This window comes from Pelecanus crispus, chromosome 3, assembly GCF_030463565.1.
Source record: "Pelecanus crispus isolate bPelCri1 chromosome 3, bPelCri1.pri, whole genome shotgun sequence".
NCBI lineage: Eukaryota > Metazoa > Chordata > Aves > Pelecaniformes > Pelecanidae > Pelecanus > Pelecanus crispus.
This window is the reverse complement of record NC_134645.1, coordinates 46,411,851-46,550,227: the sequence shown is the minus strand read 5'-3', so window position 1 is coordinate 46,550,227 and position 138,377 is coordinate 46,411,851. Positions and strand designations below refer to the sequence as shown.

Genomic DNA, 138,377 nt, shown 5'->3' with positions numbered 1-138,377 from the left:
ACAAAACTGGGTTGTAAACAGTTTACAGCAGGGGTTACTGTGACCCTGTAAAAGCGCTGCAGTATCTAAATGCTGCGTAGTCCTAGGAGGAGACTAATGCGTGGACTAGAGCCCTGCTAACACAGTTCCTGGAACCAAGCCTGGGCTGCATCGCACTCCCTGCCGCCCTGCCCCGGGTGGGTAACCGCAGCGGGGCTTGCCTGCATCTCTGCAGGGCGACAGCCGTCATCGCCCTTCTCCTGAGCAGGACAACACAGGCAGTGCAGGATATGAGGGGCCAGGGAGCAACTGGGAGGTGGAATTTGCTTTTCTGAGGTGGACCTGGCTGAAGACCTGCCTCCCTGTGCCCCTTCCCCAGCTTGTCAAATGAGCGAGCTGGATGCTTTGCTTTATTCCTTGTGCTCCATTTGCAGATCCCCCCCAAACAAGGCACTGTTTCTGTGCAAGCCCTCTCACCCCACGGACACCCCACGGTTAGTGTGTGCCTTGCATCTCCTGCTCAGACCACCCACGCTCCTCCTTGGGCTGAGCAGTCCCCTTAGAACCTGACAGCCAGGGCTGCTGCTGCCGGGGAAGATTTGCAACGCAGAAGGCAGCTGTGGCAAAGAAAACCTTCAGCTGCCTGGGTAGTGGCACGGCAGTCCAGCACGCAAGAGCCATGCTGCAGCTGAGCAGAGGCAGAGGGATCCAGGCAGGCTTTTGTAGCCGCAGCATGCACCTGAGCGGGGAGGGTACAGCTCAGGTGGCTCTGCCTGCTGGGTGCCCCCCCTTTCCTCTCCTCGCTCCCTTTTCTCTTACCCGGGGTTCCCTTCTTGCCCCGTGACCGTGAGGCTGCCGCAGTGGAGGGTTGCACTGGGAAGACTGGGGCGCATGTGTGTCCATGCTGGAGCTGCTGAGCAAAGCTGCCCTCACTGTTGCCTGCAGACCAGCGCTACTCCACCTGCCTTCCCTGGGCTCTGTGTCTGTTGCCGGCTCTTGCTCTCAGCCGGTTGCCCCAAAGAGAGGGGCTCAGCATTACTGATGCTCGGGGCCCCCAGTGGGACATGGCATCATTCCCCTCACTATCCCTCTGGATGTGCCGCCTGCCCTGCTCATCACAGGCTGGCTGCTGGGCAGGCACGAAGGGAAGCTCCCTGCCTCCGGGAGAGAAACCTCTGTTGGAGATTTGGGCCGGATCCAGCCCTGCTAATCGCAGTGGCAGAAGTCCCACTGGCATGGGGTGGACCAGGCTTTGGCAAGGTGTAGGGAGGAAAGATTGGCATGTGGGACTCTAGGGGACCAAGCCAAGGCTGAGGGGCTCTTCAGGGAGAGCAAGGGGGATTTCTGAGAGGAAAGAAGAGGCCCAGATCAGTCCCTAGACCTGCCAGTGACATTGTGACCTCTGGTTCTTGCTTTAATTTCCCTTTTCATGCAAGAGTGAAAGTGAGCCCCCTGCTTTCTAGCAGTGTGAGCCTGTTAAGCTCTTTGGGATCCCTGGATGAAAGACCTCTCCAGCCCAGTACACTCAGGAATGGAGGAGGGATGAGGCCAGGCTTGGACTTCACTACCCTGAGTGGTGTTATTACAGCTGGTGTGAGCCCCTACAACGGTGGAGGTGAGCTCAGGAGCCATGCTGCATGCAGTTGGGGAGGGAAAGCAAAGCTGAAAGCCTCTTAGTGAGTTTAGTGCCATCTGCACAAGGCTGGGGTTCTTGCCTCCCTCTCTCAGGTTGCACCTTTAGAGATTGCTGGGCTGGATGGTATTTGTGCTGGATGAAGTCTTTTGTGTAAGAAAGCGAATAACCTCTTTGCATGTTCTCCCTTTGGGTGTGATACTGTCAGGTCTCACTGACCAAGCTGGATCAATACTTGAGACTTCAAGTTGTTACAGAGTGATGGAGGATTCCTTAGGTGGGGTTTTTTCCTGGGTCTTTGTGAAACCCTGCATGGTTCCTATGGTGAAGGCACCAGTGCAATCTCTTTTAAAAGTCCTGTTGCTGAAGTCCTGCCCTTTCCTCACCGTGAAAGACCTGAGAGCAGTTTTTCCAGAAGCGTGGGCTGGCTGTCACAGACAAATTCCAGTGCAAGCAGGAACATTTGCTGGCAGCTGTGACCCACCGCTCGCCCTCCCTCCTGCTGCGGATCAGTAGGGTACTCTTCTCTTTTAGCCTGAACACCTTTTAGGACATTATTCCATATTCACTTTCTCTCCCACCAGAGGTGGCTGCATTTCAATCGCGGAAAAGTACTTTCCTGTTTGTGTGGTTTGTAAAGCACTTGAGAAGCACTTCAGTGCCTCTTGGGCTGCCAAGTGTTGTGGTGGGAATAGCCATTACCAAACAGAGACCTTCCCACTGCAGAAGGTCTGTTTCTCCACCTTATGGGCACCCCAGGTTGCTTGTGCTGCCCTGGTAGGAGAAATCTGAATGTTGCTGTCGGTCATTACTGGGAAAGGGGGAGAGACTTGTGTGTGAGTGGCAAGAGGCACAGTGGGACGAGCTGTGGTGAGGTGTTCGGGTGGGACGACCCATCAGTTAGAGCTGCCTGTGCTGGTGGGATGGGTGCAGAAGCTGAGGTGTGTGTGGGAGATCCCCCAGCCTCCATCTTGCTGTGCTTCAGTACCCCTCCCTGGGACGTGGCAGCGGTGGGGGCTACTCCCCATTTTGAAGAAGGGGGATGCTCGGGGTGCGGGCTGGCAGAGTTGCCCTCTGCCGCTTTCCTCCATGTCCAGCTGGGTTCTGGCCATCTCCCAAGGAGGGGCAGAGCACTGTGAAGGGAAGCGGGGGTGACAGCTGCCTGCACTGCAGGACTGTCATTCTGGGAGAGATCCCAGCCTCTGGCCTGCCTGCTGAGGCTAGGAGCCCTACGGCTTCTGCTGTTTGTCCCCATTCGCGGAGCTACAGGTGCCACCATGGCACCCTGCTGCCTGCTCCCCTTGGCCCTGCCGCTGCAGCCTACTGACTCCTCTCTTGTTTTCTCTCTCCTTCTCCCTGGTTCCCCGGAGCAGCAGCGGCCGGTGAAGCAGTCTCTCAGCAAGTCCCTGTGCCGAGAGTCCCACTGGAAATGCCTGCTCCTGTCCCTCCTCATGTACGGCTGCATGGGAGCCATGACCTGGTGCCACGTCACCAAGGTGACCCGGCTGACCTTTGACAGTGCTTACAAGGGCAAGTCTATGATGTACCATGACAGCCCCTGTTCCAACGGCTACGTCTACATCCCCTTGGCCTTCCTGGTGATGCTCTACGTGGTGTACCTCGTGGAGTGCTGGCACTGCTACACCCGCAACGAGCTGCAGTACAAAGTGGACGTGGAGAGCGTGCACGAGCGCGTGCAGCGGATGCAGCAGGCGACCCCCTGCATCTGGTGGAAGGCCATCAGCTACCACTATGTCCGCAGGACCCGGCAGGTTACCCGCTACCGCAACGGGGATGCCTACACCACCACCCAAGTGTATCACGAGCGGGTCAACACCCATGTGGCAGAGGCCGAGTTTGATTATTCCAATTGTGGAGTTAAAGACATCTCCAAGGACCTCATTGACTTGGAGAGCTACCCGGCCACGCGGCTCCGCTTCACCAAGTGTTTCAGCTTTGCCAACGTGGAGTCGGAGAACTCGTACCTGACCCAGCGGGCCCGTTTCTTCACGGAGAACGAGGGTCTAGATGACTACATGGAGGCCAGGGAGGGGATGCACCTCAAAAACGTGGACTTCAAGGAATACATGGTGGCCTTTTCCGACCCAGACAACCTGCCTTGGTATGTATCCCACTATGTCTTCTGGGTCGCGGCTCTGCTGACCCTATCCTGGCCCCTGCGGGTGCTAAATGAGTACCGCACTTCCTACGTTCATTACCATGTGGAGAAACTCTTTGGGTTCGACTACGTGGCGGTGACGCCGGCTGAGGAACGCTCCTTCTGCCGGAGGATGCCCCGTGTCAACACGGTGGACAGCACCGAGCTGGAGTGGCACATCCGATCCAACCAGCAGCTGGTGCCCAGCTACTCGGAAGCGGTCCTGATGGACTTGGTGGGGCTCTCCGGCTGCACCAGCTACTCCGCGTGCCGGTACGGGGGCTATCGGCAGAACTGCGAGCGGTGCCACAGGACTATAAGCAGCTCCTCCATCTTCTCGCGCAGTGCCCTGAGCATCTGCAACGGCAGCCCCAGGATCCCCTTCAGCAGCAGCCGCTTCTCCCTGGGCCGCCTGTACGGCTCGCGACGCAGCTGCCTCTGGCAGAGCCGGAGCGGGAGCCTGAATGAGCAGAGCTGCCCCACTGAGCAGACCCGCCTCTCCAGCCAGGTGACTGTGGAGGAGGAAGACCCCCCTCCTTACCAGGATGCCCTCTACTTCCCCATCCTCATCGTGCACCGCAATGAAGGCTGCCTGAACCATGACCACCGTCACCTCCACCGCAACGGGTCCTGCGTGGAGACCTCACTGTGAAAGCAGAGGGCAGTGAGATCTCGTCCATTGCCTGGCCCGAGCCAGCGCAGGATTTGGGTAGAGGAGCGCAGGGGAGGGAGATGGCCTGGGAGGACATCGGGATGGAGCGGACATGGCATCTCACTCCGGCAGCCAGCGAAAGCTCCCCCCACCGTGGCTCTGACCTCCTGGAGGGGTGAGTGCTGATGCTCCCCCTGACATGGCACAGAACTCTAGACCAACCACCACATGCAAAAAAAAAAACAAAACCCAAACCAACCCCAGAATTGTAATTCATGGCATCAAGATCCAAAGGGGGGAATAAAAAGACTGGCCTGATGCAGGGAGGGGGGTGCTTTGGCTCCCAGCCCTGTCTCCAGGCTGGCTCGTGCTCTGAGGAACCAGCAGCCACCAGAAAGAGCCCTGCTGCACCTCTGCCCACCCCGCTGCCCATGCTGGAGCAAGACCCCTCTCAGGGTGGAGGGGAACGGGCCCTTTGGGAGCAGCGTGTAACTGCCTGTGCCTAAAGGTCTGGGGCATCCAGGCACGTGGAGCTGAGCAGCAGGTTAGAGCAAAGGCTGAAAGCCACGAATCCATCTCTTCCCTGTCCCCCCGACCGTTCCCCACCCTCCCCACTTTTTTTTTTTAGACCATGCTCCGACTGTTACTCTGTTCTCACTGCTGGGAATGGCACCGCCTCCAGAGGATCCCAGGCTCGGCTCCTTAGGAAGCTTCAGCACGCCAGCTCTGAGAGTCAGCATCCCCTAGGTAAAGGGCTTTCTGTTTGGGATTACAGCAGGCAGGCAGCACCGGGGAAGGGATGAATGTGCAGACCCAGATGGAGCAGAGATCTGCGGCACTACTGATCCACTTGCTGGAGGAGGGCTCAGCTGGAAAGAGAAAACGGGAGGTCCCTGGTGAGCTGGGGAAGGGGGATAGGATGGCACTGGGACAGGCATCGTGGTAATAGGCAGTGCGGCAAGCGGCTGGGGTCCCTTCCTGGCTTTGAAGTATGTCCTAATTGGTTCAGACAAGCATCAAGGAAGGCTCTGGTAGGTTCAGCTGCAGTTCACCTATTGATAATAGAGCAGCAGGCTGGTGCATGTCTGCAAGAGTGAATTTTGCATGAGATCAGGGTGGGCTCTGGCTGCAGACTCTGAGGTGTGGGCTCCTGGCAGCCTGGTTTTGGCAGAGAGCTCTGAGGGGCTGGGGGGGAGAAATGCAAAAGCACGCTGGAGCGTCAGGAACCCGGGCTGGGGAAATGAGGAACAAAGGGATTCCCTTTCTGTGGGACTCCAACCCAGGTGCAGGACCCACAGCTGGGAGACAGGGAGGCGTCTGCCATGAGGGATGCTCTGCAGAACAGAGGCTGGCAATATGTTGGAGGGGAAACTGCTTAAAATGGCGCAGTTTGCACTGCAGAGGTATTTGCAGACAGGTGTCAGGCTGTGAGAAGTGAGATGGCTTCTGTGCAGCCCATTAGCCCCTTCCTCTGCCTTGCTCTTGTCAGGGCAGGTTGGCCAGCTCTGAGCTCTGTGCTGCCCCTTCTGTCCTGCTGGAAAGGATCTTGGTGACATTGCGTAAGGAGCCTTCAAGTCACTAAAGCTGCATCAGTGGCTGCAGCATGCAGGCACCCAGCTTTTCCTTCTCTGTCAACACATCCCCAGATCTCTTGTGACCCTGTTCTCAGAAAAGCTGTCTCCTCTTCAGGGGAGTACATGCCAAATCCGATTTCTCCATACTGCACTGCTCCTCAGCCTCATCGCACTTTCCTCATCTGCTGGGGCAAGCAACAGCTGAGAGGAGCAGGTCTTGGGTGACAAGAGCAAGTCCATTAGCTCCTGGGCACTGGAGCTTGGTGTCTGCCTCTGCATCCATCTCAGAAGGGCAAGATGTAACAGCAAACAGTAAGGCATTGTATTTAGTCCAGCTGGTCTTCCTCCTGCCAAGTTATTAATGAAGACTGTTTCTCTAGTCATGCTGCTGTACTGCTTCACCTCCCAGGTCTTGGGGAGGCTGCAAATGCACCCTTCCACCACATCAGTCCTCTTTTGAAAATCATCTCTTACTGGCAAGCCTGGATCGGTCAGCGCCTGCAGGCATTATAAGGCTCCACTTGGCTTTGCCCCCAGAGCGGTCTGTTCTTCTGCTCTTTGTGGCTTGTGTGTCCTGGTCAGTGTCTCTTGCCCTTCAAGTCGGCTTGTTCTCCTGGATCTCAAGTGCTAGACTCCAAATGGCGGTTTGAACAGAAAGTCCCTTAAAATCTCACTCCGTTATGATTCTGTCTTGTCATCTGCCCTTACTCTTGCTACCAGACCTAGATGTTGGCTTAAATAAGAGGGTCCTTTTGAGAACAGAGAAGCATAAGGTCTCTGGTGTGGGCACATCCCTCTCTGCATTTTGTTCTCGTTATTATTGGCACAGATTCAGACTGGGTGAAAGTGGCTACAGCCCCCTTGGCTGCCCTGGGATTCCCTTGCTTAGTGATGACATTTGGCTTGCTGTGTGCTTGTGCTTCTCTCTCCAAGGGCCTAATGTAAGCTAAGGCCAATGCTGAGGGTCCTCATGACTCTGGGGAGATAATGGTGTGTGCTTGTATGTCCTGGTGAATCAGGAGACCTTCAGTCAGCAGAGCTACAATGGGTCATTAGTGAGGAATGTGGTCTGCTTGTCCTTCCCAACAAATTATCTTTGAAATCTCCTACACATTGCTTAAATTAGGCTGTGAATGGCTCGCCTTTCTCTCTCCAGCCTCCAAGGTGCCTTGGACAGATGGATTATCTAAGATTTGGCAGGCCTTTTAGCTCCCTGGGGCAAAGACAGTCCTCAGAATAGGGACAGATTAGTAGGGTCTCTGTGCCCCCGTCCTTTAGCACCTGCAGCAGAGTTCTGCTTTCAGGCACCTTGTCCTTGACTCTTTCTGGGCCTTTTCTTATCTTATATTGCCTCAACTCGTTCCTCTGGCCCCATTTTCTCCCATGAGATTTTATTCTGGAGGTGGTCTATCCAGGTGGACACATGTATCTTTGAGGCACGGCTGCTGCTCTGGCCTGCAGGATCCACACAGAGTCTTTCTGCTGCTGAACACCTTCCCCATGCACATAGTGCCAGCTGCAGCCAGGTCCCAGATGAAGTCCCAGTGCCACAGTCTGTGGCTATGCCAGACCCACAGCACCCTGAGGAGAAGTGGGACCTCACTAGTCAGTGCTCCCCACTGCATGCCAGGACTTCTTGGAGATCCCTTCCTCATATTCTTGGCGCTGCTACCCCACTGCACCTGGTGGAGCTGCCCCCCTGGTCCAGCCTACTCCATTTTCGCCAGGCTGGAGATCTTCCTGCTCTGTCTTAGGCTCAAGAAGGGGGATGGCATGCTTGGGCATGGGAGGGGAGCAGGACTGGGCAGGAGTGAGAGGAGCTGCCTGGTGGCTTGGTGGAGCTGAAGAGGACAGACTGAAGCTGGGGTTGTGCTCCCTCTCCTTCTCCTTGCCTGCAATGGCAGGGCAGCATGTCTAGCCAGGCAGGGAAGTTCATGGCAGACAACTGGGCTCTCCCTTCCCACCTCCAGCATGGGACGCAGCCAGCAGAAAGGGAGTGTGTGTATAGGTTTCCTCCCAAGTGTTGGCGAGGGACCCCAGCACGCTCGACTAAAGGGCAGCTGATTTAATTCTCCTTGCGGCTCAGGTTATCAGCACAGATATCCAGAGACGGTCTGTCCCTGTTCTGGCACACAGTGTCTCCATGGTGGAGCGGTCCCATCTCCCCCAGCACACAGACACCCACCTGCCACCGCTCCAGGCTGAGCAGCAGTCAGGCGCCTGCTCTTCTTGCAGACTTGTATCTGCTCTCTGCCGTGTCTGTGTCGGTGACGACGATTCCTTTGGCAGCTCATTCGATGGCCCAGTCTGCTCCTCTCATGATAGCCTGCTCCCTTATATCTAATCTGAATTCTCCCTGCTGTATCTTAATCCCATTACTTCTCCTCCATTGACTGGCGAGTCTAATTGGCTCTGCTCCTTTCCCCTGTGGCCTTCCCAACTCGAGCAGGTGTTATCCGGCCTCTGCAGCCTTCCCTTCACCAATGCCAGAGTCTTCTCTCCCCCAGGATCTCACTGGGCAAACCCTGGCTTGCGTGATGGTGCGGTTTTCCCTGTGTAGTGAGTATATCCTTCCTGCTCTGAGCCTGGCCTGGGCAAGAGGAGAGGGCCAAAAGTGCAAGCAATGCCTTGGTCTGTCAGGATGGCTGTGTCCTCGTTTCTGGTGCAGAAGATCTCTTCAAAGTGAGCAAAGTTGCCCAGAGAGGTGGTAGATGCCCCATCCCTGGAAACATTCAAGGTCAGTTTGAACGGGGCTCTGAGCAACCTGATCTAGTTGAAGATGTCCCTGCTCATTGCAGGGGGATTGGACTAGATGACCTTTAAAGGTCCCTTCCAACCCAAACTATTCTATGATTCTATGAAAGTACACAGCTGCTGGCCCCTTACAAAAGGGAAGCAGGACAGCCAGCATCACCCTCTGGGAAGGTGAAAGGCGGGTGCTTGTCAGTATGAGGGGGCAATAACTAGAGGATCTCCACAGTCAGACAGCTTTGCTTTTTTCCATACGTCATTCACCCATTGCAGCTTTCCATGGGCCGACAGTCAGGCTCAGCACTTCACTTGTCAGCAGGCTTTCCTCGCATACTCTAGGACAAGTGAAGCGGGAACTCTGCCAGCTCCTCTTCCTGGCCCTTCATGGCGCTAATACGTCCCTAGAAGAGAGCTAGTCCTCACTGCTGCAAGGCTGGACAATGAGTTTGGGCTATTTGGTGTTTCTCGTGGCTGCCAGTATACTTGCTAGGTACTTAAAAGCTCTCCAGCTTTCCTGAACTAGAAAAAGAGACAGAATGAGTGTGTGAGAAGCTCTGGATTAGCTGATCTTCAAGACACATGACCACCCATTTATCCATCTTTCAGCACACGCTGGAAGCTTCCCAGATAGTGCCTAGCACTTTACTCATGCAGAACCAGGCGGTGACACCAACCAGCCTGGTGGTGCTTCTTGAGCCCACTGTGTGTCATGCAGACCACACCAAGGAGGGAGACTTCAGAGAGGCCTTTTGGGTTGAGCAACTGTAGCGGCATTTGTTAGAACAGGGAGAGGGAATCTCAGCTTATGGCTCACGCCAAGCCTTCCAGAGTCACACACCAGGCAAATACTCAAGATTGGTGCTGGGGAAGCTGCTGTTTTTCTGATTTCAAACAAGCAGCCCCCCCTCCCTTTCCACTCGCCGTAAAATGCATGTCAGAGACCCAGCCCCAACCCTGCTCACTCTCTTGTCTCTCCACTCGTGCTCAAGAGGCTGCAGAGCTATTTAGTAACTCTGATGCATGCCCATGGGGAGGGGACTGCAGGAAGAGGTTTATTAAGTGGAAGTTTAAGAAAGTTAGGTAGCATCTGATGTCAGTAAAATAGTGCCTCCTGATTAGCCTGTGGGAAGAATAATACCATTTAAGCTCTCCTTCCAGCCTTTCCAACCATGGCTTCAGTACTGCTGCCAAATACCACCAGGAAGCTGCCTTACTTCTAGCAGGGTACAACCTTGCTGCAATGTGCTCCTACTCTGCTGCAGTAGCTGTAGGGCATGGGTCTGAACTACTACACTACTACCAAGAAGCTGTGTTACCAAAGAGCTCTAAGTCTCAATTTGTGATATGTGCTTCTAATCATGTTTCATTCATATTCAGTGGTTAGAATAAGGTCTGTATGAATATGATCTGGATCCAGATCATCTCAGAAATGGGACATGGTTTGTGTTAGCTCTGTTTGGTAATACTGCCTCCTGCAATGCATGTGGGCCTAGAGTCTCCACTGAGCCAGGTATGCGTGGGCACCAAAGGCTGGTTCATAGGACCTGGGAGCCCAGTGGGGACTTGGGGCTGAGCCTGCCTAAGGCTCTTTTCCCAGTGAGCATTCTGGAAAAAGGGAAAAGGGGCTTAGCGACATTTCAGGTAGAAATTAATGTGCTGTGTTCATTCCTAGTGTAATTTTATCGAAGCCAGTGGTACTAAACCAATGTGAGCTTGGCTTAGCGCTCCTCAGAGTGGTCTGTCCTTGAATCCAGACAAATTGATCTGTCACAGTGTTGCTTTGATGCATAGAGTTCATGTTGGGACTTGGCCAACGTGAATGAATGTTGAGTATCTACTGTCTCTGCAAGCAGTGGGTTGAATTGTTCTGCTCTACTGCCTCCATCACAGCTGCTCCGCCAAGGGAAATGTTATGCCCATGGATGCAATCTCGTCAGCTCCCTCAAAAGCAAGCTAACAAGCAAATTGACCTCCACGGCACTGGGAGAGGAGCCTTCTCCCACAGGACTGTAGCCTTTCCGCACACGAGGTAAAAGAGGTCCCAAGGACAGAACTGAACCTGCAAGACCCATGGCCTCATGGCCTCCCCTTCCTCCTTCCCTCCTCACCTTGTCTGTCTGTCTTGGGGGAGGGACAATTTCTTTGTGGAGTTCAGCAAGCTCCTCTTCCTGCAGCTCATAACCAGGCTCTACTAACAGGTACATCATCCACCTATGCAACACTTCCAGAAGCTGCCGAATTTTCAGGAGCCCATTACAATGTGCGGTGTGGCCGTCCAGCACTGAGAATAAGCACAGTGGCTGCTGGAAAGCTAAGTAGGTTTCATTCCTCCCCTCCTCCCGAGGAAGACTGTTTTTGTTGGGCTTTTAGGTCGTTTGTTTGGTTTTTGTAAAATTCATTTGGGGAAATGAAGCTTGTGAGAAATTGGTGCCCATCCTGAACCCTCCTCAGTCCTTCGAACTTCGGGAACGGATGGATCACCTACTGTGATTATAATTTAGCAGACTTTGTAGAGCAAAGTAACTTCACACACAGACACACGAGGTTCACTCTCCATCAGCACAAGCTGCTTCTGCAATCTTAGCTACTCACATTAGTGAAAGAAAAAGCCTAGCTAGAATGTGGTGAGATGACTTAGTATTTTGTATTAGTCCCATGGTCCCAACATCCATTAGCAGCGCCATCAGCTGCCGTGCTGTGAATTCGGACTTTGGATGGCAGCCCACGAACCAGTCAGGGTGAAAAGGTTTGGAAAAACCCAAGTCCCAGTCTATACACATCTCCAGAAGCAGATGCAGAGAGAGGATCAGCTGAAAGCAGACATCGCTTTCTGCTCAGCCCAGCCAGAAGCTGGTGGGCTCTGTTTGTGCTGCACCTGCCCTCCCAGGGAGAGCCTGTCCCCAGGGGCTGAGCAGAGGGGAATGAAAGTAATGGAGCATCTGAAGAAGCAGCATGCACAGCACCATTCAGCCAGTTGGGAATAAAGCGGTGCCAACTAGACCTCAAAATAACAGGATTTCACTGCTGGCTTTTTCAAACTGAAGTGAGACTAAAAGCCCTTAACAGTTGTGAGGAGTGTTTCAGGTTGCTGTTCCTTGCTTAAAAAATTTAATTTTTGATGATGAAGTGGGTTTAAACACTCCACTTCAGCCAGCTCTGTTAGGAATGCAGAGCACTGGTGGAAAAAAGATGCTCAAGGAAGATTGGGATGGTGGCCATTTGGCTTTGCAGTGGGGTAGGCTGATCAGGAACAGAGGCTGGAGTTTAAGTCTTCCTCCACTTCTGGACATGCGACCTGGCCATCCACCCAAGACTGTGTGTGTGGCAGGGCGTGCTTCTGCGTGCTTGTGTACATGGCTGGGACCCGCGGCCCTGCAGAGGGTTGGTGTGTTTGTGGCGTTGGTCTGGTGTCACCCATCTGTCCTCACGGTGAGGGCTTTGCAAGGTGACAGAGCATTGCTTGTTCCTTGTGAGAGGAAACTCCTGACGTGTTTTTTGTGAGGAGATGGCGTGAAGTGTCACATTTGCTGTAGCGAGTGACAGGGAGCAGGGATAAAAGCATGGAGCAAGCTGCGTTTGAGAACAAGCTAATCCCTTGCTGGCTGCCTGAAACAGGAGAGCTGCTGGATCTGCTCCCTGGCCAACACTCTCCAGCTCTTCTCACCTTCCCCAAATGCGATTTGCAAACTGTCATTCCTCTGAGCTAGCCAAAGCATTCCCCTCCCCGAACTCCTCCGAGGCCATGCATTTGGATCATTTTGGTCCTCTCCCTGCTAGGTGCCGTGGGCCGGCTGCGAAACGCCAGTGGACGCGTGATGACCTCAGGCGTGCCGGTGGCCAGACCTCACCATAACCTGCTGGTTTGCCTGTGCGTGGCCTTCCGACAATGCTCCCTGCCCTGGCGTGCCTCGTGCTTGCTTGGTGGAGAGACAGCACAGCCTGCAGAGCATTGTAGCACATCCTGCCCTCACCTTTGCATCACTTTATGCTTTCCCAGAGAATTTCACAGCACTTCTCTGAGCCTTTGTAGACAGGGTAAGTTCAACAGACCAAAGTTAGAAAACAGAAACCCTTCATGTTTTGGTGTTCTTGATCTCCAGTACCCCAGTGCTGTCCCTGGGGAGGAGAGGCAGGTTGGCTCTTGTGGTGGTCAGCATCGTGGTGAAAGCAGCATGTCTGCTGGGGGAGCCTCCGAACGTGGACTCTGTGCTTCTTCACTGGGATTGAGGGCAGCTTGGCTGTGGGCTGAACAAGGTGCAGCTGATGGAGGACCTAGCTGAGGAGGACAGAATAGCATGTAAATGCTCAGCAAGACATGTGGAGAGGAGGGGCTGTATGAGAACAGCTGTAAAAGGCTTTGCAGATGTGGTAGTTTTCATGGGAGACACGAGGCAAGACCGGGGCAGGAGGCTGCTGTGGTGGAGCAGTGGTGCTGCAAGGCCGGGAGGGTCGGAGGGAAATGGAGGGAGCGGGACGTTTCATGGAGAAGTCTGGGAACAAAGCAGGCTTTCAAAGCAGGCTGTGCATGCTCTGGCCGAGGAGACAGGCAGGAGGTATTTCCAAGCTGAGGTGCCCAGGCCAAGCCTCGCTGAATTGTCAGAGCAGCCATGTTGTCTCCAAGCCCAGCACTGACAGCTGGAGCACGTGTCACCAAACCGCAATGGCTAATGCAGCCACAAGGTGTAAATGTCACTAATGAATAAATTGCCTTGTGCCTTGGAGGGGCTAATCCATCATGGCCGGGGACGGCGATCTGACAGGCTTGGCTATTTCAGGCATAGCCTGTAAGGAGGAACGCTTCATTTCTGAGCTGTCCCCTCCGCCTAGGGAAGCCAACGCACTGCTCCCCAGCTTCCCAGCTGCATGAGCTCGGGCTTCATCCCTCTTCACTGCGACCAAAGGAAGAAGCAGGAGAGGGTCTAGGTTAGCCAGAAGTGCCCTAGCAGCAGGGCGGTGTGTGGGCCTGGCCAGGGCTAGCTGCTGAGGGAGTTTGGAGGGAGGCTGCTGCACACAGGGCACAGGTGGTGTAGGTGCTGACGGGGTAAAGCGGTGGATCCCCAGCGATCAGGAGAGCTTGTGTCAGTTGTCTGGGGTGCAGGGCCGTGTGTGTTTCAGGCCAGTAGTGCTTGGCACTGCATTTTACAAACGTGCCATTTACTCCCCAATTCAGTTTCATAGTTTGCCCCTATAAGAGGTGACCTGGAAATGCTCTGAGCCTGCCCCAGCCCAAGCCCTCACGCAGTCCGGAGACAGCTCTACTATGCTGTCTCAGGGGCAGTGCACAGGCCCCCCCCCGTTTTCCCCTCTGCTGTTGAACACCAGCCACCAGCACCTCAGCTGGCTGTGCAGAGGGCCAGCAGGTACCCGGCAGGCAGGGACAGAAGCTCAGAGTGGACAAATCCAGCTCTGCAGGAGCAAAGGGAGGCTGAACGCAGGAACCATTTCCATGCACAGCCTCTGCCCATCCCTGCGGCAGCCGGCTCCTCCACCCCCAGTCGGTGCTCAAAATCAACCTGCCGTCCTGTTTATGACACATGCCAGCGTGACACCTTGCAAATCGATGCCTGGGTCGGTGTGAGCAGAAGCTGCCAGGCTTGGGAAGCTGGCCACCGGCTCCTGCCGCGGCATGCGCTGTGCTCAGAGCAGCGGAAGCAGGGCTCGCCATCTGCTGCGGGAGGGAGCCAGCCAGGTGCCCCTGCTCAGGCCCGATGGGGCACCCGCTGGCGTAGTCTAAGTGCAAGTCCTTGTGTCATTCCCCCTCCTTTACTTCCCGGCCACCCCCCGTCTCCCCCCATCTCTCTGGCACAGACCCACGGGTGGGGGGATGCTCCCAGCTTGGCTGGAGCCCCTCTGCTGCTGAGTGCCGCTCATGCTGTGTCAGTGGATGGCAGCAGGAGGGAAGAAGGGAAGACCAGCTCCCAGGCAAGGTGCTGGAGGATGTTCCCTTCTCCAGACAGAGGCCCACAGCTGACCCCCTTTCAAAGCCCTGCGGTACTCCTTGGGGATGGATCTCACCGGAGAGCTAAGGGGTCTGTACTGGCCCTGCACTTGCACATGCCCTTCCCAGCACAGAGTGATGTGCTAGTTACAGCTCTGCAAGGCAGTCCCACACCATGGTAACCGGACCTGAAGCTGACAAGTGACCCACCAACGACGGGAGTGTTCACACTCAGGCAATGTGCTGTTGCTGTCAGGGTTTTCATTTTTACCATTGTCTATGGTGGTTGAAATGGTTTCATCCCTTGCAAACTGGCAGATGGTGGACTGTTGGTCTTGGGTGTGGGTGAGTGGTGCAGGCTGCGTGGTTTGGGCTTTGCTCTTTGGCCAAGAGATTGATGGGAGGGAAGGCAAAGGGTTCTCCAGGCAGCAGCTACCTGTCCAGGCGCTCCTACATGTGGCAGCCCAGGAGTGGGTTTGGAGGGTGCTCAGGTGGTGTTAACAGTCTCGGCCATTTGCAAGAAGAAGAGCCGTGAATATCCTGGAAAGCAAGTCAACAGTTGTTCTGGTGATGTTACGTTTTCCCAAGCCCTTTTCTTTCCATCCCTGTTCCTCACTGGCTCTGGTGGCCAATTCCTCCTCATGTGTCTGCTAGCATGTCCAAGGGATCTCATCGCTGCCCTCCCAGCACGAGCTTTCATTGCACAACTGGCTGACCAGACGCAGCCCTGTACCTGGAGCTACAGGCAGGCTTGCCCAGGACCAGGCCACCCCCATTAAGCCCCCACCCCACCCTCGCTGCTGGAGCTGTTCCTTCATCAGCCTGATGCTGATCTGGGTCTTTTCTGCTGTTTCTGAACACAAGTTCTCATCTCATTCAGGTGTGTCATTCAGTGGAAATATTTTGTAAATGCAAATAAAAAGAAATAAATCTATTCAATACCTCGGTCTCGAGGATGGGAAACAAGTAGTGGGAGACGCCCAGGTGGGGAGGTTTCACAGCTGCTGCCGCTGGTTAAGTTTTCTTGTGGACATAGCCCCTGGAACATCCATAAATAGTTGGGAAGGGAGCTACACAACCTGCGAGGGCTTGGGGCTGAGCCCTGTTGGCGCCCCTCACGCAACCACCGCAGCCAGAGACAGCCTCGCACTCCATCCTTTCTGATCTATAAGGGCGTGACATGGCACAGGCAAAGGTCCTGTCGGCCGGGGGCCGGCGGCACTGCAGGTGTCTGTATCCATCAGACAGAGCAAGGCAGAAGCAGGTACATGGCAAACAAATTCTTTTGTGAACACTGGGAAACAGTTTTTACTTTTCAACTCCGTCAATATGATCTAGCTCTGTCTGTCTCTCTCTATATGTACAAACAGTATATCACAATGTTGCCTTTTTTGTTGGAAATATCAAAGTACAAAGATTGTAAACCAAATCGGTGTAATAAAAGTTTCAGATGATTCACTGAGGTGGCTGCCAACAGTGGGTCTGTGAGTGCTGGTGCTGGGCAGGGCTGGGAGACATGTGAAGCCCCTGTGTTGCTCAGAGGGCGGGAGGGGATGGAGGTCAGCCCGCTTGCTTAATTCACTGCTAACCTCTCTTGAGTGGGGCAGTCGAAGGACCGAGGCAATCAGGTACGCGCCCTGTCCTGTCCTCAGGTAGCCACAGCCTGTGGGGCAGAAGGAAGCTGCTTGATTCTCCTTGAAGTCCAAGGAGGCTGCTCCATTTTCAACCCTGTGTGCTGTGTGGGCCAGCAGTCTTGCAGGGATGCCTCTAGCTTGAAGTTATGCGAAACACAGATTTTTTTTAACAGGTTTGCACAGAAGAGCACTACTAGTTAAGGTAAGCATCTGGTTGTAAAGAATTCACCCATTTGCAAAGCAGGCTAGCACTGATCAAAGGCATAGCAACCCAAAGCAGGAAACCACAGTGGAGAGACCTATAATTTCTTGAATTTTTTTTTTTTTTTTTTACTTTTTACCACCCATATCTGAGACACCAGACAGATTTTGCTATAAAAACACATAAATCCTTGAGCAGAGCAATAGCCAGAAAAAGCTGACAAGGAACTAGAAACAACATTCCCTCTATCCCCTACGCATCTCACGTCCTCCACAGCAAAAAGCCCAAAAGAGCTGCCTGCCCTGGAAGTTAGATCTGGAGTAGACCATTTGGATGGTGGAGACTTCACCTTAGCTGCTTTACAGGTGAACAACATCCAACTGCCTGAACTAAGCTTGCTGCCGGAGCACGTAAGAAACACTACAGGAGGTGGGATTTAGTCTTGGGTGCAGTGCGAGAGAGGGCTCAAGAGGCAGATTGCTTCTGTGCTGCCACTACAATCCCATGAGGTCTAATGTCTGTCTCGTGCTAAGACACAGGTTGGATGATGGGGATCTGGGGAAGGCTGCGGTGGTGGCCACAAGTTGAGTGTTTCTCAGAAATATGAATAAAAACAAGCCTCTGAAGTAAAGTAATCTCCAACACTGCACCTGCAAAGCTCATTGCTCTGGAGCATTTTCTTCAGAGGGGTTTGGTGGGGGGGTGCTGCAGAGACCTCAACCTCACCGCTTCCCGGTTGGCCCACACAATTTGGTGAATGAGGTACTCAGTCTCCTGGCCCACTTCTGTCAGGCGGAGGTCGAACTCAGTCAAAGCCTTGTTATCCACCAGCCCGTCAAGCAGCTGCTTCCCACCATCCTGCAAATGGGTGAGAAGGAGGGGTTAAAGGAGGAAATCCAAAAGTGAAGTGTATTGCTCCCTTTCCCTCCTCCCCAGAGCAACTTCTGCTGCCAGTGATGGGGACCCCATAAGATCGTGCCAAAAAGGGATGAAGGCCTTCACCCAAGCCCGAAATGTTGCTCACAGGAGAAATACACAGGGAAGGAGTATAACCTTATGCAGCACTCAGTGATATGACACATGCTAATGACTCCCTCTGGGTACCGTGTCAGGAGTCCTTAAGCTCAGGCTGGTTAATAGCATGGCTGGCGATGATAACCTGAGAGGAATCTCTGCTCTCCCCTGTCCCCTGGTCCCCAGCTCACTGCTGGCTGGGGACAAATGGCAGTGTGATTAGTGTGCTGCGCCTCGTCTTGGCGGTGGTGAGAGCCCCAGTGCTGGCAGTCTCCTGCCTGGATGCCATTTCCCAGGCTGGGTTGGCTTTCCTGGGGGGAACATCTCACATGACCGAAGTCCAGCCTGTATGGGACAGAAAATGCAATGTAGATAGCCTTAGGGAGGCAACTCACTTTGGGGCATCTCCCTCCCTTACTGAAGCACTGTCTTTAGGGATGTGACAATTTGACTTTTTTTCCCCTACAGCTATTCTCTTTCAGGTACCAAATATGCCTCCTGCCCCCACCTCCTCCAGCCAGGTGGTCCCCTCATCCCAGCACCCTGCCTCTTAGACTATTTGCCAAAAAGGACAGAGCAAAAATGATCGGGAAGGAGTCTCTTTTTTAATGGGGTACAGAGGGCAGAATTTGATGCACCTCTAGCAAAGACCCCCGTTTCCTCAAAGATAATACCACCAGCTGTGGTGGTGCTGCTGCTGAGCTTCACAAATGGGTAACAGGAGAGCTCATCAGAAGGAAGATGCTAAGTATAGACATTATTATTTACTAAACAAAAATCCTTCTATCCTTTTCAACCTTTGCCCCTTTGCATCATTAAACTCAAATGGTTTTTCTACGTCCAGGATCACAAAACTCAGAACTCACAGAAGGTTTTCTGCCATCAAATCCTTTTAAAACCGTTGTCAAACACATTGATGCCAATATTCCTGCCAGCAGGGACAGCTGGTCTTGCTGTCTCTTTATTGTGACAGTGGGAAAAATTGAGGCAGCACAGAAAGTTTAAAAGCCAGCATGATTGCATTTGGCTGTCTAGTTTCAGATTTCTAAAGCTCTTTTTAATCAGCAGAAGAGAAGAGTTCTGGTTTGTGGGAATGTTGCACACTGCAGCTCTTAGGGATGTATTAAGATCTGTGGATGCTCCTCTGTCTAGAAAATGTAAGCCTGTGGTTTAGGATCCACTTACAAGCACCCAGACGTGACACTTTTGACCTACTGCACTGCTCCAGGGCTGCAGGGTGAGTTAAAGGAGCTCAACAACCAAGCCAATTTTCTAGCAGTCTCCTCTGAGAGTGTGATGGACAGCAAGGATTCTGGGAAGGGTGACACTATCTGTGTGCTGCTGAGTGACAGATGGCACAGCAGATCCAAAGCACAGAGGATATGCATAAGGCCCTCGTCTCAGGCCACCTATCATTATTATCTACTCCCACGTGTGTGAAATGGCTGTGATTTTTCTCAGACATACTCCCTGGTTTTCAGTTTCCTGGGAGTAAAATTCCTCTCTGCCCAAAAGCCCAAAGCCTGGAAGCCAGATTCAGCCCTGTGAAGAGAGCTAGATGTAATGAGTGAGATAAATGTGTGTGTGTGCACAGAAGATGTCCTACTCCTTCCTGCTGTCTGCCTGAGTCTCTTCCCTGCTTGCAACTGATTGTTATCGCAGCAAGACTGGAAAGTGAGGGATGCATTTGCCTCTGCGGCTTCAAGGCAGGGCAGGTTCAGTATCTGCTCTGCAAGGCCGCCATGCAGGCTCACAAACTGCAGGGAGAAGGGGCTTCTCTTACCAGCCCCAGGCAGTTGCATGAGAAGTTGATACTCGTCAGGGTGGTGTTCTGAGCCAGGACCTGGGAGAAAAGTGTAGCAGTTGGCTCTGATAGGTCATTACTTCCAAGATGGATGGACTTCAGGGTGGTGTTGGTCAGCAGGGCACGGCCGATCGCCTCCCCGCCTTTGTCCTCCACACAGTTGAGGCGCAGATTCAGGGAGGTCAGAGTGGAGTTCTCAGCCAGGGCTTGAGCAAGAGCCTGAGCCCCCAGGTGACGGATCTGGTTGTTACACAGATTGAGGGTTTCTAACCTGCTGCGGTTGATCAACTTGCCAATAGCTTGTGCTCCCTTGTTCTTGATGAGATTGTGGGACAAGTTCAGCTCCACCAAGCAGGGGTGATCCAGCAATTTATGGACCAGCAGCCTGGTCTTGTCATCATCCACTTTGCTTCGCGTCAGCTTGAAAACCTGTGGGGATAAAGGACAGGGACACTAAAACAGCCAGCGCTTTGGATTGAGCTTTGTAGAAGACCTCAAGAGAGTTACGCCTATGGTCCACCAGACAGGATTCATCTCCCTTCACTTCAGACACCTTTAGCCAGTAGGCTTAAGTAGTTGCTTTTATAGTGGGTAGGTACTTCCACCAGGCAGGGCATGCCACTAATGTCCCATGCCTATTCTAGGGAGAAATGGTTCATCTCCTGGAAATGCCTGCTCCTCTCCTCTGACTCCATAGGAACTCTGACACAGGGGGCTAAATTAAAATGAGATAAAGCTGCCCAAACGTCAGCAGAGAGCAACAGGAGAACTCACCCCAGATCACAGTCGAACACTTGTCTGAACGAGCATGCGCACCAGTGGTAACCACAGTGCTCTCTGTGAAGGACAATGTCCTGCGTGGCCAGGGCACCTTAATAGAATCATAGAATCATAGAATCGTTTAGGTTGGAAAAGACATTTAATATCATCCAGTCCAACCATTAACCTACACTACCAAGTCCACACTAAACCAGTCAGGGGTAGACTAGACTAAACCATGTCCCAAAGTGCCACGTCTGCCCGTTTTTTGAACGCTTCCAGGGATGGTGACTCCACCACCTCTCTGGGCAGCCTGTTCCAATGCTTGACTACCCTTTCCGTGAAGAATTCTTCCTAATATCCAACCTAAACCTCCCCTGGCACAGCTTGAGCCCATTTCCTCTTGTCTTATCACTAACTACTTGGGAGAAGAGACTAACACCCGCCTCACTACAACCTCCTTTCAGGTAGCTGTAGAGAGTGCTAAGGTCTCCCCTCAGCCTCCTCTTCTCCAGGCTAAACAACCTCAGTTCCCTCAGCCGCTCCTCATAAGGCCTGTGCTCCAGACCCTTCACCAGCTTCCTTGCCCTTCTCTGGACATGCTCCAGCACCTCAATGTCTTTCTTGTATTGAGGGGCCCAAAACTGGACACAGTATTCCAGGTGCGGCCTCACCAGTGCCGAGTACAGGGGGACAATCACCTCCCTGCTCCTGCTGGCCACACTATTCCTGACACAAGCCAGGATGCTGTTGGCCTTCTTGGCCACCTGGGCACACTGCTGGCTCGTGTTCAGCTGGCTGTCAACCAGCACCCCCAGGTCCTTTTCTGTTGGGCAGCTTTCCAGCCACTCTTCCCCAAGCCTGTAGCGTTGAATGGGGTTGTTGTGACCCAAGTGCGGGATCCGGCACTTGGCCTTGTTAAACCTCATACAGCTGGCCTCGGTCCATCAGTCCAGCCTGTCCAGGTCCCCCTGCAGGGCCATCCTACCCTCGAGCAGATCGACACTCCCACCCAGCTTGGTGTCATCTGCAAACTTACTGAGGGTGCACTCAATCCCCACATACAGACCATTGATAAAGATATTAAAGAAGGCTGGCCTCGAAACAGAGCCCTGGGGAACACCGCTCGTGACTGGCCGCCAACTGGACTTAAGTCCATTCACCACTACTCTCTGGGCTTGGCCACCCAACCAGTTTTTTACCCAGCGAAGACTACGCCCGTCCAAGCCATGAGCTGCCAGCTTCCCAAGAAGAATGTTATGGGAGACTGTGTCAAAGGCTTTGCTAAAGTCCAGGTAAATGACGTGCACAGCCTTTCCTTCATCCACCAGGCGGGTCACCAGGTCATAGAAGGAGATCAGGTTGGTCAAGCAAGACCTGCCGTTCATGAACCCATGCTGGCTGGGCCTGATCCCCTGGTTGACCTGCACTTGCCTGTTGAGTTCACTCAAGATGAACCGCTCCATAATCTTTCCCGGCACCAAGGTCAGGCTGACAGGCCTGTAGTTTCCTGGGTCCTCCTTCCGGCCCTTCTTGTAGATGGGCGTCACATTGGCAAGCCTCCAGTCATCAGGGACCTCCCCTGTTAATCAGGACTGCTGATAGATCATCATCTTGTGATGAAAGTGGCTTGGAAAGCTCCTCTGCCAGGTCCCTCAGTACTCTCGGGTGGATCCCATCTGGACCCATAGACTTGTGAGCATCCAGGTGGCATAGCAGGTCGTTAACTGCTTCCTCCTGGACTATGAGGGCTCCATTCTGGTCCCCATCCCTGTCTTCCAGCTCAGGGGGCTGAGTACCCTGGGGATGACTGGTCTGGCTATTAAACACAGAGGCAAAGAAGGCGTTAAGTACCTCAGTCTTTTCCTTGTCCTCGGTGACAATGTTCCCCCCCACATCCAGCAAAGGATGGAGATCCTTCTTGGCTCTCCTTTTATTGTTGATGTACTTATAAAAACATTTTTTATTCTCTTTTACAACATTGGCCAGATTGAGTTCTAGCTGGGCTTTTGCTTTTCTAATTTCCTCCCTGCATGACCTAACAAGATCCCTGTACTCCTCCTGAGTTGCCCGCCCCTTCTTCCAAAGGCAGTAGACTCTCCTTTTTTCCCTGAGTTCCTGCAAAAGCTCCCTATTCAGCCAGGCCGGTCATCTTCCCCACCGGTTGGTCTTATGGCACATGGGGACAGCCTGCTCCTGCGCCCTTAAGACTTCCTTCTTGAAGAAGGCCCAGCCTTCCTGGACCCCTTTGCCTTTCAGGACTGCCTCCCAAGGGACTTTCCCAAACAGCGTCCTGAACAGGCCGAAGTCTGCCCTCCGGAAGTCCATGGTAACAGTTTTGCTGCCCCTCCTCTTTACATTGCCAAGAATCGAGAACTCTGTCATATCGTGGTTGCTAAGCCCAAGACGGCCTCCAACCATGACATCTCCCACAAGCCCTTCTCTGTTTGTAAACAGCAGGTCAAGCGAGGCACCTCCCCTGGTAGGCTCGCTTACGAGCTGCGTCAGAAAGTTATCCTCCACACACTCTAGGAACTTCCAAGACTGTTGCCTCTCTGCTGTATGGTATTTCCAGCAGATGTCCGGCAAGTTGAAGTCCCCCACAAGAACAAGGGCTGGCGATTGCGAGACTTCTGCCAGCTGCTTGTAGAATGCTTCATCTATCTCTACATCCTGGTTGGGTGGTCTACAGCAGACTCCCAACAGGACATCCACCTTGTTGGCCTTCCCCATCATCCTTACCCATAAGCACTCGACCTTATCGTCACCACTGTTGAGCTCTATACAGTCAAAACACTCCCTAACATACAGAGCCACCCCACCACCTCTCCTTCCCTGCCTATCCCTTCTGAAGAGCTTATAGCCATCCAGTGCAGCACTCCAGTCATGAGAGTCCCACCATGTTTCTGTGATGGCGACTATGTCATAGCTATCCTGCTGCACAAGGGCTTCCAGCTCCTCCTGTTTGTTGCCCATGCTACGTGCATTGGTGTACATGCACTTGAGATGGGCTATCGATTTCGCCCCCAATGTTGCCATGCCGCCCCTGGGCTCCTCACTAGCGGGCCCGTTTATATCCCCTTCCCCCTTCCAACCTAGTTTAAAGCCCTCTCAATGAGTCCCGCCAACTCATGGGCGAGAATCTTTTTCCCCTTTGGAGACAGCTGATCTCCATCAGCCACCAGCAGGCTGCTGGCCATGCCCTGTTTGCCCATCCTGTTCCCCGTGCTCCTGCTTGCTCGCGCTCCCTGGGGGCTGCTTTTATAGGTAGGGGGTTTGGCCACCATCACTCCTGGCCTTGCCCACGCTGCGTCAGAGCTGCCGCATGTCAGCAGCTCGCCCTTTCCTGCTCTTTCCCGCTCTAGGCCGGGGGCTGGGCTGTCCGCTCTCTCCCTGCGCTTTTTGCCGCCTTAGCAAGGGTGCCCCGGCATGAGCGTCCGCTCCGGAGCCCTTCGCCTCGGTGACTGATATAGCCACAGGAGAGGCAGTTTCTCTTGTGGAAGCCAAGCAGCCAAATATTTCCCAAACATGCCAATCTGTGGGGAGAGCATTCAGGCAGCTCAGTCTGGCTGCATGTGGGATAGCAACGCCCGCTGGTGTTTCGAGGGGCTGAGTATCTGCACTGCAGTTGCCACAGAACTGAAGATGGTGTTAGTGCCCAGAAGGAAAGCGCTTCATCACTGGAAGGCAAATGTGGGTATTTCCCTGTGCTCTTCTTGGGGGTCTCTGCTTCTCTGGGGCACATTGACACGTATTTACTGAGTGCAACTACCAAAAACTCCTTATGAAAAACTCTCTGGGCTTCTCCTCTCCTCCCTCCCAGAACTATTGAAGGAGTGTCCTGGTTTCAGCTGGGATAGAGTTAATTTTCTTCCTAGCAGCAGGCATAGTGCTGTGTTTTGGATTTAGTAGGAGAAGAATGTTGATGACACACTGGTGTTTTCAGTTCTTGCTAAGTACCGCTTATGCTAGTCAAGGACTTTTCAGCTTCCCATGCTCAGCCAGGTGCACAAGAAACTGGGGGGGGCACAGCCAGAATAGTTGATCCAAACTGACCAAAGGGCTATTCCATACCATATGACGTTATGCTCAGTATATAAACTGGGGGGGGGGGGTTGGCCGGGGAGCAGCGATTGCTGCTCGGGAACTGTCTGGGTATCGGTCGGCGGGTGGTGAGCAATTGCATTGTGCCTCACTTGCTTTGTATATTATTATTATTATTATTATCATTATTATATTGTTATTATTATCATTACTATTTTACTTTATTTCAATTATTAAACTGTTCTTATCTCAACCGAGGAGTGTTTCTCACTCTCACTCCTCCAATTCTCTCCCATCGGGGTAGGGGGAGTGAGCAAGCAGCTGCATGGTGCTTAGCTGCTGGCTGGGGCTAAACCACGACAAGGAGTTAAAACAGGAGTGTTGCTTTCTCTTGTGCTACAGGGAACATGTTTTGTGGGAGCAAGTATTTTTCTCACCGCCCCTCTGACAACCTGTTCTAACAAGGACATATGCAGAACAAGACACTCAGCACTAGGCCAGCAAGTTAACATCTCTGCACTCTGCCAGACTGCAACTTGCAAAAGGAAGGGTGCTGCCAGCAAGCAAAACCGGTCCCTGGGTTTCTATCCCCAGGCAATTTGAAGATCTAGCTGAGGAAGGAAGGTTCAGTTTGGGATACATTACTTTCAAGTTGTGGCACATCTTCAGGGCGACAGCCAGGTTGCAGCAGTCCTGGTGGGTGAAGTTAAAGAGATTCCACTCGAAGTTCATGCCGCAATCCTTCACGCCATAAGTGAGATGAAGCTCTTCAAGGTGAGGGAGAGCAGTAGTGAGGACTCCCAGGTCATAGTGATGCATGGAGACCTTGCCAAATCCAAAATCACTCCCTGTATCAGAGAGGTCATCCCTCTCCTCCTTTTGATCCACCTGCACTGGTGGCAGGAACTGATCAACCTCCAGTTTCCGCACATAGTCTTTGCAGAGCGGGATCAGGTCTAGGATCTGGTTGGGGTCTGTGGTGTTAGGGATGAAACATTTCAGGATGTTCTCCAGGTGACGTTCAAAGAACATCCGTTTCCAGCTGCCTCCATAGTTGGAGATGTCACACACTTGCCAGCGATCAGTGCAGCACCTCTTCCAGTAGTCCTCATCGCTTATTAGGTTGGCAGTCACAGCAAGCGGAAGGCCAGTGGAGAGCCTGTCCAGCACCTTCCTTTGGTGCTCAGGCAGAAGACGGTCCAAAATAGGGTTCTCTGGAGGGGATGAAGAGAAGAAGAGGTTGGTCTGGGCTGTAGGAACCATGGTTGGCCCTATGGTTCTGCCCAGGCCACCAGCTGTGTGCCCATGCCCTCCCCTCTGCTGATACTGGCTCTCTTCTCAGTTGCCAGCGGCTGGTGTAGGGAGCTAAGCAGGCAGAAAATGTGTAGGATTCATCTCCTACATTTCTGTGTAGGATTTCTAACTTCCACAATAAAACATCAGTGTAATTGGGTTTACTCCCATAGTATTTGGGAACTACATCAGAAACTTAGCTCCCAGTTTAAATTTCGTTTGAATGCAGTTTATATTCAGAGCAGGACTTCTGCTCCTAAGAGAGCTAATTCAGCCTTACAGCAATGGGAGAGCTTGGCTTGTCATTTGCTGAACTGTCTCCCTTTGGTTTCTAAGCATATTGAAGGACAGTATTTGACAACAACTGTCTGTGTGCTCTTCATGCAAGTCCTTGTGCCTTTTTATCTTAACTCAGGTGTCTGTCTTACCCCAAATTGATTCCTGTTTGTTTCCACTGAGACACACTCGTAGCCTTTAGGTCCACCTTGTTTAAATAACAGTTCTCTTTTCCGAGGAGCTTTCTCCCCGCAGTCTCTTTCCTCATACTTGCCCTAAGAACTCAGCTGGAAGTTCTTTGCGGTAAGAAATGCCAGAGAAAAGCCGTGCGTACTCACACCATGAATGCTTGGTGCCATGTACACAGTAGTGTTGAGTAACAGAAATCATCAGTGGAGAAGCCTATCTGCACATGGGAAATCAGATTTTGAGACACAAAGTGGGGTTAGCTTTATATTTCCTTTCTCTCTGTGGCATTTCATTCCTAAGGACACCCAGAGTTTTACCACAGCCTCTTCCTGGAGTCTGTTCTCCAGTGTCCTAGAGCTGGCACTGCAGTGACCTTCTCTGCAAAGTCCCATGACACAAGCAGAGGTGGGACACGTATGGGCAGAACTGGGCTAGCTTCACTTGGGCTCACTCAGGCCACAGCAGTGTGCAAGATGCAGCTGCACAGCTCAGGTAACGCCACGAAGGTCCCCAAGACACCGAGCACACTGCTTTCATGTGCACACAACACAGGCCCAATCCATTTGGCATCGGACTGACTGACCAGGCTGATAGGACTGCAAGAGTGTCCCAGCTCAGGCCCCCAAGTACCATCAGCTCCTGGCATCAGGCAGCACCAAGCTCCTCTGTACTGTCTTACAGTTCCAATGTGGACATAGCCTCAGACCTGTCTTTGGTCTTTGCTGCCACTTAGCACTGAGTCAGCCAAAAAGACAGATAGACCCTTCCTTTCCCCCTCCCAGTCAGTTCCCAGATAAGACATGCTTTTTCTGTTTTGCTGTGTTTCATCAGTTCACCTGCTTCAAAAGCACATTCCCTGCCTGAGGATATAAGTTGTCACGTCACCACCAAAAGCCGTGGAGAAGGCCTGAGACTGTGAGTACAATACGTATTCTGAGACGGTAGCTCCTCTGAGCAGGGAGCAATTCTCCATCTCTTTGTACAGCACTCAGCACAATGGGGTTCCATCCTTGAGTGCTATCATAACGCGTGCATGAATCAAGAGAAGGAAACAGCGACTCCACAGCCCTGGCCACGGTTGAGGTAAGTGAGTCCAGCAGAGCAGGGAAGGAAGAAGAAACGGTAGGGCAAGGTTAGGGCAGAATCACATCCTGGATAGCAGCCCAGAGGACTACAGCCATCCCTGGAGTGTACAAGTACATACTTAGCAACTAAACAGTTTGTTTAACTAGCTTCCTGAGGGGATATTTCTCCCTGTCTGTTCCTTTGGCAGGGCTGGGTACCACACTCTGCCTTTCAGATACATCTGCCTGCCTTGTTGACCCTCTGCTCTCCAGGACTGATGCTCTCTCTCCATGTGTCCCAGGGGAAATGTGGTCCCGCTTACTTTCAAAATTGTGAACAATGTGCTGGAGGCAGAGCTCAGTGAGGCTGGGGACGGTGGCGAGGGACCACTCGGGATCGCTAATGATGCGGTCAGCAGTGCAGCTGGCCTGGGATGGATACAGCAAGGGAATGGCTGTGCTCCTGTCACCATCCGCTGGCTGCTGCATCCTGCTCAGGACACACTTCTTCAGGAGAAGCAAGAGGAAAATTGCTTGAGCATCACCACCACATTTTCCAGCTGGGCTACCTGCAAAAGAAAAAGGCAGCTTTAGAAAGAGGGCAGCGATAAGAATGGTCTGCTCACACTGCTCTCCTGTAATGCACTTGGCCTCTGCCCTTTGCCTACCTCCTCTGCTTGGACTGGAAGCACTGCAGCAAAATGACTATTATTCAGCCTTATCTTTATCCACTGCCTTCTACAAAGACGTCTCTAGTTACCACATATAATAAGCAGATAATAAGATGGTGTTAATTCAGAGTGCTGTTGAAGAGGATGGACAGGAATTGATTGTTTACTGTCTTTTCCAATAAAAGAAACAGGTGAAGCTGGCAGGAGATGAGTTTAAAGAAAGGAAAACAATGGTTCTTCACATGGTCCACAGTTGAACTAGGGAATTCCTTGCTATGGGATGTTGTGGATGCTGAGAGTCTGTGCAGGTTCCAGGACAAGTCCATGGAAGAGAAACCCCTTGAGAATGATTCTGTGCACAGAAACCACATCTGGCTCACTGTGAGTTGAACACAGCTAGAGGCAGGGACAGTGCTGCAAGAAAGAAACACACATACCTGCATTGTTTTTCTACTCTTCTCCAAGCATCTGCTTCTGGCCACCATCAGAGATGGGATACTGGGCCAGACCATCCCCTGGTTTGATCCAGTATGCCTGTTCTTATGACTCTTTAAAGACAGATGCTTTACAGATGAACACACTGTAAGTCTATTTGGAGTTTTTTTCTGCTTTTCCCAATTACTCGCCAGCTGAACTCCTTCCAAACATCCATTAACTGATGAGATGGGTCAGACCTGTTCAGACCACACTGAGCCTAAGCAGATATGAGATAAAAGAACCAGCCTGGAGCAGAAGGCAGGATGTCCAGTCCTATTAGCTCTGCAGAGCTTTCCCAGACCAAAATTTCCCATTTGCTGTTTCCTACCCCAACCGCAGGACCAGCGCTCTCAGCCGACAGGATCCCACGTGTATGGTTATTGCCTGGAAGTCCTAACAGTTCCCTTTCCAGTCCCACCAGTCTGAAAGAGGCAGAGAAGGAGTCTGGTCCTTGAGTTCTGGGTTCAACAAGAGTGCCTAGGCTTGGTAAGGGTCTCCCAGGGCATACAGACCTGATCCTTACTGGGACTAACTGGACATAACAGGGCTGCAGCTCAGGGCTGGGCAGTTAGAGACTGCAGGATACCTAAAAGAAGCATGAGGCAGATGGATGGATGGCAATGTCAGAGGTACGGACAGCTTCCTGCAAGACTGTATTGGGTTTGCGTGGCAAGGTTTTGGTAGCAGGGGGGAGCTACAGGGGTGGCTTCTGTGAGAACCTGCTAGAAGGTTCCCCTATGTCTGACAGAGCCAATGCTGGCTGGCTCCAAGATGGACCTGCTGCTGGCCAAGGCCAAGCCCATCAGCGACAGTGGTAGGACCTCTGTGATAACGTATTTAAGAAGGGGGAAAAAAACCCGCAGAGCAGCAGCTGGAGACAGGAGTGAGAATATCTGAGAGAAACAACCCTGCAGACACCAAGGTCAGTGAAGAAGGAGGGGGAGGAGGTGCTCCAGGCGCCAAAGCAGATATTCCCCTGTGGCCTGTGGTGAAGACGATGGTGAGGCAGGCTGTCCCCCTGCAGCCCATGGAGGTCCATGGGGGAGCAGATATCCACCTGCAGCCTGTGGAGGACCCCACACCGGAATAGGTGGATGTGCCCGAAGGAGGCTGTGACCCTGTGGGAAGCCCACGCTGGAGCAGGCTCCTGGCAGGAGATGTGGACCCGTGGAAAGGGGAGCCCACACTGCAGCAGGTTTGCTGGCAGCACTTGTGACTCTGTGGGGGACCCACGCTGGAGCAGTTCATGAAGAACTGAGGCCTGTTAGAAGGACCCACGTTGGAGAAGTTCATGGAGGACTATCTCCTGAGGGAGGGCCCCCACGCTGGAGCAGGGGAAGAGTGTGAGGAGTCCTCCCCTGAGGAGGAAGGAGTGGCAGAGACAACATGTGATGAACTGACCGCAACCCCCATTCCCTGTCCCCCTGCGCTGCTCAGGGGGAGGAGGTAGAGAAAATCAGGAGTGAAGTTGAGACCGGGAAGAAGGGAGGGGTGGGGGGAAGGTGTTTTAAGGTTTGGTTTTATTTCTCATTATCCTGCTCTGATTTGACTGGTAATAATTTAAACTGATTTCCCCAAGTCGAGTCTGTTTTGCCCATGACGGTAATTGATGATGCATCTCCCTGTTCTTATCTCAACCTATGAGCCTTTCATTGTATTTTCTCTCCCCTGTCCAGCTGAGGAAGCGAGTGATAGAGCAGCTTTGGTGGGCACTTGGTGTCCAGCCAGTATCAGCCTGCCACAAAGACCAAGAGGATGCCTCAGGGCAAAGGTGGCCTTGCACCACAGTAGAGTCAAAAGGATGCTGTAGTAACACCCTGCACAGAAGATAACTGCCACGTAGTATCTTGTGTCACAACATCCCTCAGCTGAACAGCACTTTGATCCCAAACAGCTCCTCCTTTGTGAAGGGCGTGAGCCAGATAGTGCTCCCCAGATGAAACGTCTTACGTCCTTCCCCTGCACCAGGCTGCTCCCTCCTCCTCTGCCTTCCCAGTTTGTGCTGCCTCAGTCAGCACAGGCCCCTCTCTCCCTGAAAGCTTTGTAGCTGGCTTTGCTAGTGTTCCTCTCTCTGCTCCTTCCCCCTCCAGAAGACATCTGAGGAAGGGCCCGCAAAGGAACCGGCAAAAGGGGGAAGAGAGGAGATCTGTGAAATGCTGAGAACTAGAGGAGCAAAATGATTCATGCTGTACTGCAGTAAACATGTCAGCAAAGGCTTCTACAAATGCACTTGAAGCAGGTCTGAGAAGAGAGTAACCGTTTCAGAATGAGAGTCAGGAAAGGCTGGAGAAGGCAGTGGCAGGGCATCCTCTGGCACAAAGCGGGAGGACGAAGGGTGCCAAGGGCAGGGAAGCTGTATTTCCTGGGAGGCACTGGTGTACGGATGACAAAGTCAAAGACTGTAGAAAAAGGGAGCCTGGTCTGAAGAAGGGTGGGTGTGGAAGGAGAAGAAATGGGTGATAGGCAGATGTGAGGACTGTGAGTCCTTTCTCTGCGAAGCTCCCTGCCCCCAAAGGAAGGTGCTGTGATGGTGGGCCACCACTGAGGGGGAAGAGAAGAGGCCTGATTCCCCACAGCATGCTGACCCAGCTGAAACTCAGCTCTTGGTGCTTGATGGACTTCAGCAGAAGGGCAAAGCACAGCCGGATGGGAGTGAGGTGGCATTAATAGAGGAGAAGTGACTGGGAAAAATGTTGTCTCCTTGCTAAGTCCTTCGTCCTATTCAAAATGCATCTGTGTCACTCTGTCCCCCAGGCCAGTCACAGCTAATTGGAGCTTCTGATGGCTTTCCTGACCTTTTGGAAGCAATCGTTAAAGGCCAGCTGTTGGGGAAAGCCAGTGCAGCATTGGTGGCCTAGGATTATTTCATGGCTGCATTCCAACAGATGATCTGATTGCCAGTTTATTGTTGGCAGATTGATTTGTAGAGGGTATGTAACCTATGGCGCGTGCGGGACTGCCAAAAGGGCTCCTGGAGACCAAGCGGGAGATCACAGCTGCCCTCAGGCAGAACCAAAACCCAGATCTAGAAACAGTGCAGCCCCTCCATACATCGGATGAAGCTCGCTGAGCAAAGCTTGCCTGCAGTGGGAGGTCAGCCAGTGTGCGCTTCCCAGCTGTGGACCAGCCCCAATGTAGGGTGGCCCCAAAAGAGAGGCAGACAGCTCGGGGTGTCTGTGTCCAGGCTGCTGAGGAGCTTTGCCTCGACCTAAGATCCACAACAAGTCAGCTCAGCTGACTCCGCCATCCCCACTCAGCATTCAGTGTGAAGCCAGCGAGAGCAAGGCTGCCGGCGTGCGACAGCCAGCCCGCAAGGCGTCTGAATCAACCCCACGCCTGCGGTGCGGGGGGCTGAGTCTGACGCTGAGTCATCACTCGCACTGCATCCATTCCCACCACCCCCAGCACGGTAAGCGCACCCCACCCGGTGTGCTTACAGCCAGGGGAAGGGACTCTTTCACCGCTCCATCCCCTCCGCCTTGGCTGCAGGAGTCTCACCCAGCCAGAGCTAACATGCCAAGCCAGTTCCAATAGCCGGGTTTGCTAAGCATGTATTTAAGCACCAGAGAAGCGTTGCAATTCACTACCAGTAAGCCAAGTCAACAGCGTTACTGCACGCTCCTTCCCACCCACTTGACATACACATCAGTCACCTACGCTAAAAAGGATATACAATGAATGGCGTCATGTAGTAAATTCCCAGTTTATGTCATTTAACACCCAGATTAGGCTGAAAGGTAAATGATACTAAAACTTCTGAAATAAAAAGAAATCACGCTTCCCTTCCCAGGAAGAAGCCGATCTTTCAGAAATCCACTCACACAGCCAACTTAACGCTGCTACCTAGCATGCCTAACAAACCTTCTTCGGTTGAACCTGTTTTGATCTGGAAATAAAAGATTTTTGCTCTTTTGATTCACACCAAAGCCCAGAGAGACCAAAAAAGAAGAGTTGCATGGGAACGGGCGACCTTTGGCTGATGCCTCCTACCAGCAATACAGCGATCCAAGAAATGGAGCAACTGTAAACACTGTGTTTACTGGAGAGTTTGTAAGCGCAGGGGAAATTCTGAGGATGGTTATGCCCCAGCCGAGATCGCATTCGCACTGAAGCTCGGTCTACCCAGAAATTGAGGAAGCTCTCACGTCACCGCAGCAGCACTCTGAAAATGCCAGCTGTTCTGCAGGTGTCCTGGCCTTTGTGCTATTACAGCTAGCGGGGACATTGGCAAGCAGTCCCGAGTGCTGGCTAACACCGCTGCTCCCGCTGCTATCTGCAGGGACTTGCCACGCTCCCTTGCCCTTTGAAAGGCTGATGCTAAGTGTGCATTAGGACAGCATATTGCAGGCTCATCGAGGGGCTGAGTGTCTGCAATGGGCTTTAAGTTAAAAAAAAGCATGCCACATGAGGAATCTATTTAGCTTCAGATATAATGGAATTTGTCTGTAACAGGAGATTGGGCAGAATGAGGCCAGCCAGCCGTTTGGGAATATGGTTAATGTCATCACTGTAATCCAGGTGGTGCAAAGGGCCAACACTGTGGTCCTGGATACCTGTCAGCATGCCCAGGTAAGGGTCACTGCCCCAAAGGGATGTCCGAAACACAAAAGCAGTTTAGGCCCTGAGCACTGCCCACTGCAGCCCTGGCCACTCCATGCAGCCGGCTCTGTCGTCTCAGCCGCCGAAGACTCGGCGAGGAGCCTCTGGCCCCAGAAGGCGAGTTGCGCGCCTGGCTGCTGCCAAACGCCCCGGCCCCCCGCCAGCCCCATCAGCCCAGCTGCCCCAAATGCCGGTGGGGCGACCCTACGCTCCCTCCTCCCAGCGAAACTCCTCTCCAGAGAGGGAAGAAAACTCCTTAGCCCGGCCGCTTGGTTAAGAAGAAGAGCTGCAAACTGCCGGGGGGGGTGTCGGGTGTCCACCGAGGCGACGCGAGGTCGCCGGCTGGGCGGGGGGGGGGGGTGTGGAGGATACCGGCAGCCCCCGGCAGTGCCGCGGACGCAGCCCGGGCCTCAAACACGCGGGGTCCCTCCTCGCCCCTCGCCCCTGGGGGTTTCGTCTGCCGGCTCTGCCGGCTGCCCCCGCCCACGGCTGCGAGGAAGGGGGGTACGAAGAGCCCGGCCGCCCCCCCCACCCCCGCCCGGCCGGCCCTTACCCGCCGCCGCCGCCGGTCGCGGCCGTTGGGACGCGGCCGTTGCCGGGGCGGGCGGGGCGGGGCTGCTGGGCCGTGAAGGGGCTCCCGAGGGGGCGAAATCGGGGCGCGGGGAGCCCCTCCCGCGCCGGGCACGCGTGGCAGCCCCGCGGGGGGGGTGCGGGCTCGTGGGGGAGCTGGTCCCTTGTCGCTTTGGGGGGTCGCGGGTGGGTCCCCGCCGAGCCGGGACTCCGGAGCAGAGCCCGCGCGGGCCCTCAAGACGCCGTGCCCGCTGCCAGGGGAGCCAAGAAACAGCAGGAAGGCAGAGGGATGGGATTTGGGATCGCGCTCCCCCGTCACCGCGCCCCACCGAAGCCGCTGAAACCCAGTGCTGGAGGCCCGCGACGCTGGGCCTTGGTGGCAGCCCTCTTTTCCAGCAGGGACGAAGCGTGTGAGCTCACCACGAGGTCCCTCGCACCCCGCGCGGGCCCAGGGAGCTGCTCCAGGGGTGCTGGTGGGGACATTTGCCGAGGACACTCCTGCAGTGGCCGCTGCTGTGGCATCTCGGCAGCGTGGAAAGAACGGGACACGCACTGCTCTGTGAATGATTAGGTACCGGTATTCAAACGGTGAATGCTTTTCTATGCTCAAGATACTCGTTTTGTTGCACATTTGTATTTTAAGGCTCATCGGTATTTGCAACAACTTCCTTCCTAAAGATGCTGTTGGTGCCTGGAACTGGCTTGCTTCAAGGCATCACATTTTGGGGCTGGTACCCTGGAATGGCAGATCGCAGGCAGGTCTGAGGGGGAGGAGAACAAATCTGAGAACTCCACCGCCAGCAAGATCTTGGTCCATCTGCTGCGTGCCTTTCTCTCTCCTCCTCGGTTTGCTCATCTTTCGTTGCTCTAGTGAGCACCCTTTTGTAGAGCAGGGGAAACACCTGAATGCTCGGCATGACAGCAACTGCACACATAACACTGTGGGATACAGAGAGTAAACAAAGGGATGAAAACGTGCATCTCCTCTTTCCCATTTCTCAGATCTAAGCATTTCGGTATTCCCCAGCAGATTTTTCAGACTGAAACGTGGCATTCTTCTGCTTCTTCAAAATGCTGATGTGCTCAGTAGCGGGTACATGACGAGCACAGCCAGCTTGTGCCCTATGGGAGCATACACAATACTGGTGCCAGCTCTCATGATAGTTCTGCAAGTCCCATGATAGCTGACATTTTTGGGAAGCTGCACTGACTTTCACATAAAATATACCTCCTGGTCGTGAAGAAGACGTTACCAATGTGATCCAAGATTACCTGAAAAGCTCAGCAACAAAACAATAAATACAGAGACGCATAGATTAAAAGAAAAGATAAGGATTTTCAGGCCTCCTTTTTGAGTTTCAAAGATGGGGAGTTAGACTTTGGCAGCAATGTACTTCTTTTCTAGGTGTGGCCTGATTCTGTCACTCAGCTCCCCAGAAGACAGTGACACTGCCTGTGAATCAAGCTGGTGTTTAGCACAGCAGGGGTGTCAGAAGCCTTGCAAAGCCCTTCAGCAAACACTGGCCTCGCACTGACCATGTTATTCCTGGCAGCACATCTTCAGGGCTTTTGAGATCTTGAAAAGCAGGAATGAGGGCAATATAGAACCATAACTATTTTCCTTTGCACTGATTTCCATGCACTTACTTCTGAATTCAGTTTGACTCCTGAATAGCAAAGGAGATCGCAAAACCGGATCCACAGAAATAGCCCTCCTGAGTTGTCTCTACAATTGTGAACAGCAACAGGGAAGTCTTTAGCCCACCTCACGGCTAATTGAATGCAAATGTCATGTTTTGAAGACTTTGCGGTTCAACGGAATCCGGCCGCGTCTGCCCAGAGTCATGAGATCCCAGAGACAATATTGCGCAAGTATTGCAGTCAGTTGTTGAACTGGATGCAATCAGGTGTTGAATCATACGCTGAAAACAAGTAGTGGTACCCCAAAAATGGCTGGGTTAGCTCTTTATCTACTGTAGCATTTATTTCCATGCTTGTGGACATAGCATGTGTTTCTGGTGGGGCGTGCAGTGGCAGTTGCTCCTCAAATGTCATGGAGTAGCTGACTATGTGGAAGGTAAAACACCCATAGCCATTCATTCCCATTCCTGTTCCCATTCGCACTCCCCTGGTCACATCTGAGGGGGACAATGGGGAAAGGCACTGCTTCCTGGCCTTAGTGACTACAGCATCATCCTACCAGCAAATCCCAGCTGCTCTCTGTAATCCCTCCAGCTCTCAGGGCTCAGATTTCCCCCAGACAGCGCGTATGGTGGTGTTGTGCATTATCACCTCTGCCGTCTTTGCCTGGAGTTTGAGGACAGTGTAACAGTAGTCGTACTTCATACCATAACAAATAAATACAAGAGGAGCCAGGTCCTGCAGTGTCTTGTGGGGGGGGAACATATCCCATGGAGTATCTTCTGCTGCTGATGTGAAGATTCAGATCCTGTTCTGGAAACAGGGCTATGGCTGTAGGGTGACAACCTTTTTTAGTGTCCAGGCATGGTGGACTAGAAGCACGTTATCCTGCCTGGCTTCTCCCACTCTGATTTCTTTGAGGGCATTTGTAAGGACTTGCTGGGAGATGAGCCATGTGGGGATGAAGGCAGCACCATGTCATCCTGGGAAGGGGAGGGAAGGGAAAATCCTCACTTTATCTGCCCATGACTTAAGCTCACAACTGGGTGCGATTTCTAGAGCTGTGACACCAGAAGCTCAGGCTTTGTCAGAGAGCTCTAAACCTCTGCTCCGTCCCCAAATAGTCTTTCACAGCACCACAGACTGCATTTGCTGAAGATCATCCAGGGAGAGAGACTGGTGGCCTGTATGCAGCCTGTGCACTGCAGAGACCTGCAGAAGTTAAGGATGAAGTTGCCTGTCCATGGCTGGTTTGGGGAGCTCCCTCTTTTGACCGAACCTCCGCTCTTCTGTTTCCCTTCTCTGCTGCCATCCTGGTTTCTTTTGGCAATAGGCTCCAGCAAGAGACAGAGCCTTGCTCCTCTCAAAGAAGATGCTGGATGCAACCCCTCTCAATCTGGGCATCTTCCACTTCAAGGTGAGCAGCTGAGAGAAGGGGACCCAAGGGGACCCTCGCCCCAGCAGCGCCGAGCACAAGGATTGCTGAGAGCTGTGCAGCACGGGCAGTGAAGCTGTGCTGGGTGTCCCTGGGACAGGGACTATTGTCAGGCATTCCTAGTGCCAGAGTAGTGCCCACGCACAGAAAGGTGGATTTCTCAGCCTGCTTTGCCCGGCCACCAAGATACCCTGCAGCCAGGTAGCTTCCCTCTCCTCTGATCTGCTTCTTGGTTTCTCCCTGGTGGGGTGGCACCAGCACCAGCGGTCTCCTCGGGGACTGCTCATACGCATCTGGTGAGGTTTTTGCCCATGGCAAGGGGCAGACTGTTTGTTCACAGTGGCAGCTGGAGGTAGCAGGACTGGAAGGGGAAAAAAGCCCACCTCTGTGCACATGTCCTACCAGTCAGCTCTGCTAGTGCATCTCCTGCAGTCCCCTTTGTCCTCACATCACGTTGTGACGGCCAGAAGTCACCATACCGCTTCAGGACACGTTTTATTTGAGTGCCTTATGCCATGTGGGGCAGCTTCTCTAGCTGATGCCTTCAGCAAGGCGCCCTCATCTGTCAGATGCAGTTCATCTCTCCAGGGGCAAGAACCGTGGGGGCAGCTGAAGGTCAGGTTTGAGAGGAGGTAGTTGATGTTTGATGTCTGCCTGACACCAAAGGGATTCACAAGGGCAGGAGCTAGCGAGGTTTGTCCTTGGTTCTGGGGGAGTCCTTTTGCATGGATGGCTTCTGCCCTTTCACTGGAAAGTTCAGAGGAGCACAGAAAGTTGCCAAAACTGGGGGGCACTCGGCAAATTGAGGACGCTGAGGAGCGAGGACTGGCTCTAAAGCCCTATCTCCAGGCCCTCCTCTGGCTGGCTCCCTGCAGCTCCTGCTGTAAAACACTGCTTAAAAGCAGCCAGCATCTCCTGGAGTCCTGGGGGAAGCGGCAAAAGAAATGGCATCCTGGAAGGAGGAAGAAGCCCCCTGCACAGCCAGTGCTGAAGGACAGGGGAGCAGGATGCTCTCCGTGCTGCTGCTCCTCCCAAAGCTTTCCGCTCTCCCTGGGTCCCAGCAGGAACTGTGCAGCTGCTGACAGCTATTAATAGATGAGGAGAACGTGGGTTTTGTCTCCTACCGCTTCCTGGGATGAATGGTAATTACTCTTAATTAGACTGGATTTGGTTCCACCTCCTACCTTCCAGCCCCCTTGCCTGTGCTGGCAGGGAGAGACTGGCCCATCTGCTGCCTGCGCCGGCTCTGCAGGGAGCAGGGCTGTGCAGCAGGAGTGGGGGCTTGTCTCCCCGGGACATCCCGCAGGCCTTGCCTGTGGATGCTGGGCATGGGGGAGGAGGCAGAGCCTGCCAGCTGGCAGGCTGCAGGAGCTCGTCTCTCCCTGGCCTTTCCAGTGGGACAGAGACAGGAACCCTGCAGGGGTTGAGATAAATGATCCCACCAAAGCCTGAGGGTGCGGGTGGGTTGGACATTCTCTCTTTGAGATTAAAGAAACAAGACAGAGGAAGAAATAATCAGGGGATCTGACCTGTTGTTATGCTTGGCATCCCCACCACCATGCATCGCATCCAAGGTCTGTGAAAAGGAGTGTCCTTCCTCTCCTGCTGGTGCAGGCCAGTCCCAGGATATGCCTGGACTTGTCCCCCATCTCCCACGGGGCAGAGCCCAGCTGCCGTGGGGTTAGTCAGCATACAACCTGCCCAAGGCAGGTGGTTTTTTCCTTCTTACGCCATTTCACCTCTGGCCTGAATTCTGAAGCAGGAAGGTTTCTTTCATCCAGGTTACTTTAGCTCAGGTGCAAAAATAGCGTGTGAGGTTTTCTTTATCCTCTGAGGCTGTGCCTCCAAGGAGTCATATCCCAGGAAGATGGAGGCAAAGGTGGATGGCTGTTAAATCTTTCCTGTACATCCCAGACTGGCTCTGGGGCAGGACGTCCTTGGCCCCGGTGTTTGCCCAAGATGCTTGCTAAGGCTGTGCTTTGCTAACCCCACCTCTGTGCTGTCCTGCCCATCTGAACAGCCACGGTGTCTCAACAGCCAGCCAAATCCTTATTGCTCCCCAAATCTTTGGATTTATCCCTGCTTGGTTCAGCTCAGCAGCTGGTAACACTTTACACCGCAGGAACCCCTTTCCTTCAGTGACCCTTGCTGCTGGTAGCAGGGTGAGAGGAAAAGGGCAGACACACTGCCTCATCCTGCCAAGCTGAAGCTCCCCAGGCAAGACAGTTTATTCGCGTCTTCTTAGTTTTAAATTTTTTTTCCTAGATTGTGTGTTTTCTTGACTCAATCATGAAAACCTTCCTGTGGGCAGGATCTGTGCCCAGGGACCTACTGGCTCCCATTTGCAGACACCTCTCTCCTTGCTGCTGGAGCCCTCTCTCCTTCCCTCTCTCTGAGATCCCACCAGTGTCAGTCCAGAAGACTCAGGTCCCTCTGCTGACTCCCACTCAGCCCCTCGCATTGCATCCAAATTCCAGATGGCACACTAGGCGCAGGCAGGAGCTGTGCCAGGCTCCCCTCCCTTTCTCTCCACCGTTCGATCGACAGAAAAGAGATGGAGAACCAGCACTGCCAGATTTCAGGCTGCCGTGCTTGCTCCAGCTTCCCTGGTCTTCAGCTCCAGTCATGGTGAGATTGACATGGGAGGTGCTGGGACAACCGCAGACCAAGGGGTGCCAGGGAAGAGAGGACCTGCTCTGAAGCTCTCCCCTGTGCCCAGCTCCCAGGCTATACTATAATTAACAGACAATGCCTAGGACGCAACCACAGCCACTGCTTCCTTCCTTCCTTGTTGGAAAATTTCTTCTTTGGCCAGGGTTGCCTACCACCACTGGGTAACTGCCTGCGAAGCTAGTTACAGGTCTGAAGGTTTAGCAAGCTTCTCTTGGGCAGGACAAGCCCCAGTCCCCCCTTATTGAAATGAGGAGGAGGAGGGGAAAAGCAGAGCAACCATCCTGCTGGAAAACGTGCCTCAGAGGTTGTGGGCAGAAGGAACATCATATTTGCAAGCCCTGCTGGAAGCATGGGGCTGTATTTGAGCAGCAAAAGAGACTCAGGGAGGATTTGCTCAGATATTCCCAGCCTTTCTGCTTCGTTGGCGCAATGCCTGCTGCTTTTGGCTCAGAACTAGATGGCCCCTTGAGCAATCCCTCCTTTCCTGGAGGGACTCTGACACTTTCTACTGGCTCTTCTTGATACCCGGGGATGGGCATCTCCATTAGCACTGCCTGAGCTCTAGGCTCTCCACTGTCACTACTGTGTCACAGCAATCCCTGCGGCTCCTGTCCCTGGAGCACGTGTCCCCTCACTGCCAGGTTGCTGCCACTCATCTCCTTGGAGGGGATGGGGAAGACATCTGCCTTAGTAGAGTCCAGGAGGAGACATGCATGGAAACAGGCCTAGCTGCAGCAGGTCAGGCCATGAAAGAGGTAATTAATATAATAACGCTGGTCACTGAACACTTTTAATAGCCCTCCTCCTCTGCACCTCTGTTCCTATGAAATGGGGTGCTGTCGTATCCTCACTGAGGGTGCCAGATGGGGCCAGCGGCCCTTGGCCATGCTGGCCATGTTCCTCCCTGCCCTGCACACCAGCTGCAGGGCTCTCTGACATGGATGGGGTCACCTTGCTCGACAAACCTGGCAGCGGGTGCATGAGCCAAGCTGGGAGAGGAGAGGAGAGGAGAGGGAGAGGAGAGGGAGAGGAGAGGGAGAGGAGAGGAGAGGAGAGGAGAGGAGAGGAGAGGAGAGGAGAGGAGAGGAGAGGAGAGGAGAGAGGAGAGGAGAGGAGAGGAGAGGAGAGGAGAGGAGAGGAGAGGAGAGGAGAGGAGAGGAGAGGAGAGGAGAGGAGAGGAGGCTGCATTTTCACTTGGAGGAGGGAAAGCATCGAGTTAGTGACTTCTATTCCTGTCTGGGCTTATTGCAGCCTTCACGACATTCAGAGCAGGTGTGAAGCTTTTCCCTTCCCAGGCTGGGGATGAGAGTTAGTGGGAGGCTGTTTTCCAGCACTCTCATGGAGATACTCTGTTGTTTTTGCGTGGTCCCTTTTTATCCTGGGGTGGTCCGTGCTTTGCATTTTAGCTTATGACTCTGTGTCATTCCCTTCCCTGCCCCAATTTCCACCTCTCTGTGTTGTGCTGTGGTTTGATAAACCCAAGGTGCTTATGACAGGGGTAAGTGCTCTAGAGGGACGTGGAGGTGGCTCAGGTCCTACAGCCCAGGTGGTGCACAGGGGGATTTTGAAGAGCCCAAGGCAGGCAGTGCAGCATCTTTCTCTCATGTGGCCACCAGAAAGCAGCTCAGAGGTCCAGGTGCTTTGTTATGTTTGAAATGAGGGCATCGTCCCTGCTTGCCTTATTTACCTTCAAGGCCAGCTTAGCTGTGATACCCCTTGCAGAGGGACACCTGATACCCCTTGCAGGGGGCCACCCCTTCCCTTGAAGGCTGGGGATGCTCCTCAGAGCCTGACCCACAGAAGGGGGAGACCAGTGGGGAGAGGGGTGAGCTCTTCCAGCACCTCTGGGACATCTGGGCTGCGTGGGCTGGGGAGGTAGGGGGTATCTGGGGAAGAAGGAGCCTTTTCCATCTCTCAGGCCCTTGGTATCGCGCAGCAGCAGCTCCATACATCCTGCATTGGCAGTTGTAGGGTCTGGTATGCATCAACTTAGGGGGACCTCGTCCACCCCATCACAGCAAGGACAATGTCAGGGCGGTCACCATGGCGAGAGTCGGATGGTGATGGGATAGGACAGCCTGGGAGCTTGCATGCCAAGGGCTGCTGAGTTGACACTGTCCTTTGGTGCCCTCTTCCCACCCCAGCGGAGCCCGGCCCTGGCAGGGCTGGGGAGCTGCCAGCTGCTATCACCATACTTCCAGAGCCATGCTCTGTGACAGATCCGCTTCCCACTGCTCCTGCGCCTGGCTCCCAGGCACTCCCTGGCCCTGCAGCAGAGCCAGAGCCCTGGCCTTCATCGTGCTCCCTTTCAGGGCTCGGACATTGGAGCAGGGGGGCCCAAGGTGTTGTGCTGTGGGGAGCTGGGTGCACGCTGCCGAATGCCTCTGGCTGCAGCTCCCTGCCACTGCTTGTCTGCCTGTCTCTACCATGTCTGGCAGTGTCGCAGGCCAGCTCAGGGAGAACCACTGGGCTTCCCTCTTGTATCCTGTCGCCTCATTGGGATCGCACTGGCAAAGCGACTTGGGCTCAGCCCTGGCACGCTGCAGGCTCTGCTTGCAGCTGCTGAGCTGGGCTGCCTGGAAACCGCACGCTTGAGGGTTTGTTCAAGGGCCAGAGCTTGCCTGATGCCTGCAGGGTGCCTTTGAACCCACGAGGAGCAACCCAGAGTGTTCCCAAGGACTTCTGAAGTGCCAGCGATGTGCCAAGCCCAGCTGCTGCCTCTGTGCCTGGCCTGTCCCCGGGTTATGCCCTGCAGTGCTTCCTCCAGGCCAGTGTAAAGCCTTCCATCCCTGATTTCTAAGCCCAGCTGTACCCCTCTACTGTAAGGCCTCCAGCTCTGCCTGCTAGGGCCGACTCATCCTGCTTGGCTCTGCTTTTTGGCTGCACTACTTGGTGGGTCTCTCCTTCTTCCGTCTCCCTAGCTGGGTGCCTGGGGATGGGTGTCCAGGGCTGGGTGTCCAGCGTGATGCTGCTCCCCTGGGGCTGGGCCTCCTCTGGCCACAGAGCCCTTGCTTGTGGTTTTCTCAGCAAAGAGCCACCAGCGTGGGAGCTCCTCAGCTCCCAGATGTGGACAAGGGGATCTCTTCCCCTGGAGCCTGACTGGCAGGAAGTGGTGGTGCCTGTAGCAGGGACACCCCAGGCATCCCACCCTGTGCTGCTGCTGTGGGGCAATGAGAGCTGACAGCTCTCGGGTCACTCTCGGGGTGACCACCTGCTGCAGGGAGCTCCCCTGTCTCTCCGGACCTCCTGTCCATTCCAGGTGGGTGATTCCTGTGTTTCTAACAAGGCAGGGGAAGAAAATTAAAAGCCCAAGTGAGCAATGCAGCCAGGCTGAGCCAGGAAACATCAGAGATGTCTCTGTCAACACAGCAGCCGAGGCAAGCAGGCAGGCAGGCAGCTTCTTAATTATTGATGGTACTTATAAATAAATGCTGGGACAGGGAGGAGAAGGTTACAGCAGAGCAGAGGAGCCACTTCTGGGTGGGGGAGGGAACCCGAGACCTCACTTCTTTTAAAGGTCATTTAGTTTTGCATCTCTTTCCCCCTTTCTCCATAAAACTTGGTGATATTTGAGTTGATGGATATTCTTCCTTTTGTGGATGGATATTTCCTTCCTTCCTATCCTTCTTCTTGCACCTGTCTAATGAGGCCAGCCAGGAGGAGCAGGGGGAGGAGGAGGAGGGAGAGGGAGGAAAGGCACCCACAAGTGGGGGCAGCAAGGGAAGGAAGGGGGAGGGAGGGAACGCCGTCTGAAATGTGGGACAAACAGGCAAACAAGGAGACAACAAAATTAGTAGAGCAGCAAATCCCAACCCGAGTGTAAATAATTCCTCACCATGTGAAAAGAAGGTCTACGTAGGCTCAGATTTATCTTCCCATTGCTGGAGCTCAAGCCCAGCAAGAGGCTGGCAAGAAGCAAATGCGTGAAACGGGACTGGGCAAGGACTAGAAGGAGATGCAGGGATCTTGGTCGGGGACTGGAATAGTAACCCAGTGTCTGTGTAGCCTCAGGGACTTTCGCAGCAGGCTTGGGCTGGAGTGTCCTGGAAAGACCAGACTATCTGATTGGCAATAACTCTGGGATAGGGATCCCACAGCCAGCTGAAAATGCAGGAAGGGTTTTGGACTGGAATTATAGCAGGACTCTAAGGTTGGCAGCCCATACGGCAGTCTTTAATGATGGTGGGTGGTAGGACTGCACAACTTACTCTGAAGCCTTCCAGCTTGCAAGAGCAACGCAGAGGCACTGGGTGCAGTATGGACCTGGGCGAGACAGAGCTCCTTCCAGTCTCCCTCACAGCAGACCCTGCAGGACAGGGTCTCCTTGTATCCCCTCTCCAGTCTCAGGGGAGCCATTACCTGTGGTGGGCAGCAGCTGGTCGTGGGTGTAGCCTGGCGCTGGCCATGGGTGTAGCTTTGCTCATCTTCCCACTGGGAGCCTTGTTTTGGTTGACAGCAGGGTGAGGAGCTCTGCAGCACGTGGCTGATGCAGCAGTGCATGGTTCTCTGGGTAGTGGATCTGGATACAGACCAGGTAACACTACAACGGCCTCACTGGCACACCCTCTGTGCTGACATTCTGGGCCCATACCAGCCACCCTCTGGTAGACTAAGATCCAGAATGGCATAAGTCAATCAAAATTCATCCCTTGATTCCCCTCCAGCAGGCTGCGCCCCAGTCAGGAGGGTGGGCTCAGTAGCAGGGTGCTCCTGATGGTGGTCAGGATGGTGGTGGCACTGGTGGTGGGGAGGATGGAGGAGGAGCCGAGTCCTTCTCCAAGCCCTGTTGGTTTTCCCAGTGCTTTCTGGAGGAGAGAGGAGCTTGGGTTGCAGCCGAGCAAATCGCTTCTCTCAGCAAGTGGCAGGGAAATGCCAGCTGCAATCCAAGCTGAGGAGCTGACTGCAAGGTGCCAGCGCTCTCATGCAGGGAACCGGCTGGCTGTGAAGGGCAGGTGGCAAAGGTGAGCTGCTGGGATTCCTCGTGAAATGCCTCTCCTGCCTCCGTGGGCTCTTGGCACTCCGCTGCGGACGGCGCTCTGCTGTGGGGTACGCCCAGCTCTTTCCCCAGCAGTGCTCCCTGGGAGCTGGAGGCTCAGAGACCCCCTGCCCCTCATCGCCAGGCCCAGGGGCTGCTCCTACCCTGCCTGCATGACCTACACACTGCCTGTCCCTCAGCTGAACGCCTCTAGTACAGAGCCATCCCCTCCTTTCCCAGGCAGCTGGGATGTAGAAGATGAGTGGCAGCACCAGCTCAAGGTGGCCCTGAGCTGCTCCCGAGGGATGGGACATCTTGCCTTGCCGTGAGTGTTCTGGGTTCATGGGTTCACCACTGCATGGGTGCATGGGTGCATGCCCATGCGTGGGTGCTGCTCAGCATGGGCGCCTGGCTGCTGCAGGAGCGTGGGGGGTGGTGTGATGGTGAGAGCCTACAAGTGTAGCCCAGAAACCCTGGGATGTGTGGGTTTCAGGGTTACACATGTGTAATGTGACTAGCTTGGTGCACACGATCACTACACACATAAAATCATAGAATCATTGAATAGTTTGGGTTGGAAGGGACCTTTAGAGGTCCTCTTGTCCAACCCCCCTGCAGTGAGCAGGGACATCTTCCACTACATCAGGTTGCTCGAAGCCCCATCCAGCCTGACCTTGAGTGTTTCCAAGGACGGGGCATCTACCACCTCTCTGGGCAACCTGTGCCAGTGTTTCTAGGCGACACGAGGGAAATCACACCTGAAATCATGGGAAGGGAGATATGTGTAAGTGCAGGTGCGAATCCTTACAGTGGGTGCTTGGGAGGCGTGTGCTGGTGCACAAGGGTGTCCCCGCATGTGCCAGGGCACCTGCTGCTTCTACCTGCTGGCGGCCTGGTCCCCAGGGATGCACCTCAGCCTGGGGACTGGGGGACTCAGTGCCATGTTCAGCTGCGAGCTGGGAGAGCGCTTACTGCTGCTAACCCTGGGGGCAAGACAGGGGTAAGAGGTGGCCAGTGGTTCTGGGGAGACCCCAGCTGCTCCTCGTGGCCCACTGGCCACCTCCTGCAGGCACTGGTGGCAGGGACGAGGTGTCCCAGCAAGGGAGGAGCTGTGCTCTGGTTCCCTGCACCAGCCCCTGAACTGCTCTCCCTCCCTGCAGGGCTTGGCTTGGACATGCTGCATTGCGTTCAGTGGCTCCAGGAGATGCCCAGCTCCAGCCACGAGGGACCAAGCCCCATGGCTTTTGAGCCTGTGGGTCAGCATGCGTTTGGCATCCTCTGTGAGGCTCGGCTCTGCTACCACCGCTATGATCCCAGCACTTTCCTGCAGGAAGTCCCACAGGATGTGGTGTGCAGAGCCACAGGTCCCTACAGCAGCCAGCCACACCAAGGCTGGGGGGGGCAGGGGTGCTTAGGGAGAGCTGGGCTACTCCCAGGCACTGCGTACCAGCCTCTCTGTAGCCTGGGCTACCAAGAGTGAAGCTCCTGGAGCAAAGCGGGCAAGAAGAGACAAGTGTGTACTTTCTGCTCCCCTTTTGTTGAAGTCAGGTAGTTGCTTGGGATTGGGACTGGCAAACCCTTGCATTGCATGTGCCCTTAAGGGACCCTTGGGGTCCATCTGGACTTACGGAGGTGTTGCCAACCTGACAGCACCTGTTCACAGCAAAAAACCCATCATCTCTTTAATTAGTTTCCCGCTTCCTGCCGTCCCTTCTGTGTGCACGTGTTTGGAGCTGCAAATGTGTGCCCAGGGTACTGCTCACACCTTAGATCCTTCATGACTGTAAGGGAATGTAGGCTGCTATTTTGGCTGGAGAGCTATATTTAAAACTTGTGTTTCATTCCCCCAAGCTTTCCCAGCTGAACATTGCTTGACCCGCTACTGAAATGCAGGGTGTCCCAGGCAGAAACGTGGCAGCTACTGCGGCTGGGATGTCCTGCGTCAGGGAAAGGCGAAGATGGGACATAAGTCTGTGCACTGGATGTTCGCCAGGAGAACAGCAGGAAATGGATCAGCAATGGCCTGGTATGGCTGTGGCTCAAAACCCAGCATTTCTACTGCAGCAACCCACTTTACCAGTCTGGAGTGATACGGGCACCACAGATGCCTCCACAAAACCACTCTTCGGTAGGATAAGATCCTTTTTCTCCTTCAATTACAGAGCAGGTTTAGTGCTCCCGAACTTATGAGATCTAGTAAGATCATGACTTGGCTATGCTGTGACCTCATTGCTGACCCACTTAAATCCTTGCAGGCTTAGAAAGAGGAAATACTGAATTTCATGCCCAGAAAGGCCAAGAGCAGCAAAGAAAGAGAAAGAAAATGGGCTCCGAGCTGGAAGGTCTCCCCAAGACTGCCCTGGCTGAGGCAGGAGAAGAGCCAGAGCCCTCACAGCAGCCTGCAGCCCTGCTCACTGACCAGCTGTTTTTTAACATTTATAGGAAGGTGGTGCAGGTGATACAGCACTCCTGGGTGCAGGGGCCACTGCAGATGCAGAGAAGGGGCTGTGGTTCCAGCTGGAGGTGCAGAAGTTGAGGAATGTGGATACCAAACCGGTGTGGAGATGGTAGAGGACTGGCCTGATGCCACATGGTGCATGGCTGTTGCTGAGCAATTCCCCCCAGCCAGAGCAGGTCTTTCGGCTGATCCCACAAGTAGCCATGGGCATGGAGAAGCTGGGGAGGGCTGTGCAGGTGTTTGAGTGCTCCCTGCTCAAAGACATGCTGCTACCACCTCCAGAGCTGTTTGATGAGCTGTGGGACTTGGTCCTCAGCAGCCTCCTGCTACTCTGGGCCGCCTTCTGGAAAGCCTGGCTGCAGAAGTCACCTGAGACCACCCACAGACCCCATGTGGGACAGCCCCTACTCTCCTTTAGGAGTCCTATAACCCTTGCTGGCTGGTGTATGCGGCTGTGGTGTGGCTGTGCTGGCTGTAAGGCTGTGGTGGGCCTTTCCCATTGCCCACCTCCCACCATTGCCATTGCTTGGCCAAGCTGTAACTGCTGTCACATAACAAACACCTTTTGGTTCCCCAGATGGCCTGGAATTGGCTGCAGCGTCATTAAGCCTTCCCCTAGTGCCCCTGCTTAGGGGTGGAGGCTTATTTCTCACTGTTGGGCTGGGTCTGTCACCCTGAGAGCAGGGAGCCACTTTTTCCCATGGAACATGGGAGGGGGAGAGCAGAGCTGGGGTGCTGAGCCATCAGGCCTTTGCTGCTCACTCACCACACAGTGCTGAGAGCCTGACAGCTCCTGCGGTGGAGATGGACATCCTTCCAACGGCCCCCAGGGCCACCGCTCCGGTTGCCTCTGCAGCAGCAGCCATTGGCCCTCCAGGGGAATGACAAGGGGGGCTCAACTTCCCCGTCAGTAAAGGCATTACCTTGAAGGTCAGCGCACAGACCCCTGCCCCTTAAGGCGCTGGGCAAAAGCTTAGAAGGGGTCAGTGTTTTTTAAGTTTAAAAGTCAGGCCAAAGGGGGTTAATTATGTCAGGCAGCTGCTGCTGGCAAGCTCAGGCTCTGCTCTTGGAGCATGGTGCAGAAGCAGCTCAACCCAGCATTCCTCTCCTCCTCACACCTACTCTCCAATACCGAAAGGAGGCATCATCTCCTGTAGCAGCTATTAATACAGTAACACAAAAGCACCCCAGGAAAGCACTTTCCCCATAAGACAGAGCACCCCCTCCCCTCCCCACATCTGGTACTACTGTGGCCCAAGTGAAATACAGGAGCTGTGCAACACCAGGCACTAACACTGCTTTCAACTGACAGCATGAACCATCCCCTGGGACTCCACACACCTTCTCCAGCACCCCACCAGCCTTGTCACAAGGTTCCCAAAGCGCTGGGCTGGATATTCCAGCTCTCCCCTGTGCTCAGGTTCCTTGCAGAGATGTTGTGAGCACCAGCAGCACCTCTGCATCCAGAAATGGAAAGGAATTTGAGAAAGCACTGGGCTGCTCTGCTGCAACATATGGGAACACAGGCAGGGTCTGCAGTGAGCAGCAACCTGCCCCACTGGCAGGGTGATGAAAGGGGTCTGTGCACCCCTCTGGTGGCTGAACTCTCGGCAGCAGGGGCAGATGCCCAGGGACCTTGGCTCATAGCCCCCTTTGCAACAAGACCTGCTTTAAGCTCTCTGGCTGGAAGTAGCGTTTACTGAATGAGTAAGGTCTGCAGTCCTGCTGCAACTGTAGCTGCCAGTACTTTGGGGGAGCAGAGGAGGACAGTAGTGAGCACCCCCAGCCCCTAAAGGCTCCCCAGTCCTCCTGCCTCCAAGTCCTCATAGTTATATCAGGCACTTAGCCAAGCACAAAACCAGATTCCTGGCACTTCACAAAGGCTAGGAGCCTTAGGGACCACATATGAGTTATTGGGCTGGACAGCCACTGAGATAGGGAAGAAACCCCCTTGTCCTCTAGTCATGCCTGTGAGTCCACCTCCCTTTTTCCCCAGGTGAGCTGTTCACTGAAGAGAGAAGGGAGAGGAGGCTCTGCTTGCAGCAGCTATCCACCCTCTCCCCCTCATGCAGACAGCTAAGAAAAGTGGAAGAAGTCTCTCATTAGGAGACTGCGCCATTCCCCACTACATCCTCTTCACCAGTCCCCATCTGGTGTGACAGCCATTTCCTGCCACCATCCGTCAGTATCACTGTGCTTCCACCCCTCCTCTCCCCAAAAGCACGCAGCTACTGCCTCCTCTATCTCCCTACACAGCACCAGGCAACCCTACCTGCTGGTGAGTTCATCCCTGTCAGGGTCAGGCTGCTGTTGCTGCTCACAGGGTGAAACCTGCTTGTATCACTATCCTGTTGCACCTTTGCACCAGATACCATTTGTGATCTCTTTATTTAGGTCTATACAGTATCTGAAATAATGGTGCTTTGGCTAAGAGCTCTAGACATCACTCTAACAATGAAGTCTGAAATGTCTTTATGAGTTGAGTTTGCTGTGTCTGCTAGCACTCGTGAAAAGAGACCAGTTTAAAGAGGCAGATGTGCTTGCCTCAAGGCTAAGTGTGCTGCTGCAGGGAGTTCCATGCTGCAACACAGTCCCCATTCACACAACTCACCAGATCAATGGTGGTTTTTAGGTAGGTGCTGGTAAATAAAGAAGCCAGAAGGCAGTGTGAGAAGCTAGAAGTTACAAGGGAGTGGCAGGAGGAAACAAGGATAAGAACACAGAACATTAATCCAAAGCAAAGAAGTAGAGGCTGGGGTGATTTTCTTCCCTCTGTGCCCCAGTACCAAGGACTGGCTTTAGCACTACTGGTTGCATAGCCTAATAAGCATAGGCTGAAAAAGCTGAGCCCACAGGCAGGGGTGGGACTTCTCTCCCCATTTCTAAATTATAGTAGCATTTTTAATCAGAGGAGTATCCCGAGTTCTGCAGTAGGATTGGACTGCTTACAAGAGTGTGTGCTGACTTCTGGGGCTTCAGGGACAGAACGAAACCCTTTGCCAGAACAGAGCAGGGGGGGAGAAAAAACAAAAAAAACCACACCAACCCCAAAAAACAGATGCAGCTAACAAGAAACATTGGAGGATCAAACACTCTCTACCATTTAATGGCTTTAGGATAACACTGTGCCATCTCCCCACGCTGCCATGGAGCCTCTTAGTGCTGGTCTTGTGGCAAGAACTGCACTGTTCCAGAAGAAGCAGGATCTGCTGCTGCAACTGATGCTTTCTGAGGCTCAATCCCCATATGTCCGTGCTGAGAACAGGCAGCATCGTTCTGCCAGTGGGATCAGGAGTGGGGTCTCTGCTCATCCCTGATGGCCAGAAGCCAAATGCTCCAAATGCAGTGGTTGCAGCCACGTCCAGTATGGGAGCTGCTAAACCTTTCAGATCAGCAGAGTATAACACATGCTCTGCGTCAAGTGTCCACATAGCTTGCAGCAGGGCTGCATACAGCTGTCCTGCCACGAAAGCACCACAGTTATTTCAGAGTTTACTCTGAGCGAACTCCAGTGCAGCAGTCAGGGCTCCCTGCATGCCCTTGGCATTTCCACTGCCCTTAGCCACGATGGGAGAGCCTCCTGCCTTCCCTTCCATCTGCGTACAGACAGCCATGGCCCAGTCAGCAGCGGAGAACACGGGGAGGCAATTCTGGGGAAGAGACATGGAGGAAAGTAATTTGGACTGTGGAGCAGTCTTGCAGTCTGGATGAAGAAAGGTAACAACGTTCTCTCCTCACCCAGCCTAGGCCCTCACTAACCTGAGGCAGTCATGACTGGGAGGACCACAAAGGCTGAGCTTACATGTTAATGCTGTGTCCTGCCCCTGGGCAAACATGTCCTGGAAGATCCAGGGATATCTGTGCCCAGCAAAGACTGAAAGCATATGTGGTCCCAGTATGGTCATCTCAGGTCCTACCCCTGTGTGATTAACCACCAACACTGGGTGGAATCCCAGGAAAAGCCTCAACTGGGACCTGCTGAGCCGTGGGTCCAGTCCCCCTTTGCAGGCAGGTTCCCTGTGTCTCTACCAGGGTTCTGCTTACCTTGGACACCTGACAGGCACAGAGCACCTCACCAGAAACCTGAGGGCTGAGAAGTAGGACTGATGTGCCAGGAGACTTGTCACACAGCTGGTTCACTACCTTCATTAGGATCTAGGAGAGGCATGGAGAAGAGGGGTTAGGCTACAGCAAAGGAAACTGACATGCAGCAGAATACGTGCCCAGCAGCTCCCTCTTACTGTATGCAGCACCTGAGGTACTGCTGGGCCCAGTAATGTGGATTACTCACAGAGAGGGAGTCAGCTGGGACGGTATCAATGATGACTGGTTGGTTGCAATGTTTTACTAGCAGGCTTTGTGCCTTCTCTTCAGCCTAAAGGAGGAAACACACAGTACTTGAGGGGCTACAGGTGGCACAGGGTGGGCTGGATGGGGATATATGTATGCAACATACATATATAGGGAATGGAAGTGTTGCTCTGTGGGATAGAGGGGGGATGTGTGTTAGCAGAAGTAAGACTGGCAGACTGAAATCTCCACATGAAGGCCTGTACAACCCTCCTTCCTCAAAAGCAAGCAGAGATGAACCCCTTTCAAAAGTGGAAGAGACAGTGACCTGTTCGGTCCCCAGCCTCTCTCCTGGACCTATACACTGCCACATGTCTCAGGCAGGCTCCTGTGGCAAGATGTTCCTACTTTAAGAATAGTTCTTGCTGAGAACACTAAGTCACAAATAAGCATTTCTAAAGGGCTTTTAATGTAATCGTGTAAATTAGCAAAACTGTAAATGCAGTGGGAAGCCAGATGGCTGGGAGAAAGGCTCTGTCCTGCCACTGTCTTACTGCATGACCTTGCGAAGCCCATTTTCAGGTCCTCAGCCCACCTCACCTTCTCCATGTATGAACAGCAAAGTGATGCCTATCCCCCTGTTGGTGTTTGCCAAAAGTGCTGATACAGGGCTCTCCATCGTCACAGGCAGAGGGATTCTGCAGGTGCCAAAAGCCCAGTCAGTCTTTCACTGCATTTTAAATGACAGCCCTGGTTAATGCCAGTGAAATCAACCCAACACAGGGCTTGTGTTGCACCGTGTGTGATTGTCCCTGCTTTCTTCTGCCTTCTAATGGGACCCCAGTGACTGAGTGGCTGTGAAGTGTGACAGAGACACCAGGTCCACTGGTGTATGCCACACAGTGCTATTAGCAGGCTGCAAGTGTGTGTGCTGCTGCCACAGTACCTGCTGGATCTCCAGCTTCTTGATGGCTGTGTTGGCTGTTCGCTGTAGTGCTTTGAGGATAGTCTGTAGTTCTTTCCTTTGCCACTGGGGCATTGCAGTGCTAGCTACCACCTGCAAGACAATTTGCTGTGTAAGGACACGAAACTGTACCTAGAAATAAACTGCTAGTGCTCTGGGAGGTCAGGCTGGAGCCTGGCCTCTTTCCAGACCCTCCTATACCCCTATGTGATCAGGGCAACCAGTCACCGTGGCATGTAGCTTTCTCTTTTCAGCTGGGCATCTGAAGCCTGGGAACCCTTTTTCACTGTTTTACCCTCTCCACCATTGTCTTTTCTTACATTCCCTCTGGCAGCACGTCATCTGCAACAGAGGCACCTAGACACTGGTTGAAATCTTTGCGACCAAAGTGGCACCAGCAGGTAGCAACGTACCCTTGCTATTGGCCATGCTAAGATGTGAACCTGGTAGGGAAGAAGTCATGCGCCTCATGCATACAGAGCCCATGCTGGGATCTTTCTGTATAGGAGTGTAATCCTTACTTTGGTCAACTGGCCCACTTCTTTGGAGAGGTTCTGCATCTCAGGAATAGAGGTGCTCCTCTGCTTCATTCGCAGGGAGACAGAGTCCACTTCCATAGCTAAGCACTGGCCTACTTCCCGGGCCTGGAGAGAAGGAAGGAGAGAATGCTTCAAATGCAGCAACAGAAAGAATGAATGCGGATGGAGAAAGTGGGGAGGCAGCAGGGTCATAAGCACTGAAGCACTGCTCAGCATCCAGTGGGAAGACACCTACAGACAGAGGCTTTAAGAACAACTGTCCCCAAAAGACTCTGGAATAGAATGTTCCTCTCTAGATCTGCAACCAACACTCCATGGTCACACCCAGGGGACCAAGCTGGTGTGCATTTATGTTTCCTCAGGATCTCATCAAATCATCAGGATTTCAGTGAGAAAAACTTATACTACTTAGTGCTCATTTTTCACTAGCAAATGCAATCTTGAAACTAATGATAGAAGAAACAAAAGAAACACTAAAACTAAAGAAAACTCATTAGCTGTTCAAGCACACTTCCTGAGGACCAGTTCAGCTGGTCTCGGTGCACTACTTATTGCTTTTCCCAACACCAATGCTACCGTTAATAAAAAAGCTAATACAAGCTTTTTTCACCAGGGAAAATCCTTACCATTTGGAGCATTTCCTCTCTGCCAGATCTTTGTGCCCATGTTCGTCCTGCTAGACTTTAGACCACAACAGCAGAGAATATATAAGAAAAACTATGGACAGTGAGGACTGCTCTGCCCAGCTAGGATACACATCCCTTGTTTCAAGTCACTCCCTCATGCCTGCAGTCTTCCTTGTCTGATTAACACATGCACACAGTTCCTCTCGGGACCTCTCCAGGCCAGCACTTCCAGCAAAGCCTGCAGATGTGCCCTGCAGCTTTTCATTCCTCTGCACCAAGAAAAGCCTTGCTAGGGACACAGATGCACAGGGGACAGCCAGCCAAAAAGAAACAGATTTGCAGGGGTGGGTTTTGCCTTTAGACTTCCCAGTTCCACTGACAGTGAGTCACTCCACTCTGACTGCAGCCTTAAAGGAAGTGGGCAAGGTTGCAGGGCTCCTGACACTTCAAAGGACAGAGCAATCTCACAGACACAATAAGAGGTTGCTTACTTTTTATACAAACCCATCTAGACCAGAACCACAGTTTAGCAGGAAAAAGACTAAAGAAAAGAAGCAAAAGGGCTGTGAGAATGAGGCCAGAGCCCTGTAACGATAAAGTGCAAATCCAACTGTGATAGGCAGGAGGTGAAACCAAAACACACAGGATCACACCTTTAAATACCTACCTGGGGACTGAAATTTATAGTCTAGAGACTTCCTGGTGTTTTGTGCCAAGTTCTTATGTTGGAAAAGGGAGTCTGAGGGGAAGAATGAAAGTCAAGGAGACAAGAGACTAGGATGGGGGGAGTGGAGGTGAATAGTGAGGTACGGCAGCAGAGCTGGGTCCAGGGGTGAAGGAGGAAGCCAGATCAGGCATAGCAGGGAGGCTTCAGCCAAAGCAGGGGGAAGGTAATTGTCCAAGCAGGAACCTATGAAATTGGGTCCTTCTGGCATTGCTTTGACACAGCAGAAGTCTCAGTTCCCCCTTTCTTACCTGTCTGGCTTGTCCCCCTGTCACTGCAATGACACGGCTAATCCCTTTAACAAGCTGACGCTCACTGATAATGGCCAGATCTTCCACAGCTCCTGTTTGTAGAAGGTGCCTGCAAAGTCAGCAGAGATCAGGAAAGAAAACAAGGTGCTCTCTGGGAACAGAAATCAGGAAGCCTGCTTTACTTTTAGACAAGTCTCAAGTCCAGCAGTCCCTTCCCCAATCCCAATAGCTTCAATCCTTTCCCACCCCTAAAGCCCTGATGGCACCCTGTCAGGCAAGAGACAGCAGAGTTGAGGCTACTCCAGAGGAACCTCTGTGCTACCTGCCCAGCACGCTGCTGTCAAATGGCACATAACAGCCAAGTTCTCCCTTGCTTTCCTCTCCTTTCCTTCAGCAGTGGGATGAATTGGGATTTTTCCTCTTCTACTCAGCTGCTACTGAACCTTGTAGAAAGTAATTTTTTTCCTCCAACTCCACCACTCTCTTGTCAGGCCAGCTCACAGACTGGCCAGTAGACTCCCAGTCACAGGTCAGTTGTGCAGTCACAGGGCACTGACAACCTCCCCTGTCTTTCTTGGCTATTCTACACTGGATAAGAAAACAAATACAGTGTTTCAGGTTCTGTTACCACAAGTAATCATTTCAGACAGCTTCACAAGAATTGATCATCTCCACTCCCATGCAGTTTCTTGTACCGCTACTCCCACAAGAATGATCTCATGACTAGAAACTTGCTCATTTTCAGCTGTGTCTGTTCAAAGGCCAATTTGTTCCTGGGTTTTTTTTGTGTCAGAATTGTCCTAAGATTGGTTAACTCTTCTTCTACTCTCATTACTGCTAAAAGCAGAAGAGGGCAAAGATAATTAATTGAAATAATCAGAGTGGTCTCAAGATCTCACAACCGTCTCAGAGTCTCCTGCTGGGTCCCCAGCCCTCTGGCAACCCCAAAGCCAAAGCCCTGTTGTGACAGGCCACACATCCCCTTCCCATACTCTGCTGGCGCCCTGCAGCTTCTAGGTTGGTTTCAGACTATGAAGCAAGAAAAAGTGCTTTGCATTTCACTGAAGTTTTCTCACCCTGGGACTTCCAAAGCTTTGTAACTAGTCCATCCTGTCCTCACAGGATCTTTCTGGTGAGGAAACTTAGCCACATGGGGACAGGCAGTGGAGCTTGCAAGAATGTCTCTACTTCAGCCACCAGCGCCCACAAACACACTTTCTGACTGCAAGTAAAAGTCACTTACGTCCCACAGCAGAGCTCCACAGAGGTCTGCATTGCAGCCTCAGAGTCGCGGGTCAGCACAGTCTCCACAGGGACCCCCAGGGATACTATCCTCACTGGATCTGGATACCCCTGACAGAGGAGACAGAGATCAGCAGCTAACAACATGGTCCCTTCAGAGGTGCTTACAGACTAACTACATGGCTTCAGGTGTCTGCCTCATTTTTCCCCTATTCTAGAGTAGCCCCAGAGTCAAGGGCAGCACTGCCTTTCCCCCACAACCAGCCACCATGAGGAGAAAGAAACAACTGGTGACACTACAAGCTTTTGGTCCGAAGAAATGAGCAGAAAGCCTATGCATCACCAGCCTCCACATTTTACAATACAGTGTGCCTGAGATCTCATCTCTGTCCTATTTTCCTTCCTGAGTTTTGGGAGTCAGAAAGCTGTTGCAGAAACATCTCTTGTGACCCAGATGATTCCTGCTGAAGGAGAAGGCTCATGAAGATGTGCGCTGCCACCCTGTCATACCTCATCCATTGCACGGAGTCCCTGAACTCTTCTCGCGAGCGTGAGGGGGACCTCAGCCATATGCACAACCTCATTTCGTTTGATCACATCCTGGACCACTTGCTCCACTTGCTGCAGCTGCTCCACAGTCACAGGGCCCTGAGGAAGTAAATCAGCCACCTTATGGAGAAGTCTCCTGAGAGGTACAAAACAAAGAAGGGAGAACTGGGGCAGGGCCCCCAGGCAACTCAGCTTGGGCACACCACTCTCCCCCTGCATCTCATCTTCCCTACTTGCAAAAGGGAATTGTGAGCATTGTGACCCTCTCATGAGGGATAAGGATTTTTGATCCAACAGCGTCAGCCAAACTCTTCAAGAGAGATGCTGCAATGAGTGACAGGTCACCAGGGCCAGTGTTCAGCCTGACCCAACAGCTTTCAGTTCCCAACCTCTCTCACCTGGATGACCAGCACAGACACCAGATATGTGCCACAGCCAGGCTGGTGAATCTCTCAAAGACCCCTTTACACACTCAGTCCCATGACCACTGGCCTTGCTAAGTCCTTTCCCTTCTGACCCCTATTCATCCCCTCAGCAAGCCCAGCTCAGTGTCAGGTCAATGCAAAGCACAGCCAGTCATGTCCAGAGGGCCAAGTTTCCTGTCTCAGATAAAATGTGACCTGTCTCTAAAGGAGTGATTATGGTGAGAGGAGAAAAATTCCTGGAGAGAAGGCCAGTACTGGGATGTTGGTACTGCTGAGAACAAGAAAACAGAAGTCCAGAGTCACCTTGGTATCAAAGTCAAAGCGCAGCCGCTCTGCTGTCACATGGGACCCTCGTTGCTCTGTGTTGTCACCCAGGACGTGGCGGAGGGCAAAGTTCAGCAGGTGGGTAGCAGTGTGGTTCGTCATACAAGCCAGCCGCTGGGCCTGAAAGCACAGACAAGTTGGCAGGGAGTGCTGGTTCTCCACAGGGGAGCAAGGGATGGTGTGAAGAGATACAGGAAAGGCTGCACGTGAGGGGATGGGACAAGATGGAGAGGAAAAACAATGGGTAGCACAGCCATCAGATGACTTTATGTCACAGGGCTGATTTAACTTCTTTTCCCATGGGATCACCTCTGTAAAACAGTGAAGGGTAGGCTGGATACTTCTGGACAGAACAATGGCTCACAGAAGATTACAAAGTTGCTTGTGAGGTCTCCTTCCCACTGCACATCACAATGAAGAGCAGTCTCAGGAATACAAGGGACAAGGCTCTGTTGTGCCCAGGTTACTCAGGACATCACAAGACTCTCAAGGCAAAGCTAGGAAAAGGTTAAAAGCAGTGAGTTATCACCTCATCCACAAAGAGCTGCACTTGGTCCCCAGCACGCAGGGTTTCCACAGCAGTGACCTCATGGATCACGTAACCACCACAGGGACGGACTGATTCTACAGGGAAGAGTATGTCCTGAGCAAGGAGAGACAGGAAGATGAGTTAGGACACAAGGAACATCCAAAGACCTGTGCTAGGTGCCTGCTCAATCTGACTAGGAAACACAAACCCCACTGATCTCTAAAAGACAGGGATGGGGTGGGAAAAGCAGGGACAAACTTACTGCCAATGTAATCAGAGGGCCTCAGGCCTTCCCTGCATCCAGCCACTTGCTGCACAACATGTTGAGGCAGTCAGCTTGCAGTGGAGGGGCAGCAACATCACCCACCCAAGCTGATGAATTTTCTTAACAAGGATGCTTGTCCATGAGAAATGGACAGCAGCTGCCAAGGCACCTGTCTCAGGCATCCAAGGTGCCACTTCCGCCTCACTGGGCTGGCAAGAGAAACTTGATCCCTGCTTCAGCTTGAGGAGAAGTGCTGAGCAAGGCACTATCACATTCTGCAAGGCTAAAAAGGCAGCATCAATGCCCAGGGGCAATTCTCAAGAGTTGGAATGTGGGAAGGAGAAAAAGCTGTACCCCATGTAACTTCCTAGGAGAGGGTGAAAGCTCTCCCTCCGGCAAGGTTGAGGAACATGCTGCAGAGGTAGAGGTCCTCCCTGATGCTTTTGGGAGGGACGAGAGCTTTTGCACTGGGTTTCAGGTTGTGCACTGCTTGCAGTCATGCAGGACTGGCCAGAGACAAGTTACTCAGCTTGTGGGCTCTCTGATCATCGATTGCCTTCTCTCTGCATTGCAACCCTAGCTGGCAAGAGCGCAGCACATTAAAGATGACTTTCCAGCATTCCCCAGCAAGAAGAAATTGCAAAGGGCTGAGAAAGACAACCAGAGGAGCAGGTCCACCTCTGTGAAGTTACTGCTACTTCTCCCTCACTCCACCAACCCCAAGGCAAAGCCAAGGGAACTGTCAAGAGTCAGCAACTTGCAAGTTAACACAGTAAAACAGCCCATCACTTGGGGAAGTCTGCCTGGCCTCAGTATCTACAGCAGCCTTGGGTTCAGGCACCAAAGGGTCTCACCTGCTGTCCTAAACGTATCATATAGCCTTGGTCAGAGGCTTGCCCGCCCTGCTCTGCATAGAAGTTAGTCCTGTCCAAGATGACACCACAGCGCTGCCCTGCCCCAACCTCCTTCTGGAGAGACTGATCTCTGTACAGCATCAGGACAGTGGCCTGGCACGGGCTGAACTCTGTCAGGGAGAAGAATATGGCAGCAATTAGTATATACACCCTATCAGATTGCAACATGAAAGGAGGGGTCACTTCCCCATGCCAACCCTGCCAACACCGGGTCTATACTGAAAGCTGGCACTTTCCTTTGCCTTGGTAGGAGAGGAACAGCTATTGGCAGAAAGGACAAAGGATCTGTTATTTGGAACCAAGTCACCCCTCACTTACCTAGTGACAGACCTGCTGGGTAGCAGGTAACCAGGCCGGGATGCCCAATCTGGCTCCACATAAGCCTGATAGAGCAAGACGTGGCACATACACGCCTGCATCTTGCTACACTGCATGCTTGGCCAACCTGACTGCCTTGTATGACTGGCTTGGTGGACAAGGGAAGATAGGGATATCACCTTCTTTGACACAGCAAGTTTCTGATGTGCTCTCCTGTAGCCTCCTTGAAGCCAAATTCAGGTGACATGGACTGGGCAGGTGGACCATAAGGTGGGTGTATAACTGGATGGGTAGCTGGCCCCACAGAGAATTGCTAAACAGTTCAATGTTCAACTGACATTCAATTGCCAGTAGAGCTACTTGGTGGCTGATATTAAGGCCCAAACCATTTAACATCTTCATTAATGACTATCCTTGACAATATCCTGTTTGTGTATGGCAATAAATTTGTGGGGACTGGTTGATACATTGAAGAGCAAGGCTGCTTTTTAGAGGCATCTTGGCAGGCTACAGAAACAGACTGACAGAAACCTTGGGGTCCTCAGGAACAAGTTGAACACAGGTCAGCAAGGTGCCCTTGCAGTAAGGAAGACTGCCTGTCTCCTGAGCTGTATGAACACAAATATAGCCAGCAGGTCAAGGAAAGTGGTTATTCACCCCTGTTTAGCATTTGTGAGACTACATGTAGAGTACAGGAAATTCTGGTGGTACATAAGCAAAAAAACTTTTCACACCAAGAGTGATAAAGAACTGGAACAGGGTGCAGAGAGGCTGTGGGATCTCTGTCCTTAAAGATACTGAAAACTTAAATGGATAAGGCTCTGAGCAACCTGATCTGACTGTGAAACTGATGTTCCTTTGATCAAGAGACTGGACATCCGGAGATCCCCTCCAGCCTCCATTATTCCATGATTCGGCGACTGAGGAGGTGGGACAGCACTAGCTTGGAGATTCCAGCCAGTGTCACTGCTGGGTTTTTTTCCCTCCATTATGCTCTTGCTGTAGTATATATAGTTTGAATTGCTGCACTTGCTGCTTAATGTGGGTTGCCCCCAGAACACTGGGTAAGAGGGAGCTGGCTGTACACAGCTATCTCTAATTGTCTGTGACAGCCACACCACCTCTTACTCTGTGGTTTAGCTTTATGCTTTCCCTAGAGCATCAGCAGCCCCTGTTATCCTAAGTGATAAAAAGCCTGCACTGGCATCTAGTGGTCTGCCAAAGAAACAGCAAGTGTACTGTTCATAAACAACTACCTAAAGCCTTTGCATAATTATTATTCATTCTCCCTAGCACTCACACCCAGAAGCCTAGTTGTTGGGGACAACATATTGATGGGGTTTCATATTGAGTGAGCTCAACAAGCAAGTGCAGATCAACCAGGTGATTGGGCCCAGCCATCATGGGTTCATGAAAGGCAGGTCCTGCTTGACCAACCTGATCTCCTACCTGCCTGGTGGATGAAGGAAACGCTGTGGATGTCATCTACCTGGACTTTAGCAAAGCCTTTGACACAGTCTCCCATAGCATTCTCCTTAGGAAGCTGGCAGCCCATAGCTTGGACAGGCGCACTCTTCGCTGGGTAAAAAACTGGTTGGGTGACCGAGCCCAGAGAGTAGTAGTGAATGGACTTAAGTCCAGTTGGCAGCCGGTCACAAGTGGTGTTCCCCAGGGCTCCATTTTGAGGCCAGCCTTGTTCAATATCTTTATCAACGATCTGGACAAAGGGATTGAGTGAGCCCTCAGTAAGTTTGCAGATGACACCAAGCTGGGTGGGAGTGTCGATCTGCTCGAGGGTAGGATGGCCCTGCAGAGGGACCTGGACAGGCTGGACCCATGGGCCGAGGCCAACTGTATGAGGTTTAACAAGGCCAAGTGCCGGGTCCTGCACTTGGGACACAACAACCCCATGCAGTGCTACAGGCTTGGGGAAGAGTGGCTGGAAGGCTGCCTGGCCGAAAAGGACCTGGGGGTGCTGGTTGACAGCCGGCTGAACATGAGCCAGCAGTGTGCCCAGGTGGCCAAGGCGGCCAACAGCATCCTGGCTTGTGTCAGGAATAGCGTGGCCAGCAGGAGCAGGGAGGTGATTGTCCCCCTGTACTCGGCGCTGGTGAGGCCGCACCTGGAATCCTGTGTCCGGTTTTGGGCCCCTCAATACAAGAAAGACATTGAGGTGCTGGAGCGTGTCCAGAGAAGGGCAGGGAAGCTGGTGAAGGGTCTGGAGCACAGGCCTTACGAGGAGCGGCTGAGGGAACTGAGGTTGTTTAGTCTGGAGAAGAGGCTGAGGGGAGACCTCATCACTCTCTACAACTACCTGAAAGGAGGCTGTAGTGAGGTGGGTGTTGGTCTCTTCTCTCAAGTAGTTAGCAATAGGACGAGAGGAAATGGGCTCAAGCTGCGCCAGGGGAGGTTTAGATTGGATATTAGGAAGAATTTCTTCAGAGAAAGGGTAGTCAAGCATTGGAACAGGCTGCCCAGAGAGGTGGTGGAGTCACCATCCCTGGAAGTGTTCAAAAAATGGGCAGACGTGGCACTTTGGGACATGGTTTAGTAGGCATGGTGGTGTTGGGTTGATAACTGGAATGATGATCATAGAGATCCTTTCCAATCTTAATGATTCCTAGTTTTTACTTTCATTACAAATGATCCAGCCACCAAGCCAGGAGGCGTGGGGTTGCTACTCTACCCTTAATTGGTTTAGTGGTGGACTTGGTAATGTTAGGTTAATGGTTGGACTGGATGATCTTAAAGGTCTTTTCCAACCTAAACGATTCTATGATTCTATAACTTATCTCTAGCAGAAATCAACAGTCCCTGCTTCACCACTGCACAGCAAGACCAAGCCAGAGCTCACAGCCTTGTCACCCGCCCAGAGCCTTCCTGGGGACGCACCAACAGCAGTAAGAAAAGCACCTACTTTGGGATGAGGTACAGGGGTAGAGAAAAGATGCAGCAGCAAGGTGGACAGGTTTGAACCACAAAGTACATGTTCAGCATGCATGAGGTTAGGCAGTAAAAGCAGCCTTGTGAGGGATTCCAGCACCCTCAGGCAGAACTTGACTTACAGATGGGATCTGCCCACTTACCGTACTGCCCATGCTGCCCAAGCGTGTAGGCATACTTTGGAGAATCATCAGTAGCAGGCACGTTGTCGCTCCGCAGCTGAGCCAGCGAGTGCACATCAAGGCGCGTATTTGTGTCATCCAGCTGCCCTGCCTGGTGGCCACCAGCCTTCCGCTACAGTGGAGCAAAGGCACAGTTAGATGGGAGATCCCTGGGAGCACTCAAACCAGTAACTAGAGTTGTAAGGCTAACAACAACTTCTTCCATCTTCCTGGAAAAGGCTTGTTTAGATCCAGGCTGATGGAGGCTACTGCTAAACCAACCCCATTCCTTCAAACCCCACAAACACTCAATACCACCCTGTGCTAGCCTTGAGGCAGGCCATAAGTAACAGCTAACACAATCCTCCCAGCACAGCTTGCTGTGTAGCGGTGGAACTTCCAGGCCATTAAAGCTCCAGAGAGCAAGGCCTTGAACTGATTACTGCACACGGTGGGCAGTGCAAGTCTTCCAGCACTACAGAGGCTGAGGGGATTTTGTAAACTTCATGAATCATTTGCTATTTGGGCTAAGCTGGCTCTGCTTTCTGTGAGGAGCTGGACTACATGACCGACAGAGGACACTCCTAACCTGTATAATTCTATGATAACCTCCACTCCAGCAACAGTGAGCATCATAAAACACTTCTACTGATCTGAAAAGAATCACCAGCCAGTACTTCTCAGCCCCACACCCACAAGCAAAGGCACTCTGACCCCACTGCTGTTTCAGACCCACTTCCCCTTCAGGGAAAAGGCACATTGCCCTGTGGTGCATCCGAAGAACCTTACTAGTGAAAGGAATTCTGCCTCCATGCTCACAAGAGGGAAGGCTCTGAATTATTCTGACAACATGAGTCTCCATCTTACTTTTGCATCTTCCAGAGCAAGTTCGTTAAAAGCAGCTGAATCTAAACTGATTCCCTTTTCTTCAAGCATCAAGTCAATCAGATCCAGAGGGAATCCCAAATTCCCATAGAGAGACCAGGCTACTTCAGCTGTTGGACAAAAAGAAGGACATGAACTCTGTGTGAACACAGAAAGCAAAAGCATCTCAAGATTTGCTTGGATGGGACCAATCTAGCATGTGCCTTGGTAACTGGATTCACCTGTGTTGTGTGCAACTGCACTGGTAATGGGGAAGGGAAGATAAGCCAGTTGTTCTTGTATGGGACTGAGTATTAATGATGCCCCACAGCCCCATCCCTGATAGAATTCAGTGCAGCACATCTAGACAGGCAGCTGCTCTGCTTGGGTCCTGAGCTCCTTCATTCAGCTGTGTCTTGTAAGGACCCAGTTAATCAGTCAATAAAGCAGCAAGGGAATGTTTCTAACTTTCCTGGTGCCAAGTTTGTTGTGAGAACCAAGTACTAGAAAACAATTGCAATCTGAGGAAAGGAGCAACATCTGCTCCTCTGCCCAGGGCTAGAAGGTCACTGAAAACATGGGGGAGGCAGACATCCACCACAGTTTTGACTGCAATGCTTGTGAGGACCTGGATCAAACCATCGTTAAGTGCAGCTTGTCGGAGGAGGGAGACTCACCTGGGAAATTTGTAGAGGGCTCCATCTGCTGCACTGTCCGCTCAATGACGCGCCTCCCACGCTCAAGGGAGGACAGAAAAGCGGCCTCATTCTCATTGATGATATCCATGGTCTGCCCAAGGATCAGAAGAAGAGTTAGCCACAACACCTCAGGGAGGCCCCCAGCTCAGCTCAGTCCTGCTACCACGAGGGTCACTGCTACAGTCAGCTCAAAGCACATCAAGCAGGTGTCTAACAGGGGTGCTGTGTCTGCTTGGACCAGCCTTTTTGTTCTGTAAGTATCCATCACAACATGGCTCTGATGCAATACTAAACAATGCCAAAGTCATTGTGCCTCCTATCACCATTCCTGTCAAGGAAATATTGACCATCCACCTGGGGAAGGCTGGAGGCTGACAAATGCTCCCTGTCATACATTCATGTCTGTGACCCAATTAAAATTGCATGGCTGGAACAGCCAGAGAAAATGCTTGTCACAGTTGCTGTCAGCAGAAGCAAGCCAGGACTAGCCTTAAATCACCAGTTGACTTTGGACAAAAGGTACCCAGGCTAGGACAGGCTGTACTTGCAACTCAACAAAAGAGCTACCCTAGCTTTTTTTATAGCAACGACTGCCTTACACCAGGACAAGCAGTCCCTGGTAAGGATCTAGTAGAGATCCCACAAGGAAATTGGCCACAGATGCTTCTTGTGCTTAGGATATAAACATGTTCCCAGCACATCTCAGCCCACCCATGAGAACATGGTTATGGAGGAGGCTATGCAAACTCCTCCAGCTAAGTCCTGAGGAAGGGCTGACCTGCCCCTGAGAGCAGTGCCTCATGAAGATAATGAGATGGGGTTTCTCTCCAGGGTATTCCACATTGCTCACCTGGTCTGCATTCTTCATCAGCTCTGGATAGGCATCTCCCTGTAGAGTGAGCCTCAGTTAATGATAACAACCTCAGCATCTTCCTCAAGGGTTCTCACAGCAGGCCACAAGCATTATAGGGGTTTCTCAGGCAGGTGAGTGTGAAGGGAGCCCCAGTGCACAGCCCCAGGGACAGAAGCACAGGGGAAGAATCACACATGGACTCACAGCTGCCATCTCCTGGCTATCTCCCTGTGACCCACCTCTGTTAGCTCCTGCACAGCACCTCTTGGCAAACACATCCGTTCACAACAGGAAGAAAGCATTGTCTTTTAGGATGCTGTTAGTACTCACAGGGACTGATTTCAGATGGCTTTAACTAACTTTGACAGCCTGGAAGCCACTCGGGAAACAACAACATGCACTTGCATACTTACACACACACTTGTGCTGACTGTACCACTGGTCACACTAGGCACCCTCCCTCCCATCAGAAATGATCAGGAGACAAGAGAGTTTTACTGCTGTGATGCATAGCACCAGATACACCCTCCTGTAGCTCCTTTACATCCAAGAATGTCTGGTGACAGTGTACAGGAAAGGGATGTGGGGCTGAATAGGACATGTGTGATACTCTTCCCCCTGCCCAAGGCAGCAGTTTTTTACTCACCAGCACTTCCACTACGGTAGGCACCAGGGAGGCCAGGAGCCCAGGTGGAGCATGAAGGACTTCAGAGCAAAAGCGGACAGCCCTGCGCAGGATCCGACGCAGCACCAGTCTGAAAGCAGAGCAGGATTCCCCAGCCATGTGAGCATCCCTGCCCAGCTCCCACATCCAGCACACCCCCAACACAGCTCCTCTGGCCTGATCTATTGACACAGGCCAGCTGCTCCCCACACTCTACACCTATCCAAGGATGAGCCTGCAGATCAGAACTTCTTCCAGGCTCTCACCTTCCTGCCTCCCCAAAGCTCATGTACTCCCTATTTTGGGCCCACACCAGAACCTCTCCCTCTGGCTGTCCATATTCCTTTCTAGACCTAACTCCTTCCACCCCATGCCATTTCCTTATGTCCTTACTCTGCTCCAGAGAGGCCCGGGTAGATGCCATCAGTGATGCACACGCATAAGGTGCGCACGTGATCTGCCACCACACGGTAGGCCATATTCACACGCCCAACATCAGCATCCCCAACCAGACCTTGGTATCTGGGCCCCCTGCAGGCCTAAAAAAAGAAAGCAAGGAGATAGATCAGCAGAAACAAACGGCTGCAGAAGGAAAAGTTTCAATGCAAGAGGCAGGCAGCTACACTTGACATCATGCTTCTCAACTACCTCCGAACCTTGTGCATCTAAGATGTACTCATTAAATCCTTCCAGAGTACTATATACCAAGACTTCCATACCTAAGATAGGTCAGCCAATGCCCTGGTACCAAGGAATTTAAGAAACTTTGGAGGAAAACCAGATCAGCAGTGCTGATATCCCAGCAGATTTCCAACCTGGAGTTCTTCCCAGTTTCCCTAAAATGCTGCTCTGGACCTGGCTGGACATAATACCTGTCTCAAAACACCACACAGTAACATGTGTAGAGAAGGCTGTACTATGGTACCAGGCAAGCAGTCTGCATTCAAGGAGCTTTTGCTTAGCTGTGACTCTGAGCAGAAGCCTTGTCACCTTGTGAATGGCATCCAAGATGGGAGTGAAGAGATCTGTGTCATAGTTGGAGCGTTTGTTCTGCAGAACTGTCACCAGCCTTTCCAGGCCCATTCCTGTATCCACGTGGTGCTGCGGCAAGGGAACCAGATTCCCCTCCACCTCTCTGTCAGTCAGCCAGGGAAAAATAAAAGGCAAAAAAGAACCAAGGGTCAGTTCAGGGGCAAAGAAAAGGAGCATGTGAGTCAAAGAGAATGTGAGAGTGACAGGGGATGGAAACAGCAGGTGACCCAACAAAAGGAAGCTCAGGGACAAGACTAACAGCAGCCTGCCTTGGCACTGTCAGGCAGCCAGGATCTGACCATCAGATAGTTAGGATAGACTGTAACGTAGGGAAAAAGGCCTTCCCTGAACAAGGGCCCAAGGCCTTCTCCTCCTTCTGCAGGTTTCTCCAGGCTGCTGCAGACCTCAAGAGACCTCTGGGATGCAGCAGTGAGGGAGAATAGGCAGCAGAGGCTGAAGGAGGACAAGACAGATAAAGCAAAGGGGACCAAGAGCCACACTGGACACGTCTCCACAGCTTCCCTCTTGCTTCTGTACTGCTGCTTCTTGGAAAGCAGCGAGATGTCTGAGAACATACATGTATGAATTTGGAGTCAGACAAGGGCGAAAGGCTCTGGAGCTCAGAACAGATGCCCGTTACCTGCTATACTGCATGAAGACCAGGTTCCAGATCTCCACTACATCAGGGCTGCCCTGGTTCACCAGTGCCGCAGCATTTCTGCCACCACCCACGTGGTCATAGTGGATCTCTGTGCAGGGACCACAGGGACCTGTGTCCCCCATCTCCCAGAAGTTGTCCTTCAATGGAAAAGGAAGCACGTGACTGGCAGGCACCCTGAAAAGGCAAACAGAGGTGGCAGCACTGGGGCATGCACAGAAAGCACATACTAGCCTAGATCACAGAGAGTTGGAAGGGAGGTATCCTTTCTGACTGCTACAAACTCAATAACCAAACACATAAGGATTCCTTTGCTTCTGTTCACACAGAATTACTCTCCTTAGCAGGAACAAGCTGGACCAAACCAGACAGGATCCCACTCACTGACTAGAATGGCTGGCAAACTCAGTCTCTGCAGACAGAGACAAGCTCTCCACTGGGTCTGCAGAGCTGCCTTCCTCCTCAGAGGGAATTCCAGCAGAGCTAAGACCTGATCATGACAGACAAGGCTGTACACCAACAGCGGCACAGAGCTGGCTGCTTTGGGTCCAGAGCCCACACACAGCCTGGAACGAGCTCCCAAAGCACAGCAGTGCTCTCCGCAATGGCTCCATCCTCACACTGAAGCAGCCATTGCTAGCTTTCAGAGGAGAATGTACTATCTGCAGCTCATGACAGAGAAGCAGCAAAGGATCAGAGATCCTTCACACACTTTACCTGGGCCAGCCAGTTTTAGGTAGACAGCCCCGGAGACTGATAACGTCTGAGAAACAGCTTAAAGGTCAAATGCCCCAGAGCACTAAGAGCCCAGCTGACTTTTAACAGCCAAAACAAACCAGAAACAAAATGAGTTTAAAACATAACTTTTGGCCCCTACATCTGATTCTCATCAGCTAAAGAGCAAATGGGAGAATATGAAGACTGAAAAGCCAGCACCTGGTGCTCAGAACCTCTTCTCTAACACACTTACCCCAGGCGGAGCCATATGTCTCTGCACTCCTCATCAGCACTTAGCCCCAACAAGGAGTCTCCACCAAAATAGGTGACGTAGAGACGATCTCTGGGGATCTCGTAGACCTCTGTCAAGAGCTCCCAGGCCATGCTACATGCCTCCTCCTGAGCAGGCAGGGAAAATAAATGAAGCACAGTAATCCAGGATGCATAGTGATGCAAGAAGGCTCTTCAGAATGGGAATCAAATACCAAAGTTCATTTCAGCTGCTCTCTCCCTTTTCAATTTTAAGGTGTACTGCAAAGAGCAGGATGAGGGTCAGGCGAGTGAGACAGCTCACTGTTGCCTGTGGAAAACTGACAGTCCTAAATTTTTGGGAGACCTTCAGGATCATAGCATGGTCTACACCCATGTGCTTACCAGCAGAGTTACATGGATTATTTTCTTTCCAAGGAAAAAAATGTATTCACTAGCAAAACAACTAGCATCTTTTATCCTTCTTCTCTTTTCAAACTTTCTAGTAACAAGCACCAAATGAACTGGAAACCTCTTTTCACCATATTAAACAGTCAATGCTAGCATTCACACAAAGAACTTTGATTGGTACGTGTTGTTCACAGCTCTGAAAGGCTGAGCGTTCTGAGAGTCTGCAGGGCACATTTAGTGATTCAGCACACCAACTGACTACCTCTGCTCCAGGCCACAGAGCTCCCAAGAAGTAATTTGGAGCTTACCAAAATGCCTTCCGCAGACAGGCCTAAGGCACCACAGCACAGCAGTACAGCACCGCTCTGAAAGAAAGGCCGCACTTGCCCCGGGAGAGGGGTCGCTCCTGTCGCCTCACCTTAAAGTAATCCCCAAAGGACCAGTTCCCCAGCATCTCGAAGAACGTGTGATGGTAAGTATCTCGGCCCACGTCCTCCAGGTCGTTGTGCTTCCCTCCCGCCCGCACGCACTTCTGGCTGTTCACCACCCGCCGCTGCTGCGCCAGCTCGCTCCGGGGGTGCGCCGTGCCCAGGAAAATGGGCTTGAACTAGAAATCAAGGCAGAGAGACATCCGCTGCTGCGGGCTGTGCCCGGGGCCCCTGAAACGCGGACCTGGCGCTAGAAGAGGCGAACGGGCGGGCGGCCGCCCCTCCGCGGAAGGGGTCACCCGCAGACGGGCCGCGCTCCGCGGAGGCCCCGGGAAGCCGGCGGGGGCGACCTGCGGGGGCGGGCCGCAGGCGGGGGAGAGCCGGGGCCCCGGACGGGACGCGGGCCGGTGGCGGCGGGGGGAGCACCTGGTTCATGCCCGCGTTGACGAAGAGGAGGCTCGGGTCGCCGCGGGGCCGCACGGGAGCCGAGGGCAGGCGGCGGTGGCCGTGGCGCTCCTGGAAGAAGCGGAGGAAGGCGGCGCGGACCTGCCCCGCCGGCGGGCAGCCGGCACCCCCGCGGCGGGGGATGCAGCGCCAGCGCCACGGCAGCGCCAGCAGCAGCCGCCGCCGCAGCCGGCCGGCGGCCGCCGCCGCCATGTTGGCCGAGGGCGGAAAGGCGGCGCGGCGGCTTCCAGAAGGGGCGGGGAGAAGGGCGGCCGCGGGGCACGGCTGCTCGCGCGCCGCTTCTTCTCGCGCTCCGGGCTCGATTAGCCGGGCCGTTGGGCGGCGCGCGGCGTCGTTGTCGCTCGCCTCGCGAGAGCGCCGGCGCCGCCGCAACGGTCGCTCCCGCCTGTCACGGCGGGCGGGCGCCATGGCGGCGCACGGGGCCTCACGCCTGGCCTGGTGCCTCCGCCGGGTCGGGGCCAGCGGCGACTGGCTGCTGCTGGAGGCCGGCACGCAGGTGAGCTGCGCCGGGACGGGCTGGGCTCCCCGCGGGGGCCGGCCCCTCGGAGGGGGCGGGTGGGCGGCCGAGGCGCGGCTCTCGGCGCCGCCCGGGGCGGGGTGGGCGTTACCGGCGCCGCTTGAGCGGTGCGGCGCCGCGGCCTGCTCCTCCTTGGGCCCGCGCAGGGCAGGGGCGAGCGGCCCTCGGCGCGCTTTGTTCCGGAGCCTCGTTGTTCCTTAACGCGCCTCCGAGGAGAGGCGAGGCCCTCTCCGCCCCGTCCCGTCCCGTCCCGGTTAACGAGCAGCGGTTGCGGATCGCTGCTGGGAGGAGCCGCCCGCTCGCCGCGCTGCACGCCCGGCCCCCCAGGGACGGCCCGGTGGGGCGCTCCCGCGGGCGCGGAGCGGGGCAGCGGCGGCCGGGGCTGGCGCGTTTCGGCACCGGTGACCCGTTGGGGCGCGGCGCGGGCGTTCCGGCCTGATGTGCCCCGCCTCGGGTTGTTAATGCTTTTTAACAGGGTCTCGTGTTGAAACAGGAGCTGTTTGTGTGACAGCAGCGTAGGTGTGTGTGTGCGGAGCGGGGCCATCCGTAGCCTAATTAACAAGGCGATGCTTTGGCGAGGTTAACTACACAATGTATTTGAGTTTTGTGGCTTACATTATTCGGGTGTAGACAAGGTCACGTTTTAAATCAGTTTCAGTTATGTTTCAGTATGGTACAGGAATAACTCTTTTCCAGTGGTCATGTTTTTTCAATTGCAAAGCCCAAATGGGTCCTCACGCTCTTTCTCTTAAGCCCAGCAGGCGAGCCCATTTGCCCAGGATGGGGTGCTGTAAGAGGACTGCCGTTCTAGTGGTCGAAATCAGGCAGCTAGGTGTTGTGGGTTCGCACTGTACCTTATTCTTTTGTCCTTATGCACTGCAAGAAGTACCCCTCTTGACTCACTTTTCAACGCTAGGCAACTCTTCAAGCAAATGCATAGTTTTGTTGCTCTCCCGTTATGGATTTGAAGCCATGAGGTGTGCAAGTATGCTCAGTGAAGAACTGGAGTTAATACATCTGCAAAACATGCAGCCAGGGCTCTGCTAATTGTGTGGAGAATCTCGTTCAAGGTGTTATTACTGTGGTTGTCTGCACAGCACTATGTTCCTTGCCATAGGCAACCTGACGGCGTGCCGGTACTGCAGGCTTGTCAGGTCACAGGCTAGCATATTAGCACGAACTGCTGTCACTAGGGATTTAAATGTCAGTGCCAAACTGCACTGCTGAGGTGTGGGGATGTGCTGTGGTCTGCCAGCGCCGCGGTGGGCAGCAGCAAACTCAGCAGGTGAGTGGTAACATCTCAGCTCCCCACCGCAGTTTGCTCAATCAACTTGATCAAGGGGAAGTTTCGCGACTGGCCCTACTCGGTCTTGCTTGTGTTGGTGCGTAAGGCCATGCAGATGCATGTGACCAGGCACTCAGAATTGTCCACATGGGTTAGGCATCTCTGCTGCAACTGCAGGGACAGGTGCAAAGCTGAGTTTATAACTGAATCTGCCTGAGTCTCTGTACTTCCCATGTATGCAATCCATGTTGACAGAATGCTAATACGTTCAAGAGGTAGAGATCAAATGTGGTTAAGTTTGCTTTCGTGATCTTAGGTTGCTTCCTTGCACTTAGTTATGACACGGGAGTCTGAGTTCTTGCTTTCAACTCAAAGTGAGACCCGCTCAGGTAATGCGTAGTGAATGAACTTTTCAGGACTGCAGCATCTTGCCATCTTGTAGGAGTTGGAAGGTGTGATGCAAATGAGTTGGGATTGCAGGGGAAAAGAGGGGCAGCCTTCATCTAAGGCTACATTGGATCCAGGCAGTTGTCTAATGGCATGATAAGCTGACTGAAAACTTGTGCAACGCACAGATGAGTAAGAAAAGTGGATGTGATTATCAGCTTTTGCAAAGGAGGCAGTGGAGGGAGGGAGAGCAGAGCCATGCTTTAAATGGCAGCCTGCAGTTAGATCAGATTTAATAAGGTACTGTGAAACGGTACGATTAAATTATGTCCCTTCTTCCAAAGATGCTATTAGAGTCTAATAAGATTATTTAGATCACTTCCACTACTGGTTATGAACTGCATGTAGCTTAGTTTCTGAGCCTTGAGACTGATGGTGTCCTTTACAAAAATACTGTGCATTTAGGGCACGGTTACATGTGCTTTTTTTTTTTCTTAATGGCAGTTTTCTGGGCTATTTTTTCCTGAGTCTTTCCTGTTTACAGACAGTTGAACAAATCCAACTAGCAAAAGAAGAAGGTAAGAAGTAATCTTGAGACCCATGAACAATTGTACTGGTTTGAAGAAATGGTGCTTAGTTAGGTAATGAATAAGGTGGGACACGGATTGATTGAGAGTGGCTTTGAGCAGCTTTGCTGCTGACGAAGATTTCCATGAAACCAAGGCTGTAACCTGTCTTAGAGCAATTAAATTTTCCTCAGTGGGAGAGAAAGACAATACTTCAAACTTCGCAGGTTTCCATTTTCTATCTACTCTTGAATTTAAATGCAAAAAATAAATCATATTATCCTGAACTCTTTGGAAATAGCTATAAGATGCTAATCTACTTAGATTTGTTCTGTACTTGAGTCGAAACCATGTAAACTGAATTTACCATGTCATTGCTGATTGCAGTTACTAAACTACTTTATTTTTAGGTAACTATAGGCCGAGGATTAGATCTCACGTACCAGCTGGTGTCAAAATCCTGTCCCTTGATGATCTCTCGTAAGCACTGTGTTTTTCAGCAAAATGCCGAAGGGCAGTGGACTGTCAAGGATAACAAGGTACAGAGACTGATTAAAGACCTTGTACTCTTGAGATTCACTGAAGAGAATGCCCAGTTTGGGCTCAGACAGTGTATGTGCTATGATATAATATGGTATAAGTGTGATAGAAGGCCCATGGGAATGTGTCTTGTCTGTTGTGCGCTTCCAGCAGGAAGCTTCAGTCTGCTGCAATTGGGATGCAAACCGTATTGCTTTATGTAGATTTGTCTCTTGGGTTAGCATTTTTCAGGCAAGTGTAGTCTCACCAAGGGCACTTTGTAGTCTGTTCACCTATTTTGTGTTACTCTCTTGGAAAAAAAAAAAACCACAAAAAACCAAAATAAACCCCCCCCCCCCCCCCCAAAAAAAAACCCCTATGAATTTTGGCAGTATTCAAAAGGATAATGTTCTTGTACTGCTAATGAAAGGATAAACTGATAACTCCTTATTGTAGTGACACCATTGCTTTAATTGTAATCAACTACAAAAAGAATCTGTTGTTACAAAAACCATGCTTCATGTTATGTTCAAATGAGTTTCTTCTAAAGGCCCTCCTCAGCTGATGAGAATAAAGTTTTGACATCAGAGTCTTCAGCTACATCTCACTTTGACTTAACCTGGTTTTTATACCATGGTCTCTCCACTTTCTCATTCAGGCTGAAAACTAAAATCAGTAACTTGCTTTAAAACAGCACAGGGAGAACAAAAATGTACAATATGTCATGCAGATTTGAAGGATGCTTGAGTCAACAGCAGATTAGTCAGAAGGAATGGAGTGGCTACTACTGAAATTACACTGCTCTTAAAACTCTGTTGCAGTACTTGTATAAACTTGAAAACTTACAGATTTTGCATGATTGGAAACATCTATGGTAGACTAGCTACTAATGCTTCCTCTGTGTTATCACTGCTACCATTGTGTCAAGTTGTTTTATTGAATCTCTTTGAGGTATGTCAGTTGTTAATGATTCTGCCATTCATCTTGAGTGCAGATCAGTTTTGCTGTTTCTCAAAACTATTTCTTGACCTAGTGTCTAATTTAAAAACCCTTTTTCTGCTTTGAACATTATCTCTAGGAGAACATTTTCCTTCTTGTTTATATTCTCCCTGTATTTACGGAGAACTGTCTCTTTTTTTCCTTTAAGCAGTATAAGCTATGCTCCTTTTTCCTTTCTAGTTTCTTCTTGAATTTCAGGTGACATTAATTGTCAAGAATAATTACTGCAATATTCTATGTTATTGGTAATGATCTATTGTGGAGTCTTTTTATGGGTTAGTTCTTATTTCTGAAGCTTTTGGGCAGTTTTTTTTCCGCTTTAGAGTTAATTCTTTTCCTTCTATACAAGCGCATATATTAATGTTGTTCTTAGTACTTGTACACAAAATCTGTAATGCAGGAATAATGCATGGTAAATAATATAATGCAATAACTGTAATAAACGGGACACTAAGCCAATAAATTGGATATTGCAAGGTTTATTTAAAGAGGTGGGTTGTTCAGATTGCAACACTGAAGAGGTTGGGTATGTTTACAGTTGGCAGAAATATCTTGCAGAGGACTCTGTAACTGCATATGAAATGTTGCTCCTTCTCTGTTCATTTGCAGAGTCTAAACGGAGTCTGGCTTAACAAACAGCGCCTGGATCCCTCAAAAGCCTATCCAATCGCTGAAGGAGACCGTATCCAGTTGGGAGTGCCTTTGGAAAACAAAGAGACTGCTGAATATGAGTATGAAGTAATTAAAGAGGAATGGGAGAAAATCAGACCCTTTTTAGCCCAGAGGAATGACCTGGGAAAAGCTAAGAGTTCAAGAACTAAACGTAAATTTAGTTTGGAGGAATCAGAGACATCTGGATCAGAAGGCCCTTCACACTCCAGACCCAAAAGAGACAGAGTGTCCTGTGATAATGAACCTTTGGGTAAATCATGGGGAAGGGTAGAAGAGGCCAAACAGTTAACAGAGAAGATGGATGTCAAGCTGCCTGCTCCTGGACCAAGTGAGGAGGATAGTGGTCCACTGCGTAGTAGCCCGGTGCACTCTGAGAAAGCTGTGTCTGTCCCCCATAAGGACCAGAAAGGCTCTGGTCTTGCACAGTCATGGACTGGCTTGGAAATGCTGAGGAAAACTCTAGTAGATATAATGAAGTTAAAGGTCAAAGTGCAGGAGAAGCAGGCAGCAGTTCTGAATGTGAAGCAGAAGCGCAGGAAGTGTGCTCAGAAGGAGATCCTGGCATTGGAGCAGGAGCTGCGGGAATTGCAGGACCAGCTGTGCACGGAACAAGAGCATCATCAGCAGCAGGTGGAAGAGCTGGAGAGGACGTTCTCTAAAGAGCAGCGGAAGCTAGAGGTATAATGGTGGTAATCTTTTAGGCCTCTGCCTTTTCATTTTTATGGAATGCCTAATAGAAGACATTGATCCAAAATAAGATCTTGAACCATGCAGTAACACAAATAATGTTTGTGTGAATTACGCCTGTTAAAATTGTCATGGAAGTATTTCACTTCCGGGCATGTGTACCAAAAGAAAGTACAGAGACAGAAGGGATTGGGCTGCATGGGGAATTAGGAAAAGGTGCGAAATAATTTAAAAAAATTATTTACAAAAAGCTTCATTACAGCAAGATAGTAAAGCATTTCAGTTAGTAAAAAAGTGTGTTTTTAAATAAAAATCAAGAGTCTCTGCCTGATCTCCTGTGGTTACAGAGAGGATAAGTTGAAAAGTATTCACCTTAAGTGTGAATTTCTCTTGGTATATGGCTGAATTAATGCCCAGTTTGCATGGCGAATCCATTCCCTTTCCAAACAAGTGAATTATTCTATGCCTTAATCCCTGGAGGGAGGGAAATTCCTGCCCGCCACCCCCTTGAAAAAAAGCTTTCTTGCAATCTGTGTCTTCAACCGGTATGTGTATAAGTAGCTTTTCTAGATAACAAACTGAAGTCTTTCTATTTGAGTTTGCTCAAAGTCTGGTTTAAAGGAAGTTAGAATTCATCTTGGAGTGAGTTTCATAATTTATCAGTTACTTCCTTTAAAGTCTGCTGCTAAAGGCAAGATACCTGTATCAGAAGTACAGAAAGTCTGGAGTTGTGTGCTTAGGCACAATGGGAAGTGCAGCTGGAGCTGTAGGTATGTCTGACTTCTTTGAATGTGCTCAAAGATAAAGTTGTAGCTTTTTCCTTATGTTTAAGCTGTTGCTGACCTCTTTGCTTCTATGAACGTGCTGGCGCCTTTAGAGCTGGATAACGTGGAGGTGTTCCAAGTACATAACTGTAAATGATATATCCATTTAACTCTTCACAGTAAACGATAGCTCTAATTTCTGTCATATATGTGTAACACTAGAGTGGGACATCTAAAGGTTTGCTGAAAACCAGCATTGTTTCTTTAAGCATATGCTCTAAAGAGAGTGTGCAAAGTAGTAATTTTCTGTCCCTTGCTTTCTTCAAGTCTTTTTGTTTTCTTCTTATTTCTTTTTTTCTTCTACCCCACCCCTACCCCAGGGAGTAAAGTGGCAACATGGGGAAGAGAATCTGAAGGAGCAGCTGGCCCAGGTCCTGCAAGAGGCAAGTAGTTATGAGGTCTAGGTTTGGTCTGAGTAACTTGGATATTTAAATCTTTCCTACTGCTGTGGCCTCTTGGTAGAAGACGAGGACTTTACCTTAGGTGCAGACTGGATGATCTTCATCTACAGATCAAACTTCTGTCAGAAAGTGGCAGATCTCACTTTGTGGGAGTTCCTATTTGCCAGCAAATATTGTGAGACTATGCACTTGATTGAAAGCATTAAGTAGCTGCAGTGATTTTTTTTTTTTTTTTTTTTTTTTTTTTTTTTTTTTTTTTTAAATTTTAATTTAGTCCTTGGGCTGGTGGGCTTTTCTGTGAGGTTGGTCTGTCTGGGTATCTGTTTTGGGGAGTTTTGGCAATTTTAACGAGATGAAAACAATTTCACTCTTAGGAATGTTTTTGAAAGACATTGCCACATGCTTAGGTTTCCTAGGGTTTTTCCAAAAGGCCTTTCCTTTTAGAAAGCTAATCTGAAAACAGCTTCAGGCAAGCCTGCATACAGTGACAGGTTTTTGTGATCCTTATGTGTCAAATACCCCTTGATACTCAGATGTCTCAGATGCGCTCAGAATGGTGACCGTAAAACCTAACTGAAATGAAAGAGTAACCCAGGAGAGGGAATGAGAAGTGCCATGACACTGGGGAGGTCATAAATCACTGGCACTACATTCCGATTTTAAGTTAAGGCTAAACTGCCTTAACACCCCAACTCATATAGATGTGTTCCTCTTTTGAGGAGATTAGGAGAATTGAGTATGCTGAACCTCATTATTATGGCCATGTATATTTAATAGGATAGCTTATAATGGCACTCTTATAATGTCTGGGATGGTATTGTTACAGCATCATGCTTTGATGGAAGAACTGAGCCGTAGTAAAAAAGATTTTGAGGAGATAATTCGAGCCAAGAATAAAGAACTGGAAGAAACTAAGGTAAGGAATAACTGAGTTCTCGGTTTCATTCATAAGTGAAACATGATATGCTGCAGGAGAGGAAATGGTTTATTTAACATTTGTCTTGACTGTACTTTGCCTCCCATAGTGAAAAACTCCTGTATTTTGAAGTGGCAGCTGACTACGGTTTCCAGGATTGGGGGAGGATACACCTTGCCCTGTTCATAAATTAGTGTTGAACAGTCATTACTAGATCTTTCTCAATCATAAAGAAAGCCCAGAGCACCTGAACTGTGTGTTGTGCAGGAGAAGTGGGCCCATTCCACCCTTTCTTTTTAAAAAAAATAAAAAGAAGAAAAAAAAAAAGAGCGTGTTTGAAAAGTGAGGAGCTTCATTTTCAGTTAAGAGTGCGTTCACTTGTGTTCCTGCAGTGTTCCAGCAGTCCTACAAGGGAGTGTAGGACTGAATCAACAGGGAGTTCCAATAATGAGTGAGATAAGCCACATTTCTTGCTGCCCTTGATACAAGGTGATGAGTGGGAAATAATTAAGGAGGTCCTTTCCTGTGTCTTACTCTTGGAAATTATCACATTATCCGCCTCTGGCTGTTTGCTTTATGGGTTTTTTAATGCTGTCTTTGCAACTCTGTTGCTGTTCCAAGTATAAGCTTTAATTGGAAGAATTTCTCTGTTATTTTTAGAAGGTAGAGCAGGTCCCTAGGAGCCTAATTCAACTCCAAACAAAAAAAAAATTATTGGGCAGTTAAATGCAAGTAAATGTTTTAAATTCTTATGCTTCCTTTTTTTAATAGTTGAGGTATTTTGTCTGTTGGGTGTTTTGCTCTTTACATCAGACATCAAAAGAACTGTTCTGTTCTTAAGCCAAACTCATGCCACAAAGAGGCTGAAAGAGATTCTGAAAAGATTGATCCAGCTGGTAGTTTCTTTAGACTGAAGGGAATATTGGTAACGGCTGCTGTTCTTGCTTCTAAGTTCTCTACAGCAGCTGAGAATACTGTCAATACTGCCATGACTACAGAGAGGAGAGAGGTTACAGATCTTTGTATATAATAGGCACAGACTTGATATGTGGAGACTTGCAGTTGTATGATTTTCTACTTGTACTACCTTCCCCTGCACACACACTTCCTGTCAATATTATATTGAGTAAAACCTTGTTCTTTGTTGATACATGACCATATGTACTTTTCCACTAGGAGGAGAAGGAAAAGGTGAGAGCCCAAAAAGAAGAGGTGTTGAATCAGATGAATGACGTGTTGGAGAATGAGTTGCAGTGCACAATCTGTTCCGAGCACTTTATCGAGGTATGTTTAAACTGCTATGGGTTTGCCAGTAAAGAGGAGACTTGAGAAGCTTTCCCTAGTTCTAATAAAAGCAATAGTCAAGCTTATTTCTTTACTTCACTAGTTTAACAGTCCCAACAGACCCACAGTGAGTTGTAGGTAAGGGTTGGTCCAGAAATCCATTCTGTCTGCCCTAACTCTTCTCCTGGGCAGCAAGTTCAGCTTTAATGTCTCTACCTGCATAGAGACGAGTGCTTAATCCTAAGGTGCATATAGGCTTGCAGCAGTTCTGGATGTTTTTGAACTGGTGCTCTGAGCTGCTGCTGACAGCTTGCTTGGGGACGAATCCTTTTGTAGTGGACCTTGCTTTAAGTTGACTAGGGTTGGACTGCTTCAGGTTTAGATATAGGAAGGGGTTAGTAAAGGAAGGGAGGTCCAATGTTCAGTCATGTCCTGAACCGGTTTTATTGTTCAGATAAACTCTTTCTTTGAGAAATTGGCCTGCTTTCATTTGATTCTAGAAGTGATAGGCTGTGCCTGAAATGTAGACTGTTATTTCTGTTCATGTTTTGCTAGAACTTCAGTTCCATTACTTTAATTTCTACTACAGGAAACCTGATGTGTTAGCCTTGTTATAATGACTTAAGAGCTAGCTGAAACTTTAATTTCTGGTTTCTCAGTAATTTAAGATGCTATTCTGCAGTATCTGCATTTTCCCATAATTTATCCTTTTCAAACTGGGGAAACTTACAATAAAATTAGTTCTTTTTGTCTGTGTTTCTGACTTGCTATGATCTATGGTAATCCATTAACCACTTGTAAAACTTGTCTGCAGTCTGGCATGGGAGAGTGTTTGTGTGTAACCCCTACAAAGGCTGAAGAAAAGGGGCTTTGGGCTTCTCCCCCCACCCCTTCTCTTATAGGAAGTGTTCATCTAACATTTTTCCGACTTCAGTATTTTTTTTCTTGACATTGCTTGTGTGAGCATGCTCTGATAAGTATCCTTCCATTGAATGCCACAGGCGGTCACTCTGAACTGTGCACACAGCTTCTGCTCCTATTGTATCAATGAGTGGATGAAACGTAAAGTGGAGTGCCCTATCTGCAGGCAGGAGATCAAATCAAAGACACGCTCTCTGGTGCTGGATAACTGCATTGACAGGATGGTAGAAAAACTGGATGTGGAAATGAAAGAGCATCGCCTGACCCTTATTAGAGAGCGGAAAGGTGAGAGGTGGGTGGATATGGCATGATGAGTACAATCTCTCATTCCATCTATTTTGTACAACTTTCTTTGGCACCTATATACCAAGGACATGCTCGGGGAATGCAGCAGAAACACGACAAAAACAACTTTAAGATACATTGTGTAACTAGCTTTACTGCACAGTAAAATAAAATTAATAAAAAGTTTGGGAAAAAAACTTCAGTATGAATTCCACAGTCAAGTGGGACAACTTAACCATGCTAAAGGTTATGCTGTTTCAAAGAGATCACTAAATAAAAGCAAAACTATATAGAATGGGCCTTGACAAATTTACCAGGCACCTTTTGATTAAACTATTGACTACATCATTGCAAAAAATCAGCAGACCAGTGCCTGATGAGAAAGTCTGAATTCTCTTCCGTGTCCTAGATTTGTGTAGGAAATCTCTGAAGGGAATGTTGGTGTGTCATGTAAATGTATGGCTGAACTGGCAGTTTGTTGCGTCAAGAGGGCTTTGGAAAGTACCCAATTTATCGTTGTAAGTCCAGTCGCGTTCAGTGCACTGAACTATCACGATTACGGATGCACAAATAACATAGGCACCTTTCGTCTAGTTGTTCTGCATGAACTACCACGGCCACACTTAAAGCGTCTGGTTGCGTTCAATGACAACTATCATGGCTAGACCGATAAATCAAAGCAATTTATTAAAGCAACAGACACACAGGTTCTTTGGATTACTGGTGATAAATTCACTGACGACTGCAAGGCACATGCAAATACCAAAGCATTGGATAACAGATGCATCAAAAGACATAAAGCGACTCTATAGAGGTTTCTAAATTTCCCGGGGAGGCACTTGGTACAACCAAGTGTTAGATTCTTACCCAAAGGCATCCCGATGTGGGGGAAGAGAGGCTCAGCCCGTCGACAGATCCCAGAGGTCAGAGTAGCATGCGATGGTATCTTCCCTAACATCCCCTCTCTCTTAGGCTAATTTATCCTATTTTTTACCTTTCAGGTGGAGCTTGAGGGACTCTAGTCATACATACTATGTTATGATTGGTGTAAAACTTTCTCGCTTCGCTTTAATGGTATAGGCTTGGAAAAATTCAAAGCGCAGGCTCAGTGAGGAGTGTTCTCACCTTAGAGGCGGGTAGGTTTTGGGATGGAGGTGTGTTTTGGTATTATAATGATATTATAATGAGCAAAGTTTACCAAAAGAACAGCATTTTGTCAAAATCATGACAGTTTGTTGGCTCAGGGTAACAATTATGCAGCTTATCGGTGCCGTGGTACTCCTCCAAGTTCCATTATCGCAGAGCTTGGCCGTGGTGTCTCCACACCACTCCACCCCCTGGGCAACTCCTCTTAGAGCCAGTACACCAGGCTCCCCTGGTGTTGCCGACATCTAAGGTTGCAGGCTTAGGGAAATTTCTGTGGAATAGATTCCAGCTGCATTCCACCTGGAAAGCTTCTTCAATGCTGTGCCTTTCCTAAAATTGTAAATCTAAGTTTAATGTCTAAGTCACCTCCAGCAATTACTCCACATAATCCACCCTGTGACTATAGTCACTCAAGCTTCATGATATTTGGAATGTATTGGGTGCATCACATATGTTCTTGTGGTGAGGATCGTCAAGTATACACACATCTCATGGGGATACTAGATGAGGTGAATGTTTCATCAGAATCCAAAGCTTAAAATATAAAGCAATGGTTAAAATAAGACATGATACAGTAAGTATTAGTAAAACAACTACAGGGTGAAGCATCCTATTTAGAACTCCTGTTGTGGTTGGTGACCATCCAAATAGAGTGTCCCACCAATGGTGTTCTCTGTCTTTCTTCACTCTTTCCAAGACATGGTATATCTCCTCAGCATCATGATGAACGGTGATGAGAGTTCTGTGTCCATTTTTTTGGATGTGTTTTAGCAGTTGGTCCAGGTCATCGTGTTGCAACAGTTTCCTCACCAATGTGAGATTCATTCCAATAGGAGTAGGTAGTAAATCTTGATGCAATGTATAGTTAGATCGTAGCAATTCATAAGATGTAACAGGAGCTGAATAATTGAAGTCACATCCTACAATTTTAGTAAAGTTACAAACACAAATATTTGAGTAATTGCTTATATCTACAGTAATGTCATCTACTAATAAAAAATCACAAAAGGGTTCTCATACAAACACATCCTTTCCCAATATATAGTAGTACAGTTTCAGGGGCTTTGTTGGGTTGTGTTTCAAAATGACAAACATTTCATGTAGTGTCAAGACAAATGTCTTGAGCTTTGATGGTATTACTCTCACAAATGAATCCTTGCTGTTCTCGTACAATGCATGCATTGACATCAACAGTTTGCCATTTGTTTCCATTTCGTTGGGCCCACACTCTATGCTCTAAAGGATAGAGTATGGTACCATTGTGATTCAACTCTAACGCGATGATTGGGTATATGGTGTATACCGAAGCATCGTGTATTGTTAAAACAAAAGCGGTGACTTTGCTGTCAGTAGGGTTATAAGTGAAATTAACCGGATACCTCCAGGACTGGAATTTTCTCTCAAATTCAGTTGCATTATACCAAATGACTTTTCAGATTTCAGTGGGCAAGGTGCCTTCCTCACCTTCCCGTATTATTGCAGCTACTATAGATTGCATCCACTGTTGAGCTTGGATACAACTAAGAGCTAGAGAAACATTATTTTGGGCAGCGCCGAGTGCATCTGCAATCAACTGGTGGTCTTTCTCATTTACCTCTCCCCACTGAGGCAATATGTCCGATAAGAGCCATTGGTTAGTTCCTAGAGCTAAAAGAGAAGATTGTAAGGGGTGTTTCAATGCATTTAAGTCACTGGTTACTGTGGCTAATTTATTAGCAAGTATTTCAGCATCTATGCTGTTTAAGACTCCTAGTCCTGTTCCTAAGACACCGGTCACACCTCTCCTTGATTGTTTTGGAGAGATGGGAGTCTGTTTGTGTAACCATGCTGACCATCCTGCATAAGATGTATTCAGGAATGGTGAGCAGGTAGGTTTAATTGCAGAGATACTAGTTTGCACTGCTAATTCCACTCATTTGAGGGAGTATGACACATTAAACAGCATTTGTTGCTGACCTGTATTTTTAATTATGTAAGGATCTTTATTATGTGTCAAAGATGAAAGGAGTTAGACTAATGGGAGGCCGAGTCGGTGCATTTCCAGACATTTGTGGGGGCAGAGGTTTCATATCAATCATAAATTCAAAGAGTAATTCAGTGCCTCTGAAACCCCAAAGACAGTACACAATCATAGGTTTGGTATAGGTGAGATTGTACCAACAATCTGAATTGGGTTCAGTTATTTTGTAACACTCGGTATTATAATTTTTCGGTCTGGAAGAGTCAGTGTAGACTGTATTAATTTCAGTCGGCTGACAGTAAGTAGATCCATCAGTCACTCGGCAGCCAATTTGTATTGTCTGTCCTGGGATGGCCTGAAGTTTAGCCATCTGAAGAGAGTCATTCCAACTCCATTCATCTCTGGAATATACCTCATTTCCATGTATAACCAGAATGGATAAGTTTAAATTCCTTTTGTTTTGTAGTGTTCCAAAGCTTGCACTATATTGTGACAATGCATGGCTCCAAAGATCATCATGAGATGCCATGGTGGGAATGGGTACATTCCTAACTCCATATTGTAGTGTGTCAAATGGAGTGGGTGGAATTAGGTCAGGTGGTGTAGTTGGATCAGGTTCAATCATGTCTATCATGACATCCCTGTACAGTGTTGTTTTGACAGCCTTGGCCCTTTACAGTGTTGTTGCCATATGCAAGCCACAACAGTGGGCTTCACCAGCGTAAAATTGTACCAGCAATCCCACTTGTCAGTGGCACAAGATTTTGCTGTTATTGGATTTCCGGAAGCATTGGATATTATCATGGATGTGACTTTTCATGGGTTGATCCGTTGATCATTCTACACCCTACTTGGATTTTTTTTTTTTCCTGCTTTTCCCTTCAGGAGTGGAAGCCATCTACTGTCCCAGCCCCACTCGTGCCTTGAGAATACCTTGGCTCCACGCATAACTACAGTAGCTATGTTTAAATTTTCTTTGGTGGCACGTGTTCCCATAATTCCAGTGTATTGAATATGGGCTTGGGACCACGGCCATCCTGGGTCTCCTTGGCTACACATCGAAGGGAGTTGTATTAGAATCAAAATGAAACCCCACATCATATATTCACGCATTGACAAAATCAACAATCATAATATACAATGGATTCAGCAGCATGCCAGGACATCTACTTCAGTCTGAGTCTTCTTTGAGATTCCTGTGAACACAAAAAGAAACAAAGTGTGCTTGGTTGTATTTAACCGGCAGGGTTAAAAGGGAGGGTAAGATCCACCGGGTGCTAATCCGGTGTACTTTTCCTGAACAATCTTTAGCTTCCCATGCATAGGGGTTTTGGGGGTAGTTAATACCGTTGGTACCATTCCAATCTGAGGCATTTTCACCAGTACAGGTTGTCCAGAGTAAAATTCTGTAGAAGGTTCCTCTGGTTTAGTATGAACTCTTGGGGTGATTGTATTAGCAGATGTGCAGAAGGCTTTCATTTTGGGGCAACCATCTCCGCTCCATTGTAAAATTATTTAACTGGTAGATGGCGTCATACAAGCGCAAATGCCACCCAGGTCCACGAGTGTTTGCGAAACGCTTAACCAATCTGTTGGTGCATTCCATAATGCCATTCGCCTGAGGATAGTAGGGGGTGTGAAATACGCACCGAATCCCTTCTTCCTTGGCCCAGTCTTGTACCACTGTTGCTGTAAAGTGCGAGCCATTATCACTTTGAATCTCTTCTGGTAGGGGAAGTGTGCTGAACCATCCTTTAAGGCCATTTACAGTGTTTTCCCCAGTAGCTGATGTAAAGTCAGCAGCCATGGTGAGACCAGGTATAACTTCTACTCCCACCAGGACATATCTTTTCCCATTTGAGGGTCGCAATGGGCCGATTCAATCTGCCAAGAGTGCCACAACGTTTTCCTGTCCCAAATGTGCAGGGGCGGCGCTTTACTGGGATGGTCTTTGTTAAGTCGTAAACGACACTGTGAACAGGCAGTTACTACTTGTTCACATAGTTTAACTGATATGGGCCATCCTCGGGCTACACCTTCCTGATATAAGTCAGCCCATCCGGTGTGACCACGCTTAACATGCAGCCATTCGAGTAAATGCTCCCATTCTTGGTTATCATTTACAACATCAATCTGTCGCAGCTGCGTAAGGCTGTCTACCTGTTGACTGAACTGAGCAGAGATAGAATTTGATTGATCATGTCCTTTTACCCATCCAACATGTAGCATCCGCGGCTCTCCTATCTCTAACAATTGCTTCCAGCTGTTGGTTTGCCAGACTGGAACCCTGTTCACCTGCCAATCATTTGCTGCCCAGTGACCTATCCATTCAGTAGCTCCTTTAAAGACAGCATATGAGTCAGTGTAGATGTGGCTAGCACCCTGATGCGTGGCTAATAGGACTGCTCTAAGTTCCCCTGCCTGTGCACTACCTTCACCTGTTTCAATCAATTTTTCTCCTGTTGCTACTTCTAGTGCTACAGCTTTGTATTTCCAGTTATTGTTCTCCCTATAGGATGATGCATCAGTAAACCATACTCCTGTAAGATCACCACCTTCCTTTAAAGGGGGTGCTTCCTGAATTGGAGATGGTTTGTTTGGTGGGGCCTGGAACAAGAGAGTACTATCTGTCTTTTTGCAGTTTAGGTATTTTAATGTTACCCTCAGTAATTGGCATAATTTCATTAATGCCTTCTAGGTAGGCATACCACTTACGAACTGTGGGCTTCTGGGCAATGTGGGCAGGCGGTATTGTTCCCTTACGGACTATATCGAGGAGGAGGAAAGGTCCTCGAATGATCACATTCTGTTTTCTCCTTATTTGTTCTGTCTGTTTCACTGCTTGCACCAGGGACAGCAAACCCTTCTCAAGATCTGAATATCTCCTTTCAGTATCATTAAAAGTGGGAGCTAAATTCCAGTGGTCTTTCTGGTCCCTCTGGCCCCCTTTGCCACAGGTTACAATGGGAACCATGTTCACTGAACCCCCATTCCACATGGATAGGGTCAGTTGGATGTATAGGACCAAATTGCTGGAATATCCTCAGTTCTTTTATTAACAATTCTAATGCACTTGTATGCTGTTCGGTCTATTCCCAGGATTTTCCTTTTCTTAACAAATTGTACAGGGGACATGCAATAATAACAAAGCCAGGAATATGTTTGCGCCAGTAACTTAAAGTGCCCAGGACTTGTTGTAACTTTTACGCTAGGTGGCTTTTGTCCATGCTCTGTTGTTTCCAGGGTGTCCTGAGGAACAGAAGCGGCTCCTTTAACCTACCAGACTCCGAGAAATTTAACTTCCTGTGCAGGTCCCTGGCACTTTGAGTCTGGAATTTCTAGTCCCAAGTCGAGCAGTGTTCCCCGAATGCTTTCCATTGTGTCTCTTACACTTTTTTGGCTCTTTCCCCCTATTAAGATGTCATCAATATACTGATATACTGTACTGTCGGGTGAGATAGGAATCTCTGCTAAGATCTTAGCCAGAGCGTTGTGAGCAATAGTGGGGGAATGTTTATAACCTTGCAGCAGTCTGTTAAAGGTGTATTGGATCCCTTTCCATGTGAAAGCAAACTGTGCTTTATCCTGTTCAAGGAGAGGAATCATAGAATTGTTTAGGTTGGAAAAGACCTTTAAGATCATCCAGTCCAACCATTAACCTACGCTACCAAGTCCACACTAAACCAATCAAGGGTAGACTAGACTAAACCATGTCCCAAAGTGCCACATCTACCTGTTTTTTGAACGCTTCCAGGGATGGTGACTCCACCACCTCTCTGGGCAGCCTGTTCCAATGCTTAACTACCCTTTCTGTGAAGAAATTCTTCCTAATATCCAACCTAAACCTCCCCTGGTGCAGCTTGAGCCCATTTCCTCTTGTCCTGTCGCTAACTACTTGGGAGAAGAGACCAGCACCCACCTCACTACAACCTTCTTTCAGGTAGTTGTAGAGAGCGATGAGGTCACCCCTCAGCCTCCTCTTCTCCAGGCTAAACAACCCCAGTTCCCTCAGACGCTCCTCATAAGGCCTGTGCTCCAGACCCTTCACCAGCTTCATTGCCCTTCTCTGGACAGGCTCCAGCACCTCAATGTCTTTCTTGTAGTGAGGGGCCCAAAACTGGACACAGCATTCCAGGTGCGGCCTCACCAGTGCCGAGTACAGGGGGACAATCACCTCCCTGCTCCTGCTGACCACACTATTCCTGAGAGAAGCCAGGATGCTGTTGGCCTTCTTGGCCACCTGGGCACACTGCTGGCTCATGTTCAGCTGGCTGTCAGCCAACACCCCCAGGTCCTTTTCCGCCAGGCAGCTTTCCAGCCACTCCACAGTTGCCCTGCCATGTGAATTTTTGTGGAATTAAAGCCACTGTGGCTTGGCTTAAATGCATGACCTCTTGCCTAGTTGTAGCTAAAAGACTGTGCATTACAGCGACGGCTTTAAGTAAAACTCCAGTATGAGGTATTCCTATTCTGCTTCCCTCTTCCAAATTTGTTTCTAGAGCACTTGACGCTGGTATCTAGGTGCTGAAATGTAGAAGTCTTTTCCTGCTACGCCTTAACAAATTTTTATTGCTGTGTTCCCTTAACTAATTGTCTTGTTTTCCCCTCATAGAGGTGAGTGCATGATCCTTCATTTTGCAATGTGTCAAGCCCTTTACCTAACGAAAGGTGCTTTTGAAACATTTCAGGTTCTCCATGGTGACACAGAATGACATCGCTAAGCAGTGTTAGTTCAAACCTGAAATTATAACCTATTTAACCAACTTAGTCTAATTCCCTTGGGAAATGCTACACTGCTCAGAGGCTGCCCAGCTCGACTTCGTGAATCACTTTCACCTCTGCAGAACTGACACTGCTCTTGTGTAATACGCACATCTGCAGAGTATGCCATAGCACTACTGAAGTGTCTCATCAGATAGTTAATGGTGATTAGATGAAGTGGTGCCTTCATTGGAGCCCACTTCATTTCTGTATGGTAAACCAGTGGTCTTCATGCTTGTTTGAACAAAAAGGAAATAAGCTCATAGCCTACATTCATATGTGATAGATGCTCTAATTATATAAATAACTATTAGTAGGCAATCATTTAGCTTCACCATGACACACTTCAGGAGGAAGGATGAATTGTTTCTGTGCAGTCTTTTTAGTCGGTGACGGAAACATTTTGATTAAGATGAAGATAACCATATGTCTAAACATGAATTTCTAAGAAGAAACCAGCTGAAAGAGAAATAATGATGCAAGTGGCACTTGAGAAGCTCAGTCAGAGCTTCCCAAGAAGCCTTTCCAAGAGCGTTAGTGGAACAGGCACCAATAGGACAGCTGGCACTCTTGAATGTATGGAGGTTTTGATGGGGCCATAAGTGTCCTGAACAACCATTACTTGTTTGAGAGCTCCTTACCGCATTTTGTTCCTTCCCTCTTCCTTACCTGGCAAGGTGCTGTAAGAGTTAGCCACTTCCATTGCCAATTGTGTGCCAGGGAAGGGATGGAGAGTGTTTCCTTCTCATCTGTGCTATCCTAACAGGAAAAGGCATATAGGAAACTTAAGAAAACAAACAAACCAACCAACCTTTTGTTCTTTTAATGCTGAAAATTCAAAAGAAGGTGGCCTATGCCCTGCAGCTTGAAAGACCTCTTGCAAACTGACAGTGAGAGGCTATAAGTTTTAAAGAGAGCTAGTAATTTAGCATTTGTGGGTACACTGGTCACTGCTAACTTTTCTATCTGTGTGTTTTGAATGCAGAGAAACGGAATGTGTTGGTGAAACCAGTCACAGACAATGACAGCAGTGTCATTTCTTCCATCTACTCCATCTTGTCGATGAGCAGTTGTGACAGTGAGGACTCTGAGGAGGATTCTTACTATAATGAAAGCTACTACATTATCTAAACACTGTTACTGCAGACTCGTTTGCCTGTGTGCTGCCCCAAACCAACCTAATGGTGTTTTGTTGACTACTGCTGGATGAGTGGACTGGACATCTGGAAGGAGAGATCTGTGAAGAGGCTGGAGCTGAGAACTAGCAGCATTTGGAAGACGGACCTTGTTTTTTAAATGAATGTACAGAAGCTTGATCTCTAAAACAAAATCAGGAATTGTGAGAGAACAAACTGCTGTTATGCTAGATGGCTGACATACAAAACCTAGGCTTCCATGATCACTTGTGACCTGCTCGGTGTAATGTAACAGTCTGTATGTGTCACTGCCCTTTCCTTAGTGAATGACATGTTTAAATGTGTACATCAGCTTCCCTTATTTCAGGCAGCAGGGGGGGTGGCCCAAGCTATTTGAGAACTTGGCCATCCTCACCAGCAGGCCAGAGAGGTATGTCAGGAAAAAGTGCCAGCGTGGGTTTTCCTTTTTCCTCTTGAATTTCATATGGCAGCTAGAGTCATCCCAGGCCTCTGGCAGTAAAAAGGTAACGAAGGGTGGGTTATGGACCCTGTCAGCCACAAGTGCTTAAATGCATTGTAAGCTGAGCTGCTGGCCATCCGTTTGCTCTGTTGATGTTACTCATTTTCTGTTAGGTAGGGATGGAGAAGCTTAAATCTTCCAGAATTCCTTAGCTAGTGGTCTTTTCATATAGCATCTTTGGTTTGTTCTCTCTTCAGGCTTTTGCATAAAGGGTTTTAGAATTGGAAAGCAGCGCATCCAGAAGTTATTAGCAATGACTTCAGAAACACATATAGTTCTTGTCAGCAGCAGAGAGGAACTTCTGCCTCTTCAGAAGTGCTGCTATCCGAATTAGTGAAATGTCCTGTTGGCAGGGTAGGAAAGCAGCAACTGTAGGAGAGAGCATCTGTAGGCAAACACAAGGCGCAGAAGGAAGCATTTAGTTTTATTGTTTACAAAACACTGCTGTTGAGCCGTGGGTTGTACTACCCTCACAGCAAATCACTCATCCCTAAGAGACTTGAGCAAATCTTGTGTCATCCTATCATGAACTTGTCTATGAAGTTCCATTTTCAGTGGCATATGCTTTTGACTTAGCTGTTACATGGAAAGGACTGTTTTATGCTGTGAGGAGATGATGGGGGAAGCTCTTCTCATCTGTAATATTTCTTGGGCTATTTGTATGTACTTTCTTGTTTCTATGTTTATTTCGTTCAAGAATGAAAACATAAATCCATTTCTGCATTAGTCTTCCTTGGTGCAACCACTGAGATGAATGTCTTTCTCCTAATTGTCTTAGATTTTTTTTTTTTGAGAAAACAGGCTATCTCATTTTAATGACTTTGCTTCATGTTTTGATTGCTGTAAGCAGTGTGACTATTTTAAAGTTATTCAAAAGACCTGTGCATTCAGGAATTGATAAAAGACAACCCAGCTCTTCAAGTCTGTGGCTGCCCTAATGGTAATTTAGTAGATACAATCATACCCTTTATCTTCTTCCACTAAAGAAAAATCCCGTTAAAAAGGTGCATGAAGGATGATGCTATCCTAATGAAGTAGTGCATTCTGACAGATTTGATTGGTAGGACTTAAACAGGGGAGGTAGTTCTGCTCTGTGGGCCAGGCAACTTTCTTAAAATCTTAGTGTAAGGTTTCTTTTGCGAAGGAGTCATTACATCTTGAGTTTTCCTCTTTCCCTTTTATGCTCATTTTCTGTATGGGATCTCGAAAGTTTCTTTTGTGAATATATGCTCTCTAAGATGTCTGAGAGAAGAGGGTGCTTCAAAACGCTTGTGAAATAGGCTGACATTGGAACAGGCATTCCCGATGAAGAGGAATAGGAGGAAAATACTCTGGTTACTTAGGACTGCACATTCTTCTACTGTGTCTCTCTTCCATGTTGCTGTGCTTTTTTTGCTCATTTCATTTTGCTAAATATATTTATTTTGTTATGTTGGTGTTTATGCATATTGCAGAGAAGGTTAATGCTTCTCCTAGTAACAGAGTACTACTTTGGTGTGATTTCTGAGCGTGTCCTCTTTTCACTAGAATAATGAGGAAGGTAAATGGTATACCAAACCATTTTCACTGTTACCAGTAGGTGCATAGTGTGTAAAGGTCCAAGGAGAGAGGTTAAGTAACAATACTGTTCACTTGCAAAAGCATTTCACTGACAAAAGCAGACCTCCCAGTTCACTACGTTCCTCAGTAAAACTGTCAAGATACCGAGCTGATGACTAAACAGAAGTGTCCGGCAAACTGTTGACCTTCTGGAAAAGATGTCCTTATTTCTAATACTGTGCTCTCCTTTGGTCTAAGGTCTGGATCCTTTCTTCTACTTGATTATACATGTGAATGTCCCCTTGGAGATGTCACGCCCTGAACTGTTACCTCTCTTGGGATGGCATCAAGCACTTCCAGTCTCGCATCCAGGATTTCGGTTACAACTGAGCTAGTCACAGTTGATGCACAGCAGGCTTGATGCAGGTTCAAGACTTGCTGCTTTCTGGTGGAAGATAGCTGTCACGTAGTGTGATAATCAAACACTTTCAGATCAATATATTGTTCAGCAGGAATAGCTTGGAAGGGGTGCTAATGGATTACGGAACAGGACCATCACAGAGGGACAGTGCGCTGTTTAACTCCTGCAGATCTATGGATTCCGAGATCAGTCTGACAATCGATTTTCTCTTGCACATGTAATCTGCCACGTTAGTGCTTGGTGAGCCTTAGCAACAACTGGCATTTAACTTTGCAGAACATGTAACAGGCAATTTAATAATCCAGCCATGTGCCCTGCCCGCCCCCCAGTTTAAGTGGTTTTTTTTCCAAAGATACGCTCTGACAAGTCAATGCTTTGCTTCATGCCCATAGTCCTTCCTCCCTCCTGCCAGTCCTTTTTGCCATAACTTCATGTATTTAGACACATACCTTGCAGTAATTAGATAATCATAAACTACACTTCCCAAACAGTATACTCTTGTCCCTTTGTTTGTTCTGGTTTTTAAGATGAAGCATTCATGCCTGTGTACTGAGCTGTATGCCCCTGGGTTTTAAGCTTAAGGCAGAGTACAAGACAGCCCAATTAGCATTTGAAATCCTCATGACAAGTAATTTATAGACATGTATTAGGCTTTTATTGTGTCAAAAGCTTTGTCATCCCTGGCCTTACAAAACCTGTTCTGGCTCCGCTCAAGTAGCGGAGCGGTAGTTAGTTAATGGTGAAGTGCCCGGCGGTGAGCAGGCTGCAGGCTTTCCTGTAGGCAGAGTTCCTTGGGAAGCCTGCGCTGCCTGTAGGAGTAATGACATTTCCAGCCAGCGTGGCAGGGCAGGGCAGGCATCGGGGCCTGCTGCCTGCGCTCACCGCTGAGGCGGGGGTGCTCTTAGGGAGGTCTCCTTTGGAAGCATAAAAGAAGCTGTTTATCTTAGAAAGTGCCACTTTTAAGGCAGCGGCTGAGTTATTTGTGCGTTAACACATTATATCCATTTTTATATACGATACAAAAACTATACATACATGTAACATTTTACATAGAATGTCAATGTTGTTTCACTCCTGTGCGGCCCTACCTCGCCTCCATCGCGAAGGACTGAGGCCGCCGGCTCCCTGCTTCTCCAGAGAGCCGGGCCCTGCCCGTGGCCTGCTCCCCGCCCCGCTCGCAGCGGGCGGGGCGGGGCGGGGCGGGGCGGGGCGGCCCAGGCCCGGCGGCGGGAGGGAGGCGGCGGTCCCACCGGCCGCCATGCAGCCGCCCGCCGGCGTTGCTTAGCGACCCGAGGGGGCCTTGCGCGGTGGGCCCCGGCCCTGCTTCCGGGTTGCGGCTGCCCGCGGCGCGCCTGAGGGAGAAGGCGCCGCTCGCTGCCGGCGCGGGCGGTGCGTCACTGCCGCGCGCCGGCGGGCCGGGGAGGACCCGCGGGAGGGGGCGGGGCGGGGGCGGAGACGGCGGCGCCTCCGAAGCGGGGAAACGAAACCGCCGGTAGCGGCGCTGGAAGGGGTCCGCGTCCCCCCCTCCCCCGACCCCGCCGCCGGGTCCTCGGCAGACGTGAGCCGGCCCGAGCAACCCGCCTGCCCCGGCTCCGCCGCCTCTCCTGTGAGTGCCGCCTGCTCCGGTCGAGCGCTGCCCGCGGGCCCCGCGCCCGCCTGGCGTGGCCTCTGGGGGCGGGGGGCTGCGCGCTCGTCGGGGGCGGATGGTGGGCTCCCGTCGGGGGGTTGTGCTGCGGAGGCGGCTTCCCTCACAGCCGCGTGTCTCCGGAGGGGCGGCGTAGCCGGCCGTTACTTTTGCGTGGTTCGAAGTCGAGCAGGAAACGAGCCGCGCGGAGGGACCGTTAGTGGGGTGGGGTGGGGTGGGGTGGGGTGGGGTGGGGGGCGGAGGTCCTGAGGGGGGCAGCAGCGGTGGGCTAAGGGTGTGTTAACCCAGTAAGAGAGTATCTCAGAAGAGGTAGAAGATTGCTCTCAGTTTGTTAGAGATGAGGAAGCAAGGGGGGGGGGGGGGGAGACCCACCCTCAGTTGACACAAGAGCAGGTAAATACGAATTGGCTGTAAATAAACTTCTGGTGGAAGTGAAGAGGTGTCTTAGCCATAGCGTGGTGAAGTTGTGGGATGATTTTGCAGTCAGGGTCGTGGGGATGAATAAAGGAACCGGTCTTACGCTGCCCTGTATACGTTTGAGGAAATAGGTTTGGTAACAGAGGGTTCAAATTGGTGACCTGTGGCATCTTTTCTAGCCCAGCATTCCTATGTGGAATAATAAACACCAATAGGTTTTTATTGCTTTTTATCAATAGCAGGGAGGATTAGCTAGTGCTCTAGGCATCTGTGCCTTTTAATTTTCACCTGCTTTCCTGTTCCTTGGTTCTTGTCCTCTGCAGGCCTTCCCAGCGAGCTCCTATTAACTCCATCTTAAGTGTTAGTCCTTTTTCTGGGCTCATGCAGTTTTATCAGCCACATCCAGAAGCTTGATATCTTGCCTGTGGTTCCTGGTGAAAAACACAAACACCCCCCACCTTGAGCACACATATTTAATAAAGTTCTGCTATAAAAGTCATGTAGGAAACCTCTTTTATTAATTAATATTTGCAGAGGTGAGGTCAGAGGTGCTCCGAGTCCCTTGTGAGAGATAGGTTCTACCTTGCATGTTCTCCATTAGATTGATCTTATTTCCTCATTTTTTTGGTGTGTTTGGATAAAATGAATTTTTGATTCAGTAGTAGTAACCAACTCAAATATTTATGTTATCTAAGTGTTGTCATCTGGGTTGTCGTCATCTAGTAGCATTTAATGGCAAGTAGGTTGTAGAAATTATTTCAAATTCAGGTAATCTAATAGGGAAGCTTCTGCATAAATTTCGTGTTTGTTTAGTTAGACTAGTTATTAAAAAGGTGGGTTCAAAAGAAGCCAACACTTTTACCTAGAGCAAACTGAAGTTGAGAAGCGTAATAATGAGTAGTCCATAAAATGATCTATGCTGCCATGCTGCTGCACCTTACCCTTCAGCATGCAGGAGAAAGTTAATTTGCTTAATGTTTACCAAGTGTGATCATCTTCTTTCAGCAAAAATGAAGAGAAGGACAGAACCTGAATTTAGCAGCCCCCAAAAGAAGCAGAAGAAGAGGGTAGAAGACTTGGGATTAACCCTCAGTTCTACTTCAGATGATGAAACTCAATTTAGTAATCATACTACTCAAGGTAAGGTTGGAGATAAGGTATATGCTCCTGCAGGGAATCAAAATAATAACTAGGAATTGAACCCACATCTCCTGAATCCTAATGGATAGCCTGAACTTCAAGGGCATACTCTCTCTTTAGGAGAAAAACTACATTATTTCTGTTCACAAACTTGGATTGGCGTGAATTTTTTAAGCTTTTTTAAAATCTCATGTAAACAGTTTGGTCTGGGCATTGTATGAATTCAGACATAGAAAATAGAACTTGAGGTAGATGGCAAGTGCGTGGTCCAAAGCTGCAAAGATTCTTGTAATATATGAGCAGCATTAATCTTTTCAGTCTCAGCAGTTATTTCTGTTTTGGAAACTTTCAGTAGTGAGGAGTTGTGGGTGTTGTGCTGTAAAGAAACATCATGATCCCTCAGTGTTTAAAAAAATAAAAAAATGGGTAATCTTATCACGTTTTTGCAGATGGGAGAAACTGAGATGAATACAAAGGGTGGGTTGATTGGGACTCCTAGATCGTAGCACCATCTCTTTTGTTGGCTCAGTGGGATTTTTTGGGGGAGGGGGGGGGGTTGTGAGAGCTCACAGGTGTTTGGTTTCAGACAGAAAAACTGTTTTGGAGTTAACTAAATTAATTGCCTACTTTTTCTCAAGTTGGAGTGTTCTTTCTCATCTGGAGCTTGGGGTACACCAAAGATGAGGCGAGTGCCCTACGCAATTGGTATTGCTGATGCAGGGCTCTTTAAACTCTCCCGGGATGATACTTCAGGTTGCCTCATGGTCATGCCTGCTACTTCTGAGTCTCGGGATTTCCTGTGGTCGTAAAGTTTTCGTGAGAAAGGGCCTGAACATATAAAGAAGCCTTCATCTTGTGAAAATGGAAGGGGATGTGTATGGAAGATGAGTGGGTCAGATTGGGAGTAGTTGTAGTGACCGGGTATGGTGTGTGTACCTGTCTGGCAAGGCTGGAGGTGAGTGAGGAGGTCAGAGGTGCAGGGTGTGAGAGCTGGGATAGGGAATGTGTGCACTCAGGGCTGAGCTAAAAAATTCAAACAAATATTTAAATTTTTCTTTTCCCCTTTTGATTATTGAGTTCATATATGGGTCAAAATAGGCTGTGAGTCTTAATGTTTAGGAAACAAGTTGATAAAGTTAAAGGACAACATTTTGGATAGGGTTAATTGTTTAATAGTCTGTTACACCCATTGTGGTTTCCGATGAAGGAAGGAAGGTTGGGGGAGAGAAGTGATTTGAGATCTGATCTCAGCTGAGCATGGCCTAGCAAATGTTAAAAGCAAGAAGAGTTGTGAAGGGACTTTCCTGAGATTTCTGTAGTGGGTATTGTGCTTGAGGCACATCGTGAGCCTCTGGAAAATAAGACACAGCTCAAAAGCAGGCAGCGAAGTTAATTGAAGCTGTGTATTGGAGAAGTAGAAAGCAGTAACTGACCCTAAAGCAAAATCCTTTGTGATCCTGTTCATATCTAAGAACTTTGTGAAGGAAAGAGAAACGAAGCTTGCATGACAGATGTTTGAAAATCAAGATGGGTATATAATATTGTGAACACAAGTTAAATCATAGCCTTCCTTGTCTCAAACTGGAAGCCTCGAAGGTTGGTACTGTAAAACTCTAGTTATGGGGGGACACAAGCCCTGAATCTTAAAAGCTGATAGTTCAGCAACAAGGATTGAGCACACATTGAAAGGGTTTTAACTACAGTAGTATTGCGCTATGGTGTCTTTCATTTTCACTTCACTTTCTCGTAGTGGCCTTTCACTTTCTCGTAGTGGCCTTTCACTTTCTCGTAGTGGCCTTTCACTTTCTCGTAGTGGCCTTTCACTTTCTCGTAGTGGCCTTTCACTTTCTCGTAGTGGCCTTTCACTTTCTCGTAGTGGCCTTTCACTTTCTCGTAGTGGCCTTTCACTTTCTCGTAGTGGCCTTTCTTTACTAATTATCCAGTTGCTTCCTGTTACTTCACTGATGCTCAGTTTTCCATAACAGGAAAATATGGAGATCTGCGAGTTGGGAGAGAAATAATCTGTGTTTTTTCTTATCTCAGTAGAACATAAGAGAAGTTAAATCTTTCTTTCTAGGTAATTACAATGTCTTTTTTAACACTTCTGTGAAGCTAAATAATTCTTTTTTAAGTGATAAACAGAAAAAGATTAACTCTGCTAACAACAATTTTCTGCATTATCTCAGGGCAACTTACGTAGTTCAGCTTCTCCTAGTTGTATGAAGTAACACAGAATGGTTTCTAGCACTCAGCGAACAAGGGAGGCTCAAGAGGGTGAGGTCCAATGAAGAACGTGGCTGTGCTTGCTGTGGATTGCTGCTCTGGTAGACTGTATGGCCTGCCCCACAGCATTGACTTTACTATGACTGATGTGGTGCTAGGCAAATTCCAGGAAGGAAATTTGTGCCATTGCTTCATCCTCATAGTGATGTTATCACAGGAGAAGTGGAAGGACTCAGTGGGTTTTAGGGCCTCCCTCACTATCCACCTGGTGCAGAGCAGTCTGTAAGACAGATGTTGTGACTACCATGATTCCTGCCCAGGTCATAGAATAGTTTGGGTTGGAAGGGACCTTTAGAGGTCCTCTAGTCCAACCCCCCTGCAGTGAGCAGGGACAGCTTTACTAGATCAGGTTGCTCAGAGCCCCGTTCAACCTGACCTTGAATGTTTCCAGGGATGGGGCACCTACCACCTCTCTGGGCAACCTGTGCCAGTGTTTTACCACCCTCATTGTAAAAAATGTCTTCATTATATATAGCTAGTCTAAATCTACCCTCTTTTAGTTTAAAACCATTACCCCTTGTCCTGTCGGAACAGGCCCTGTTAAAAAGATTCTCCCCATCCTTCCTATAGGCCCCCTTTAAGTACTGAAAGGCTGCAATAAGGTCTCCCTGCAGCCTTCTCTTCTCCAGGCTGAACAACCCCAGCTGTCTCAGCCTGTCCTTGTAGGAGAGGTGTCCCAGCCCTCGGATCATTTTTGTGGCCCTCCTCCGGACCCACTCCAACAGGTCGATGTCCTTCTTGTGCTGAGGGCTCCAGAGCTGGACGCAGTGCTCCAGGTAGGGTCTCACCATAGCAGAGTAGAGGGGCAGAATCACCTACCTCGACCTGCTGGCTACGCTTCTTTTGATGCAGCCCAGGATACGGTTTGGCCTTCTGGGCTACATCCCAGTTACATCCAGCTCAGAGCAAATAGGTTTGGGCATCTTACAGTTGTAGAGCAGTGGCAAGGACTATACAGCTTATACAGGCCTAGGTTCTTCCCAGGCAGATCCCAGGGTACAACTGGGCATAGAGAGAGCTTCATTGTTTGGTGCCCATGAAGGCTCTGCTACATCAGTTTCAGGTGACTTTCAGGTGACAAAAGTTTATTTTGAGTGCCTGCTGTGTATGGTGGCACATATTACCTTGACTGGACCATTGACTTAAGATTAACTTCTTCCTCAAACCTTCGTCTCTGTCAGGGTATTTTTAAACTGGATTGGTATCTTCTGCCGTTATCTTTCAGTTGGGTTTGTATGCATCAGTAAACTCTAGAGGTGAAAAACTGTCTCATTTGCTGTGGTGAACTTGTGGATCCTCACTACTGAGGTGGGTCGTAGATTCAAACTGAAGTTTAATATGGGGACTAAGGGATTCAACTCTCTCTTCTTTCTGCGGTGTTGGCCATTTGGTAGATGCCTGGGTACTTGATGTGGATTTTTAGTTGTTAGGGATGCGTTTACACTTGTAGTTAGGTAGGAAACTGAGGAAAATCCAGTATGTTTTATCAAGGTGTCAGTAATTGTCATTATTCTTGGGAGAAGATACCTGTGGACTTTGAGCTCCTCAGGATCATTGCAAAGGTCAGGCACACCACAGTGTACTACCGTGGTCATGCCTGTGGCCTGCTCTGCTGCTGTAATGGGGTTTGCCTGGCCCTTTCCAGGGCCTGGAAGCCATTGGCTCAGAGAGGTTGTGTGTGTCAAACCTGAGACAAAGGGGCAGATAACCAGGTGTTGGCTCCACAGGGTATTTTATGTTACACCTGTGTGCTTCCCATAGCACATTTGAGATACTGAAGTGTCTTCTCTATGTGTGTGTTGAGAGGACTTAATGAGTTGCGCTGTATAGTTCTTAATGTGATTACTGAGATGTCTTTCTTCCATTTTCTTTTTATTTTCATACTTGCTTTTCTCACTTCTTTTTGTTCGTTTTCAGAGTCTTCCAGTAGCAGCAGTGGGTCTGACAGTGAGAGTGATGAAAAAAGACCAGTCTTCAGCAATGAGTTCAAACAAGACTCTCTTGTGGAGGGTACTTCATCTCGCTACTCAATGTATAACAGTGTCTCCCAAAAGCTCATGGTAAGTCCAAATAGTTTTGTACCGAACAATTAAGACCTGATGAGAGCAAAGTGAAAAGACCAGTCTGTTTTAAGAAATTTTGATTCTGATCCTGCTTGTAGCAGGGTTCTCTGCTTCTTGAGCCAGCTACTGAGCAGCTGGGGGAGGCTGAGAGAGCTTGGTTGAAGGGGATCTGTTAAAAAAGAAAGCTGATTCATGTTCAAGGCCTAGGAACAGGGAGGTGAATGTGAAGGGAAAGATCTTGGGGTCAGGTAGCTTGCTGAGCTTGAAAAAAAGAGTCCTACCATGTATTATTTTGCAATGCTTGAGTTAAATCCCTTGTAAGAAAGGCCTTAAGAAATTCTGTGATTGACGTTAATTTGTTTTGTCTTGGAGGCTGGCTGGAGTACCCTTGTAGAATTATTATCTTAATTATTAAGGTATTTATTTTTCTTTCAAATAGTGCCACTCTGCTTTATGCAGGGCCAGAAACTTCTTGGAGAGACAGGGAGTTGTGAACGATAGCAACTGTGACAACTAAACTTTGCAGGTGATTGCCAACCCCTTGATTGCACAGTGTTAGTGTGGGGAAGAAAGTACTTTTAGGAAGTTCTAAGAAAATGGTTGTCTGTCTCATGGTAGTCCCAAATTCAGCAACTTGTTCCTGGGTTTAAAGGCAATGGTAGGCTGTAGAGAAGAGGAGTCTCTTTTGGTGCATGTTGTAACACGTATTTCCTGAGGCAAACTTTGTCGCTGTGGTATCATGAGTATCTCATAATCCTGAAAATTTCCATTCTTGATAACAGAGAAACAAGAATGTTATTTCCAAGGGCAGCAGAGAAGATGGGATGAATAGTTGTGTATTACCTGAAATGTGACAGGGAGTTTGGGACTCAATGCGGGGCTGAATTCGGGTCTCCTTTTGTTCTGTGCTGGTGCTGTACTCACATGAGCAGGGGTCAGCAATCTTTCCATGGTGGTAGGCCTGTTGGTACCTGCCTTTGCCACGTTAGAAGTTCAGTCTTTTACTAGAAGCTGGGAAGTGCTAGCTGCTACTAGGGGTGGGAACAAGGAGGTACTGCCTCTCGAGGAGGTGGAATGCTGCTGCCCAGCAGGATCATACCTCTACCTGAAAAAGGAATGTTCAGCTCTTGCTGAATTAAAAACTCAATGGAATCCAGATGCTGAGAATTGCTGATTGTGCCTCTCTAGATAAATCCTGTTGCTGATCACTTAGAATCTGTCCACATGCATTTTTGGCACTGGGCTGCAGTTTGCTGATTCTAGCACAAGACTATCTTTAACTTGGAGAGTTCTCTCCTGAGCCAATTAGGATGCGTGCTTTCAGTCACCACAATACAGGAGCTTTTACTACTGAATTTGGGAGGTGCTTGTTTGTAAGGCCTCATAAATTTGAATATAAAGATTGATGTGATACCAAGTCTGGTTGAACCATTTGGTAGCATTAGGTAAGTAAAAGGAAAATAGTCCTTGATTACTACATGTTCAAAATTCTGTCATCAGAAAACTGGTGTATAACAGGCTCAGTGGCTGTCACATTTGGTGTACATATTTCAAGGTCTGATCTAGAGCCAGGTAGCAAAGGCAAAATACTGAGTACCTTTGTATAAAACCTGTCTGATATTCTTATGTTGTTTCTCATACTGATTGGTAAGAAACAATGGTTTTGTTGCTTTTTACAGGAGGGACTGCAGGGATAATTTATTCATTCAAAGTGAAACTTAATCCTTAACTCGTTTTTTTTACTTACTGTCTTGTAGTTGTATATTGGAGGGAGTGAAATTGACTGCATTCATGCTTTTTGTTGTTGTTCTCTTGTTGCTGAAATTTATGAAGAGAAAAGCCTGAAAAAGTAGCTGTTAATGAACATATTTCTTTTAACCTAAGAGATGGGAATGTTTTTCAGGACCAGTGTGTCTTGCATTCCTCCTCTGAGTTTTAGGTGAAGTTTTAACCGATGCTTGAAATGTATGTGACTGCATGTTCACAACAAAGAGTATCATCACAACATGGATTTTTTCCTGTGCTAGTATCTTTTGTTTTAGGAACCTTCCACGCTTGCTGAACATGGTGATGAATGGCTCCAGGCTCTTCACTACTTCTCCTCTGAGCAGGCTGTTCCCACATTACTGAACCTTTTGTAATTTGCTGTCTTTTCAAACGTTATTCTTTAGATCTAGTTCTTTTGCATCCTGCCTCAGTGAAGTGAACGCAGTATTAAGCTCTGAAAGCCACAACTGAGATTAAAAATGTTTGATGCCTTCAAGTCACTTCAGGGTCATGTGTCATTTTCCCTGCTAGTCTTTGATCTCAGTAGTAGTACATAAACTCAAGTCCGTTTGCCTCAGTGCGCTCCCTTTGCTTTCTTTATAGGCCAAGATGGGCTTCCGGGAAGGAGAAGGTCTGGGAAAGTATGGTCAAGGCAGGAAGGATATTGTTGAGGCCTCCAATCAGAAGGGAAGGAGAGGCTTTGGGCTGACCCTCAAAGGATTTGATGGGGAGCTCAATATTGATTGGCAGGATGAGCCAGAGGTAAGTACTTCCTACTTTGAATCCCTCTTCTGTTCCTGTGTTCAGGATTTGCCCTCTGGGAATGATGTTTAGTGTTGTCTGATACAACTGGCTACCATTAAGTGGCTCTGCTGGGTAGACTCAGGCCTTATTTTGCTCCAGAACAGCATGGCAAAACTTGTTTTCTGTCACATATATTAATGTTCTGGCACAAAATCAGTTTCAGATGGATTGTTGCTGTAATCTGTAGGATTTGTTTCAGAGTTTGCAGTAGTGAATGTGATTGAAAATTGTTATCAAGCTCTTTTGGGTTTACCATTTTTATTTTGTGTATGATTTTTCATGCCTATATTGGTAATTTTTTTTTTTTAATCTTTTCTGGGCATGTTTAATAGTCCCATATAAAATGCTCAGATGTTCTATTCCTATGTCTTGTCAAGCTCTTCAACAGGGAAGAAAATTGGGAAATGCAAATAGATGTTGTCAGGAAAGTAAAGCCCAGTTTTGGTATTATTTATTGTGAAATAGCTGCTGTATGTTTGTATTTAAAAAGAAAAAAACAAACCACAACACTGAATCCTAGGGACCTGGCAGCTGGAGAGTAAGCCAGAAGGTCCCAGCCATTGTTAGTCAAGGGCAGCAATGCTTATCAAGTCATGTATGATGTGTGTTACAGTACTTCGCTCTCCTTTCTTTGAATTGTTTTCAGCAGTTGGAAATAATATCAGAGGTTATTATTCCTTGAGAGCCAGGAATTTGAGACCTGTTCTGTAGACTCACTGGTTTAAGTCTCATTCTCCAGTGTGTTTCCACAGCTCACAGCAGTTAAGTGTTATGTATGATTAACCCTTGGGATGATACTACTATAATAGTAACATAAGATGGTTAGTAGATCTCTGCAGCCTCTCTTTGTGGAGGAGTAGCACACTTTGATCTTAACTGCTAAAACAATTCCTTCCCAAAATTATAAAAATTGTTCGAAGCCTGAATTAAGCTGTGGAATGAGGGGGCCTTTCGGAAAGAACTGGGAGAAAGGATGTGCAAAGTACCATTAGGAAGTGTGGTTTTTTGCATCTGCCCCTTTTGCAATGTCTCTAAAATGTACCTTGAGAGTACTAGGCTTTTGCTTTGTCTTGATTATTCACCAGACTAATGAGATGAAAGTGGTGTGGGGTTTTTTTGGTGGTGGTCTTTTTATATGTTTGTTTAATTTTAAATCCAAACAAATAAGACATTTTAGACTAGGAGAAAAAAACACTATATGGTTGGCCCTAAAGTCATGGTGTAAGCCCTGATGCTAGGATTGGGAGGCAAATTTTGGGGAGCAACTGGTTGTTATATTTTGCTAGCAAAAACATCTTTGACTCTTCCCGTGTGTTGTGTTTGCAGCCCAGTGCCTATGAGGAGGTGGAGTGGTGCCTCGAGTGTACCACGGAAATCCCTGACGCCCAGGAGCTGAAGGAGTGGATGACTGTGGGGAAGGTAATTTTTTAGATCCTGCTACTTAACCAGCCTAAGAAGATGCAGGACTACTCAGCCTGAAACAATTGCCTTGTCAGAGTCATAGAATAATCCAGGTTGGAGGCAACCTCTGGAGATTCCTAGTGCAGCTTCCTGCTTAAAGCAGGTCCAACTAGATCAGGTTGCTCAAGCCCTTGTTTGTTTGAATTTTGAGTATCTCCATGGATGGAAATCTCACAACCTGTTTGGGCATCTGTTTCAGTATTTAACCCGGTTGGCAGAAGAAAAATTCTGTATAGCTAATCGGCATTTTTTTGTGTGGCAGCTTGTGTCCATTGTTTCTTGTCCTATTGCTGTCCATCGCTGAGAAGAGTCTAGATCAATTTTCTCTATTACCTGCCATTAGGTACTTGTAGACAGCAATAGGATCTCCCTTTCTCATTCTGAACAAACTGTTCTCTCGGTCTCTTCTCATACACCAGGTGCTTCTGCACCCTTGTCATCTTGGTGACCCTTTTGCTGGGCTTGCTCCAGTATGTTTGTCTTGTGCTGGGGAGTCCTAAACTGGATGCCGTATTCCACATGCAGTCTCAAGATGCCAGATAGGGGTGAATAATTCCTCAGCCTGCTGGCTATGCTCTTGCTAATACAGCCTAGTATGTGGTTGGCAAACTTCATCGCTGGTATGTGTTGCATTCTGAAATGACTGATACCATGTTTGCTAATTGTTATGTGTGTTCTCGTCCTGTTCCAGAGGAAGATGGTGATTGAAGATGAAACAGAGTTCTGTAGTGAAGAGCTATTACGTAATGTCCTGCAGTGCAAGGTGAGTCCCCTTCTTTAGAGAGGAACTGAAGTCCTTTCCAACCTTAATGATTCCTAGTTTTTACTTTCATTATAAATGGTCCAGCCACCAAGCCAGGAGGCGTGGAGTTGCTACTCTACCCTTAATTGGTTTAGTGGTTGACTTGATATTGTTATGTTAATGGTTGGACTGGATGATCTTAAAGGTCTTTTCCAACCTAAATGATTCTATGATTCTAAGTTTTGCGGAAGCAGGTGAAAAAAATGATTGAAGGGGATTGAGTAGTTTACTTAGGTGATTGGCAGGAGCTCAGAACATCCTCTTTCACTTCCATGCCACTGGTGTGACCATGCATCCTGGTTGTTACTGCCTGTTCAGCAACCTGTTTTGCACATCAGCCTTCAAAGACATTAATGAAAACAGTCTCCCTTTCTTAGTTCAACTGAAAGGCTGAAGACTTGAATAAGCTAAGAAAATAACCTCCCTTTCTTTTCTTGTGTGCTCCATCTTCACTCCTAGGTTTTACCACATCCTTGCAAATTGCAGTAGAGCGTGAGTGTGTATATGTGTGTGAGAGAAATACCGTAGGCTGTGGTTTTGAGGTGGCTAGCCGCATTATCAGGCTCTGGAGCTATCAGTACAGAGTTCTTCAGTGTCACTGAATTTGCTTGAGAACTGGGGTGGCTTGGAAGAAGAGTGAATATCGTTGTGATGGAAAAACATTCTGTATGGGTGAACCAAACCCTGCATGGAGTTTGCTGTCTAAGGAGAGAGAAGCATGAGGATAGGAAATGCTCATGCCTTCCTATCCCTCAAGCCTGTGCCAGGTCCAGCTCAATTTTGTTTCTGTTTGTGCAGAGTGTATTTGATGAGCTGGATGGAGAAGAAATGCGTCGAGCCCGAACAAGATCTAACCCCTATGAAATGATTCGTGGAGTTTTCTTCCTGAACAGGTTTGCAGAACTTCTGTTAGTGTGGCCCCTTTCCCATTTATGTCTGCTTTCAGTCTTGGGAGCCATGGTTGAAACTTATTAGGTCTCTATTTATGTGTTCACAGGGCTGCAATGAAGATGGCAAATATGGACCATGTCTTTGACTACATGTTTACAAACCCCAAGGACTTCCATGGGGTGAGGGCCTCTATTTAACTTTCAAACAGCAGTGCTTTCTCAGAGAATGGAGAAGGTGGGGGGGAAAGGAGAATTCTTAGGATACTAGCTGGGAAAACAGGTGCTGGGAGGAGACTTCTCTGGCTGAGTAGTGCAGTTTATGGTGTCTCTGGTTTGACTGATGGGAGCTGTTACTGGGTCAGTAGAATTTCCTCAGTTTCCTTTTGCAGAGGCCCTTGATAAAGGAGCGAGATGCAGAGCTGCTCTACTTTGCTGATGTGTGTGCTGGTCCTGGAGGCTTCTCTGAGTACGTCTTGTGGAGGCGGAAGTGGCATGCGAAAGGATTTGGCATGACCTTGAAAGGACCAAATGATTTTAAGCTAGAGGACTTCTATTCTGCTTCCAGTGAGCTCTTTGAACCTTATTATGGTATGTAGTGCATGCGTGAGCATTTCCTGATGGTTTTGCTTATGCTGCAGCCTCTATATCAGGCGTGGGGCTGGTATTGATACCAGCATGGGGATCTAAGAGGGAACCATTTATAAGGAAACATTTTGCAAGGCAGAAGGGGGCTGTCATCTGAGAAAGGGGTTGAGATTGGTGAGCTAGCATATCAAGTCACATTTCTGCACTTATTTCCAGTCTGCCCTGGGAACTTGTGTCCCATTGTAGTAGTTGATACTTGAGTGCTTTGCTTATCTGAAAATTTTAGAGTGCTTTAAGATTGCTTGACAATATTTTTTCCACTTCACTGATGTCAGCCTGAAACACAGTGAGTGAGATGACTTATCATAGAATCATAGAATGGTTTGGGTTGGAAGGGACCTTAAAAATCGTCTAGTTCCAACCCCGCTGCCATGGGCCAGGACACCTTCCACTAGACAAGGTTGCTCAAAGCCTCATCCAGTCTGGCCTTGAACGCTTCCAGGAAGGGGGCATCCGCAACTTCTCTGGGCAACCTGTTCTGGTGTCTCACCACCATCACAGTAAACAATTTCTTCCTAATATCTAAATCTACGCTCTTTCAGTTTAAAACAGTTATGCCTCGTCCTATCACTACACTCCCTGATAGAGTCCCTCCCCATCTTTCCTGTAGGCCCCCTTTAGCAGCCTTCCAGTACTTATAAGGTCTCCCTGGAGACTTCTCTTTTCTAGGCTAAACAACTTCAGCTCTCTCAGCCTGTCCTCATAGCAGAGGTGCTCCAGCCCCCCGACTTGCCCAAAGATCTGTTAGCAGAGCCAGAGATAGAAACCTTACTTGCCTGACTGGCAGTATGCTTCTATATCAGACCTCCCTAGCTCTGCTTTGATAATTAATTGTGGGCTTTTAGTAAAGATAAATAAAATGGATTTGGGCTAGAGGCTGTATCTGAATCACTGTGACTAAATGATTTTCTTAATCCAAAGAGGTTTAAGCTAACATGTTTTACCCTGCTGTGAGACACACTAAGCAAGTGTACACAGACAATTGCTGCATCTCACCTCATGGATGATAACTTGTTAAGCTTGCTGATATGTTTGAGCCCTCTATCTGCATAGCCTCTAGGAATAGGAAGGGAAATACAAGGATTGCTAATATTCCTGCTTCTTATTTGAGAATGTATAAAGGAAACATGAGTGTGACTGTCTTGTAGAGAAGAGGGGTTGCTTTTCCATTGTTATGCTTTTTTTTTTTCCCCCTCCACCACTCTGACTCTTGTTGACTGCCACTTTTGACACCTGACCATGAACTCTTAGAGAATGGTTAGTGCTTCAAGATTAGATCTTTTAAAGAGAAGGTTCATGGCAGGGGCAGCAAGGCAGAAAAATGCATTGATCTAACGATTGCAGCATTTGGATCTTCGTAACTCACTGCAAACTGGTGTTCTTATGGAGAGAAGGCGATACCTGGAGAAATGAATAGCCCAATGACTTTGATGCATTTTCTTGATCCATTTCTGTCTGTCACGCTATGAAGTCCTAGTGAGATGTGTACAAACTCTCTTCCAGTGATGGGAAGGAAGTAGGCTGCTGTGATATTTGTGGTGTTTTGCTGGTTTTGGCTGGGGTAGAGTTAATTTTCTTCATCCCCCATTGCATGGGGTGGGGGAGAGAGTGAGTGAGTGAGCAGCTGTGTGGTGCTTAGTTGCCTCTGGCTGGTGTTAAACCACAACAGTTGTGAAGAACGGTAACAAATTCTAGTGTCACTTCACTTACTGACAGGATGATTGATGAGGAATTTAGTTATCAAAGCACTATCATGCATCCTGATCTCTGCTGCTTTCTAGTTCTCCAGTTCAGTTAATAGAAACTGTAGTTGTAGAAGATTTATAGGGACTAATACCAAATAGAAGTTCAGGCTTCTTCAAAGTGAGAATTGGTGAGCTTTAGAATACACCTTAGATGAGCTTTCTAAAACACCAACCTGGGGGACAACGTACCTTTCTTTAAAAAGAGGCATATGGGGAAACCATACGAACATTCATGCACAAACCCTCTTTCCCTTTCCCTGTTCCCTTTATAAACTTGTTTGCAGGGGTTTTTGAGGGGGTTGCTTTTTTTAAATTCCAGATTACATTGTGTTTGGAAATAGAGTATTGTGTTTCTTTGGAATTATTTGAATTCTTAGTAGAAGGTTGCCAATGCACAATGTAAATAATTTTGCCTTGTCTGTAAAAACATGTTATTAACAGGTGAGCTGTGCAGCAAGATTGAACCTTACATTTTTAGTAGGTTCAGCTATGTGTCATTCCTACTTGGATGAGAATATTATGTTGTCACGTAGTCAGTTCCGATCTCAGGGGAGGGCAGTGAATGATTTGTCTTTTGCTGAGGCTAATGTACAACTCATCATTTGAACATGGTTATTACATGGCTTTGTTTAGCCCCGACCACACAATCTGCATAATTTTCCTAAATTAACAAGCATCTTTGGTGGTGAACAAGGGCATGTGTTAATGCTTATTTGCCTATCAAGGTCTCTGTAATTTCTGACTAAATGTTGATTGAATACAATAGATCACCTGCACATATGGATCTTCTGTCTGTACTTGCAAACATGTTAGTAATTGTTTCCTCTTTTTCCCTTAGGAGAGGGAGGGATTGATGGAGATGGAGACATCACTCGCCCAGAGAACATTACTGCTTTCCGGAATTTTGTTTTGGACAATACTGATCACAAGGGAGTGCATTTCTTAATGGCTGATGGGGTTGGTCCATTTCTTTTTCTTCTTTCACTAATGACCAAAACTGATACTTCAGTCTTCATATAGCAGGATATTTGACATGTGTCTGTAGTTACAATGTGAAATTCTTCAAGGCTTGCCATTAAAATTCCTGGTGGCAGTGGTTTTTATCTTAAAGAAACAGAAATTATCATGATTCCATGATTTAGCTGTACAGAATCCTCTGCTTGACCAGCAGATTTGTGGAGATACTAATCATATGCTATGTGCTTTGCAGGGTTTCTCAGTGGAGGGTCAGGAGAATCTGCAAGAAATCCTAAGCAAACAGCTCATGCTTTGCCAGTTCCTTACAGCACTGTCCATTGTCCGGACAGGTATGTTTTATCCATTAATAATCTTCCTCCTTCTCTAAGCTGTGGGTGGCATTGCAGAAGGGTGCTGTACAATTTTTATTAACATGCCACGAAGCCTGCTCTGCAGTGGGGCTAAGTTGCACGGAATTGAGTGTGTATGCATACATCCTGAGATGGTTGTTACAAAGCTAAGGGAACTGGGGCAGAAAAATAAGATTATTGATGTCTATTTTGCCTTTAATTAAAAGCATGAGGTAAAATGCATTCGTTTAAAGTTCTTGCAATATGTTATGTTATGTAGCTGTCTTGGGCTCAGGTCACTAGTGTGATGACAGTATATCTGAGTTTTATGACACTAGCTGGACCAACTGCTTCCTGAATATTCTAGTAGGTTGGTTGGATCAGAGTGGTGTTTATCCAGTTCATCCTTCACTCTTAACTTGTGGCTTTTCTCCTTTAAATCTGTCATCTCTGTGATCAGAACAAGATTGTCTCACATTGTCTTAGCTATACCTCACTGTTGCCAAATGATGGACATTACAGCTCTATCTGGTTTTGATGGCTCCTCTTGTCTGCTGAGTTTAGTTAGCATTTGGCACTGACGCAGAAGACAAAAAGGCTCATTATGTTATCATTTATCTTGTGCACTATGTTTAGAAGTACCTGAGGCAATGATCTACTTAGCAGTAGTCTCAAATGTGATACGGTACAAGGAGCAACCTTCTTTAAGCTTTCCTGTCTGGGTAGATAATAGCTCTGTAAGACTGACTGCTTTTTGCTTGGGGAAATTGGGTATCTTGTTTGAGGGCAAGGGGTGACATAGACTCTTTTCTTTCTAGATGGCGAGTTATTCTGTTTAGGTAACATCTGTTAGTTTTCTCTTCCAGCTTGAGGTTTCTTGTTACACATATCAGAGCTCCTCTTCTGTTGAGGCTTTTGCATAGCATGCTGCCATGCCATAGAGCACAGTTTGGGCCTGGAATGGGAGGATGGGGGTTGGACAGAAGGTTTGCTCATGACACAGCATGCATCCTGATTTGATCCTGGTCAGGGAAATGCTTTTCTCTTTGCTGCAGAGACAGGGGCAAGATGGTTCATGGAGTCCCATTGGCCCACTTCATGAATGTGTTTTAGATGCTGTTTAATTGTACAAAAACCACTCTTATCAGTTCTGCAGAAAAGGAAGTTATTGAGGTGCCTGGTGTCTCCTTGTTTCCTTATAATCTGCTGGTATCAGTGTGCTTCCTCTCTTTTTTCCCAGGGGGACATTTTGTCTGCAAAACCTTTGACCTGTTTACTCCATTCAGTGTGGGACTTATTTATCTGCTGTATTGCTGTTTTGAGCGAGTATGCATCTTTAAACCTGTGACAAGCCGTCCTGCTAACTCAGAGAGGTGAGATTCTTGAGCATGAGGGACTACTAAAAAACCCCCGGTCCTCTAAATACAGTGATAGATGGATCTGGGTAAGTCTAGTGGAAACTCTGTGACCTGCCTCAGCTGGCAACTGTACTGGAGGAGGAAACATTTTAGACGCTTAGCAAATTACAATGTTTGTCAAGGTAAAGAAGATATTTGCCAAATTACCCTTCTGGGGAGAAAGCAATGGAACTAAATGTATAACCAATTCTGTTTTGCATGAAACAACTATGGTTCCAATGGAGCTAGAGCATATTATATGTGTTATCATTGTACCTGTCAAGTTTGGCAGAATTGATTTACTACTTGAGGGAGACCTGTGGGCCTTTTCAATAGGGTTGAGTTTCCCAATCTTTCCAGAGTGTAGAAAATGTATAATGAATTTGTGATAGGTGAGATTGCACTTTCTTAGGGATACCCAGGAGAAAAGAATTCCTGGGATTTGGGACACTGCCCTGATAATGGTAGTGTGTCAGAGAAGTTGGCTGTGTGGAGGATCTGAAGCCACACAATCTCTCTGCCTTGCTCTGTAGGTACGTGATATGCAAAGGATTAAAGCTAGGGATTGATGACGTGCGGGACTATCTCTTCATGGTGAACATCAGACTCAACCAACTGCGCAACTCTGATGTGGATGTGAATCTTGTTGTCCCATTGAATGTGATCAAAGGCGACCAGGATTTCTACGATTACATTGTCCAGTCCAATGAAAAGTGAGTGCCCATGGGCAAGAGGGCTGCTGGCTGTAGGCAGGTTAACCAGCATGGCTTTCAGTTGTAGCTTCTTGCACTCAGAGATACTTGTTGATGCTGCTACACTGCTCTGCTTTTGCTCCCTGAGAGGCTTAGCAGAGCAGAGGGACCCTGTGCAGAGAGAAATGTTGTATACTGTTAGTGACTGTTTGGTCTCCGGGTACTGTGTAGAAAGGAAAGGAGGCTACTGCCCAGTTCTTTCCAATGGTCTTGCTGTCACTTTGAATCATGTTGGCAATGATCCATCACTGCTCTGAGGATCAGACTGGCTTCCTCCTGTTGTCCCAGCACTCTTCCATGTTTTGAATAGTAGAACAATCTTGGTGGTGATTAACTTGCTCCCTGACTGAAACTTGTCCTCTCTTTCAGGCACTGCAGAATTCAGATAAAGGCACTAGCCAAAATTCGTGCCTTTGTTCAAGACACGTGAGTATATTCCTCTGGCTTTTGGTGAGGCCTGAATTAACCTACTATAAATGAATTGCTTTGCCCTTGTTTTAATGTGCTCTTGATTTGAGCTAACGCTTGGCTTCACCTTTGGAGCCAGGAAAGTGAGTAGTGCTTTTAGGTAGCTCAGTTTGTGTGTCTGCCTGAGTTATCTGCATAAATGTGTGGGTGGCTGGAGGCATTCTGAAAGTTGATGGTCTATTATCACCCTTGTTGAGAAGGCTTCCATGCATTGCATGATTTCCAATTACCATAAGTGGGCCTGCTTCTTGGCAGGAATTTAAGCAGAAAAGTAACTCTCAGCTGGTATGTTCAGTTCTACAGTACTGTCTTAAGTTGGGTGTGGTTCATAGCTCTTAATTTTCCAGGGGCAATTCAAAGCATCTAAGGTACATACCTAGCCTTACCTAAAGCTTATGACGTGAATTTCTTGTGTAAAACTAAAGCTGTTGCAATGTATAGCTGTTTCCCTGGCGTGACTTTTCTGTTCAGGTGTCATTCAGAGAGAATATGTAGTAGAAAGCTGAGTGAGTCTGGTAGCCAGGAATTATCGAAGAGTTAATCCTAACACTGACAGTGTTTTTTGTGTGGCCTTCAGCAGGTCTTCATTGCTATTTGTAAATAGGGCTATGTACTCAGGTCTTGGAGATTAGCATAAGTTCATACTAATACATAACTTCTTGAAGATATTGATGCCCAGTGGTACTTTCATGGGACGGAGTGGTGGCTGCTAATCAGTAGTGCAGACCATGAAACAAAGCTAAACATAGGGACTGGAGAGATGGGTGGAGGGTGGGAAGGGAAGGCAGTATCGTCTTTTGTGTAACCTGTTGAGGAACAGTGTATGTTTGTCATTCCCAAGCCAGGCACTGAAAGATGTGAGTTTTATAGGGCTGGGATATGTAATGGTGCAAGAGCAAGGAGGTTTCACCATCTTAAGTCTGCTATCTTTCTCTAGGACGCTGATTGAGCCACGGCAGGCTGAAGTCCGAAAGGAGTGTCTTCAGCTATGGGGGGTAAGTAAGCTGCCAAGCAGGGAGGTTGTGATGGTGTCCTTGCTGTAGTGAAACAAGAATGGAACTGCAATACAGATAGGACTTTCTAGCCAGAGGTTTAACATGTTGTCTTGTGGGAAAGTCAGAGACCATTTCAAGCTGTTTATGTAAGCAAACAGGATGTTTCTGATTCATTACATGTATGGCTTAACTGAGCAGGCTTCTTTGCTGCAGTTGAGAATATTTCACTGTACACAGAGTGAACTCAGCACCTAGTTCCCAAACAGCAGAGCTCTCCAAAAGGTCTTGTTTTATGAGTCTGCAGTTTCTCTTTCCTGAGCTTTTGACTGCAGTGGGGCCATAGATATGACAGTCAGTTTCACAGGCTAATTGTGTATCTTCGATGAAACAGTGTTTCACTGAAACATGCATGAAATCAAAGATTTAGCCTGAAACTTTCTTAAGGTGCCTGTTGTTTCCTGTGAGATGTAGTATGCCTACGTTAAATTCACAAAACATGCGAGACCTTTCATTTGCCAGATGACCTCTCCAGCGGCTGGAATCCCAAGAGCAGGAGTTTCAGGGGACAGGATGTTCTGTCATGTATTGAAACCAGAAAGGTTCCTATGAACATGCCAAAGAATAACACTTATTATCAATCGTTTGGATTTGTTTTCAGATTCCTGATCAGGCTCGTGTTGCTCCCTCATCTTCAGATCCCAAGTCCAAGTTCTTTGAGCTGATCCAGGTGAGACCTTTACCCAGAAGCTTGTTTTGAGTCCTTTCATACAAATAGAACTTTTCCCCATAGGAATTAAGAGATAAAGAAGCTAGTCCTGGATTATCGTTTCATGTAGAAGTTGCATTTACGTACCTGTTGATGTATTGCGTCTGATTTGCCTTTTTCATACTTTTCTCTTTAGGGCACGGACATTGATACCTTCAGTTACAAACCCACTCCTCTGAATTCCAGTACACTAGAGAAAATCCGCCAAGTGTTAGACTACCGGTGTATGGTGTCTGGAAGTGAGCAGAAATTCCTCTTGGGGCTAGGGGTAAGTGCTGAGAACAGTCCGGTAGTTTTGGTGATTCATTTCAATGCTACTATTCTGCCTTGCAGTTTCATCCCATCCTTTCCTGTCCTTAAAGGCCAGAAAGGATCCCCATCATAGTCCCTGAGACTGCTAGTTATCTTGTGTTTCTTTCACCTGATTTCACTGCTTTTCACATGAATTCACCCTGTTTTTGTAGTCGCAGCCTACACAGAGACCTGTACTCTTGCTAGTGTCTCTTAATTATCTTCACTGTCCTTTTAAAGGTGTTCTATTTCTGGTTCTTTGTGCGGATATGAAAAGTCACTGGCAGATTAGAATCAGTGTCTTTGTTCCTTTGCTGTAGCAATTAAGGTTCTTCCTTAAAACTTCTGACAAAGAAACTGCCTGTGACAGCCTAGGAGAAAAAGATTCTGAGGGCTGCTCTGCAGTTAATCGGAGGTCTCTCCTCCACCCCTGCCCTCACGAAGCTTTGGCTGAATCTGACCCTGCCTTCTACACACAGAAATCACAGATCTACACCTGGGATGGTCGCCAGTCAGATCGCTGGACAAAGCTGGATTTGAAAACTGAGCTGCCACGAGATACCCTTCTCTCTGTGGAGATTGTTCATGAGCTGAAAGGAGAGGTAGGACCTGACATGCTGCTGTTGTCCTATGTGCAGCAGCAGATGACATTGCCAACATGACTTCATATATTGTGTGGCTCTTTGGGTACATAACTGCTCAGTAGTGATTGCAGGCCTCGGGGAAACGATTCTTGTGGTATATTCACAGTGTAAGGTATTGCTGCCTGGGAGTTTGGCTGCCCGCTGGCACCTCAAATGAGGATGCTGTAGTGCTCTGGGCTTTGTGCTATGGTACCTGATAAGGCACAGAGAGCTGGTGATGGCAGCTGTGGTCCTGCCCTCTCTCCCTCCCCTGAAACAGAACTGTGTAGTTGAGATACACCAGTTCTTGGAGAAAAGCACGTTACTGTACAATGGGCAGCAAGGAATTTGTGCACTTCTAATATCTGGAAAGGTGCTTTCTTGCTAGAAGAGAATGATGTCCTGTCAAAAAACAGGCTATAAATCAAAGCTGAAATAGCAACAGTTTGAGCAGTAAGTCTCTGTATTGCTCTCCCTAGGGGAAAGCCCAGCGAAAAATCAGTGCCATCCACATCCTTGATGTCTTGGTGCTGAATGGCAATGACGTTCGAAAGCAGCATTTCAACCAGAGGTACGTAGGATCTGGAGAAGCTTGCTTCTTGTACATGAGTAGGAGTGACTTGGAAACAGTGTTCACACTAAAAGCAGAATGCTGAGCACAGGAAGACAAGTACATTCAGCTGAAACACTGCTATAAAGATGAACTGTGTATGAACCTGCTCTGAAGTGAAGTGCATATAGCCTTTTCCAACTGTACCTTCTCTGTGTATGAGGGCAGGTCTAGCTCCTTTCTTAGTCTGGGGTGAGCCAGGCACAGCCTGGGTAAACTGAGCACCCTGGGAATATGAATGAGCATAGCTGATAACTGGCTGAGGGAGAAGGGATGAACCCCTCTGCTCAGGGGCATGATGGCTCTACCACTCCTACCTACCTGCTGACACAGCAATGTGTTCAGCAGCATGGGGGCTTGTAGAGGAGGCTCTGGAGACCCCATTCCTAATGGATAATAGCCAGTATCACTGGGCACTGAACTGGGAGGGCAGCGTGAAAAAAAGTGTTGCTCAATACCCATTTGGCTAGCAGCAGAGGCAGTCTGCAAGTACTGAAGTCTCTAATCAGTTATTCTGCTGAAATTGTTACCTATCTGCTGTGCCAAAGATCTCCCTAAATTGCTAGATTTTCCCTCTGTTTTCATTTAGGATTCAGCTGGCAGAGAAGTTTGTCAAAGCTGTTTCTAAACCTAGCCGGCCGGATATGAACCCCATTCGGTGAGTGGTGACTCCTTCCCTCGGCCTGGGGTGCTTTGGTTTCAGCGTGTTGGAGGATGAAGATAAGGAGCTGAAGGAGAGTTAAATTTCAAGCTGAAATTCATAGTTCTGTTATGTGCAATGGAAAGAGGCTAAAAGCCCTTTAAATATCGAAGATAAAGGTTGATAGTGGAGAAGTTTTGCCCCCTTTTCACGTATCAGACAGTCATGTTTTCATCATAGGTGGATTGGCTGGTGCCAATTTCAAGTATGTGCTGTAGCAGGTCTAGCACCCAGTTAGCTTAATCATTGCAAAGACTTCTATGTCCTTGTCTGCCCTGAAGGGTCAGCAGCGGTACAGAGATGCTCACTGTTAGTAGATAAATGAAGTGCTGTTGCAATCTCCAAATGGTTAGCCTGAGTAGAAGGCTTAAATTACAATCCCAAGAAAGTTCCTGACAAAGGACTTAAGCTTTGGTTACCTCCTGACCTTCCATTTCATTAATTCTGCTATGGTGGAGTATAAGATGATCATTATGCTGGGTATCAGATAGGTATTGTGGACAAAACAGCTTCTGTTTCAGAAGCTAGAAGTGCCATGATATTGTGAGAGAAGCTGGAGAAAGGTACAGAGGATGTTCTGCTTGGTGGCTTAATGAAAGATGAGTGGGATCTCAATTAAACTCAAGACAAAGAGACAGTTGCAATAACTGGAGGACCTCAAAAGTGTTGGGGAGGGCTGAAGGTGAAGTGAGAAGGCGATCTGTAGAAATGGATTGTAGAAGGGTCCTTTGCTCTTGTGAAAAGGTGTTCAAACTGTGCTCTTTGAAGACTGATGCTTGTAGTAGTGTGTAGGAAATGTGTGGTTGGGATGTCTGATCAGAGGCAGTGCTTTCGAAACTTTCTGATTGTGTCTCATAACAGCAAAAAGAAAAGTAGTTTGACATAACGATGATGATGATTCTAAATCATTTATTTAAACTTAAAATAAATTTTAAAAAAAAGCTGTTTTTTACCTCAGGTAACTAATGAGTTTGTGGTGTCTCTGAGGATAATAACAGTGATGATCAGGCAGTTTAGTTTTACTGCAAGGCCAGCACGCTGAGGCCAGTGCCTGCCTGGGGCTGACCTTGGTGAATTTACCTCATGGGAAAACAAAAGCACCTGACTTTCATTGTTCTTCCTTTTCTGTATACTAAGCCTGAGGTAAAAATGCACAGCTTCCTCAGCAGCGAGGATGCTCGTATGCTGCTTGCAGCAACCCAGCCATGAGCATGCAGGTGTCAGGTTTTCTCAAGCCAGGAGAAATAAGGCACTGGAGCAGAAGATTGAGGAGAAGGGTGAACCTCAGTCATGCCTGACCACCTCATGCTGTACAAAATGAAATGTTTGGCTGCTCCCTGTAGCTGGGACAGAAAAAGAGGACAGTTTAAATTTTCTTTTAAATCACGTTTTTGTCTTTTCCCTTCAGAGTGAAGGAAGTGTACAGATTGGAGGAAATGGAGAAGATTTTTGTGAGGTAAGTGACCGGCACAAATGAGAGACTTCAGGGCCCATTGAGGTTATCAGCCATCAGTGCACAGGAATGAGAAGGACATGCTGATCTATGCTTGAGGAGTCCTGGAGAAAGAGCTGTTAGAGCTCATGCAGCTGGTGGTTGCTGTTTCTGAGATGCTGCTGACTCGGAGCATCATCCTGCTGAGTTCTAATGCTGTAGATGTGTCCAGTGTGCTTTACAACAGTAGGAGTAGCAACAGTGCTTAAGCTTGTGTGTGGAAATGTCAGTGGCTTCTCAGTGGCTTGAAAGATTAAGAGTTCATACCTGAAATGGGAACCCCATTTGGATTAAGCGTGGTAGATCATCACAGATGCTTCATTGCAACACTCCATTTGCTACCTGATCTAGACAGCTCTGGCTGGTTTCTCTAGCCATGTGAGAGAGGCAAGAGACTGAATTCTCCAGGATGTGATGATTTTGTTGTGTCGGGTGTGGTGCTGTCAGTTTTCACTGTGACACCCTGGAGACACTGTGCAGGTGGCATGTTGTGTGCAAGAGGATGGTAAAGGAAGAAACAGGGAATCTCTATCACTGCCTTCTCTTAACATTTAGGTTAGAAATGAAAATCATCAAGAGTTCAGGGGGAATACCCCGGCTATCCTACACTGGCCGAGATGACCGGCACTTTGTGCCCACAGGACTCTACATTGTACGGACTGTGAATGGTAGGAAGAGAGTTCCTGCGCTTATTCAACTTTTCTTTGTATCTTCACGTAAAAAGTTTTGACCAGGCTCACTCCTGTTGTAACTTGGTAAAAAATTAATGGGAGTATTCCAATAGCTAGAGATTAACTGTTTGCATGTAATGAGGGTAGCCTGGATTTGGATAAGGTTCAGGGTATTTATATGATAGGTTTTTCTGTTGCTGGTTGATTAGCTATTGTGTGGGTAATTCCATTTATTTACATGACTGATGACTTTTTTAATGAGATGATAATTTTTCATCAAGAAGATATATTCCAGAGTAATAGTACATGGAAGTATCCTATTTGGAATGTCAACTTTTAAATGCAGGGAGAAGGGATTTTTCTCAGTGAATAGAGAACAGCTTGGGAAGCAGGTCATCTTGGGGGAGGGAAGGAAAAGGAGTAAGAGAAGGATCACAATTATTCTTAAGATTCCTCCTTCCTGGTTGCATTATATGCCTATTTATGCTGTGCTTTTTTTCCCCTTTCCATTTTCTGTCTGATCCCTGTGACTCTTCTGCAAGATCCCTGGACAATGGCATACAGCAAAAACTCCAAGAGGAAATTCTTCTTCAACAAAATGACGAAGGAAGCAAGATATGACCTCCCTTCTGAATCCATTGCACCCTTTCAGTGAGTACAAGCCAGAGCTGAGGCTATGGAAGGATGGTGTTTGTGGGTGGGTGGGTATGTTTGTGTGTGTGTGGGTGTTCAGGCATGCTGTGCTATCTTCTTGCACTCGTTTGCAGTTGCAAATGCAACTTGGTCACCAGGGTGTGCTGCAGAAGCTGGCACCTTCTCAGACTTTCAGGAAACTGCTGATCTAGATTTGTGGATTTAGCAATTAATTGCTATGAATAACACACATCTCACAACTTTGTTCCCCTGTCTACAGCAGAGTACAAGTTACTGAACCTCCCTGCACACAGGGAAATGGAAATTGAGCCCAGCAGCTGTAATTTGCTGCATCTGTATCTATTGACTACTAGGCTAAGGCCATGTCTTAAGTAATCCTGAGTCTGTGTGACACCTCAGGGCTCATGGGTGGAGATGTTGTGCACACCCTACCTCCCGGTAGTCTCAAGAGATGCCCTCCACCAGGACTGTGCCTCAGAGAGCTCGATATGAAATAGGGCTCCTCACTTTCTCACTTTGAATCTCTTTACCTACCTTATCGCAGTGCTTTTAAGCTTTCCTTAACCAGCTAAATGGAAGGACGGGCTTAAAAAGGAGAGGCACAGAATGCTTTTTCCCTCCGTGTGTCAGGATGGGGTTAGTTCTGCCTGTGTACTCGGAAGCAGGCCAGCATGAACCTGCATGAATGGCTGAGGAGGTGGAGGGAGCTGCTTGTGTGGAACTCCAGAAGGGATGTGTTGTGGTTAGTGAGTACTAATGTGCCTATAATTAGCCATTGACATGTGTGCTTGTTGCTGTGCTAGTACTGCTTTGTTAGAACAGTAGCACTAAATAAGCTATGAATATTAAGTGTCAGTAATTGTACAAAACTAAAGGCTGCTGTGTCGGCAGTAATTAGCAGCTTTGTTTTCATTATGGCTGGGACTATGCTGATGCAGTGAGGGAGGGCTGTGCTTGATGGATGGAATGAGAGATGGCGTTGTAGGACCAGAACTCTCAGCAGCCAAGTGGAGCTCGGTTATTTCACACGAGGGGAAAGAGGGGATGATCCTAGCTGCTTTTGTACAGTGTGAAGTGCTGTTCGTTTGCAAAGCTCCATAGGACAGCTATTACTGATTCCAGTAGGTTTGTGGCGAGTGATTAGATTGCTGCTTGCTGCTGCTAGCAGACTTTCTAAATTCTTCTTTAAGGCCTTTCCATTGCCTGCAATGACAGTTTCATCCTCTCAAAAACTTGGGGGGAGATAGCGTTTTTTTTTCCCTAATGACCTGTCTCCTTCCAGCAACACTGAACTGAATCTTGAGTGAAGCTAGAATTAACAAGTTTGTTTCCATGGAAATCTCTTGGGCTTGGAAGTTGCTGTACCTTAAGGGCTGTAATGTTTGTAAAGTGAATGAATGCACTGGTCTTTTTCTAAGGCACCCCTTGGATAGTATATCTCTGTGTGCCTCCCATTGCAAGGGCAGCTGGCTCTGTAGTGCGCTTGGTGGCTAGGATGACAGTGTTTTCCTTCCCCTTCCCTGCTAAACTCATCTTGCTCTCCTCTCTGCCCACAGCATCTGCCATTACAGCCGCCTCTTCTGGGAGTGGGGGGAAGGTGTCAAAGTGCACGACTCTCAGAAAAGGCAAGATCCAGCGAAGCTGTCAAAGGAGGATGTCCTGTCTTTCATCAAAGCGCACTACCCCTAACCCTGCTCTCTTGAGGGGTGCAGGGGGGGCTGAGCCCAGCTTGGATTCTTCAGAGACTGATGAGACTGGGGAGGCTCCACAGCTTCTATCCTGGTCTTCTCCAGAGCTGATTTCCTGGAGGTGATCGAACCGGGGGTGGGGGGGATATGCAGAAGGCACAGGATGAGGCTCTACCCTGGCAGTGTATATAAGAGTATGGCCCAGGTAGCACCTGCTGCTGGACTACCCATGGTGACTCCTGGAGCCAAGGCCTAACGCCCTTTTGTCCTGACCCATTGCATGCGTGAGGCCAAGGGGCTGGCAGCTTTCTTTGCTCCTGTTCAAACATTCAGCAAGGTTTGTGGAGCGCTGTGTGTGCCAGAACTCTCCAGGCTTGTGCTTCCCTGGCAGTGTGGCAAGGAGCAGAGATGTCTTAGTGGCAGAGCTGGGCACCAGCACATTGAAGTGGCCCTGCGTTGTTCCTGGCAGCTGTCTGTCTCCTCGGCCTTGTCAAAGGCCTACGCTACCCAGTGGAAGGTGTTAACTCATTGGTGAATGCTGGCTTTGGGACACAAGTATGTATTCTTGTTGGTGTCTCTAACGCCTTTGCTTATCAAGGCTCTTGGCTGGCCACTGGCAGTTCCTATGTGACGGTATCCTGTTGGACAAAGGCCATGAGTAGAGTTCCTGGCACAGATTTGGTGTGCTGAGTGCCAGGGATTTCTCAGACCTCTGGAAGCTGCTGTGACAAGGATCTCCCCTGTCCAGGTCAGTGACTGATCCTGAGCCAGCAGCCTGGGGTTAATTTGTGAACATGTCTATGCCTTGTGGTACTTCTGAAACCAATGTGCTTTGATTCTTGGTACTTGACACTATTACCCAAATCTTCAGGGAGGAAAGCAGATGTAGGAGGGAAGACATGGGAAGGTTGGGATGCTGGAAGTCTTTGGAGGAAATGATGGGAACATCTGACTTAGTTAAAAAAACCCAGGGCTTCAGTGAAAAGAGACCTTGACTTTGACCATGTTGGTTAATCAGAAGAAATCCTGTCCCCTGTCTCTGCCCACTGGAAAGGTTACCAGACTTTCCTTTTTAAATATCACAGTGGGCTTTGAAACCCTCCATATCCCATTTGGCCCTGGAACTGCATCTGGGGTGAAGGCACAGAGCTGTGAAACTCTCAGCATGGTATTTGTGTGTCAACAGACTTCTCCATGCACTTCTGTGCTGGCCTCAAAGTTGTCTTCTGTTGCATGTTTTACCTGCACTTAGAATCATAGACTCATAGAATCGTTTAGGCTGGAAAAGACCTTTAAGATCATCCAGTCTAAACATTAACCTAACATTACCAAGTCCACACTAAACCAATCAAGGGTAGACTAGACTAAACCACGTCCCAGAGTGCCACATCTGCCCATTTTTTGAACACTGCTAGGGATGGTGACTCCACCACCTCTCTGGGCAGCCTGTTCCAATGTTTGACTACCCTTGCTGTGAAGAAATTTTTCCTAATATCCAACCTAAACCTCCCCTGGCGCAGCTTGAGCCCATTTCCTTTCATCCTATTGCTAACTACTTGGGAGAAGAGACCAACACCCACCTCGCTACAACCTCCTTTCAGGTAGCTGTAGAGAGCAATAAGGTCACCCCTCAGCCTCCTCTTCTCCAGACTAAACAACCCCAATTCTTCTGGCTTCCATGGCACTTTTGCCAGGTCTTCCACATAAATCAGAAGATAACACGCAGTTGACAGTTGACTGCTTTGGGCCAAACAGCAAAATTGCTCTTTTTTTGTTGTTGGCTTGTTTTTAAACATAGATTGGCAGTAGGGAGGAAACTGATTTAGGGGTTGTCTGAACTGTGCCTTAAAAGAAAGCTATAGTTCTCCTAGAATCTATAGCAGTTGTTTAGATTCTTCTTTCTTTCTCTCCACACATGTATGTATGATTTGAACAAGCTTTATGTAGCAAGACATGGAAATTCTCAATTGTAGGTGTCTAGGTGCATGGGTGCCCTGCACCCCACCTGAAGAAGCCAGAACAAGGATGGCACGTTCTAGAAGTCCCACCTCCACCCTCTAAGGCCCAGCGGTGTGTAGGTTTTGTGCTCTTTCTCAGCACACAGTTGAATGTCATCCTACAAGTAGGCTGTGCTCTCTGAGCTTGGAGTGCTTCCATGTCTTCACAAGTAAATTGTCTCCATATAGCCATGTATTAATTCTCTACAGTTTGGTATAAGTTAACTTTACAGCTGCAACTCCTTGCACCAGAGAAAATTACATGCAGGCTCCATCACTGCAAAACCACACCCCTGGCTAAAGGAGCAGCACAGAAGTTGGCACGGTCTGTTGTTCAATGGAAACTGGAGGAGGCAAAGCTCGGGAGTGGATGGGAGGTTAGCTTATGAATAGGTAGCCCTGAATATTGTGCAGGGGGGCTATTCTTTCTTCTCAAGCTCTGGCCAAAAGTGAAATGGGTCAAAGCTGCTTTTTCCACACTGGTGGTTATTAGTCCCCAGTTAGGTCTACCAAAGCAGTTGAGGGACTGCATGCTGTTAATGCATCCTCTTGCTGACCTGTAGACCCCCTCTGGTCTCAAGCATTGGTAAAACATGTATGAAAGACATGGTGGCCCTTCCCCCCAAACAAGAAGAAGCCTGTCACTGGCAGTTTTGTTTTGGCAAAGGCACTTCCATGAGGAATGAGGAGGAATCTCTCTGTAGGCAATAAAGAACCTCCCAAATGTGTGGTTTCCAGGCCTGTGTGCAGTTGGCTTTTTAAACCAACCAGTAATTTGAGTTCTGGCACTTCTTCGGACTGCCTTGAGGCTGTTTCAATGCCAGCAAAGCATGCTGCTCCCTTTGCCAGGCTCCTTTGCCAAGTGTTGTGTCCTCTGCTCAGGGCTTTGGTCTCCTGTGGGCTGGCAGACGGAAGCGTGACTAGAAAGTACACTAGGGTGAGTGTAGGCCTCAGAGTGAAAAAAAAACCTGGTTAGCCTGCAGGCTAGCTTTTATAAACAGATACTTTCTGTTTACCCAGTTGCCTCCAGCTCCTGATTTTAATTTGCTTTTATTTTTAATTTTATTTTTGATGCACTGAACCTTGATTCTGAATCCCCCTTCAAGAAGGCAAGCATGAGCCACCATGCTACTTGCTTCCCTGCTGCAGGGTAAAGAGAGATTACATTAGGAAGGGGGGTGAGGAAGGTCTTGCTGAAGGGAAAGTTTATGTACATTAATTGCACAATGTATTGTTATTAGGCTGTGTATCATTTTGTGTTGACTTTTCTGCTTTCATTGTCTTCTATTCCAAATACAGTCCCTTTAGTTCAAAACAGTGCTTGTTTACTTTGCTTCCCACAAAATTCTGGCTGGCAGCATGTGTTAGCGTGGAGACAGAGGAATGCCTTGCATAGTTAAATTTTCCAAGGCAGTCCCCTTTTAAAGGCTTTCCTGGCAAGTTAGAGCACACTGAGGGCTACCTAGTATATGTCACTGCATCAGAGAGGACTACAGGGGACAGTCTCCAGCACTCCTCTGCAGCATGCTAGGCTGCTTTTCCACTCAAAGGAAGCAAAAGCTCAAGTAAATTCCAGGCCACAACAGACGAATAACCAACTGTTGAGACCTCGCTGACCAGGGATATGAAGTTGAGGCTTACTGTGGTGCTATGTGATGGGAGGGAGGGAGATGGTAGGATGAGAATAAAGCAGTGGCTGACAGGCATGTTACAAACCAGGAAGAAAAAAAAAACCCCAAAACAGGAAGTTACAAGGTTAAATTATTTTATTTAAAGCCCTGCAGAGTCACTTCCATCCTTGGGAGTTGATAATAAATTCTCAAGTGTTGATTCTCAGAGGCACAAAGTGGCTACCAAGTTCTGATGCACTGGAGAGGTAGGTAGATATTCTCAAAGCCCAAGCACCCAGATCTCAAGTTGGATGCTACCTGCTTGCAGAGAGAGACACGTATCTCCCATCTGTTTTTGTGGAGGTAGGCTTCCTTTGGTCCTGTAAGTCAGTGTGGAGGAGGAAACATCTTTGTTTATCTCAGCTCTGGGAACATGTGGAGTCTTTAGGTCACAATACCCAAGTTACCCTTTGATTCAAAGAGCTTGGTGTCCCTTCAGCTTATGGTTGAGTCACAGAAACCAAGGAGCTGGTGTGTATTCCAACTGGGCTGGGCAGAGAGCACTTGTCTCCAGCCACAGAGGTCCTCTTCAGAAGGGAAGAATGTATTGCCCTCCTGCATCAGGCTGGATGGTCCTTACTGCATCTTGGGTAAGGCAGCACTACCTTGAGCTCTGCCTGACCCGATTTCCAACCACAAGCGTGGTGTGATTTCTGGTTTGTCTCCTGTACCCCCTCAATTCTCAGAGAAAAAGCTTCCCTACAATGAGGCTTGGAGAGGATAAACAAGAACAGCAATTTGAAATGCTGATCCTCACCCTTGGGGGAGGCACAGCAGTGAGAGGAGGAAGAGCTCCTTGCAGGAGAGTCATTTGGTCAGCAGGGAGAATTCTTGAGTGCAATCACACTGTCCAGCAGGCATAAATAAGAGCAATCAGCAACCCCATGGCCACAGCAAGGGCAGCATTCTTGCGATTTTCCTTACGAAGCATGCTCAGTTCTTTCTCTGGGAAACAAACAAAAGCTTTGCCTGTGAATGTTCTTTGTGTTGTAGCTACATCTCCTTTCAAAACTGTCTTAAAAGCACAATGCTACCTCGGCCATGGGCAACTCTTGGGATCAGTATGCAAAGCTGCCAATTATAAGATGTGCTGAACAGGAAGTAAACCAGCAGGAACCCTTTCATTTGCTAACTCTCATCCTGTCAATCTCAGTAGCTGCGCCTAGGAATGCTTCAGTGCCAGACCAGTTCCTGTTTGCAAATGACCTTGTTCTAGGACCCCGCTAAGGATAGAATGGGTCATCAGAAAATTGCTTGTTCCCTAAGATAATGAAGACGACAGTGGGTAGAGAGCTACTTCTACTATCTTCTAGATGTAACAGCCTGGTACCTTTCCAAGTGCCTTAAACTTAAGTACAACTGCGACCACCTTTGTTGCAGAATCTGGGTTTCCTTATGCCCCAGAAGGATGAGTGTGGAACAGCTCTGAGCCTGCACACTCATTCTGTTGGGGTCTGCAGCTTTTTAGAGACAGGTCACTTTCCCTGGCCCTGGTTTACAAAAGAAGAAACACAGATGCAAAGAGAGGAAGGAAGTGGCTACCACAAGTATGAAGCCCTACTGATCTCCATTTCTGTTCTGTTTCCTTTACCAAAGATGAGAACTCCATTCTCTCTAGTTCTGTTCCACAAGACTTTGCTGGATAGTAGAGGCAAGGAGTGAGGCCTACAGCGTTACACATCGCATGGCCAAACAGAAATAATGATTTTGTGGGGCAAGGTTGGATGCAGGCTGTCCCTAGAGCCAGACTGCTCTTGCTGCTGAATTTGGGTGCAGTGACTGCACAGGTTAGTGCCTCTACAGTTTGCACTACTAGCCTTCAGCAGGAATGCCCTGGTGGGGCAGGTTCCCAAACCAGTGGTGGTACCAAAAGAGGCTTTTAGCTGTTCTTTCTGCCCCCATTCTTCACATAGTTCAAGCATTCTCATGCAACCACAGAGCAAACTGCTTGAATCTGCAAGGCTACAGAGGAGGCGGTAGGGGCAGGAGGTCACATAACCCCAAGCACAGCAGTGCCAGCTTAAACTGATGGAGCAATGCCATTGTCAGCAACTGCAGTTCATGGCCTCAAGTGTGTCAGCTGGAATAATCAAGAGATTTAATCAGAGGCCATAGCACGGATCTAAAAAGACTGTGTACACATGCTCTGTCTGTTCTGTTCCAAGAGGAGCAGCCATCACCATTAGGTGAGGCTGTTGCTGCTTTCTGAGCAGCCTGTCAAATTGCTCTGTTGATGCTAGCGGTGATGGCTGACTGCTGGTAAAAGGGTGGCAGCGATGTGCAGAGTCTTCTGCTGTCTCTAGTGGTAGGCCCCTAGGGAACAGCTTTGAAGCTGTTTAAAATAACCGTTAGCCTTCTGGAAACAGTCCTTTAACATGAGTTAAAGTTACAAATTTGCTGGCCATACCCCAGCTTTCAACTCTCCAGGCCTGAAAGAACACTTGTGCTTCTTTTCCCTTTTGTAAGCTCTGGTGCTTGCACTGCTGCAGAGTGCTGTCAAGCAGTTAACACACTGATCAACACCAGGAGCCTGAAGACATGCAAAGCAGCATCCCTGGCAGAATGGAAGTGCTGTCAAACATGCAGTAGCTCAGAGGGGCTGTCCACAAAAGGACTTGCAGCAAGGAAAGACCGTGGGTCTCTAGTGTTGCAGGTAGTGTATCAGTGTGAATCTCTATTTTGCTGAACAAGTCCAGAAACTGATGCAGTGAGAACCTTCCCCAAGGAAAGTATACTTTCTGCACTCCAGACAGCACTTGCCAGCTTGTTTAGCAAGTGTCTATTGAAAAAGGGCGGGGGGGGGGGGGAAAGAAGGGGAACGTTAAAAGCTACTCGAGTCAATCTGTTGGCTAAGATTATCTAAAGACTGGTAATTTGGGGTATGTGAAAGGGACATCTTTCCCTCCTCATTAGCTGATGCTTATTTTTTTTCCTCTATGATAGCACAGCTCAAGCAGGAGGATCCAGACTCCTATTATAATATGCTGAGTAGATTTTGCTCAGTCTAGCTCCCCTTGGTTGAACCTAAATTCAAAGGCAGAAGTCAGAGGTGCCAGGAGCTTGAAGACAAAGCTAAGCTGCAGCACTGATCCCATCCAGCCCAGAGGGACCATTTTTAATGAAGCTCTTACCATAGTTGTCAGCTTTGGTCATTAGTAAGTTTCTCTCTCTCTCCAGTGACTTTCTGTAATGAGAAGAGGAGTTCATTACCTGCGAGGCACAACACAGCCCATTTCTTTGCTTATATTATGACAGAAGAAAGAGAGACTGTCCCACTGCCAGGGATATCTGCTCACAGAATGAGCCCCTCACCCTTCGCTGTGGAGAGGTGACAGTTTAGAAACCCCCAGCTGTGCAAGAGGAGAGATGCAGCAGGTTTAGATTATTTTGTCCTTCCCCCAAACTGCTTCACATCTCTCCTTTCAGGACAGTGTCAGTGTATGCAAGCAGGCTAGGAAAGGGGTCTGTGTGTCAGAGAGCCCCCCAGGTGTGGTAGGAAGTTCTGCCACAGCCACAGGATGGGGCAGGGTCCCTACATGCTCTCTGCAGGACCTTGCCCCTCCAGCACATCTGGCTTAGTGCTGGAACGCTAATTCTTCTCACTGATTGAAGCTGGGATCTCTTTGTCAGAGGTATCCAATTTACACATTGGTCAACACAAGGAAACGAGCTGAATCCAAGCCCAGTACAAACCAGTTAAACAACCTGTTATTATCCTGAGTCTTCAGTCTAGTAACAATAAGGACTAAGTCAGGCCAACCCAGCCCTTGTCTTAAACTGCACAAGATGATTAATTAATATACAGTTTAAAAAATAAATGCAAATGAAGTTGCCTGAAAGCAGCTGTGTTTCCGTTACGGCAGTGAGGACACGGTCACTCCTTTCAGACTGTGCATATAAATAAACAGCACTAACAAATTATCTCCTCTTTCAGAGCAGACAGAGAGGGCAGTAAGTGTAACAGTTTGTTGTTCCCCTTGGGGCAGAGCAAAAACCTGTAGGAGGAGAGAGATGCAAATCTATGTGTACAGCTAGTTAAGTAAGGGATGGCAAGAAAGCAAGCTATGCCAGAGCAGCAGGAGAGGAAAGGGCTCTTAAAGGCAACTGGGGAAAGGCAAAGTGGAGTGCAGTCAGGAGGAAGTGAGAAGACAGATTTACCAATATGACTGAGCTGCTACTTAGAAACTTGCCTTCTGAAGAGAGGTAAGGGAAGAGGCTTTGAGAATGAGACATGAAGAAACCATGACAACTGAACTTCAAAATGGGAAAGCAGAGCTCTCCTTTGTGTACTACTCACTGAATCAATAATTTTGCTCATGGTACCTTCCTCCAGCATTTTTCAAATGGTCTGGATCAGGGCAACAGAGTTTCTGTTTCCATTTCCATACAAGTTGTAAAATTCAGGAATCCCCAGGAATCCCTATTCCTAATTCTTTGCTCTGGGCCTTATATTTCAGAGAGAAATCATACAGGTATATTCAAGCTCATGGCAGCTCATGGCTTGGACGGGCGTAGTCTTCGCTGAGTAAAAAACTGGCTGGGTGGCCGAGCCCAGAGAGTAGTGGTGAATGGAGTTAAGTCCAGTTGGCGGCTGGTCACGAGCGGTGTTCCCCAGGGCTCCATTTTGAGGCCAGCCTTGTTCAATATCTTTATCAACGATGTGGACAAAGGGATTGAGTGAGCCCTCAGTAAGTTTGCAGATGACACCAAGCTGGGTGGGAGTGTCGATCTGCTGGAGGGTAGGATGGCCCTGCAGAGGGACCTGGACAGGCTGGATCGATGGGCCGAGGCCAACTGTATGAGGTTTAACAAGGCCAAGTGCCGGGTCCTGCACTTGGGTCACAACAACCCCATGCAGCGCTACAGGCTTGGGGAAGAGTGGCTGGAAAGCTGCCTGGCCGAAAAGGACCTGGGGGTGCTGGTTGACAGCTGGCTGAACATGAGCCAGCAGTGTGCCCAGGTGGCCAAGAAGGCCAACAGCATCCTGGCTTGTATTAGGAATAGTGTGGCCAGCAGGAGCAGGGAGGTGATTGTCCCCCTGTACTCAGTGCTGGTGAGGCTGCACCTGGAATACTGTGTCCCGTTTTGGGCCCCTCACTACAAGAAAGACATTGAGGTGCTGGAGCGTGTCCAGAGAAGGGCAGGGAAGCTGGTAAAGGGTCTGGAGTGCAGGCCTTACGAGGAGCGTCTGAGGGAACTGGGGTTGTTTAGCCTGGAGAAGAGGAGGCTGAGGGGAGACCTCATCACTCTCTACAACTACCTGAAAGGAGGCTGTAGTGAGGTGGGTGTTGGTCTCTTCTCCCAAGTAGTTAGCGATAGGATGAAAGGAAATGGGCTCAAGCTGTGCCAGGGGAGGTTTAGGTTGGATATTAGGAAGAATTTCTTCATGGAAAGGGTAGTCAAGCATTGGAACAGGCTGCCCAGAGAGGTGGTGGAGTCACCATCCCTGGAAGCATTCAAAAAATGGGCAGATGTGGCACTCTGGGACATGGTTTAGTCTAGTCTACCCTTGATTGGTTTAGTGTGGACTTGGTAGTGTAGGTTAATGGTTGGACTGGATGATCTTAAAGGTCTTTTCCAACCTAAACGATTCTATAAGTTACCACAGGTGTAGGTTTGGTTGTTGGCCACCTAAGTGGCCATAAGAAGAATTTAGGCCTAGGAAAGGACTGTTGAGATGAGGAGCTAGAGAGATGAGGGACACGAGGAGACAGGACCCTGTCCAAATATGTATAGGGATATAAAACCCCAGTAAAGGGGGCAGGGGGAACAAAGAAGTTAAGCTGAAGCAGGTAAGTATCAGTGTGTGGAGATGTCACCACTGCTGGGATCATTTCTAACCAGGTTCTGTAGGGCAGTACCGTAGAGCAGACACCAGGAGCAAGAGGACTGCTCCCTTGGCCTATGGCTGAGCTTCCTAGCCTTTTTTGCTAGGAGCAGAGCAGTAGGATGCTGGTGACTGGAAGAATGTCCCCAAGCAGAGAGATTTGAGAATCAGCTGGAGATCTAGGATCTCCTGCTTCACACTGTAGAGAAAGAACAGGTTCTGCCTGTGTCTGCTACAAAATCCAGGTTAAAGTCCTGCTTGAGTCCCAGCTCTAGAAACCTACTGTTGCCTCTTCTATGTCCGTGACAGATTTCAGGGGAAATGTTCCTCTTCCCTTTCCCAAGGAAGCCCAGTGTGTCACTGCATCCCCACATCCAGACACATTTGCAACACAGGCACAGATAATTTCCCTCAGCCCCTTTTGCAGTTGCATCCCAGCCTGGTTTGGCCGTCAGTAGTAGTTGCTGCACATCTCCCCTGATTGAACTCGGGCAGCTTTGGCAAGGCTTGAGTAGCAGCGTGCAGGAAACCTTTGCCAGACTCGCAGAGCTGTTTCCTAGCAGGCCAGGAGCCAGCTCTGCAAATGAACTGGTGTTTTGGGCACTGCTTGGCTGGTTGTGGTGCAGGCTGGAGAGTGGGGCTGCTGGTAAGATAAAGCTCTCTCTGTATATCACTGAACTCCTCACCCTGGCAAGTTCTCCAAGTAAGCTCCAAGCTGGGGGAAGAGAGTCTTGTCATGGGGAACCACATATTCCCATCCCATCAAGAGGCCTTGCTCAGTACTACAGCAGGATGACAGCTAGCTGAAGTGCACTGCCAGAGCTGTGAAAGGAGGCGGTCATCAATACCTTCCTTCAGGGCTGAGCTTCTCCCTGCGCAACTTAAGATCCACCTCCTCCATGCTCTGTCTGCAACGTGCCAGCTTCTCCTCCAGTCCATCAATCTGAAAAACACCACACCAGTCACTGTAATTTTCTCTCCCAGCTAACATGGATCCATACCCACTCAGATGGGAAGGGTGGCAGCTCAGCCATTCCACCTCCTTCCTCCCCAGACCAAGGGAGGAATAGTCCCAGCTCTGTGTAGAGATCACAGCCCAGAGAGCCCATCGCCTCCCAGATCAGCCTGTATCATACCCCAGGCAACTGTGACATTGTAATCCCAGACACAGCCAAGCCAGCTCTAACACTCCCACTCGCGTGGCTGGTCAGCACCTTTTTGCTAAGATCTGATCCTGTTCCAGCCTGTTCTAGTTTCTTTGCATGTGGCTCCACAAGCAAAGATGTGATCTAAGGCATCTTTATGCAATTAAAAGAGGATAAAATGAGAAAGACTGGTCTTGGCCAAAGCCTGAGGGACAAGGTCTTGATTTAGTGCTGTGAACAGATGCAGAAGCTCATGGGACATGACTACAAAAGCACCCTCAGCTGTCTGGTTGGATGAAGAGGGGACAAAGGGCAAACAGATACCTACAGTCTCTTTTACCCAACTAAATCTACAACAGCAACAGCAGTCTGCACAGTATGCTCCAGAGAGCGTTCACCACCACCTCCACACCTTGTGCACCAAGTTTTGGCAGCAACATGCTCCCATGCAGAAAAACGCTGGTCATCTCCTTTGTGTCTCCTTGGCAGTTTCTTAAGAGCCACCCTTCCCCTCCCCAGTGTCTTCCTGTGGAGGGGAGTAACTGCAGCTAAGTACAAGAGGGTTGATCTACTTGCATGCAAATGGATTGCCCTGGAGGGAATCCTACCATGGGCAACAGTTCTCCTGGGAATCATTCCTCTTTTCTGCCTGGCAAACAGAGTGTAGACATCTTTAGGAAAACTTTGTCTTTCAGGCTTGCTTCCAGCAGGGAAACAGTGGGACTAATCAGATAATATGAACACAACATACTAACCTGAAAGAAAATGGCCTTGGTGCCCTGAGGTGGCAATGACTTCTCTTTTTAGCTACTTAGTGCAACACTCCTGCTGTGTCTGGTTCTCCAAGCAAGGCCAAGGCCGGCTAGATGATTGGCAGCATGGCCTCCCTGTGGTGGGAGCCTTTGCAAACCAGAAGCTAAGAGGCAGCACAGTCCCAGGTAAAGTACTGAGGTGGAATGAGACACCAGCTGCCTGGACGGGAGCCTCAGAGGTGGCCCAGAGCACAAACACTCCCATAAACAGTGATATGGGAAACAAAATCAAAGGTAGTGATCCCTAATTATTGCTGCTTTAGGGATCAGCTCCATCCTGAGCTCATTAGCAATCTCACACCTTCTGCTCAGGAAAGGCAGGCAAGCATTGTAAATAAGCAGGATGGGAGAAGAGGCTTGCCGTAAAGGGGAGAACAAAGCAAACTGCGAAAAGGAGTTTAGCCAGTCAGCTGAATAATCTCGCTGCAAGGAGCACAGCAGAGCTGGGGAGGGGGCCACATATAACAAGGCTCAAATAAATCTTTGCATCTTACCAGACAGCAATTTCAAAGTCCCCTGTTATTAGGCAACTCTGCCAGGGCTGTTGAGATGCCAAGCTCTGCAGAGACACCTGCACGGCTTCCCCTGAGCCCAAGGGGAGCACCAAGGCACACACCTAATCCCAGAGCACAGGGAATGGTGCTTCTGTGTTTGGCAATGTTTGGGTTTGCCTGGATGGGTGCACAGATATTTTTGAAGCATGTTAGCTGAAAACACATTTGGCCAGGGCAAAGATAATTGTCCTCCTCCATATCCAGCTGTGCCAGTTAAGAATGTTAACTCCAGCTCCTCATCACTATCTGTCATCCACTACAGCTCAGTCAGTGAGATGCGTTGCCCCAGTCTGCTTCAGGGCTAACCCAAGGCTTCGCCCAAGTCAGCTCTGACCATGCTTATCAGCAAGTTAATTTAATGGCAGAGTGCAGTAGAGTGGAGGTGGGGCGTCTGTCCAGTCCAATTTAAGAATGACCGTCTCCCCTCACCAGTTCCTACCATTCGCAACTGACTGTGTCCCTATTCCTTTATCTGTTGGAAATCCTTACATACACACACAGCAAGAGGTACTTTAGCATGTGTTACCTGGCTCCTCCTTAGCCAGTAAACTTACTACAATGCACCATGACTTCTCTGGAAACATGTTTAAAAATCATGTTAATACAATTTAATGAGAGCTTTGGTTAGTCAGCTTCCAACCCCACCACTAAATTACCTATGTCATTGCACTTCCTATCCTCTCCTCCAGAACTGCTCCTCCTGCTCAGTTTGCAGTTGCTCTCACTAGTTCTCTGCCCATACTTCCATCATTTCATGAAACATAACACAAGGATATTCGGCACAACTCTGCCAGTGCTTTTACTTTCTGCTGACTAAAAATCTCCAGATTCCACATAATACTTTAAAAGTTTCAACTGGTTTTACTGCTCTTAAATCAAAACCAAAGTTTAGGTCCCCTGCTGGAGAGCAATAATTTGCTAATAAACCACATGCCCTAGAACTGCACCATCAGCTTTGCTGAGCTGGAGGCACAAGGGACAGAAAATAATCAAAAAGAAGCAAGGAAGGAGGAACAGATTGCTGAATGAACAAAATATTTTTCCTCCAGAATCTCACTATTTCTTTTCTTCAGGCTAGTCTGGGGCATTAGGGGTTGTGAGGAAGGACAAGAGTAAGGATTCCCAGACGTTATCCACGCACTGTCCCTCAGTTTCCCTACTTAGAAATTAGGATGATACTATCTGCCTCCTGGAGGTGGCTCATTTACACAAGGAGCCTCAGACACCGACCAAAACTATGGGCATAGCACTGTCTTGATATGTCAGTGCCATTGCCTGACTTGGGATTTGGGATCTGTTCCTGCAAGCTAGGAGTCTCTCAGCAGTTCAGCCATCGAAGTTACTCTTCACTGTAGGATAAAGGAAAGAGAGAAATAGAAAATAAGCAAAAGGAGGAATCAGAGTAATGCCTGGGAATTATTGATTACTCTCTGGGCTGCTGAGGAAACTCCCAGGGGGCTGTAGCCTGTCAAGCTGTAGCACAAAAAAACCTGTAGAGCTTTGGCGTAATTCTCTGCAGCAGCTCTCCAGGAGAGCAATCCTAGAAGCATGTGCACACCTGAGGTTGCAGATGGAAAGCTTTCCCTCCTACTAATTAATACATGAGAAGGTTAGTTGGGGTATGTACAAAGGCCTACTGGAAGCCCGCATGAAAACAAAGAGCCAAGCTCACTTAGCTGAACCATCGCTGCACTTCACACTGGCTTATCTTTTTAGTGGCAATCTCAGCACAGTGGCTTGTAAGTTGCAAAGACAAACCCTTGCTCCTTCTGGCTCTCCCTTCCATGAAGAGGATCCTCTGGGACAGAGCTGAAGTGCAGTGTGCAGAAAGTTCACACGATAACTTCTCAGGTTCACATGGCCTGTAGCAGGGACACAGGCCTTCACTCGCAGCAATATCTTTAAGTAGTGTCAGTTAAAAGGGGCAAGTGAAACAGGTGCTTCACATCCAGGCAGCAGCTCAGGGCACACAGAGTTGCCTTTCTGCTCCTCACGAGCCACTCCAGAAAGTCAAGTCCCAGCAGCTTTTGGACACACACAGGGATCTAAGAGCAGACACCTCTCTCGCTCCACAAGGTATGACAAGGCATTGAGCCACTTCTGTTGAATGCTGGCATGCTCGCTTGCAATCTGGAGACTTTTCTAAACCAGAGAGACCTGGAGCAGATTTCAATCCAAACTGACTTACATGCTTATTACAAATCTCATTTGTTGGGACCATCTTAGGCAGGGAGCCTGAAATGGCTCACATAAAGGCAGAGACAAAGAGAGAAGAGAAAAAGAAGCAGCTTTGCTTACAGAGTTGAGCTGGATCCCTTTTAATACATTTGGTAATGAATTAATAAAAGCTTTCTTTCCAGCAGAAAGGCTAAAAGCGCTTTTCAAGAACTGGCATCCACCCTCGGCTTTTATGAATTCCCTAATTAAGATACTGGCAAAGAGCCACATCACACATACGTCGACATCCAACAGCGTTAGGTAATGAGGTTTTCGTCTTCTGACCCTCGTAAAACAGATCAAAGCCAACTGAAGAGGTGGGGGCAAAGAAAAAAAAAAATCTTCCCCGAGCAGTCTTCTTATGCCTTGTCACCTGCCAGCACACTTGAGCCGTTCTTTTCACAGAAGAATTAGTGGTTCCTGTATCCACAAATTTGGCTGGATTATTAAAATCAGTCCAGCAGAGATGAATTTTGTTTAAATTCAAATGCTAACTTGTAGTTCATGGACACACTTCCATTTTCACCATGCTCTTGGAATCATTTTGCATGCTGGCAAATCATTTTGCAGATGCTGTGCCCAAAGTGTGCTTGGAAGTATTTACCGGGCAAGCTACTACACAATAGAGGATGATCCACCAGCAAAGCCTAAGATAAATCCTGTAGATCAACCCCCTGTGTTGGTAAAGGAGAAAGGGCTGGATCCTACCTGCATCTCCTCCTTCAGCCTTGCAGAGACTATCTAGTTAGTCAGCCCACCCTGCCTCAGCTCAGACCAGTGGCTTTGCAGGACAGCGCACAGACGTGACCACACAGCACCAACCCACAGCTTTTTGAAAAATCCTGTAAGAACAGCTTTACTGAGTAAAGACTATGTTGGCCTTTTCCCTATTCTTTATGCTCTTGCATAAACACTGATCAGCCACTGCCTTGTCAGAAGCAGCAATGCACGTAACAGTACTTTCTCCAAACACACACTTGACATTTTGCAGCTCAAGGCACCCTGAGTGCAGGGTGTTCTCTGTGCATTTCATAGCCCCACTTTTTTGCTTCCATGAATTTTTTTCAGTTGTTGTCTAAGCCATAAGTATATTTTTAAGGGTTACAACATTCTCTGGCAAGGAGTTCCACAGCACAGCCACAGGTTATGGGAAGAACCAACCCTTCCTTATTTGTTCTGAGCTTGTCAGCTGCTAGTTTCATTTGATAGCCCTAATTTTGTACTGACAGTGAATGTTCATTCTTTATTTAACGTTACAAATAGCATGCAGAGCGTATAGATCTACATTGGGTCTCCTTGCAGTCATGTTTTCAAACTTAAAAGGACCTGATATGCCTAGTTGTTTCTTGCATAGAAGTTTCCCACACCTTTGATCATCCTATCACTCTCAAGTTCATTCTATTTTCACTATTTTGCTACAAAATGGACCAGTCTTCCTAGTTTCATTTTCCTGATGAGTTTCCTCAAGAAAGTTCTGTGCAGCTCAGCATTGTCAATAGGGCTGCCTGTTGAAAGACTGTAGTCTGTACAGCAGTGTGAAAGAAGTGGCATGAGTTTAAACCAGCACAACATTATGGAGACACATTTATATCAGCTTAAACCAGGTCATATAAATTACACCTGCAATTTGTAAGTGCAAGCTAATCTGATAAGTGTCCATATAGAAGATTGCATTCATTTAACATCATGACTTCAGTTAAACAAGCATGACTCTGCCTAGATTAGGCCTTTCAAAGCTAGCCATGCATCATGTCATATTAAGACTCATTTTGAAAGTTTTCTTTACAATCATAACAGCTCAGAATATAATACTGAGGCAAATAAAAGTTGAAATTTTGAAATCAATATCTTAGTTGTCACGCATTCTGACACCTGAAACACAGCCCTCTCTCTCTCTGGCTTAAAGGGATTTTGTTTTCTTCCTCCCTAACTTCTATTCAGTACCTTTCTCACCACTGCAAGGAGGAAGGATTTTATCTTTTAGTAGTATCTTTGCACTGAGAGATTAAGTTTTCATCTATAACACACCAAACAAGAGTAGTTCTAAAATCCTTTCAGAAGTAGTGTGTTCTATCATGACAATTTCTAAAAAAAAAAAAAAAATAAAAAAAATCTAAAGCTACCACACGTCCCCAAACACTTTGCAAGAATTTTCTGTGGTGGCTAAAATCAGTGCCTTTTCATTCTGTGACCAGCAGGTCCCTGACAGGCTCACCCTTTTTACCACCTCTCTTTTTGGATGGTAGACCTTACCATATCAACTCTCCTTGTCTGTCACATCTCAAACAACCACCACCAAAAATTCATTATTTCAGCTCTCCCCACTAGGCTCACTGAAGAGAAGCTTGGACAGTCAGCACACTCCCCTGTGGGCTCCCTTTGGTGGTTATATTTGGGTTAGAGTGCCCAGAAACATCTGTTTCTCTAATAAAAGCCTAACTAGATTAAATAGTCCAGAAGACTACTATATATTCAACTCCAATTCATATGACAAAGAGACACACCTTTACATTACTGGCTGATGAAACATATATGACAAACCCTAAGTCCTTTCCCTGGCCTTTCTACCCTAGCTATCTTGGTCTGTTGTGCATATGTTCATCTGAAAGACTTCAGGACAGAGAGGCGACCAGTGAGACTCACTGGGTCTATTCTGCCCCATTTCAGCCATTTGTCAGGAAGGTTCAGGTTTTTGCTGTCCTCAAAGTATCCACAACCCACAGACTTGAACTATGGGCTCTCCACTGCCTCCTCCAAGTCAGTCCAGATAGCACTGCTCAGTACAATAGCCAGAATGAAGTAGAAACCTTAACTGGCATGACTCAGTTTGTTAATACAAATATACGGAAGCGTTCAAAAAATGGGTAGACGTAGCACTTCGGGACATGGTTTAGTCTAGTCTATCCTTAACTGGTTTAGTGGTGGACTTGGTAGTGTTAGGTTAATGGTTGGACTGGATGATCTTAAAGGTCTTTTCCAACCTAAACGATTCTATGATTCTATAAAGCTTAAAGAAAGCTTACCAGCAGCCCTCCTGCCACTCAAGAGATAACAAAACACCCAAACGCAACAATAAAAGGGCAGCTTTAGAAGGAAGGCATCCTCTTAAAAAACAGTCTTTCCCCCTTCTTGCTGTGATTTACAGGCACTCACGTGCTGGTTTATCGCTGGGTTCCTCAAAAGCAGAAGCCTGTGCTCAGCACACTGCTGGACTTTCACCACCGCACACACAGGCCGGGCTGCACACAGATTTGCTAGCTAGGGGCGAGAGCTTGCCACAGCACGCTCCACAGGCACGTGGAGCCTTACTGCCTCTCCCTGCACAGGCACAGAGGTTCAGCAGGAGCAAGGCCACCAAACACCATCGCTCAGTCAAAGGCCTGGGAGAGGACGGGGCAGCGAGCTTTCCGCTCGCAGGAGGGCCCGGCACAGGCAGTCCCACCTCAGCCTCCTCTGCTGCCATCGCACATTAAGATGGCGGCCAGCCCAGCGCAACCTGATCGGAGCGGCGGCCCCGAGCCCCCACTGTTCCCGACCCTCCCGAACACCCACCGCTCTCCAAAGAAACGCTGCTTCGGCAGCGGCGGTAGCAGCCGCCTCGCCCCTGCCAAGCCCAGCCGTGCCCTGCCCCGCACCGCCGCCGCCGCCCCTCACCTCCCGGGCCAGGCTCAGCCCCTCTCGCCGCCTGTCCATGGTCCCCGGCCCGGCCGTAGCCGCGCATGCGCAGGCTGCCGCTCTGCGCCGACGCCCGAGCGCGGCCACGTCCGCGGCTGCCGCCATCTTTGTGAGGGGCTACGCTGTGGGGCGGCCACCATCTTGGTGAGGGCGCTGGTACCCGACCCTCTTCGGCGAGGCCGCCCGGGGGTGGCGGCGGCGGTGGTGGCTCTGGCCGAGTGAGCCCGTTTTGGCGTGGCTTGAAGACAGCCGAGGACGTACCGCAGGGTGGCCCGCGGCAGTCAGAGCGGCGCCTGCAGCTTGGTGCTGGTGGCAGCCAGCTCTGCCCGCTCCAGCAGTGGCAGATGAGGGATGGTTGGGGAAGGGCCCGCAGGCTGGGAAGCCACTGTGGGACCTCCCAGTCGCTCTCGGAGCTGCCTTGTCCTGCCTCTCCACCCCTCAGAGACCCCTGCTCCCTCAGGGGGGTACTGGCAGGGCTCTTCAGTGTGCTGTCTGGCCAGGCATGCCCTCTGGGCCTGTCAGAGGGCAAATCCAGACTGATCAGATGGTTTTCCCCCAAGGGGAGCCAGCTTGATCCTGCTTCGAGCTTCTGCACTGCTCAGGCTGCTCCAGCCCAGCTCTTGTATTGCTGGGGGCTGGGGCTCACCTAGGAAGAAGGCAATCTCTCAGAAAAGCAAGGCACCAACAGGACCACTGTTTTCCTGTGTGTTACAATCACTGAGAACTTCAGGTTGTCCTTGGCGCTTCCTTCCCAAACACTAGCTTTATGCTAAAGCATCTGCAGGAAAAGCCAGCTGTTTGGTCTACTAGGAGATAGCACTTTGTGCACACTAGCCAGTTCATTGCAAGATGCTAATCACAACGTTACATATGCATGCCAGCTTTTGTCCTGACCCAAGAAAGCTTTTTATGAAACACTGCTATCTTGCACTAAAAAAAAAAAAAAGAAACAAGAAACACCACTGAAGTGCATCTGTCTTCAGGGTAGGACACGACAGCTACATGACAGAGAACAGCAGAGGTATTTGCTGACCAAAAAATGGAAAGCTGGGCAGCAGCAGCATTTATTGGACACACACAGACTGAATTTTCATTTTGGCTAAATACCCTCTGCTGACTGAAATTTTGCTAGGGTGGCAGGAATGCAGATGCCTGTCATAGAAGGAGTGATAATACTAATACCTAGTTAGTGTGTTTCACTTTTCTTTCGAAAAAGCCCCCTACATTTTTACAATGGGAGGTGGCATGTGTTGGTAACACCATCAGTCTCATTTTCTCTCTGGAAAAAATGAGGGATAGCTGTATTTTTCTCTGCTTCCCAATCTGGTACTTGACTTTATGTTACAGAGCCTACACTGTGAACCCAAAGGAGCCAAAACTCCCACCTCCAAGGTGAGGCGCAGATAACTCTTTTCCAAGCAGAAGCAGCTCAGTCAGAAGGCAGTAAAGCAGCTGAGTAGGACCCAGCCAGCAGCCCTGGGAAAGCACAGCACCAGGGGGAGGGAGAACATGAAGAAGTGGGAGAATGGGGTTTTTCCCCTCCTTAGACAGAAGACTTGCTTAGTGAGTGTAAATACAATCTTAAAATACATAGAGGTTTGAAGAAAACCCATCTGTTATGGTTTGCAATGGGATGAAATAGCCATCAGTTCAGCAGAAAGCATTTTCTCCTTTACAAAGGTGAGTATTGATTCAGGGGGCGACTGCCAATTCTCCCATACGCGCTTCTCCACAGAGAGACATACATATACCATTTTGTGGGCAGGCAAGTGTGACCTTTGTTGTCACATCTTTTGGGAAGACAGAAAAGGGGAGCTGGTTCCTGTCAAGCAAGCCACCATTCGCACCATTGCAAGCAGTACTTTTCAATTCATGTGTTACTCCTCCTGGCCCTCCTGAATCCATCAAGCCAATAACCTCATTATGCCTGTCACCTGGCCTTGGATCTCCTGGTTCTGCCTTCAGCTGGTACCCTCTCTTCAGCCTTTCCTGTGTTGCAGCGTTACATCTTCATTGCCTTTGTAATGTCATTCAGGTCATCTATGTGCTAACGCAAGAAAGAAGAACTGTTCCTTTTCCTCAGCAAATTTAT

At 48.9% G+C, this 138,377-nt stretch overlaps 6 protein-coding genes and 1 long non-coding RNA gene across 12 annotated transcripts in view; 3 read left to right on the top strand and 4 right to left on the bottom strand.

Moving 5' to 3' along the window:
* The window catches only part of TMEM151B (transmembrane protein 151B), an 8,679-nt gene extending 4,257 nt beyond the window's left edge, over positions 1–4,422 (top strand). The window contains exons 3-4 of one of the 2 annotated variants that reach the window (XM_075708311.1): positions 2,197–2,345; positions 2,989–4,422. In XM_075708311.1, coding sequence (XP_075564426.1) covers positions 2,197–2,345; positions 2,989–4,422 — 1,583 coding nt within the window. Of the gene's footprint in view, positions 1–2,196; positions 2,346–2,985 lie in introns of both variants that reach the window. The other variant, XM_075708312.1, reaches the window with a different exon arrangement.
* A 12,733-nt stretch (positions 4,423–17,155) lies between these two features.
* On the bottom strand, positions 17,156–50,530 carry DRC5 (dynein regulatory complex subunit 5). The gene is made up of 5 exons (XM_075707854.1): positions 50,508–50,530; positions 27,288–27,533; positions 24,788–25,356; positions 19,319–19,768; positions 17,156–17,379 (listed from the first exon to the last, which is right to left on the bottom strand). The coding sequence occupies exons 2-5, from the start codon at positions 27,451–27,453 to the stop codon at positions 17,203–17,205; spliced, it is 1,362 nt and encodes a 453-aa protein (XP_075563969.1). The 5' UTR covers positions 27,454–27,533; positions 50,508–50,530; the 3' UTR covers positions 17,156–17,202.
* AARS2 (alanyl-tRNA synthetase 2, mitochondrial) lies at positions 49,556–68,974 on the bottom strand. The gene is made up of 22 exons (XM_075707687.1): positions 68,528–68,974; positions 68,092–68,280; positions 67,267–67,412; positions 66,279–66,473; positions 65,597–65,741; positions 65,000–65,145; positions 64,589–64,697; positions 63,940–63,978; positions 63,069–63,180; positions 62,395–62,522; positions 61,510–61,660; positions 58,046–58,215; positions 56,927–57,040; positions 56,377–56,517; positions 55,610–55,747; positions 55,101–55,210; positions 53,858–53,966; positions 52,239–52,361; positions 51,700–51,810; positions 50,755–50,838; positions 50,508–50,618; positions 49,556–50,113 (listed from the first exon to the last, which is right to left on the bottom strand). The coding sequence occupies exons 1-22, from the start codon at positions 68,972–68,974 to the stop codon at positions 49,949–49,951; spliced, it is 3,183 nt and encodes a 1,060-aa protein (XP_075563802.1). The 3' UTR covers positions 49,556–49,948.
* On the top strand, positions 68,973–89,730 carry RNF8 (ring finger protein 8). 2 transcript variants are annotated; one of them, XM_075707852.1, is made up of 8 exons: positions 68,973–69,062; positions 71,732–71,860; positions 73,449–74,189; positions 75,343–75,405; positions 76,250–76,339; positions 77,516–77,623; positions 78,625–78,829; positions 87,682–89,730. In XM_075707852.1, exons 1-8 carry the CDS (start codon positions 68,973–68,975, stop codon positions 87,825–87,827), a joined length of 1,572 nt encoding a protein of 523 aa, XP_075563967.1. In that variant the 3' UTR covers positions 87,828–89,730. The 2 variants fall into 2 exon arrangements, with proteins under 2 accessions (XP_075563967.1, XP_075563968.1); XM_075707853.1 differs by lacking the exon at positions 68,973–69,062 and having other exon boundaries at positions 71,607–71,860; positions 78,625–78,836; positions 87,682–87,772.
* On the bottom strand, positions 79,833–91,445 carry LOC142593271 (uncharacterized). 2 transcript variants are annotated; one of them, XR_012830944.1, is made up of 3 exons: positions 91,348–91,445; positions 87,366–87,455; positions 79,833–83,131 (listed from the first exon to the last, which is right to left on the bottom strand). It is a non-coding gene; the product is annotated as an uncharacterized LOC142593271 (long non-coding RNA). The 2 variants fall into 2 exon arrangements; XR_012830945.1 differs by having other exon boundaries at positions 91,401–91,445.
* A 420-nt stretch (positions 91,446–91,865) lies between these two features.
* Positions 91,866–119,786, top strand: CMTR1 (cap methyltransferase 1). 2 transcript variants are annotated; one of them, XM_075706844.1, is made up of 24 exons: positions 91,866–91,918; positions 93,380–93,514; positions 97,715–97,857; positions 100,231–100,389; positions 101,758–101,850; positions 102,584–102,655; positions 103,493–103,587; positions 103,692–103,764; positions 103,974–104,172; positions 106,813–106,931; positions 107,185–107,281; positions 108,522–108,654; positions 109,212–109,391; positions 109,800–109,856; positions 110,836–110,893; positions 111,552–111,620; positions 111,796–111,927; positions 112,430–112,552; positions 113,053–113,144; positions 113,773–113,841; positions 115,292–115,339; positions 115,931–116,043; positions 116,589–116,697; positions 118,257–119,786. In XM_075706844.1, exons 2-24 carry the CDS (start codon positions 93,385–93,387, stop codon positions 118,387–118,389), a joined length of 2,496 nt encoding a protein of 831 aa, XP_075562959.1. In that variant the 5' UTR covers positions 91,866–91,918; positions 93,380–93,384; the 3' UTR covers positions 118,390–119,786. The 2 variants fall into 2 exon arrangements, with proteins under 2 accessions (XP_075562959.1, XP_009482615.2); XM_009484340.2 differs by lacking the exon at positions 91,866–91,918 and having other exon boundaries at positions 93,349–93,514.
* Positions 119,787–122,327: 2,541 nt separating this feature from the next.
* Positions 122,328–136,318, bottom strand: CCDC167 (coiled-coil domain containing 167). 2 transcript variants are annotated; one of them, XM_075706706.1, is made up of 4 exons: positions 136,265–136,318; positions 128,731–128,825; positions 125,187–125,239; positions 122,328–123,000 (listed from the first exon to the last, which is right to left on the bottom strand). In XM_075706706.1, exons 1-4 carry the CDS (start codon positions 136,301–136,303, stop codon positions 122,897–122,899), a joined length of 291 nt encoding a protein of 96 aa, XP_075562821.1. In that variant the 5' UTR covers positions 136,304–136,318; the 3' UTR covers positions 122,328–122,896. The 2 variants fall into 2 exon arrangements, with proteins under 2 accessions (XP_075562821.1, XP_009482617.2); XM_009484342.2 differs by lacking the exon at positions 136,265–136,318 and having other exon boundaries at positions 128,731–134,414.
* Between the last annotated feature and the right edge of the window lie 2,059 nt (positions 136,319–138,377).

Bases quoted from the DNA above. Each gene is read 5' to 3' on its own strand.
- RNF8 (XM_075707852.1), top strand. From the start codon at position 68,973: ATGGCGGCGCACGGGGCCTCACGCCTGGCCTGGTGCCTCCGCCGGGTC. The intron at 69,063-71,731 runs GTGAGCTGCGCC...CTTTATTTTTAG, and splicing joins TGCTGGAGGCCGGCACGCAG to GTAACTATAGGCCGAGGATT. The intron at 78,830-87,681 runs GTGAGAGGTGGG...TTTTGAATGCAG, and splicing joins CCTTATTAGAGAGCGGAAAG to AGAAACGGAATGTGTTGGTG.
- CCDC167 (XM_009484342.2), bottom strand. From the start codon at position 128,873: ATGTTAGCTGGGAGAGAAAATTACAGTGACTGGTGTGGTGTTTTTCAG. The intron at 125,240-128,730 runs GTATTGATGACC...TTCTCATTACAG, and splicing joins AAGCTCAGCCCTGAAGGAAG to AAAGTCACTGGAGAGAGAGA. The intron at 123,001-125,186 runs GTAAGAGCTTCA...TTTGTTTCCCAG, and splicing joins GACCAAAGCTGACAACTATG to AGAAAGAACTGAGCATGCTT.
- CMTR1 (XM_009484340.2), top strand. From the start codon at position 93,349: ATGTTTACCAAGTGTGATCATCTTCTTTCAGCAAAAATGAAGAGAAGG. The intron at 109,857-110,835 runs GTGAGTATATTC...ATCTTTCTCTAG, and splicing joins CGTGCCTTTGTTCAAGACAC to GACGCTGATTGAGCCACGGC. The intron at 113,145-113,772 runs GTACGTAGGATC...GTTTTCATTTAG, and splicing joins AAGCAGCATTTCAACCAGAG to GATTCAGCTGGCAGAGAAGT.
- DRC5 (XM_075707854.1), bottom strand. From the start codon at position 27,453: ATGCAGCAGCCAGCGGATGGTGACAGGAGCACAGCCATTCCCTTGCTG. The intron at 25,357-27,287 runs GTAAGCGGGACC...CATCCCCTCCAG, and splicing joins CATTGTTCACAATTTTGAAA to AGAACCCTATTTTGGACCGT. The intron at 17,380-19,318 runs GTAAGAGAAGCC...ACCCATTTGCAG, and splicing joins CATGCAACTGCCTGGGGCTG to GATGGTGGGAAGCAGCTGCT.
- AARS2 (XM_075707687.1), bottom strand. From the start codon at position 68,974: ATGGCGCCCGCCCGCCGTGACAGGCGGGAGCGACCGTTGCGGCGGCGC. The intron at 63,979-64,588 runs GTGAGTAAAAAA...CTCACTCTACAG, and splicing joins CTACCGTAGTGGAAGTGCTG to GGAGATGCCTATCCAGAGCT. The intron at 52,362-53,857 runs GTAAGAAAGGGG...CCTTCTCTCCAG, and splicing joins CAGGGGGACAAGCCAGACAG to GCCCGGGAAGTAGGCCAGTG.